This window comes from Chenopodium album, chromosome 22, assembly GCF_948465745.1.
Source record: "Chenopodium album chromosome 22, dcCheAlbu1.1, whole genome shotgun sequence".
Classification (NCBI taxonomy): Eukaryota; Viridiplantae; Streptophyta; class Magnoliopsida; order Caryophyllales; family Amaranthaceae; genus Chenopodium; species Chenopodium album.
In genome coordinates, this window is record NC_137855.1 from 1135495 (window position 1) to 1278374 (window position 142880).

Genomic DNA, 142880 nt, shown 5'->3' on the forward strand with positions numbered 1-142880 from the left:
AAACAAAAACACCATAAGTTGATAACATAAAAACAGCAGTACAACTATCACAAATTGCATGGACATCCTATAGAGCATGGCTGGAGGAGCAAACTATAATGGTCAAAGCCGTGCTTTCATTGTAGAATTATTAGGTTGACCGAGGGATTTTGGACTTGCAAACAAGCGTGTTTTCCCTCCAATGTGTTGTCTTGCGTTTTTTGCTCTGTTACAAACATTGAAATTGAACATTGGTGATGATTTCATTCCAATTATATAGTATAGTGTAAGCAGCCAAATTCAATGATCTAATATAGTATTCGTACCAATTTGTTTGTTCCAAGGTCACATACCGGAACCAGATCATGCAGCAACCTAACCTTTCGAACCTACATGAAATTAGTTTGGCCACAATTTAATACAATGTATATATATACATGTTGATTGAAAAGGTGTTAACGCGTACCTTGGGTGAATCTGGTATTAGCTTTGCCATATTATTCAGGTCTTTCTTCTTATCAGTGTACAAGTTGAGCTGTCCTCCACCCTTTCCTGTATCTACAACTGATTTCATGTTGCTCTTCTTTCTCTTTAAGTTCAGTGCAATGACATTTGCTTTTTTCCTCTCCACATGCCCTGTGTTCTGTCTTGCACTACCTTTTGATTTTTTCCCTTTCCCAACAGTACATTTGATGGCTTTATCCTTGTTTCCCTTCCAAGCAGTGCGTTGGCTTTCTTTGTTCTTAATTCCCTTCCCACCGGTTGTTTTGCCCTTCCCTGCAGGGGTGCTTTTGATTTCTTTCTTCTTACTTCCTTTCCCAGAAGTGCATTTGCTGTCCATGTTCTTATTTATCTTCCCTGCATTCGCTTTTATTCCTTGTTTGTGCTTTCCCTTACAAACAATCCCATCGTCAATCCTCGTAGTACCGCTATTAATCTTCTTTGAGTCTCCTGGTTTCTTAAAACCCATCTCAGCAAGTGTTTTGAGTCGTGATCCCTTGGGCCTACCACGCCGTTTCTTATTCACAACCGGGTCCTTTATGATTACATCGCAAGACGGAGGACATGTGTTTGTATCACCATGGTGGGGTTTGTGGCCTGTTGACATGATAGTCGAACTAGGTGACGCTACAAAACCTGGTTGTGATGATTCCTCAAGAAAGGAAATGGATATACTTTCTTGGTCCATCTTATTCTTGCACTTTTCAACTTCTGAGCGTATATTCCTCAGGGCATTGATTACCAATTCCACCGCATCATCGCTCACCATAACAGCTTCGTCACACACGGCTTCAAAAACCCCCATTAACTTATTATACCTTTGTACAGCGACACTCTTATTTGGGTCGTGGTAGGAAACCCTGACTCGAGTGTGTTTCCTGAGGATATCTTTCCGCCATCTATTCACAATATATATGTCCGGTATTTGGGACACTTGATTCTGGTCAAGTATGCGCATCATGTGCTTGCACATAATGCCGTTTGTCACAAATTTCCGACAGTTGCACGATACATTTTGCGTCTCCCGGTTATAGATCGCAGAATAATACCTACGCCTACCGGTTATGATTTCCTCACTCCTTCCTTCTGGTACAACCCAGACACGGTCTTCTATAACATACTGTACAGTATTCTCATCCAAGTTCTTCTCCTCCGTACAATAGCAATACATCATTCGAGAGCATTCTTTTTGTACCTCCTGAAACTTGGTGTCAGTATACAAACGCTGAAAAAACTTCTCCACCGAGAAACCGGTAACTAGCCGGCGTACATATTTTGCACAGTTTGCATCAGCAGCTGTCTCATCACGCACACGCTTTGCCATCGCCTTAGCATACTTTTGAGGAAACTCAAACAGCTTGGTGTTCCGATTCACAAATCCATCAAAAAAACTATTTATACTCTCGACCCGCTGCGTTGTCTTCATTCCGGCCCAAAAATAATCTCTCATGTATGCTGGGACCCACATATGACGTTCCTTATACAAGCTACTTAACCAGTCGTTGTTTTCCAACTTAAATTCACCAATTAGCTTGTTCCAATCAGTCTCAAACTCTTCCACTGTCAAACTCTCATATACAACAGCCTTAAGCACTCCTTTGAAAGCGCTGTACCTAAAAAAAATTATGGACACCAGTTACAAAAAAGTATCGACTATACATGATTAACATTTTATTTTAAATGACAAACTCACCCTTCACACTTTCCAAGTTTTTCCGGAATCTTCCTCATAATGTGCCAGATGCACCACCTATGTCGCGTGGAAGGCATGACCTTCTCTAACGGCTTTCTCATTGCCGCTGCCTGGTCTGTAAGAATGGCAGCAGGAGCTCTATTATTCATACAAGAAAGCCACTCCTTGAATATCCATGTAAATGTATCACAATCTTCACGAGAAACCAATGCACATCCCAGCAAAATGGACTGCCCATGATGGTTTACGCCGACAAAATTAACAAATGGTAACTCATACTCATTTGTCAAATAGGTAGCATCAAAGCACACAACATCACCAAATTCTTTGTATGCAGCTCGACTACGAGCATCTACCCAAATAACATCTTTCAACCTACCCTCTCCATCTAACCGCTCTGCATGAAAGAAATTTTTGTCACCAGATTTCATTGTCTTAAAATAAGCCATCATAGCTGCAGAGTCCCCGCCAGCCATTTTCAATTTTCTTGCTTTATAGACCTCGTGTTGCAAGTCTTTCACTGTCCAATCCGTGTTGGCTTGTCCTTCAAGTTGAGATGCAAGGCACCCATGAATTTGGTTAACAGGAACACCTTCTTCGAAAAATTGTAACAACTGCTTCCTAGCTTTTGAACTGAATTTCTTCATTCGATATTCTTTAACTAGCTTGGCCTTGCCAGGGGTTGGGTTGTGGTTCGTATGTGTTAACTCCACACTCTTTATCACCCACTCATTTGCACGATTAACACTTGCATATACCTTTGCTTGACATTCGCACTTTTTGGACTTGCGCTTGCGTTGGCTTAATTCATCCGGACACACTATACCGCCAACTACACCTCTGGAACCAGAAACACCCATAGCCTTAGCCCTCTTCTGTGCTTCCCTCCTCACTCTCATGTCTGGTCTACCCCAGCACTCACACCTCCATGTTGTACTAATTCTGTCTCTTACCTCCCCCTTTGAATACACACCTTGTGCACGAGTTACTCCAAAGCCCTGTTGCTCGGCGTATGCTTTGTAATAGACCTCCACATCTTGCCAACTCTTAAAAACCATCCCAACCTTTGGAGGTTCAACAAAACTTTCTACACCAACGTGATTACTATCAACACCACCTGCTGAGTTCCGGATTGTGGGGACTTGGGACATGTAAATCACACTGTTTGTGTCACCAGAGTCCTTGGACTTGGTTGTGCTTTGTCCGTCCACAAGTGTTACTTCCTCATCATCAACACGTACTCCAGAATTATCAGTGTCAATTTCATTTCCATAAACTATTTCAGTCACATCATCTTGGTAAACAAATGCTTCATTTCCATCTGCCATACTTCCAACAATTCTAGCTCTTTACTGGATATATCCGGACCTTAAACCTGCATCGAATATGTCCCGATGCTAGTTATAATTCATGGTTTATTCTTTTGATAAATCAAAATTAATTATTTACATATGTACTCTATTCTACTTATTACATACACTTTTTTTTTTGGGCAATGTAAATGCATCAAACATGATTGTCAATATGCTCGGTACTCCAATCTATCTTATTCCATTACCAATACTATAACACACATGTACATATTACATAACAAACTCAAGCATTACTGTACAACATAATTACTTAACACTAAACCATTTAGTTTGAAATCCTACTAATCTATTATAAGTTACATTTTTTCACCCAATACAAAATTACCAAACAAATCAACACACATTAGTCCGGTATGCACGAACTCATTCCTTCATACAACCTTCGGTCACACTTTCAACGGCGTTATTGTATAATCACCAATTTGTGGATGTTAGACGATTTTAACAGTCGATTTACATTTATTGCATCATGTAACAACTTAAGTCTACATAATCCGTAGACTATTCTTGCATCACTTTTCAAATTTCATTTGATACACACCAATATAACATTTTATTTACGAACATATTAACAATATCTTGACGATAGCAACATAATATCTTCATCAAAATAATTGCTAAGGCTTACGATTGCACTAAACAAGGAAATACTTAAAATAGGTCTACTAATTTTTTTTTATGCAAAAATAGGTCTACTAATTAAACGTGAATATTATCATATCACTTCAAATGTTCATATTACTTGCTTATCATCTATGTAATTACTAGATTAATATAACATCCTATTTTTAAATACGAATACATGTTTTTATACAACAACATATCTCCATATATACAAATTGATGAGGATTAAGATTTGATATGTACTTACCAAGGAATCCTTAACAGTGAGATCGTTTAACTCTGGTACATGGGGATCATATCATTCATCGGTAAGTGATCCACACAAACTCGTAAACCTATTCCTGGAGATCTCTATTTTGTTTTGATGTTTTCCAGATTTTTGTTCGCACTTAACTTGTTATGCAAGAAATAATGCCCGCATTCTTATCTTTCAAGTTTTATACCAACAACCAAACATCCATTGAATTTATGCTATTAAAAGCAGCTTAGCCATGAAGTTATACACAAGCTTCATTAATGCATAACGGGGTCTACTAATCACTTACTTGTAACCGTTCTCGTTAGTTGGCACATGACTCAACGTCCAGGTATTACATTAGCTTAGTTGGCAAAAAGATTGACAAGTTATATCAATCATAAAGATAAACTGGGGCGGGCTGCTTAATTTGGAAGGGGGTAAAAATAAAAATCATTCTCTACTTGAAAGTTGAAACCCTCTCTGTGAGACCTGCTGGAAAGTGATTTTTATCGATAAGTTTTGGTGCTTACTTATTATTGTATGTACTTGTGTTTGTTTTAATTGATTAATGGGTCATTACGATTTGGCGTAAGCCCTTGTGATGATTGAAAAAATGGTCTTGTTATGCGAGCTAAAATTCATTGTTACAATAGTTCAAGTGAAATCTGCATAAATATTTCATCTGCGTCTCTTTGTGTGGCTTTGTCCATTCTAGAAATTGGTCTGTAGATGCTGCTATTATAATAATCAAATTACCGGATAAACACTGTGCTCTTAGACCCCCCACCCCCTGAGTTGGGTCTGTGAAAATGACACGTTGTCTGATTTAGTTATTTGTATTGGCATTGTTCCACTTATACCTACACATTGAACTACAAAAATGTAGAAGTATATACTATGCAATGAGTCTGCCAGCTATGATTTTATATAAGGCATGCAATTCAGGTTATCTACTTAATTCCCTCTGCAGCTGGATTATGAATTTCTGATGCTGGAGATACGGTTTCCAGTTATTCGTGTTTTTAAAATTAATAATATTTGGATTAGTGTTGCCAATTGCCATTGCTATTTTTTTTGTGTCGTCTATGTTTGTTTATCTATAATAATCCTTATGTGTTTATTCTTTACCTTTTACTATCTGGAAGTAATATTGATGCCAGTGTTAATGTTGATTACAATGAAGTAAGATAAATTGATAAATTGACTTATATGGCTTATTTGGTGGGCAGGGTGTTTGCATTGGTTTGAGTGAGGTGATGGGGAGTGCTGGCAAGAGTCGGTTGTTGAGCTTTATGGATTCACTTATCCCTACAATTCGGACTGCACTTTGTGAATTGTGATAGGCTTGTAATTTATACATTGCTGTGGCGATTCACTTGAATTTGGTAAAAGAATTTCATTGTTAGCACTAGATGATTGTAGGCAAAGGGTTGACTAGTTTAGAGCTCCAAATTAGTACTCTTTTATGACTGATTTTTTCCTTGCATCAACAGTGAGCAGGAGGTCCGTGAGTCAGCAGGTATGTCATTTAATACTCCATACAAGGTTTCATTTGCACCTTTTATCGTCCTCCTTTCACTAAGTTAACTAAAACCTACCACGGACATCTTTTACAACATATAATGGTCATATATGGTTTTAAACGTCATTATATGAACCTAAGATGTATCCCTCATGGTCTCAAGACTTTTCGCCACCGGGCCCTGTAACCTCAAAAATTTCTCAAAAAGCGTGGATAATAGCCTTCAATTTTGGAATTTTTGACCTTTTTTCGCTCAGAAATAAAAATTATCGAGATGTTTACCATGGTCCCTAATATCTTCTAAGAGTGCAATTGGGTGGGTGGAACTATCCAATATGCCTTAAAACGGTCAATTTACCCGTTCGAAACTTGCATCCATTTCGTTAACAGAAGCCTACCACGGACATCTTTAACAACATATAATGGTCATATATGGTACCAAACGTCATTATATGACCCTAAAATGTATCCCCTAGGGTCTCAAAACTTTTCGTCGCTGGGCCTCGTAACGTCAAAATTTTTCTTAAAAAGCGTGGATAATAGCCTTCAATTTTGGAATTTTTTGACCTTTTTTCGCCCGGAAATAAAAATTGCCGAGATGTTTACCATGGTCCCTAATACCCTGCGGGAGTCCAATTAGGTGGGTGGAACCATCCATTATGTCTTAAAACGGTCAATTTACCCGTTCGAAACTTGCACCGATTTCGTGAACAGAAGCCTACCACGGGCATCTTTGACAACATATAATGGTCATATATATTTCCATACGCCATCATATGACCCTAAAATGTTTTCCTAAGGGTCTCAAGACTTTTCGCCACCAGACCCTATAACATCAAAAATTCCTCAAAAAGAGTGGATAATAACCTTCAATTTTGGAATTTTTTAACCTTTTTTCGCCCGAAAATAAAAGTTACCGAGATGTTTACCATGGTTCCTAATACCCTCCACTCCTCCAGGAGTCCAATTGGGTGGGTGGAACCATCCAATATGTTTTAAAACGGATAATGGTCATATATGGGTCGAAACTATATTATTAGACCCCGGGATGCACCTTGTAATGTTCCGTGAAATTCTGACACCGGGTCCGACACCTCCTAAATTAAAGTTTTCTAATATTATTTCCAACAACATTAGTTCTAGGTAGACAATATACACTCTACATGCTAGATATTAGACTATTTTTATGTATGTGGTAAAAACAAATACTTATATATCGTTTTTGGAGGTGATAAAATTCAAAATTTTCTAATATCATTTCTAACAACATGGTTTTTACTTTTAACTGCTTATACTTGGAATTGAAGAAATTAATATACAGGGTGCTAAAATTATTAGAAAATGGACATTTATCAAACTTTAAAATGAAGTAAAAGTTGCAAAATGAATATATAAGTGAACCATAATCTCTCATTTAGCTTTCCCATTGAAAATGAACCTATCCATCCGCTTAACATTTAACTTTTGTTTTTCTTTCTTTTTTTTTTTTTTTATAAGGCTTGATTCCAAGTTTAAAACACAAGAAAAATAAAAACAAAGCAACTAAAAATGTAAGTCTAAATCCCTTCATATTTCCCCTCCTCCATGCAAAAACTTGTCAACTAACAATACAAAATTATCTCTGATAATTTGATCATCAGTCATTCCACATTGCAAAGACTCCATTATTCGGTCCTTGAACCGTCTCCGTCGACCACCCTGCATAACTTCCTCCACCACCACCATCAGAAGGCATGTCATAGTCCACCTTCACCAATGCAAGTGGCTCATGAGTATCACCGGGTCCCACAGGGTTGCTCGTCGAGGAGGCAGACCCCATACCATTGATCCCGGCCCCGCCTCCAAGGTAGGCGCCACCACTATAGCTCCCACTTGAACTACCATTGTTGTTAGTATCAATTACACCAGAGTTTGAGCCCATGTTCATAAACCCATGTAGCAAACTAGGGTTAGTTTGGAGATAATTATTGTACATGCTACTAGGGTTTGAGTAACTTGATTGTTGGTACAATTGTAAGAATTGAGCTTCTTGAGAGTAATGTGAAAGGGAAATGTTGTTACTTTCTTGACCATGGTTGTTTTGTAGGGTTAGCAAGGGTTGTGGTTGGGTGTCTTGTTGGTGGTATGGTAGTAAAGGGTAAGCATGAGTGGCTTGTTGGTGGGCCCCGTACCGGCTCGAGGTTGAGCTACTAGCTCCATAAGGATAAGTACTATTGCTTAGAGCAAGCATTTCCTCCCTCTTTCTAGAAGATTCTATGGCTTGAGCTTCCTTAAGGCGCTTGGCAGCCCCTCCTCCTATGGGTAGGGTGTTGCTCTCTAGGATGGCCTTGACATCATACCGGCTCATGTCAAAGTTTGTCACAGCATTGAGACCTCTAAACTTGATGGCCGCGATGTCATAAGCTTCCGCAGCCTCCTCTTCTGTGCCTGAATGAAGATTATCAATTAGCTTAATTGGTAAAGTCTTCTATATTCGTACATGACAATAACATTAACGAATTTACTTACTAAAAGTTCCCAAATAGAGATCTTTGTTCCCCGCTACTCTCCCAATTCTTGCTTGCCATCTCCCATGTTGATGGTGCCTCGTTACACCACGATAAATTGATGCACCTCTAGAGAACCCACTACTCTTCCTATAATACCATTAAGATAATTATATAAATAATCAGATAATTATTAATTGATGTGAAAAAGTTGATTATATTACAACAAATAATCAACACTGTCATACATACTTAACTTGAAATTATAATCTAAATTCACATACCTTCTAATTGCTGCTACGAATTCCTGTCTAGTCATGTGTTTCATGTCTTCTACTTCTTTCTCATAGTTGCTTATCTACAGTCAATCATTGTCGTTGACCAAATCGAAATAATTAAGAAAATGCATAAGATATTGATAGTTTTGTAAGATTGTGAAATAGCCTTATTTAAGAGTCGATCTCATCAAATTTGCTAATTAACGCTAGTTTAATTTGTACTAGTGATACATGGACAAATATATAAGATCGCAAATTATTTACAAGTAATTGTTGAAAGAAACTCAACTGGAAAATTTGTGGTGGTAGACGTTCCCCAATACTTGATTGCAGCTAGATCATAAGACCTTGCGGCCTTCTCTTCCTTATCGTACCCTCCTGTTACATATCACACGTTGTTATACGTTGTTGCACATCCACTATTATTTTTTGCTAAATACGAGTAGTAATTAAAACGACATGAAGAGACGAAAAGATTATTTCTACTCACCAAGATACACTGCAGGAAAGTGTACGTACGTCAAAATTGATACGATCAAATAGAGTCCAACATGCATGGTTATCAACCAGGAAAACAGCAAAAAGTTAGTAAAATCCAATAATTAGTCTATATATAATATATAGTATTAATTTGGGATTAGATCGATCCAATTAAAGGAAGTAAATGGACGTACTACAGAAAATGAATAGAACTTTTAAAGCATAATCCTTAGCATTAGCATATACGATTATAATCTATCTTGATTAAAAGAGAGAAAATTGTAACGATGAAAATAATAATAGGAAAGTTAAAGAAAAATTACCTTGACGACCCTTCCTTGATTGTCCTTCCCTTCTACAACTATTATCCCAAAGATGAGCTTCATATCTTCCCGTCCACCTATGCCTGTGCTACCATTTTTCTAATTAGCTCTACCATAAATAACACGACTACACGAGTGTAACATAAAATGAAACGAGCCCATATTGACAATTAACATTTTATAAGAGCGCGCAATATTTGTCTTCAGTTACTAGACCATCCAATTACTCGATTAACAAGAGGGACAACAATTAACTTTTAGAAAGAAAAATAAAATTATCCTAAAAACCTCTCTTTGATGATTTTATTAGAAAATGGACCGTATATACTTCTACTTAATATTGTTGATGATTAAAGGTACAGAATCACTAATGGTCTATATTAGGCAAAAAGAATAATTACCTAGTAACACCTCTATAAATAGAAGTTCTTTGGCCAAAAGTATCAAGTGTCCTCCTAGGAGTAGCTTCAACCACAGGAGTAATCGCGGTGGTGACAGTGGCAGCAGTCGAGGCAGCTCCAGTGGCGGTGCTAACATTATCACCACTCGTTTCGCAATTATTGGTGCTAGTAGGTTGCTGTTGTTGTTGCTGTTGCTGGCCACTACTTCCCATTGATAACGTTAATGATTGCAAGCAGTTATTCGAGTTATCTTGGTATTGATCATATTCGCTAGTGTTACTAGCTGCTGCCACGGTGTTTTGCACCGCGAGTAACCCGTTGTTGCCGGAGAATAGATAATCTGATTCACTGCCTTGGCCCATGTCACTAAACGCTGAAAGATCCGGCGAATCATGGTGAGACTCAGATTTTCCTACTCCTAGGAAATCTGCTATCTTAGGGACCTCGTTAGCGCCTTGTGAGTTGAGCAAGTTCCATTCTATGAACAAAAAATAGTAAGAGTCATTTAAGTACTAGTCAAGTAAAATGATAAAGAAAATGCAAAAAATGCTATGTTTATTATCCAAATTTATTGTCATTTTGTACAACAAATTATATACTTTTGATAGTACATGAGCTAAATGATGGTATTGGATTATATTTGACTACATGAAGATATAATCATGCTAAGAAAATGCAAAAAATTGATATGCTTATCTAATTTAATTGTCATTTTTAGCATATTGTACAACAATTAATACACTTTTAGTGAAAGTACATACGTGAACTTAATGATGGTATTATTAGATTATATATATATGAACCTTATATTTAGTTATGTTCTATATGAAAATATAAGTAGCTAAGAAAATTATTAAATTTTCGACATTAAAAAAAAAAAAATACTGACAACAATTATTTAGGATCAGAATAAATATACAAAGATGTAGATATAGATATTAAATACGCACTAATTATATACTTCATCGAAAAAAGTTTACCTTGAGCTTGGCCGAAGGGGTTGTCAATGTCGGAGACAAGGCCTAAGGAGAATTGTTGATGAGGTTGTGAATTGGTGGATTGAAGATGTGAAGGATGACTAGGAGAAAGAGGAAAAGATAGCCAATTGTTTGAATTCATTGAGCCCATAAAATAGCAATAATCTTCCACTAGTAATTAAGCTTAATCACTTTATAATTCACCACTTTCTTGATGATAATAACTTGAGCTTAATAAGCATCACCAATTTAAACCTTCCTGCATCACAAATCAACAAATTAAAATATAGAATATAAGATGAAAGTAATGTAATAACACAAAAACTAGCAAATATATAATAGAGCATATGATGAAGTTTAAAATTAATTACCACAAATTCCTTCAAAATTAAAAAAAAAGGTAAAAAAGGATTAGGGTTTACACCCTTTATACTACTACCTCTCTACTTAATTACTCACTTTCTCTCTCTAGATTTAGGGAGCTAATTAGAGAGAGAGAGAGGGAGGAAAGAGAGGAAAAAGAGAAGAAAAGTGAAAGAAATGCATGCTACTAAATATGCTTGAGAAATTAAAGCTAAGTGTTTGATTAATTTCAAGAACAAATTAAAAGGGGATAATTTTTTTGACAATACCAATATATTTGTATCTTGAATTTGTTGTTGAAGTCCTCAAAAAATGAAAAAAATTAAAGGACTTTATTTGGTGGTCTAAGTATTTTTGGATACTCCACATTCCAAAGCTCTGATCTAACTATTAAGAAGAGGGAGAAGGGTTTTGATGATCTTAATATATACTAATGTATTTCTATTTATATATATAATCCAACATTAAAAATAAATTAAACTATTTAAATATGAAGATACATTCGTGTCTTGCTGCTGATAAAAGGGTAGTTCCACCTCAGACTTATTTTGTGTTATGACAAACCTGCAAGTCCAACTGCAAAATTCCAATCCCTTTTATCTAAACTCGAGCATGTCATAAGGGACGAGACCATTTCACACTATCTTATTATTATGAGACGTCAAAGATTATCGTTATAATTATAACAGTCATTCCGATCTCACTATAAATTCTACTTAATTATCTTATTTTTTGAATTGATATTATAATTTATAGATCCACCTAAATCCCTATATTGTTAAATACAAATGTATTTTCCATTCAAAAAAGAAAATAATACAAATGTATTTCTTGTATCACAACGTAAACATATAATTTATTAGGTTATTTTTATTTATATATAGAAAAAGTCACAATAACAAATTATATAGATACAGTTTAATTTCAAGAATTGTTTATTAAACCTGTTATTTGTAACTCAGAGAAAGTCATATAAATACTCGTATATTATTCCATTGCTATAATTTTTTTATATATTATGAGTATATTTTAAGAAGTTATGAGAGACTGAGAGAGTAACTAAAGACAAATATAGAGTTACTATAATAAGAAAAATACAGTAGTAATTAAAGCAAGAGGTGGGAATGAATTAAGAATAATACTAATTGTTCATGATAGTTTAATTTAAATTTCTAACTAAAGCTATAAATTTAGCAAAAAATGTAGAAGCAAGTTGATCAAGTGTTGGAACTCTCGACCTCGTAGAGTGCAATAAATGACACCCCAAACCCCAGCATTCCCCACTCTCAGCAAATCCTCTCACTCTCTCTCTTAATTCTTAGCCCTATCTCAACTATTGTCTACGCAAAGTAACCGACTTTCTCTCCCAAAATATCTCTCTATATTTTTATCCTTTAGCGACTAAGCTTATTCGTCATCACATACTCTTAAACGGTTATTGTATCACAAAAAAGTTTAAAACCGTACAAATATAAATAATTATGGATTTAACCAAAATAAATAATAATGACGGAGAGAGTAATTAGGACTAAATGAAGAGAAACATGATTATATACCTTTCTAGTGTTAAATCAATTATTGAATAATTTAAATTTAGTAGAAGACAAAGGTTTTGTTCATCATTCTATAACACGATTAACCATATTATTTTCAATTATACTCAAAATTAAGTCCAAGTTTTAAAAAAAAATTATTGGTTGTAATGGCATTCAGAATAATTTATTGTTTGTAATAATTATTATGGCAAGATGATCGAACTAGAAAACCTAACAGAATTATTTTGAATTAATGGACAAACGCATGTGTAATGTACAAGCTCGGTAGCATGTTATAATACCATAGCTAGCTACAATACTAAAAATGAGAGTTATATTAAGGGACGAAGGAATTACGTGGTAACTAGTCTAGTTAAGAGTAAATAGGGCATAAGGAGATCTCTTGAATAGGCACCCACACCAAAGGCCAAAATTGTAGATCCCCGAGTGCTTTGCATGGGTTGAAGATGTGTGCGTACGGACGTCAATTATTTTAAAACCATATTAAAAATTAAATAAACTCCGACATATTAAATATTCAAAGAACTGCAAATAAAGGAGTAATTTTTACTCTTATTCAAAACAACACAACCATGAACTGTTCCCTTCTTAGGAAAAAGTAACAAATTAAAATTAAAATTAAAAATTAGTAAGATCTTTATTAAATTAAATTAGATTCAAAAAGAGAGAATTTAAGAAAGTTCAAAGGATTTCATTTTGATTTTCCCAAGTAGGAAATATGTTGACTACCTAATTGAAATCCGCGATCGTCAAAGGTGAAACCCTCATTAGTTTAATCTACTTAATTTATAAGTACATAATTAATTAATTTTTAAGTGAACTATTTATAGTTAATTAATTATTATTATTAATAAGAATCCAATGCATGCATGTCTCCTACAAACTACAAGCTTCTCCATCAAATCCTACCACGCCTAATTAGAGACAATATAACATAACTATTTATCTTATGTCATTGTCTCACTACCCTAATGTAGATACTATTAATTTTATGTTTTGCATGGCTTTCAAATTATGGAATAAATAAGGGATATGATTTTTTTTTTTAATAAATAATAAAAAAAAAAAAAAACTATTTTAAATATAATACCCTATACATCATAAAATTTTCAAAATAGAGCAAATGCAAATTTACATGTACACATAACAATTCAAATTACATATACTTAGGAGGAGTACATTTCGCTATTAACATTATTACCTTATTACCTAGTTACATGATTCAATTTACATAAATCAATTTAATGGTAGACTTGTGTTTTTATAATTATTACGAGTATATATTTTCACAAAGAATGAATATGATGCATATTAGAATGGATTCATATAGATTTGATATACTTAGTACTCCGTATATCATATTAGTCTATATGTCTTTTCTTTCGTCAAATGCTTAACCTAAAATGACACTTGGTAGAACTAATAGAACAAAAGCAAGTCTAAGCTAAGAATTTCATAAATAATTTGGATCAAGTCATATAGATCAATTATTAAGGCATACATATAAAAACGATAAACTTGTTTCCTAATCACGCGGATGTCATTATGTATTGTTATGTCTTCAAAAAGAATACTCGATCTGGCCTAATGTTCATGAAATGTGGGAGTCTATCAAATGTACATATAAAAATTACTTCCAATTCATTATATAATCACGATAAATAGGTATATATATATTTCATCCTTAAAAATTTAATTGCTACACTATACTTTATACTAGCACACTAAGCTAATTAAGAAACCAAACATATACTCCTAAGCATATTAAAACTTTGTAAATTTTTACTATGCAGCTTATTCATTCCCCTGATAAAACTGGTAACATTTCCCCAAGTAGAATCCCTAGCTATTGGCGTGGAAGCTTTATATATACTGAATTACTGACTAGCTAGATTTGTTCATACTTATTCTTAATTAAATCACTCTTTTAATCAGAACATTACATAACATGATATGCATGCAATAATTAAATAATTAATTTTACCTCTAATCTATAAATTACGTATACTTGTATATGAGCATTGTCATTTGTCAATAATTTTATTCAAAAAAAAACTGCCGCAAATTTATAAAAGAACCCATAATTTAAGGGTCAAAATAATAAAATGATTCTAAAAAATACGTGTCAGAATCCTGACATAATTCTAAGAATTGAATGCCTTATTTTACTATTCCATGCCTAATTATATGATTTTGCTGTTATTCTACTCTTGTTTAGTAAAGTTGCATGATTAAATATTTAAATGTGATGCTTGTGCTATAATTAAATTACTCCTTGTCTTATCTTTTACTAAGGGCATTTTATTATTGTATGGAATCGATTGAATATCATCAGTAATTATCCAAAATAAAAACTGAGACATCTATTTATATCATTCATAGTTTGAACAAGTTAAATTACACAAAACGCGCTGTGTATGGTGTAATATAACTATATAAGATAGGGTTTCCATGTAGGTTTCAATTAAGCACAAATATTATAATTTGGTGTTTGAATTGGAGTCAAGGTTATAAGAATTATAACTAGAGAGCGCGATAATCTAATCCATTGACATTCAATCGATAACAATTTGAAAATTTTTTAAACTAAGAAATTATTTCTAATATCTTCCTTTAAAGCAAAAGTATTTATATATAAGACCATCGTATCATCATATTGTATGCATCATCATATTTAAATTATATATAACGAGGTTAGGATCCCCTCTTAACGCATGTGTGATATTATATTTAATTATAAGCAAGAACGAACGCACGTAAATTACAATAAGAAAACAATCACCTGGTGGCAGCTTCTCTGCTCTGAAATGCACAGTAATCACCAAGATCAATCTAGCAAGACGAAATTAAGCAATTCATTATTATTGTATAAGCAACATTTTTTTCTCTTCTTTCTCTCTTTATTTAGCAAAATTTTAAATAAAATCCTCTCATATTTTTAGATTTATTTATATGTTAAAATTCAAAATTAGATACACATAATAGTGATGAAATTCTGATTAAACTTATTCAAATTCTCTTTTATTTCTCACTCTATTTCTCTGGTTTTGGGAAATTGTGTGAAGAGATAAAATTACAGTCTACTTAAATTAAATACACTTTACTTAGTCCTTTGACGATTTATTTCTTTTAATTGGAAACAAAAATAATCAAGGTTATTAATTTTATTTTTACTTATTTTTATTTTTTAAAAAGTTGCAATAGTTGTGAAAATGGGTGACACGTGTCAGTTAATAAGCTGGAAAGAGTTCTGGTGGTCAGCAACAAAATCAAGCCAATAAGGAGGTGTCTGCTTTCATTAATGTCAAAAAAATGCAAGAAACTAAACTTTGACTGCCACTTTAGGAGCCAATTGATGTTGTAAGTTTCATGCAAATCACCTCCAATGGCATCACTACTTTTAGTATGATCAAATCTAGTTAGTTAGTAAAGACAACCATATCTTTTATACTTATGGTAAATTTATACCAAGTTCCCTATCTCTAAGGTAAAGAAATGATTTACATTAGTTTGTCGAGATCATCACATTATTTGTGATTGTAATCAATGAAATGATAGTTACATAATTATAGTTATAGTGTTATGTACATAATGTAGGGTGTCGATCATTTGATAATCATAGGTGATATTGCGAATTTCAAATGTGACGACTGTATTGGTGATCGTTAACACATATTATGGTAATATGGTGGTTTTGAACTAACCAATTTTTATGTAGTATAACATAAAACGAAATAAAGTAAGTTCTAACTACACTTCAAGCCTATAAAACATACATATTAATTATCAACCAAAAGTATCTACTATAACAATTTTAAATTAGTAATGTACAGACTTATACATGCTACGTTCTAGTATCAAATTACAATATCTTAGATATCGATATTATTGCATACATATGTACCTTCTCAGAATCTCATCTTGACAAGTTTTTTATTGAGATATCATTGTTTGACTATTTGAGTTTAGCAAATATGTCTAGCTAGATATGACCATAATATAATCTTATTAACAAGAGGCATCTTAATACTGTATTCATGATTAATGAAAGATTTTTAAGCTGCATCTTAACATGAGGCATCTTATTTTAAGTATCTATATATATATATATATTGTTTCTTTGAAGATTTTGAGATGTCATCATGATTGTTGAAAGATTTAATTCTCGATTCTATAAGCCACTTATAATGAAAAACTACAATATGAATTTCACAAAATGTAATTTGGGGTGCACAAAAACGGAAACAAACTTTTTTTTTTGAAACAAAAACAAACTTAAGTTTGGCACAAACTCTACAAATTTGAAATACTACTCCGTAATTGAGAAAAACATCATACATCAATAATATGAAATAGTATTTCAATAATAATACAAAAAAGACTTAAGAGTACTCTTAAGTCTTTTTTGTATTCTAATGTGAAATAGTATTATGATAATCTAATTATACAGTAATAAACACAATAATGTTTATATTAGCCTAAAAAAATATTGGAACTTGGTGCAATAGATTGGACAAAGTTTGAAAATGTGCTCAACAAATGAGGGAGGGCATCATGGGAATTAAGTTAACAAAAATTAATTGGTGGGAGGAAACGCCGGGGAATTGCTCGTGTCGCCTCGAAATAACATCCACCCATCAAACTAATTATTTTAAAATTAAGAATTTTATTTTTAAAATATTTTTTAAAAAAATAAAAAAGAGGCAAAAAGGTGTGCAAGTTTAAGAAGAAAGTTTGTCTGGTTTAGACTTCAAGAGCTGAACTTTGGTGGATCTTGTAGTTGTACTGTTGTTTAACCCCTCACAACATCAACTGCTGTCATACCTATGCCCCTATTTTTAAGGTTAGAGTTAAGCTAAGCTAACTAGGTTTGTTTCCCCTAAGTTTATCTCAAGATGAAATTTTTTATTGCATATTTGTATGTGAGCTAGTCCAAACACTATAGATGCAGATTGTTTTTGTGTATGTATCAATAATTGGTGGTGTGTATCATACATGTACTTTATGTACCAACATGTATATCGTACGTCTAGATTGTTAGCACTTAACATCAATATGTGCATCGTGTGTCTAGATTGTTAGGGCTTTACGTATGGTACTATGGTATCATCATGTGTATTAGCATGATAGCACACGAGTGTGTCGTATGTCTAAAATGTTAGCCTGAGTGCACCTGCCTCAAATATGTGGTAGAATTTGCAAAGAGCAACTTCACTTAATTGAAAGTGTTCATGTGTTTTTATAATTTGCTAACACTAATTTGTGGTGTATTCACACTTCACAAGTTCACAGTACTTTTATCACTTTCTTAGAAAGAAAACACAAGCAACATAAAAATCAACATGGTACACCTTTAATAAAAGGTAGGAATTGCCATTTTGCAGAGAACCTTGATATTACAAGCAACATAAAAATCAGGGACATGAGATATGCATAATAAGGGCACTCTTTTATCACTCCAAGTATGATAGGTTAACTGAGTAATTAAACTCAGTGCAATTCTGCAACAGTGTATCTAAGAATACGAGGCTCATCCTTTATTCATGCTACAAGGTTCTGATTAAAACTTGATAATTTCGAAATCCTGTAATTATATGTTACAATATTTCCCATACATTTAATCACTATGCAAAAGATACCACATTCTTGGTTCTCCTAAAATCAAACATAACATAACATCTAGTTGTTGCTTAGTTTCAAGAGACATACATGTATAGCACCATGTATGCCTTGTAAGTACTTCGTATACGTTAGCAAGGTTTGTTGGAAGCCACCACCAAACGAACAGTTCAAACACATCAATAAAAAATCAGAGTCAAATGAAATGTCAAATTCAAGCTGGAAAAGTTTGAAACAAAAAGGATTGGAAAAGATAAATGTAACTGCATATGAAAATAAAAACTGAAGATAAGAGGTATAATCATATTTAATACAGTATACAAGATGTAAAGAACTCTCTACAGGCTACGAGAAACAGGAAGGTTAAAAATTCAGTGCACAACTAGAATGAATACATAAGGACAATCAGGAGATTAATTCAACTGGGAGTAAGTGTTGCAATCATTATTTGATCAAACTGGGAGAAATTAAAGCAGTTCTCTATGACTAACCTATAGATTTCTGCAAAATTCCGGGTTAAAAAAGATCTGTATTGAGCAAGAATGGCCATGTGCATGAAGCATATATCAAATACTATTAGCATAAGGTGAAGCAACCATTTTGGCGTCTTGATAACTGGTCAAGAATTGTGGTTCTCTACTTTCAAGCATAATGTCGACTAGCACGTGAGCTGCTCGTGCTTAGTAGAGCAGCCACGTCATTGGTTGAAGTACAGATATCCACAAATTTCAAGACACAGCAACTTAAAGAAAACGATAGGTCATTTAATTAGCACATATACAAGCAAATGACAGCAATGGTGGTAGTTTAGATTTGAATGTGGGCATCAGTCGTAATTACTAATCCACAATCAGGTTAGTGATGCTTAAACAATTGTTTCTCTCATCGACAATCCCATGAAAATGGTAGGAGCTTCTCAATATCGATAGAACATATGGGAAAATGAGACTTAAGTAGTATTTATTACTAAACAAGTGGATATCTGCAGGGCATGTGCATGGCATTGTCTTGTTCCAAGCAATGTACAAAATTATATATCACAGACCACACATTTAATTATAATCTTAATGCGTATAAAATATCATAGATACACCTCGGTCAGGGAGAAAAGAACTTCCTCAAATTTGACTTCATGCATCTGTTGATGCATAGACATTTATGCTTATGTTTACTTGCATTTCAATATTTCCCAACTGAAGGAGTTTTTTTGTTATAGATGTTTTAAAAACAGTTAACTCTCACAATCAATAATTGAGCATATAATTCTAAACATCTCATCAGATTTTTTAACTATACATAGTACATCATAATTGAATGATACCGGATATTCCACGAATACGCATACACAGAGACCAAAGCAAATAAAGAATCAATATCCAATTTAAATTATGATCATTTAGCAATAGTATAAGCCCAAGACTCAGCTCTACCACCTAGGCAAAATCAGCAGAAAGTCTGTACATACGTTAAGTAAATACAGTTTGTGGCAATTCTCAGCAGATAACTTCAACTAGTCTGAAATATGGAATGTTAACTTACTCTTAATAGCATATGCAAGCTTTAGTTAAAATATACTGACAAAAAATTGGTTTATCTGATATCCTGCAAGGCACGGCATCCAACTTTTTAAGTTGATAATTTATTGATTATTTATTTTATTCAGGAACAGAAAGTTCATTATATCATCACTAGTAAACCAAATTATCTGCTTTTTATTACCATTTACCACCAGCACCGCTAAACTTAAAATATCTAACCTATAGATCTGAACCCCATAGCACAATGTCCCAGCAAGATATAGACGAAAAAGTAGGAACACCTCAAGAACCAAGCATGGCAAGCAAGCAAGTAAACAATAGTACAAATAAAAGTATACCAACATCTGACTAATGAATGTTCAGTGCACAAACCAAAAATAGTAGAAATTATTTCTGCTCTAAGATTCTAACAATGCAAACTGCAAAGCACCAAAAGTAACTTTAAAATTTTATTTAGGCACAAGTCAGACAGCTTACCATAACAGTTCAGTAGATTATCAGCTTTATATTCCTTCATGTAAACAGAACTCCCTGACAGTGCGATGCAGTCATCCTGCTACATCCCTGCAGATAAGGGGTGGAAAGCAAAAGGAAAACTTCTAGTGCAGACTATATAAATTAGGCAGTGGTCACTGATTACAGTCAAAAAAATATAAAACTATACTGACAAATATGGGAAGAACAAAAGATTGAAAAAAAAAATAAAGTTGAACGAACCTTATATTAACTTGGCCAGTTTTTTGCATTATTACTACAGTTCAGGTAGGTGAGGTGTTGCACAAAAGTGGAGCAAATAGAACTAAGAATCATCTTATCCAACTCTAAAACTTGTATATATCTTCTCAAGCAAGGAAGCTCCATAACTTTACCTAGGGTGGATTTTTTAAGTGCATCTAATAATGAATCAGTTGATGCTCTTTAAGAGCTACTCAAAACAGATTATTAGTCATCAAGCCAACTGCAATAATGGAGTTAGTAATGCTTTGAACTCCCCTCCACCCTGCAAGCCAAATATCAAATAATAAAATAAAAATAAGAAGAGAAAGACAGATAAGCAAATTCTAAACTTAGGAGATCCAACATTAAGTTCATGATGTTTCTTAATATACAATGCATGAAAAGTAGGGGCTCATTGAAAGCATTGCCCTAAACATTCTACATTGACCACTCAACAAGAAGAAACTTCAGGGAAAGGATTTTACTGTAATTGAATGTCAAGAGTCTCAAGACATGCAACAGCAAACTATCTCTTTCCACTGCAACATGCTTATTGAATCTCTACAACAACAACATCGTGCAAATGAGGAAGGGCTTATTATATTTGATTTGGCCTCTTCAATTTTGTCCACCAGCAACATACAATGATACAATGCAGAAATGGTTTCATGTATTATTGAACTGACTGACAGATTAATATATGTAGCATGTTGTTGCAATAACCATAAATTGACAATAATCAGTTTCACCAAACATGTAGTTGACAGATAAATATATGTAGCATGTTGTCACAACATCCATAAATTTGACAATAATCAGTTTCACCAAACACAGTTAATAAGGTCTCCATGATTGTACTAGCACATCCCCCTAAAAATGCATACATATAGAGCTCAGGGAGACTTTAAACTTCAGAAAGGACTAATTAATTTAGTGATGATACATTTATTATTCTTACAACACGGTTTACTTACAGCTGAAAATAGCTATGTACAATCAGTGAATTAAAATTTAGGTTAACTTGTGAAATAACTGCATAATTATGTGTGGCAATACTAGAATCTATATAGCACAGTATACCACTGATTGTAGCCTGTAGAAACAGCATGAATTTCAGACAACAATTCTAAGACCATAAGTGTGGCTTAAAATTATGAAAGGTAAGTAACAAATGACACCGGAAGCTGAATTCCATAAACTCAAATAAGGGAAAAGATCCGTCAATCATGAGATCAATACGAATCAGAAATCATATAGGGACATACCCTTTTCAAGAATCAAGATGCATCTATTTCTATATTTACTAAATTACAAATCTTGAAAAGCAGCTTGATAGAGTAATATTTCACTTACCCTGACACCAGAATAGACATTATGTGATCAAATGTCTTGCTGTGAAAAATGTTTATAACACTAGAATTCAAATGTCGTAAAACCAGAAATCAATACTCTCATCAGAACCCCAAGGATCCCCAACAAGTCATGATAAATGTAAACTGATTGTACCTTCATGTTTATGAGCCAGCTTGAAGTCATAGTTCATATAACTTAGTAGTTAGTAGTCTTAGTACTGTTAATAATCATGCATCGTCACTATCCAATCCCTTTTTCTGCTCTACTCATTGACTTCAAGACCTATAAGCTTCTAATATCTGGTCTGATTGAGTCCCATCCATAATCTTCAATTTGCGACAATAAGCAAAGGTGCTAAGTGCTCTAGGGCAAAAACAAAGAGACCCAACTTGCTAATTAAAAAGTTGTACTTGGAAGATAGGTTTTATCGAACAATTCCCTAAATTTGATTTACATAAATAAAAGTTGAGGGTCTGAAAGACATAATTCATGGGTTGCCAAAAAATAGAAAGCACAGGCGATTGAAGAACATTAACAAGAATAATTTTCCTAATTCATTGATCACAAAATGAGAAAAAACACGATTTCATTCTGAAAAAGAAAAGAAGGAAAACAAAGTTTACATAAAATGGAGGACTACGAAAATTTTAAGCAACACAAAATCTCCTGCATACTGGAAAATCAAAATGTATTTCATTTTACAAGTTCATCAGCTTAACATCTTTATTAGATTGGAAACTAGTTCAACTTTTCCAACCGGACATCCGAAACAAACTTTTTAATAATCATTACATACATACATACATACATACATACATACATACATACATACATTCAGACCTCCCAAAAACATTCGTCGTTGAGATCAATTCTAAATTGTGGATGCAATTGTGAATTTCTTCCAACCTAAAAAATTAATTACAATCTAACACTTATAAACTTACAATTATTAATATACTTTACCATAGAATCACATTTATCGAGTATAGCCCTAATTATAGCGAATCATCGTTTCAATTCACCAATTTCGATACTAAATTACTTGTCTTAAAACAAAATACTTCTGCTATACATAAATTAAAAGCAAAATTCAATGCACAATCTATTGCAAATCAAAGAGATCAGCAAAATTGATCATCACCAAAAGGAAAACCCTAATTTAAAGTCAATTCGAACTCTAATTTCTAGAATTCAAGATTTGATGCAACCGATTGCATTCAAATTCATTGAATGACGGAAAACCCTAAAAATGGAATTTGGAATCATAATCAAACAAAAGCTTATCAAACATTAAAACACTAAAATCAGTCGAAATCTAGCTTACCTGAGATTGAAGCACGAAGAATTCATCATACGACGAAAGCTCCGTTAATCTGCCATCTTTCTCTCTCTTCAAGTCACCTTGCCAATTGCCATGGCTCCTCTTATCGTTGTTGTTGTTTTTTTTTCTTTTTTTTTTTTTTTTTCCAACGTTTGCGTTTCCCGCCAACATAATTCCGCTTGAAAGAGAATATGTAGTCCCTCTATTTCGTAATAAAATACTCCCTCCGTCCCCTTTTGATAGTCCCTTATGGAAAAAAATCACGAAAATTAAGAAACTTAAATAAAAGTAGTAAAATTATATTGGAAAAATAAATTTACATTGGGTATGTAAAATAATAGAGAGAGAAAGTAATAAAAGTACATTGAAAAACAAAATTTATATTAAAAAAATAAATTTGCACAAATATTGTTGTATTAGAGAGAATTTTGATAAAAAATTGATATTAATGGTACTTGAAAAAAGCAAATGGGACTATCAATTTGGGACTAAAAATAGGCCATAAGCCATAAGGGACTATCATTTGGGGACGGAGGGAGTAATAATTGACCATTCGACTTGGTAAATGTTGTTTACTTCGTAGTAGGTATTGAGATTGAATTTCATGACGAAGCCCGATTGTACCGGGCTTTAAACCCGCGTCTTTTTTTACTGCCTATATTTACACTTTGACGTATGAAGTGTTTCGTGCAGCAAGACGCACATAATACATTCTCGTTATTTATATGTACGGTCTAATTAGTGTTGTAGGGTGTGTTAATTATTATGAACAAATGTGAAAATATAATTTAGGTATGATTTAAAATTTTCACCAAGTAAACTACTCCCTCCATCTCGTTTGCATACAATTGAGATAGAGTCACATTCGACCGGTGTCGGGGTGGATCAAATCGAAAAAATGTTAATACATAATGAAATACACATATTTCAATCGACACAAATAAGTTCACAATTCTATTCACAACATAACATTAACTTAACAACCAACAAAATGTTGGCTTACTTGGTAATGTTCTTACCTCAGATCTCAAAGGTTTGAGATTCAAATCCTACTAGATAAGATGGAGATTTTAATTAAATGAACATTTTAAGAAAAATACAAGTTTGTGTATTTAATCAATTCACCATGTAAGATTTTTTTGCAATAAATTCAAGTTGGTCTTATGATAAGTCTAATTTATATATATTTTTATTCCCTGTCCCACGGTCATATTTGTGCTTATTTGAGCTCTACGGAGCTATTTTTATTACTAATATACGTTTTCTAGTGTTTTTGTAGAGTTGGTTTTATTTTGTAGGAATTTGCAGATTTATGATAATTCCCGAGCTTATGGAGCCACTACAAAGATATTGGAGTCGGATCGTATTTTATGACCGTATATTTTAAGCCCAAGATCGAGTTAATTAAATTTGGTTCGATGATTAAGGGCTCGATATATGAAGAGGTCCAAGATTTTACAAGTTATTATTACGGACCAAACAAGTGAAGAAACTTGGGCTAGTGAATTCTAAAAGACAAAGTCCAAGCATTGAAGCCCATCTCGCAGCTCCAGTTGACCGGGCCCGATCAGGCGAGGCCTGGCCCGGTCAGATGGACATCTTCAGCGTTAAGATTGTTGAGTTGTTGGTTGCTTTTGGGCCTGCAAATTCCGAACTCCAACTTCCCGCAACTTTTATTGTTAGCTTTGTTAGGCTTTGTTTTATTAGTTTGAGTGGGGTTGGAATTCCTTTTTGTTTTTCTTTATATAAATAGGATAGTAGTATTACGTGAGGGAGTTTGTAGTAGTAGTTTTAGTTTAGTTGTGTTTATTATTAGTTTTAGTTTCTTTTAATTTAGTTTTCTTTTCTCTTTCTCTCTCGAACTTTTCTCTCTCCTCTTAATTAAACTCTTAGTATTATTTTCTTTCTTGTTTCTCTCTCTACAACTCTTGGTTTAATTTCGGTTATTTATTTTCTTTCTTCTATCATGTCTTCTTTTATTGCTTTGATTAGTTTAAATTTAATTATGTGTAAGTAGTTCTCTTTCTAGGGTTTATGGGGATCCATAAATAATATGAAGGGGTAATTTATTGTTATTAATTATCAATGCTATATTAATTTCCTATTGATTGATTTAATGCTCTGTGACTAGATTAGGCCTGATCTTTTATGCATGAGTTTGACAATATTGATTCGAGATTCGAGAGATGAGAATTGATGTTTAGGTCTAGTTTCAATAGGCAGGTTAATTTATAAATGGTTAAGTCGAGATTCGAGAGATGAGATTTAATACCGGTAGATTAATTCTGTGATTGTAATACGTAGCGAAAGCCCTTTATAATCTGGTTAATTGATGCATTGATGATTGATTATTATGTTTTACCCTAGAGTACTATTTATTGGTGAACCTATGCCCTAGGTATTTAATTCATTGATTTTTCTCTATCCTTTATTCTCCCTACTTATATTCTTCGTAGTATAGACTTTTATTCACAAAAATATTGGTTACTTTAATAATTTAGATTATAATAATTAATTAGGAGTAGAAAGACTTGTTTCCCTGTGGATTCGACCCTACTTCCCTATCTGCATAAGCTAGTGGACTTAGGTAATTATTTTTGATTAGGTGATACGACTTTAGCCTGTCATCTTAGTTTGTCGATTTAGGGTTGATATCTTTACACTCCATCCATATGACAAACGGTTTAGGGTTCACAACTCCGCAAGAGTGAGATAGATTAAAGTTTTAAAGAGCTAGGAAGAAAGATTGGCATTTATACAATAGAGTTGTCGCTTAAAGTTTAGAGAAATTATAGTTTACTTATAGACTCAATTTTAAAGTTAAACACAGATAGAAAAAATATGATAACCCTATTAAAAAAGTTACAAAATTGAACCAAGGTAATATTACATTTGTGCCCCATTTTTACCTTCTTCCTTTATTCTAATTCTCGCTAATATGTCCTTTAAACTTTTCAAAAATTCAATTCTACTCCATATTAAAGTTTTCAAATAAAATTAGAAAGAAAGAATAAGAGATCCTCATCCTAAAAACGCGCCTAGCGAAGATTGAACCTCAAACTCCCGAGCCCGAGGCTTCCCATCTAGTCTTTCCAAGATATTTACCACCATACAAAAATAAAATAAAAATTTAAAAACAAAAACAAAAAAAAGGTATTACTCCTCAAGAAACAAAAAAAACGGTTTCTTTTAGTTTGGGTTTGCAACGCAGAAAGAATTTCAGCTCTGCAAAAATCCACCCCTAACTCGTATCTACTTTGATCTCTACCTTTCAATCTTCCCAAATCTCACAAGGTAAGTTATTTTTCTATGTTATGCAAATAATTAGTTTTAATTTAATATCTCGTATGTTTCCAATCAATGCCCAGCTTCAATTATTGAATAAATTTGTTAATTTTGACTATTACTTGAATTTATTGATAATTGAATTTCATAATTCGTTGATTTCTTGCTTTTTGGGTTGATTTGGGAGCTGGGTTTGTGAGGAATCGTGGTAAAATTTCGCCATTGTTAGTCATTGATTTGGTGGTTGATGCGGCGGAGCTATCCAAATTAGGGTTTTTCTTAGGATCTTATATAGACAATAGTTAGATTAACTTTAGGAATTTAAATTTAGTTAATTTTCTGTTACTTATGCTTGAATTTTGAAGGAAATCAATATAAAATCGTTTTTTTTTTTTTTTTCCTTTTCATTTTCTGTATTTTGATGATTGTAGTTGTTGGGGTTTTGAGCTAGCTTCCTGCCTTCCTCTGAGAGATTTCAGGAGCTATTTAGACTTAAATTGATAAGAAAGAACAACAAATTAAATGAGCCTTTAGCTGATCTTGAGCTTGTATGTACGAGTTCAAATCGGCCTTGAGCATATGTAATTGTGTATTAGTATTCAAGCCAAGTCGCCTTTGAGCTTATAAATTTAAGATCAACCCGGAAAAAGTTAGGGTTCAAGCCACTTGGTTATTCTTACACCCATAATTGACTAAATGGACAAGGTTGGAGGAGAGATGATGAAAGCATTCCTGAGATTGTTGGTTTACCTCATTGGTTTAAACTTATATGTCAGTTGCGAACAGCGTGTTAGTGTTTTTCAATCCCTTAATCTCATTTAGGTGGAAACTTTATCAATGTTTGGTGCTATGTGTCTTGATCTTATGCTATATCAATCAAAGCCTTATTCCCGTAAGTGGATTTAATGCTATAAATTAGCTTAATTTTTGAGGTAAAACATAAAAATAGAGTATATGTTGTTGAGTGTTTTATCTTATGGATTTTGGAAAATTGGATGTGGATGGGAAGTTGAGTCCATACTCTTAAGATTATTAACATATTGATATATTGTCACTGTGAGTTGTTTAGTTTGATTTGAGAAACCCTGATATTCTTTTTAAGTTTAAGTTCCTCCATTTCCTTTTCTAGCTGTAGGAATTTAGAATCTCTTGTTTTGTTAGTGTGCTGTGTTCCTTCTGGTCTGCATGTGTGAATTTCACCCACAAATTGTGAGAAATTAGGGAATAACAAAGTTTTGCTGCATTATCCATCTGATTGTACTGTGTGCTTCTTTTGAATTATGATGGATAATTTATTTGTTGCAACCACTTGGATTAAGTAATGTGTATAAATGAAAATGTAGAAATTTATGTTTTCAAAAAAAAAGAAAATGTAGAAATTTATGTATCGAATTGTTTCTTATTTAAGTTTAATCTGTCCACAGGGGCGTGATGGTGAAGGCCTACAAACAAGAGCATGTCTACCAGCATCCATGGGAAAGAGTGACATCTGCATCTTGGCGCAAATTTTCTGATCCAGAGAACAAACGCACTCTCTCTCACATCCTTGAAGTTGACACTTTGAATAGGAAGCTAGAACCTGATACTGGGAAGCTTTACACCACTAGGGCAATCACAATCCATGCTCCTGGACCATGGTTTATTCGCAAGATGGTTGGCCAGGATATCTGCCATTGTGTTGAATCTACGGTTGTTGATGCTCAATCACGTTCAATGCAACTTATTACTCGGAATGTTAGTATGCAGAAGTTTGTTGAGGTTGAGGAGAAAATACGGTATGATCCTCACCCTGACAATCCCTCTGCATGGACTCTCTGCAGACAAGAGACTAGCATCAGGATAAAGCCATTATCAGCCCTTGCTTCAATGGCAGAGAAGGTGGAGCAGCGATGTGTTGATAAGTTCTTGCAGAACAGTGTCAAGGGCAGAGAGGTTATGGAGAGAATGTGTAAGTATCTCGAAGCTGAATCTAGTGGAATGTCCATTTGATTCTTCTGTTGATCTCTTTTGATTATATATTGCTAGAACAAGGTTCTGAATTGCAGACCCTTTTAAGAGGAAGTAGAGATAGAATGTTCAAATAATGTATAAGCATGAGCTTAAAAACTTGAGAGCTTAGAAACTAGAAGTCTTGTTGGACTTGCCGCAATTTTGGAACCAATATACTTTCCCAGTTAATCTAACATGATTGTATGAGTCAGCCTTCCTGTTATCTTTTGTTACGAAACTGTTTTACAAGTTAATACCTTTTGAAATATGGATGTTGCAAGACATGCTTTTGTTTTAGTACACAATTATGTGGGGTCTTGTTGATTAATTGTATGGAAGGTTGTCATGTTATACATATGATGTAAGCATATGACTATATGAGCATATGATTGAAACAATGGTACCGTCTGTGTTTATAAATCATACGAGACAATTTTTACTGGTTAATTCCTTTATCTTATATAAGGTGGGCAGTTGGTTAAATTGATCTAGTGAATCAGGAATGGAGAACCTTATTTGTTATCATTTGAGATTTTGGCTAACTTGCATACATTATTTAGAATGCTTTGTGCTTATGCATATTAAATGGTGTTACTGCTTCTTAGTACCATGGACAATTCGTGAACTTTCACAGGATTAGGCCTATCTTACTGAAACCCTTCTTTTATTAGGATTTGTTATTTTCGTAAGTTAGCATATTGTGAAAATTGGTGGTTCTTCCTCATTAGAACAATATAGGGAAAAAAAAAAAATTGGTGAATTTTCCTGACCGATACCAATGAGAATGTTTAAGCTCAACTCGTAGTTGATAAGAGGTGAATAATTTTTGTGATAGATTATAGGAAGAAGTTTGTATTATGCAAATTTTCTGGCAGGCAATTTGTTGAAGCTGTTAGAGCTGAATATATTGGCCGGGAGACTGGTTTCTTCTTTGATGGTCTGCCATGGTGCTCCTGGGACTACTAAGTGACTTTCAGTATGTCCTCTTGTTGCTTTCTAAAGATGCAGAAGACTAAAAACGCAAGTCTTGTGGAAAAGAGTGAGTATAAAATAACCCGAAGGAGAGAGACTGTGAGTATCAGGCATTATCTTCAAACTATCCAGTGGATAATATTAGGTGATGGAGGAAAGAAATTTTAAAGTTGGAAGATTGAGAAAACTATTGAGTTGGAAATGGTGTCACTGAACTCATAGGCTAATCTTATTAGTAGGTTTTGATATATGATGATTAGAGTGTGTTCAATGGAGACTTCTATAGTTCTTTTTAAGACACTTGAAATGACTGTTTATAGACGCGCCTAGCTGAGAATGATGAAGGCAAATAACAAATCGGATGTTATGTTGACCTTAGCCAAATTGTAGTTCAGAGTAGAGTTGGTTTCCTCTGGATTGAGATTAAGGGACTACTGAACAGTTGGTAAGCCACCCTTCACCTAAGTGCTAGGAATGCTTGTTCTTACTGCTTGCGAGTGTGGTGTGGCATCTGGCAAGCAGCGCGATATTTTGTGATTCCAGTTGCATGGTATATTTTGTGCACCCCTTCCAGAGGTTCATCTTTGAAGTAGGAATTTCTCTCCTAGACTCATCGAAGAATTTCTGTTTTCTATTCGAGGCTTGCCTCAATATCCCTTACAACAAGAAAATATATGGTAGTGGATTGGGAGCTTATTAGAGACATAAGAATAATAGCTGTGTAATTTGCTACACATTTCACTTTGAATGTCAAAACAATTAAAGGATTAAATTAGCAAACTGTCTGCAACCATTCTACAGTCTGAAACTACTATAGTGGTCATTTGGTTGCACTTAAGAATTACGAATTACGAATTACTCTGTACACTTAAAATTTTCTGATTCTTGTGGAAGGTGTAGGAAGGTGTTTGGCTGGCTACATAACGCCGAACTTCCTTAGGCCGGTTTCAGTAAGCAACTTCCCTTATTCTCTGTGTTTTGTCAACTTAAACAATTCCAAATTTTATATGTCCTGCTTAATTAAACTGACTATGTATACTTGTATGACTACCCTTACTCGTTTCGCCAGGCAATAAATGGAGTGTACGAGTAGAAACTAGAAAGAACACTTCTTGCCCATGCAACATGGTATGGCCAAAATCATGCCTCCCCATATTCATTCACTTGATGAATTGCACATGGAATGTTGAAGCAGACTGTAATATCAATTGCAGCTGTCAACCTTTTAACAGTAAACTTCTATAGAGATCAAAAATAAAGTTTATATTCCAACTATTAATCCAAAAAAATAAAAAAAATTAGAGGAAAAAAATCCAACAACATCCTGACAATTATGTGAGCAACAACCTGTCTTCCCCATAATCCAGTGGGATGTATGAAGAGGCAACTCCTGATCCTGAAGTCCTGAACACACACAAGCCCACAAGTAGGGTTTGCCTTTCAGTAAACTGGTTGCTTTCAAGTTTGTTATTTCGACGATTTCAGATTGTGCTCAAAACCTTTCAAATCGTACTCTTTATAAGATATCTAGTGTTGAATTTGGTTTCGTTGTACATGTTCGTGTTTGGTTGGCTTAAAAAGATTACACAATACGGAGTATGATAAAAAGTTCAAATTATGTCATCAAATCATACTCTTTACAAGATATTTAGTGTTGAATTTGGTTTCGTTGTACATGTTCGTGTTTGATTGGCTTAAAAAGATTACACAATACGGAGTATGATAAAAAAAATTCAAATTATGTCAGATACGGATCATTCGTGTTTATATTACTCGGTACCTTTTTTTTATCGGTGTTGGACTTAAATCTAGTTGTATCATGTCATAAAAGAGATTAGCCACTCTAAATACAGGCTACAATAGCTTGCCCCAAGTTAATATACAAAAGGCTATACTCTCGGGGAAGACAGCTTACCTGCTGCCTACTTCTTTTTCCAGAGAGCTACATCTTTTTAGGAGACGATTAATTGCATACCAAGTTAATATGATTAGTCCTTTACAATTTTACATGAAAAAGGTCGTCAGTGTTTCAAAATTCAAATTACTCGTCTAAGGGCACAGGCTTGTGAGTAATGATGATAATAGAAATAGAACAACCAACTAGCCACCTTGTGATCTACTCGAGTCATACGAGTAACATTTTCGTCTTTGAGTTGATACATTCGAACTTGTCACGTCTTTGCTATGATCGGAAATATTGAACATGGTTCGACTTTGAGTTAAAATATTCGAACTTGTATCGAACATGGTCTACACAGAAAATCTTACTATCGCTGATCCAATAAAAAAAAATAAAGTAAAGTCTAATAATGTTGCAACGAGAAAACTTTTGATGAACTCATTGTATAATAAGTCTAAAAGCCTACGTAGTATTGGATTATGTTTTGGCTCATCTAGACATCCACCAATCCACCATATTTTTAGTGCATTGTTCTTGTTGCAATAGTCAATACCCACTTTCGTTTAAATTACTTTTAGGTTGCAAAATTGATGATAAAATATTTTACCAATATTAATTGAATTCATTCTTGTTAGACCACTTCTCATAATTTAATAAACAATTATTTCAGTTAACGTGTTAAATTTTCCTTTTGCTCGTTGATCCTAAGTTCCATCCATGTTATTAGATTTATACCATCATTCAAACATCCTAGTATAGTCCCAAATTTTTTGGGTAACTTCTCACAAAACAGGATAGTGTAAATAATATTTGATCCACTTAGGGCACGGGGCGAGGGTATGATTGCCTGTGCTCGGCGTAATGAATAGGTTTAAGTAAGAACAATTGTTAGTTTACAGAATGAAGAAGACATTTTTAAACATCACAAATCATTTTCACATAAACTACTCATAATGCCATTTTTTCAGCCAGAAGGGACACATTACAAAGCTAATTTAAGAGATTGTCCATCAAACCAGCACAGGTAGAAGAGAGATAATCGGAGCCAACAACATTTAAGGCAATCACAAACAGAGAATAACTTGAAGCTGCAAAGCTATCCTAATTCGCCGTTTCTCCAAGCAAACATATCCATTGTAGAGGACACCTTCTTGATAATATGCAGTCAACTCAAAGAGAAGTCTCGTTGGAGAAAAGGATGCATCGTATTTTTGAATGCTTGAACTTCACACCTCCAGCCTTAGATTTTATCGAGTTTTTCAGCCTTAATAACAGGGTTGGCTTTAGCTATGGCATCACGAGCAGCAGTGCGGTAATCAAAGGGGCACTCATGTTTGTCTGAATAGCGATGTGTGGCACAGAAAAGATTACCGCACCGGCAATTGAATCCCGTCAAGCCTACCCTTTTCTTGCAAGTGGTACAACGGCTAGGCCCTTGTTTTGGCTTAGCGTCTCCACTTTCCTCCACCAATTCTGTTGATACACTTGACTCTGGTGCAGGTACGACTTTTAGTTCAATAGGTTTGACTTGCAGATCCACTGTAGTGCCAACAACAACAGGTTCCTTGCCGTTGCCACTTGATGAACCATTCACTATATTTTCAATAGATGATGCGGCAAGTTTAGCTTGCTCCTGCTTGAGAACTGCATCTTTGTAGCACTTGGAGCACATGTTCATCGTTGCCACACTCCCAAAGAATCCACAATTATTAATGCACAAGATTGGTCCTTCTGGAGGAGCTTGGCATCCAGTCTCATCATGATCCATTTCCGAAGTTCTGAAGCAAAACAGACAGGCAAAAAGAAATATAAACCGATTAAGAGTTGCATAACTCTAATAAACAAATTACGAATGCATGCCTTTCATTTTTTGCACAAGAAGCAGCAGATAGCTGCAGACAGATTATAAACCCAACATTTCTAGGAGCCCCAAGATGGTTTACCAGTTGCACAAGCCGACATCTCTGGCATGTATCTACACAAACCAGAAACCAACAAAATGACCATTTATCGCACACTTGCCAAACACTCAATACATGACCACAAAGGTACAAACCATCCAAGGCACAAATGCAGACAAACTAATGTATAAATGTATGTTAGACTTGAGTTAAATGTGCTTTGTCAACCACCATTTCAATTTCAATTTCAATAACAATGATGCCACTGAACAGCATGAGAAGTTGAACTTCCAGCACACTAAAACTGCATGTTTAATGCATAAACAAGCGGAAAAACCCTCATCCATTTGATGTTCTAATGTCACACCAATATGACTTCAACATTAAAACACCGAAACTACATGAGAATACCACAAAGAATTCCCTGCCACCTCCAATTGTCCAGACCGTGAGAGAAAGACAGACCATCGATTACAGAAAATGAACCATTACCATTCAAAATGCTAAAACACAAGCATAAAAAGTAGGAGGTATAAAATTCTTTGCTAAGCTAAACCCTACAAGAGACCTCCCCTAAATTTTTTGCAATTCACCAAAGATACCTGCCATTTCACATGTAATTAACAATCACACACCATTTCACATGTAATTAACTCATACACACAAATTCAAAATGAGATTTCTATCTATATCAAAAAAAATGAAATTAAACAAGAACACGAGATATAACTTCCCAAAAGCAAGAGCAACAACTAGCTAAATTAAACAGAGGACACACCAAATGAAAACGAAACATAACCAACCAACAGGTATCAAATTACAGATGCTTAATCAATCAAACTTTGCACCTAATTATAAAGCAAAAGGAAAAATGTAAAATTGACGCATATCAATATTAATTAAATTCCAATATTCAACGAATAAAGTTTCTATCTTTCACCCAATAAATTCAACAAATCATACAATATTCAAATTTCTAAAGCTAAATCTATCACACCCATCTCAAATTAGTCATGTAAAACCCCTGATTTGGAAGAAATGAATCAACAAAATCATAAATTCAAAACCCTAACCAACAAAATTCAATCAAATTCATTACAAAATACCCTTTAATTCTCCAAAATCCAACACCCAATAAATCATTTAAAAATACCCATCAAACGATCAAACAAACAAACAAACAAAAAGGTAAACATAAATTTAAAAACTCATTTTCAAAAATTTAAAAATTGAAATTAAAATGAGATTTAAAACTAATTAACCCCAAAAGAAGAACAAACCTGGAGAAAGGCGAAGAGATCGCGAAGAAGGGGAAGAGAGAGAAAGAAGAAGAAGAAGAAAATGGAGGAGTTAAAATGGGAATTAAAGAGAGAAGAAACTCCTTCTCTCTCTTTCAATGTTTCTCTCTCTAAAGAGTTTCTCTCTCCTCCCCTCTCTTGTGTCTTCCTAATAAAGAGACGTTCTCTCTCCGCCAACGAACGCCTAATTACTGATTGCTAAAGTATCCTTCTTTTTCTTTCTTTCCCATTTTGCCCTTTCGTTGTCGTGGACTCTTCTCTTAACGCTCCCTTCGGGGAACTGATTTACACGCCTTCCTTTCGTTGTTTTGGCTACAAGTTAACGGATGAGTCTAGGTCACACGTTCAAGCCTCACCATTTACCTTTATACGTTTAGGAATTGAGAATTTCGAGAATTTCTTTACCTTCTTAATCTATTCTTAAGCATTGACCTGTGTAACTGAGTTGGCGGTACTAGTTAGTAAGATCAATCCCCTTACAAAAGTCAAAGGGAATGAGACTTTGACTTTCTAAGGTTATTTTTTGGAAAAATTGACATTTGCTACCGGCGAAAGTATCGTGTGTTACATTTGCTACCTGTTTAATTTTTTTTTTTTTATTTTGCTACCACCCAAAATCAAATAGTTAAAATTTCACTACCACTTAACGGAATCTGTTAAGAATCCGTTAAGTTTATTCCAAAAAAAAAAAAAAAAATAGAAAATTAGCCCAGCCACCCCCTCCCCTCAGCTGCCACCCCTTCCCCCTCCCCCCTGCCGGCGCGAATCCACCCCATGCCCTTTCCCCCACCCTACGCAGCCCCCCTTTCCCTTTCCCCCACCCTATGCAGCCCTAACCCCCACCCCGAACCCAAAACCACCCCCTCTTTCCCCATCCCCCCCCCCCGGAATCCGCCTCCCAGCCCCGATTCCCCCACCGAAATCGACCCCCCTCCCCTTCCCCCTACCCTTGTCAGACTTCCCCAACACTAAACCACCACCCTACGAATTTAGGGTTTCGATTATGGTGGTTTTGGGGTGGTGGTTTAGGGTTAAGGAAGGCCGAAAAGGGTAGGGGGAAGGGGAGGGGGGTCGATTTCGGTGGGGGAACGGGGCTGGGGAGCGGATTCCGGTGGGGGAGGGGTGGTTTTGGTTTGGGGCGGGGATCCGGGCTCTGCGTAGGGGTGGGGGCTGCGTAGGGTGGAAAGGGAGGAGGGGTGGGTTCGTGCCGGCGTCGGCAGGACGGGAGGGGTAGGGGAGGGGGTGGCAGTGAGGGGTGACAGTGAGGTGGAGGGGTGGCTTTAAGGTGGTTGAAACGGTGGCTAAAACCCAACTAACGGAAATAGTAACGGTGTAAGTAGGTGGTAGTGAAATAAATATTTTAGAGTTTTGGGTGGTAGCAAAATAAAAAAAAATATTAAACGGGTAGCAAATGTAACACACGATACTTTCGCCGGTAGCAAATGTCAATTTTCCCTTATTTTTTTGATGAAATGAATGAAAATGGGGAAGTGCGAGACATTGTTTTGGATGTTCAATGAACTAGGTATATTATGTTGTGAAATGGAAGACATAGTAAATCAAAGTTTATTTTTCTTGTTTCGATTTAGATTGAAGTTTATAATAGCATACATACACATAGCTTAAAGTATTTCATACTCAATTTTAAGTGCATTGAAACTATATATAAATATTCTTTAAGCTACTTTAGGTAACCCATTAGAGTACTAATATTCATAATCAAATTTAGATTATGTAGAGATAGTCTTACACTAATTATTTTGATAAAACTTTCCTATAAGCACATTATTATTTGTTGTACAACCTTTATATATCGACCAGCTAGTGAGTTACATTATATACATAGGTCTAATTTACCATTCTTACTTAAGGGCCTGTTCTCATTGACTGAACTCAACTGAATTGAACTAAACTAAACTGAGCTGAGCTGAACTGAATATTTTATAAGAGAAGGACATTAGGAGCTAAGCTGAACTGAACTAAACTGAATAGAATTTCAACGTAAGAGAACATAGCCTAAGTTTTTTTTTTTTTTTTTTTTTTTAGAAATGTAGTAACCCTTTCCCTCGAAAAAAATAAACAAAGCAGTAGTTTTCACAAGCACGATAAGATAGGAATCACAAAGACTAAAAAATAAAAATAAAAAATACTCGTACTAAGTTTATATTCCATGAAGATATTCTCTCGCTTTTTCTTGGGGTGAAAGGTGATGTAATTTGTACCCAAATTTCAGGAATCAACAGTTGATGACTCATTCCAAATTGTATTTAGTTTAACAATATAATAACATTATTATTAGTATTTTTAATCTTATACAAGTATTTCAATGTTCTTGTTGGCTGAACTTTGGCAATTTGGTTGGTAGAGACGTAAAGGCATACTTCTTACATGACTATATACTTCGTATGTTTTTTTTCTTAAAGTTTAAAATATAATGTACGAATACAAGAAATGAGCTTATTAATGGTTATATATATATATTCCTAACAAATATAATTATGTTGGTCAAATATTTATATACTTTCAACGCTAAAGCTAATTAAAAAAAAAAAATGGTAGATTTGGAAGATAAGTATAAAATATAAGCCCCCAACGAAGGCAATATGAGAGTATGTATATAATTTATTTGTCATGCAATAATTGTCATTTGACTTTATTTATTTTCCAGCGCAAAATCATTTTTCTCTTTCTAGGCATGCTACTCCTCTAACCAATTGTATACATTTATACTACGAAGAAATATATGGGGTTCAAAAGTAACATAACAATTTATTCTACTTGGTTTCTCATATTCTTATGAGCTAAGGTTAATTCTAGTTAAATGATTGGGGTACGATTTGATTATACGCGTGTACTCTTATTTTAAAAGTCTTACTCGATATGGTGAAGTGAATGATTGGGGTACAATGTGATTATACACATGTACTCTTATTTTAAAAGTCTTACTCGATATGGTGAAATGGATTATCAACAGTGTGTATTTGTGTTGTATATATAACCGTACATCCGTACAAAACTACAAACTCCTTAAAGGGGAAAAAAGGTCTAATAACCATGGAGTGTATGTTGGCTCAAGGAAATGATTATTTTGTCCATATTCAATGAATCTAAGACCAAGTCAAGGGTAATTAATCAAGCAAGGATAATGAGGTAACTTTGTTTGTTTAATCGCGATTTTACCCTATTTAGGTGACTAGTTGTTCCAAATCAACCAAATATGTAGAACCACTTAATAAAAAAAATAGCACATCAAAGTGTAGGGATTAGTGAATCAATGTGTTGTTTGATGGAATATATGGAGCAGATTGTGTGTGATGGGCTAAAGATTGGTTAATATTTTTCTAGGTATCTTTATTATTGGACCATTTGTGGTGTGTTGTTGCTTTGTTCTAGCATAGTCCAGCAAGAAAAGATAATTATGCCTCTTTTGATGATAAGAATTTTCTCATAAAAGTTGATGTGATACCTAAGTTCTTAATCATTAAAGCTTTCCATAAGATTTCTTTTTTGTTAATTTAAGATTAGGATACGATTTGAGAGACGAGTATATTAAATGTTGTGTATCTTTTTTTTTTTTTAAAATTCCATCCCTTCAAAATTTTCAATATTTTAATTTTAGTGCGGTGTTTATAATTGAGTCGTCCTGTTTGTACACGGGAGCAACAACTTCGATTTATTTCATTTCAGTTCGACAAAAGGAAATTTTATGAACAAATCATATTTCATATACATAGTATATACCTGAAATTCAATGATGCAAATACACAAAACATAGATTCTCATTTGGTTAATTTGCAAAAACAAAAGAAATTAAAATGGAAGAAAACACATATATCAGTCAAGATTGTCAATTATACAAGGAACAAAACAAAATTTCTAGATATAGCTAAGATCCCATTTCTTGTTTTCCAGCATTCATCAAACCTTTGGTGAGCCAAATGGCTGTTTCTCTAGACGAAACCGGTTCTTCACCAAATGGCTTTAGTATGCCTGCAAGTTCATCCAATCTATCCTGCTTTAGTAAACGAGCACATAACTCTAGGAGTGATTCTAGTGCTTCTGCTCTATGCTCGACGTGTGCACATAGCTCAACCTTCCCTTCTTCCTCTGGCAAAGTTGTTAGACCACTACTAGCTCTTGATATCGATTCTTTGTCCTCAGTTTTACCAGGAATTCCCTTGATTTTTTCCAATATCTGAGTTAAATACTCAACAGCAAGTTTTTCAGTCTCATTATGATGATCATATTTATGATATGAGCTTAACATGTTGAAGAAACTTTTTGTTAGTTCAGCATCCTTGAGCTGTTCAATGTAGTTGGAAATGACTTTAAGCCCTTCTTCGGCTTTGGATATTCGTTCTGAACAGCTTGTTGGATCAACCCTTTTAGTCTCAACCTTAGTTTCAAGTGAATCTGAAGAGGATGCTGCCTTGAGTAACGATTTCCTAGGTGTGACTCGAGCAACTCTAGGAAGATCTAATGGTGGTTTTGCCTTTACAACCTTTCTGACATTGGGAGTGTTGGGCTTATTGATGAAGCGAGGTATGTTTGGTTTAGTTTGGTTAGCAGGAACTTCAGATTTCACTGGCAGGTAGATTGGAGATGTTTGGCACTGAGCGAGGTATGGTTGTAAATGAGGATTCCTTAACAACTCTGCAGCCTGTTTATATCAATTGAAATTCTGTTAGTAGCCAAGAAAAATGTACACTAGTTATCAGATAATGTAAGTTTAGTATCACAAGTATGACCATAAGTTATATGCTACTCGGACTCTGGGTACTCATGTAGTCATGTTAGACTCGTGTTTGTGTGCCACGGTCAGAGTGTCAGACTTGGCTGTTTTATGAAAAACTTCCATATTTTCAGTTCAAAATGACATGTATACACATGTCAGGGTGTTGAGGCTCTGACAAGAGCACTTGGGGGTGAATTGAAGAGTCCGAGTAACATAGGTGCCCATAAGGATCCTTACTTACTGTTGGTCTATGTTCCGGGTTCTTCCTCAGCATGGTCTTGATCAAACGTTTCCTGCATAATGGCAATCGATCCAATCTGCAGTGATCAGTAAATATGCTGCAAAATATGCATTGTTTTGCCTCATTTTGATTAAGATCTTACTGAATTTAGCCTTATAGGTCACTTACAGCGTAGGAGAATAGATAGTTGGCAGTGGGGAGATAGTGGACCGGTTAATTTTGTTCACTAGCCCTGCTATATCCTGTTTTTAGTTCAACTGTACTTGGTTAGAGCACATAGTAAGCAGATTTAGATTTAGATTTAGATTTAGATTTAGATTTATAGTAATACATAGTAATACATAGTAAGCAGATTTAGATTTATAGCAAATTACCGGTGCTCGAAATGCAGGTTGATGTGCAGCTATTTCAAACATGCAGCAACCTGCAAAATTTATAACCTTTAACTCATTCATTCACTAATCAGAAACATAGAGGTATCATATATTATACGACGTAATTCCATTATTCCCACCTAAGGACCATATATCAGACTTGTAGCCATAGGGCAATTCAGCAAGAAGTTCAGGACACATGTAGTTTGGACTGCCTACAATCTGCATGTTTTGCAAGTAATCTATCAGTATTATCAGCTAAAATACAATTCCATGTAACCAACATATCTCAAGCAATGCAAGCTGATACCGAAAATGCAAGATCATCTTTGCTAAGCAGTTTTGCAAGGCCAAAGTCACCTGTTATAGTTTTACACCATATTCGGAAAAAGTGTCAGAAACTGAAATAGCTATACAGCAGTAACTTCCACTTTCTTCAGAGTTGTAGCATATCTTACCTAGCCTGATATCTTGATCCTTGGTAAGAAAAATGTTGGAACACTGAAAGCGAAATGTAACAGAAATTAGTTAACTAAAGGGGGTGTTAGGTCCATGCACATATCAGAAAAACACTTTGTCCTCTAATGCAATCAAGAACTTCAAGAGCAAACAAATAACCTTTATATCCCTATGTAACACGCGGTTAGAATGAAGGTAATCCAAGGCTATTAGGAGCTGAGCCAGCCATTTGCAGAGTTTCTGTTCATAAATTTTAGCATAATAAATCTTTGGTTAGGCTGTTGTTTTTTCCTCCCCATCACCTTAGACTTGTTAACTTTTTTTTTTTTTTACCTCCTCAGGAAAATATGTTCCTCTTGACTTCTTAATCGTCTCAGTCCTGAAACATCAGATCAGTCTGAACATCATTTTTCGAGTCCTTAAGTCATAAAAATTGTTGTTCGAACCAAACATTCTATGTTATACTCCGTATGAACATTACATACACAATAATATCCGAAAAATGCAATTTAAACTTACATATCTCCTCCTTCACAGTAGCTTGTCACAATGCACACATAAGACTCCTGTACGCAGATCATATAATTCTTCTTACAATAGCTCATGTTATCGCAATGCTTAAAAATTAATTCACATAAATCATAGAATTTAAGACAAAAATAAGCGAAATTGTTAAAAGCATTATACCTTTTCTACCCATGCATCCTTATATTCCACAACATAAGGGTTGTTCAACTTTGCTATAATACTCATCTACAAAAACATATAAACAGAACATTTCAACCTAAACAACATATATTACAACATCTTTGTAACAAATAACACATGATTTGATCAAAATTCGAACCTCTTGGTGTGCAGTTCGCTTGAATCTCTCAGTCTGCTTGGCTAATTTAATCTTTTTCAACACATATCTACAACAAAAATCCAAGAGAATATAATATAATCATCAAAATTTTGTTTTTTCATATGTAACATAAAAATTCAGACAAACTTATATAAAAATGCAGAGAAATAAAATAAATCTTACTTTTTCTTAGTATCAAATTTATTGAGAACAAGATATGCTGTACCAAAAGCTCCTCTACCAATCTGCTCAATTATTTCATACTGTTCCATCTTTGATACAACTACTCTTTCAACATCATCACTCATATTCTCCATTGTTCAGATCACAACTCTTCAATTTGTCAGAAAAAATAAAAGTAACATCAAATAAATATACCTTATATTATAAGGCTGCTACAACCATAATTATAAATATAAAATTTTTGAATCAAAATAAATATAAAAATTATCACAATGAATATGTGGGTGGAGCAGAGGATTTATTATGAGGTTGGTTCATGAGAGAAACATGAGCAAGTGTATATTACATAAATATTATGAATAAAAAATATTGGATAAAATAGTTGTACATACATAGGAAACAAGAAAAGATATTTAATTTCATAAATTAAGAGCATAAAAGAAGGGAAAATTATACTTACATTACATTAATCATGAGAAGAAATGCATAAAAATGTAAATAATTAGTGATCAATTATTGTAAGAGAAAAGGGAATTAAGAGAGGATTGATTTGAAGCAAAAGCAAAGTAGTAGAAGTGTTTGAGCAAAAAGGAAGTGTATGTATGTGTGGCATATAATGTTAAAGGTGTGTGACAAAAGGTTAAAATAAGGTAAAGAGGAGAAACTTTGCTTGCATACCCAGATACATGGAGGGATAAATCATTATACCCCAAGTGGTTGATGTGTCATCATCCTTCAACAGAACACACCTTGATGTATATTGGACTTTTTGGTAGATATAAATTTCCGGGGTTATCACTAATGATAATACTCGTAATGTCTGGAAAAAGTTGTCACTAACCGGTCTTTTCACATAATAAGTTCGATGATTTAGAAATTTTAATCTATGGGAGTTCATGTCACACCTTAGTATGGCCTGGTACAACTATTAGAGTGAAATAATTATTTCAGTACAAGTCTCAATTATTCTAGATAGTGATTACTTTAATTGATTTATTTTGTTTAGGTGACTAGTGTAGAATTGATGAAACAATCTACTTTAGAAAAAGAAAAGAAAAAAAATCACTATATTATTGGTAGCTAAAGATGAATATTTTACCATGTATCCTTCATTATTCTTAACAAATTTTACCTCTCGAAGGCAATTAGTAAATGACCATATAAATTACGGAGTATATTCGTAGTTGTTTTCTATATACAATCAATTATACTTTGTGCATGATACATCTAAAGTTACTCGGTATTTCTTTCTATTGTTTATCGTGCAATCCTATTTACTACTCTAGTAATTTTTTTAGTGATTTTTTCAAGGAGAAGGGTGAAAATTTAAGAATGAAAGTGAAAATTTATTTTTGAGGGTACAATAATATCATGTAAAAGGGTGTCCTAATATAGAAGTACGGCTTATTTTGTGCATAAGTGTATCACAGTTAGGTAGTGATGGAGCCTGGCTGGTGCATTCATTATCAACATTTGATGCACGAGCATAAGTTTACCAACTTTCTGATTTCTTTTAATTTACAATTCAATTTCTTTTGCCATATATTTGGATGATTTAATTTTAGGATTATTTTTGTTAGCAACTACTTCTACGACCATCCTTAAAGAGTAGAAGTACTAGTAGTACTGTTGTAGTAGTAGTGTATATAAATGGATAACAACTTAATTTTGTCTACATGCAAGTAATTACTTTTTTCTTTTCTTTTAGGCATTTTCACCTTATTTTTTACTACATAATATTTTGAAAAATCTTCCTATAAATAGAAAATTAATAAAGGAAGAAGAGTTTTTTTTTTTTTTTTTTTTTTTTTTTTTTGAAAAAGGAATAAGAGTATATATAGGTAACTCTTTTTAATTATTGGAATCATTGTCTATGCTACTTTCATTTTAATTAATCTGAAAAATTGATCATTGATTTAAGCGAAATTTTCACTTCATTGCCTTAAGGTTTAGTGATACAATGAAATTTCATCCTGTCATTAATCCAAAGTCATCCCCGAGTCTTTACATGATAGACCACCAGGTGTCTAGGGTCCCAAATAACCTTTATGCATCTCCTATCATTACTCAAGTTTTCAACACCAAGTCCTTATAATTTTTAAAAACAGTTCGATTTTGTATATTATAGCTTTCAATTTTGCCTCTCAAAAGTATTTTCAATTCGGACTAAGGATGTGGAGTTGGCTTGATGGTAGCACTCCCATCTCGTAACCTCAAGGTTACGGGATCGATCCTTACCCCCAGCATATGCTGGAATTTCCCCCGCCCCCCGTTGTACCCGCCCTTGTGGCTCATATGAATCAAAAAAACAAAGAATCATTGAAAGTTGAGAGTCTTGGACTGTAGGAACATTAATAAAGTCCATATTGGGCCACATGCCAGATCTCCGGCCCAATATTAGAGTGGGGGTGGGACAACCTTTGCAAACATATGGTTGCTTCAACTGTTTAAAGTAATGTTGAGATGTTAAGTACGATTAAGCACTAAAACACCAGGGTGTCATAGATGATGAAAATACTTCTAACTACTCCAATTAATTGTTTAATTGGATGACATATTGACATGGGACATGACCAATTAACAATTTAACACAAAAGCATGCATGAAGAATGCTCAATTACATGAGAATTTTAGTCAGATGTTATTACTACTACAAGTATTAAACTATTGATACATGGTGATTGGTGAGTATTGTATAACATTGATATTGTATAACACTCAAATTTCTTCAATTATAAATAATTCTCAAATAAATAATTTTGGTTATATTTTGTTCACCTTATTTGCAATTAGGTTTTGATAAGGATTTACAATTGAATAAGTTGTAACTAGGTCTAAGAAGCTGAGAAAATTTCAGATAGATTATAATACGCGTTAGTCAGATAAATTGAACATAACCTAATACGAGTAACAAAAAAATTTACAAAAGTCTCATGTACCATCATCATTTATTCATTTATTTATTTATTTATTTATTTTACTACTATGGCTCCTTATACAAAAACAAAAAATAATTAAAAAAAAAAAAGTCTTACCTTGTTAACAAGAAAATTCTTTTCTCATTTATACAACTTCATTTAAATATGTAGGAGTTGGACCACCTAATCAAACCATCTCTTTCCTTTCTTCCACATAATCTCTCCTGATTCTCCCTCAAAAATTGGGTTGCCTTTTTCTGATTCACTATTTCACCCCTTATATACTTCCCCTTTTCATTTCCCTCTTATTATCGGAAAGGGGTTCTGGGTTTAAGCTGAACTGCTGAACATCCAATTTCTCCTCAAAATTGAAACCCCACTTCTTAATTTCTCTTAAATCTGAGTAATTTTCAAGGGTTTTTGAAATTTATTCAGGAAACCAAGAATTTAGTATCTGGGTGTTTTTGGGTTTTGGATTTTGACCGTTGGATTTAAGGATTGCTGCCATTGTTGTTGCTTCTGATTGAGCTATGGATTCTCAAGTCTTAGTTGCTCTTGCGCTCTCACTTGTTGGGGGGTTGAGCACATCCTTAGGTATGAATTTTCAATTTTGACTCAATTTTTATAATGTTATTATGTCTCCATTTCTTATTAATTGTAACTGCTTATTCTTAAATTCATGCTGTTATAATGTTGATTTGTTACATTCTATGAATAATGTAGTTGATTTTTGGGAATTATAGTGTAATGTTTGAGGAATTTGGTTATTCAAGAACGTGGGTGTTAATAAAATAGAGCTATTCTTGTTCTCCTAATTGTAAGATTGATTTCGGTAAAGAGTAAATGGTTGGTGTAATGGGTTTTGTAAATTGCAGCTTTTTGTTAGTCAAAGGGGGTTTCTTTTTGGGGGCTGAAGGATTGGGGCGGGGCGGGGGAGGAGAAGAAAAGTATATGATTGATTAATGTCTTTAACCATTTCGTTATGGCAATGGTATTGGTGTCACAATAGGGATTCTATATACTGTTAAGGAAGACAATCATATACTAATGTATTAGTCCTAGTGACTTTTGTTACAGAGATAATTTTGACAATGTGATCATAATAGTGTTGCACTTACAATTGGTAAGCTTAACATAAATTACTGCAATGTTAAAATGGTGATGAATTTGAAAAATGTGACTAGTTGGGTTGTGAACTTGTGGAGCTTAAATGAGAGGTGTTTCATCATGAAACATATCTAATCAATGTTTCCCTTTGTATGTTAGACAGTTAGAAAGTTAACTTTCTGCATAATGGTTTCATACTAATTTCGGGTAGATGTTCTGACCCTTAAGATGTATTTACGCCAATCTTTCAGCTGTTTTGGAGTTTGTTGAAATCCATTTTGTTCCAACTTCCAAGTACTTCTAATTTTGTGGTTCCATAGAGCTGCAATGAGTGGTGCAGGGTATTACTCATGTATAGATTACAGCTTTATTTGGTTCTGGTTCTTAAACCTCCTTGACCCCTTTTCATCTACTAAATCTACTTTGTTTACATCACACCTTCGCTTGTTTGAACTGAGGATCGTGATCTTTTATATTTTCTACCTTGTCGTGCAATATCTTAATGATGGATAATGATCCTGATTCTAGAATAGTTTATGAGAGAAAACTTACTTTGCTATATGGGGTGTCAAACAGGTGCACTTTTTGTAGTCCTAAGTGACGCACCAAACTTGAAGATGCTTGGGCTCTTACAGGTGCATAACTTTGTTATCTGTTATGCAACATAGTTTAAAGATCTAGGTTACTGGATTCTGGCTACTTTTAGTCTTTGCAGCTTGTGGCCCTAACTTTTGGGTACAATAGCATGCGAAGAACATGCCTCTTGGACTGTGTGTGTAATGGAATTCTGCATGTCAAGGAAGATATTGTTAGATTTGCTTCACTGCTAAACAGGATAAGAATTCCTAAAGTTTTTGTTAAATCATGTAGGGCTTCGCTGCAGGCCTTATGCTTAGCATATCATTTCTAGATCTGGCTCACAATGCCATAAACTCTATTGGCTTCTTGAAAGGGAATTTATGGGTAAGCTACCTTCATTCATTTCTTTTTGTTGAGAAAGATTGGGGAGATGATTTCCCCGTTCACTGTTTGAGAGTAGTCACTTTGTGCAGTTGTCTGTAGTTCTTTGCAGGTGTCATTTTCTTTGCAATTATTGCCAACTTCATCCCAGAACCAACACTTGCTCCTACTCCAAGTGTTAAAAGCAAAAAGGTTAATTTGGTTTTAAACTGTAACTTATGGCATTTGCTTGATTTTTTCTGTTTTTTGTAATAAGCATTGAGACTTTCAAGCTGGACCAACCTCCTAAAAGTTTGTTGATATTCTTCTGGAGGTTAGCGGGAAAACGGAGAAGAAAAAGGAAAGGACTTAATGAAGAAGCATCGGCGACAAGTCATGTACAGTGGCATAATAACAGCCATAGGTCTGTTCACTTGTAGGCTGTTATCTTTTCTTTCTAGTTCTCATGGAGCATGTCATTACAGCTGTTCTTAGTGATTAGTTGCTAGCTAACTCTAGATTGTTGATTAATAGTATACTCTAAATAGACTTGTTGCATTTCTTTTTTTCATTGTGTTTGTATTTTCAAGAGTAGATGATGAGAAAGGTTAGATATAACTACAGAAGCTTATCATAATGCTAGCTATGATGTTATTTCCTTCTGGTAAGGACCAGGAAGGGTTCCCCTAGCTATGATGCTCACCATTGCATCATTTGTGTATGTAGTTCAATCCAGATTCTAATTGATCGATGGCACCTTGACTTTCCTGTAATATTTGTGGCCTTGGAATATGCCTAAATTTGAACTTATGAGAAGTTAATTCTTCATTTCTCAGGTATCAGCTTGCACAATTTCCCTGAGGGAATGGCAGTTTTTCTTGGATCCATGAAGGTACAATTAGATACATGCATTTATATATATTTGTTTCTTTTTTGAGTTTTTCCAATGCTAGGCCTAACTTTTATGGCTTATAAGCTTTAACTATAAGCGAGCACTTGGTTTCATCATTTTTTGTTTCTCTGTAAAAGGAAATGTAAATTTAAATTTTTCTATGAAAACAATTATAACCAATATTTGCTTAAAAAATTGTCTTTACACAAGGTGGAAATTTTACTAACCAGTGCTATAATTGTCAATAAGAGAAAGTCTACATAACCAGCTAAATCATACAAATATCTATTAATATCTGCCAAATCCTCACCCGAGAAACAAAAACATCTACTTCGTATAATCTTGCCATTGGTGAGACAAGAATCTCAAGAGGGGTGGGGGGGTATCAATTTTCACAGGTGGGGAGACTAATTTTGTTGCAAACATTATTGCCCTTAATATGTACTCATACTATTGAAATTTGAGTCAGTTGAAACACCTAAAATGTACTCATATTATTGGAACCAATCGAGACCCTGGTAAAATGTTGCCATTGATATTAATTTTGGAGAGAAGGGAAAGAAAGGGAAGGTAAAGGGAAAGAAGAGAGGGGAAGTGAAGATCTTGCTTTCATTTCCATCTATGGAAGGATTGTATCATGTATAAGGAAAATGGATTCATCTTATACCCTTCTCTCCCTTTCCCCAGCTTAATATCCAAAATACTGGTCTCCTCTGAGGTAAATATGTAAAGATGGTAGAACAATATCAACTGGGGATCCTGGAAAAACAAGGTTTTGCTTTGCAATTGAGACTTGACCCAGTCTTTTGGCATGGAAATAGATTTTGATCTAATCTCATAATTTTATCTTTGAACTCCATTTTTGTGTTTCTCGGCTTTGTTTTTCCAAGGAGGGGACTGCTAATTGAAGCTTCCCTATTTTTGAGGCTTGTTTGAAATTTCCTTCCACTTTCAATTTTAGACATGTAGTTCAACCTCATTTTGGTTGACAAGATTATGTTGCTTTTCTTTTCCTTCTGTAGAAGACCTGTGAATTATGACCTTCATAACATAACAAACTAACAATTATATTCATCTTATGCTGTATGTAATCTATTTGCGTCTCAGTCTCCAGGATTGAACATGTGACTTTTGTAGTTGATAGGAATGGAAGAATGTCTATTTGCTGTACTCCATATTGCTGCTTGTACCTCTCCTTCCACTTTTATTTGTTTGCTTTTCTCATCTCTTTCTCCCTATCCGTCTTTGTCTTTTAGCGAATTGGTGTGTTGGTAGGCAGGAAAGGTGGAGTGCGTTTTGTCGAATTTGGTTGCTTCTTTTCTTGATGTATTGCTGTGAAACTTGAGATTCAACTTACAGCATGGTCCTCTAAATCATTGCCACTTGCAGAAATTAATTATAATGACCTTTGTTATTCTGTTTTCTGCTTGCTCTTTTTGCTCTATATTTGTGAATGCTGCTGGGCTTTCAGTGTGAAGAGACACCTACCTACATGCTCCAGTTATTACCCTAAATCTTGTCTCTCTCTTTTTTTTTTTCATTTCCAGGGCCTTCGGGTGGGTCTTAATTTAGCTTTGGCTATTGCTCTGCACAACATTCCCGAGGTATAATTGCCCACCCTCTCAAATGATGAGAGTACCTTTCTAATACATATTTTGATTGTGCATATGCAAATGCAAGAGTAAAGGTATCTGATACATGCATAAACTAAATAATTATGTCTTATATTCATTAACAGGGTGTCGCTGTTGCTCTTCCAGTTTACTTTGCAACACAAAGGTAAGAAATTATTAAAATAACTTCCCAGATAGTTGTTTAGGTGATATCGCTGTTGTGAATGTGGCATGTAGAAGTTTTTGTGGCTTTATTAGTGTGCATCACTTTATTGGAAAAAGAGCACATTTTTGTTAAAGATACACCTCCCTTAGCTCTCTTTCTCTCGCTACACACATACAGGCACAAATAAGGTAATCCACATGTATAAAATGCATCTCCCTATAGCCTATAAGTTAAAGGGGTCAAATGACCTGGACTGATTGTTAGGTATTTAGGTGTGCAAGGTAATTTGGTCAATCAAGTGAACCAACTTGCCATCTCACACAATTCAAGAGAGTACCAACTTCAATTTATAACAAGCTCATTCTAAACATCCAAACTTATTAGAGATTTTGAGTTGTTGCTTAGTGGAGATTATGCTGTTCTCAGTGATTGCTTGTTCTTGTGCCACAAACTATATTTCTGCTGTCATAAGATGCTATTTTGTTTTAGAATTACCTCATTTAGTTTGTTAATGCATTGCAGCAAGTGGCAAGCATTTAAGATAGCATCACTCTCTGGTTTGGCGGAGCCCTTGGGTGTTATACTTGTAGGTATGATCATATGGAACAAATTAAACTAAATACTAGGCGTATCCCAATCTGGGTATTACTTTCTGTTGTGTTATTTCATTAATCTTATATGAATAATATAGTTCAGATTTTGTTTGATGCAGCATACCTATTCCCGACCAGTTTAAATCCCGAGATTCTTGATGGCCTTCTGGGATCAGGTACATACTTGCATCAAAGTTCTTAAAAATGGTTGGCCATTTATCTAACATTTCTTTGATGAATATTTGGGTTTTGGCAGTTGGTGGAGTGATGGCTTTCCTCACCTTACATGAGATGTTGCCTCTGGCGTTTGATTATGCTGGCCAGAAACAAGCTGTGAAGGCTGTTTTCTTTGGCATGGCTTTTATGTCAGCAAGGTAAGTAATATCATGTGACTTATGTGAGTGAGTTTATATAAAATATTTCAATTGATGATTAGAAGAAGAAATGGTCTAGGCTTCGTGTCATATATGCTCCTTTTACTTGTGTAATTCCATCTTTCTGTCCCAGAACCAAAAGAGAGGACGACTAGGGGAGGACAGACTGATATGGATTTATTAAGATCTGTGGGTTTAGCTTGATTCCTTCTTCAGAATCTTGCACATAGGAAACCTAAAGTGATAGATTATGGAAATAGAATAACAAACTGCTAATAGAAAATTTCTATTGCTTCATTTTACATGACTAGTGAATGCCCAAGGTAAGAGGTAATACATCTCCCTACCTAGCATGTGTATATAATTTACAAAGTATGTTCATTTCCACTCATTAAAATTGAGAGATTTAGGGTGTGACTGAGTAATATTGGACATCTACATGTGACCTCATATGTGATATGGCACAAACTTCTCTGTAACATTTAGTTAGTTTCATTATGTCGTACAAAACGGATTGTTGGATTCGTAGGTCGAGTTACTGGGTGGGATTTTGAGTGTCTCAAATTCTGAGTTTTCTGGTATTTGAATAGTTAATAGGTTGAGTACTAGATTTTAGATAACCCTGGGGTGCTTCCTCAAGCTTCAACCCCTGGTCAGGTGGTCATACGACCTTTTCTACACCCTCCTGACAATTGAAGATTACTAATACCTGATGTCACTGGCATTATTTATGCGTGTTTTTTTAGGCTTGTGTCCATAGCTTTGCAAATGAATGCTTTGCCTGCTGTTCTTGTTGCACTTCATCCGTGCTATTTCTGAATTTTGTTGGTTTGCTGTTCGCAGTCTGTATTTTCTAGAAATTAGCCTCCCGGCAGAGATGAGTTTATAACTGAAGCATTCGTTTGGTTTGGTGATAACATAGCAATGGATGTATATCACTCTGCATCACTCTCTCTTATCAGTCTGACTTCCATCACCCTGTCTTCGCTAACATAGATAAATTACATGAAGTGAAGCCTGCAACCTTTAGGATGGACTGGAAGTGTATTCAATGTAAACTTGAAAGAAAAAGTGATGTGCATAATTATGTTAGGTTGTAACCATAAATAATTGGATCACTTCTGCATCTTCAAAGTTAAATCCATTTGGTATCTCTGTCTGATTTTTGGTGTTCTGATGCCCGATCATAAACTTTGGCTACACCATATATACAGAAGGATAGCTCTGATACATCCTCATATTCAATTCAATTCAAAAGGTATCACTGCTTTTGACGCTCAAACTACTATTTTTATGTAAAGTCTAAATATTTATGTATGCAAAGTATGCACAAATATTCCGTGCATTAATACAGATACATACTGATAATGGTATTATTAACGATTAAAGTTTGACAATCGAAGATTATTATTAACCCCATAATGAAATGGAAGGAATAGGGTAGGGAAGTTGATGATGATGCATCAAACGCGTATTATAATAATAGTTAATTAGCAAAAGTCTACTTAAAGGTAAGGTATAGATAAATCAAGTTAAAGATGATTCAGTGAAATTTACTCAAGTGAAATGATTTGAGGAAAGCGAATCCTACAAAGAGATTCACAACTAAAGTTGTCTGGCTCTTTATCTTCTAATGTACTATTGTAAAAACTTCGACGAATGATAACTTGGAAATTATGCTAGCCAAAAAGAGGTAGACAAGAAAAGTTTTTCAGCTATTTTACTGAAAGTAGAATGCACAGGAATTTAAAAATGCAAAAAAAGTTTTCCCAAAGGTGAAAATTCATATAATTTTTTATATTTACCTTTAAATTTATTTTATTTACCCTTCCTCTAATTTTTTTAACATAAGTTTACTCGTAATCTTTTATGGTGGACCAACCACGTAATTATAAATAGCAAAAGTATTTTGTTGATTTTACTACATAATTTTATAAAATTTTCATTTTCTAAACGAAAATCGAAAAAATTCAACATTTTCTTTCAATAAAGGAGTTAGGAGTAAAGAAATGTAGGTGTTACCGTGCTAACCTCAAATAATTAAGCTTCAAAAAGAAATTTTTTTTACGGGGTTTAAAGGATATGAACTTGAGACCTATTATATGTGCATAATGCTTCGATTTTTCCTTAGACCATAAACACAAATTTCAAAGGAAATAATTGTACTTTTCTCCAAAACCAAGTTCAAAATTTGTAAACAACTTACCACAATTAGGTTGCATCACTTCTTCATGGATCATATAGTGACCATGTTAGGTGTGCTTGACTATGTCTAACCTGTACTTCATCTTTATTTTGGATATAATAGTACATAACTACATACTAATCGTTCATGCACATCTTCCTATTCCAATAATGTACTTCATATTACTAATCTTTTTGCCCCATTAAACCCTCACATCGATTTGAAATTACACATACCCGTGATTGACACGTCTCTATTTCGTCTTTCTTTGGTTGTCTTCCTATGGGCTAGGCTTGACCATAGAGGCTAGACAAATGATGAGTCGAGAAACCTTCAACTTAATCATTAGATCACTAGTTTCGTAAATTAAACACTATATATATTATCAGTCCACAATACATTTATCATTATTTCTTGTAATTATCATTTTATCTTCGTTAGTAATATTTGTTTTCAATATTGTACACACAAGTACTCAAACAATGTAAAAAGTCAAAATTTTGCGAGTAATCTACTAATTGACTTCACGAGCTCATATCCAAGAGTCAATAACCAACCATTCAAGCTAGTTGCATACATACATCTGAAACAATATGATTAGGGTAAACAGTAAACAGTGTGAAATAAATAAAATTCAGATGAGCTAACAGTGGAAGGGGTACCCCTTGTGATCTGAGTATATTGCTTCAATTCTTTGGATATGACATTTCAAAGCGGATAATCCAAAGTTAAGTCACAATTCACAACTACTTTCACAAAAGCTGCCACCAAAATCTTTTCCATCTCTTCTTGCCTTATTAAATCATCAAGTTTTATTTTTATTTTTTTTAATTATCACCCCTAAAAGAAACAAACAATTATAAATAAATTGAACAAAATAAAAGTTTTCTCTTTTTTCTCTCTCTAATCATTTGATTGGAGCCTAAACATAGTATAACATTTACATCCAATCAGTCAAATATATTTATCAACTAATTTAACCATAGGTAAATTTGGCAGTTACATATATACTCTCTAAACATATTCAACCTTGATGTTCGTCTCAATTTCTTTTACTACGTATACGAAATAGTTAATCTATCCGTTATATATAGTTTATTTGGTAGTACAAGTACTACTTTTACAGTTTACTACCTCTATTACATATCATGTGTAACTTAAAATTTTTAATTCTCACAAAAAACAATCAAAAGTTACATAACAGAGATAGTACGTATGTAGTTGTAGACTTGTAGACGACTATGATTTGACTGTCACATACATCTGCTCTATTTATCCCCGCTACTTTTCTTTCTTGTCGATTACTTTTTTTTTTTTTTTTTTCTTTTTTGAAACAGTCAATTACTACTTATGTTAATACAGTAAATAAAATAGAACTAAGGGAGCCTTTTTTTTTTTTTTTTTTTTTGAATTAAGGGAGTTTTTAATTTTACCCTTGAAAAGAAAAGAAACACTAAATGGTAAAAGAAAATATTAATGATGACATTATTTTTTGTGCTGAGTTGAAAAGGCCTTTCATTCTGAATTTTTTATATTTATGTACAACAGCCTGCAGTAAAATTTAGTGAAAAATAAAGTTTATACTTGTACAAGTAGTATTCGTGATCTACATATAATGTTATTGACTTTTTTGTTAGAACTGCTACTGGAGTAGTGTAGTGGAGTGGAGTGTACTATTTTATGAGTTATCACAATCCAATGCCACTGAATTTTTATTACTATTTCAGCTGTAAATACTTCATCTGTTTGCAGTATTATTCATGATTATACCTAATTTATAGCTGCTGTCAATTTTATTTAGCTTTTTATATTTTGAAAAATTAAGGTTTGAAAAAATAATGTATTGAATTGATGTGTTTTTTTTGTCCTTAATGATCATAATCATAATTGTTTGTGGAATATTGAATGAGGCTTTTTTATTTGATCTAATTATCTTCTTTGCTCTTAATTTTTTTTACTTAATTTTATCCGTAATAATAAGACATACTTCGTATAAACTATGGAGGTCTTTGCCAGTAGTGCCATCCTCCCCGCAAGACAAAATAAGTTGATTTTTATTTTGCTAGTTAATACAGATTATGTAAAATCTTTTCAAAAATTTGGTATAAGAAACTCGTGATTAATCAAATTCGATCAGAAAATTCAAGTAAATTTAATCGCCGGTGCTAATCAAGACATGGATCGGATATAACCTAGGGAGAAAAAAGACGGATGAAGTGTATATGGACAGCTTGTGCAACTTTGCAAAGGACTAACCAATGAGGCAAATTTTCGTCTGCTAGTTGATCAGAATTTTTCATGGGCACCCATAGTTACTATCAAAGGTCCAAAATCGTACTTAGACAATATGGAAGTTAGAGGTCATTTATTATTATGACTCAAAATCTGTAAACATTTACCATGAGCTATCATTTATGCTTTCTTTCAAGCACTTCCATTTTGGACAACCCTCTTTATTTATTTGTACCTCATATATATCATCATGCATTCATTTAACCTAGCTTGTGTATAGGCGGATTTTGTGACATTGGTACATAGTCTACATACGCCATAGATACATGGTGAAAAAAGGTTATGCATATATGGAACTTTTTTTGAATCAGCATGACGTGGCACCACGTTTCATTGATGACCTAGCTAAAACAAAGAAGTAACAATAATTACGGAGTAAATGAATCAAATTAAATCAAGTCGATCTTTATTAAAGTTAAATTGAGTCTACTCTTCTAAGTTTTTATCAGTTATTAGAGACTTTGAATTATATTAGTATTTAACTTTCCTCGTGAGTGGACGGTTTTTTTTCCTTAAAGTTTTTAAGCATAACATTTGCTACAACTTGAGTTTGTCTAGTCTAATCTGTATTATCAATCAAATGAAAGTTATAAAAACACAATCAAACTTATAATTGACCATATCATAGGGAGATTATTGGGACCCATTTACCCATCTTAACATGCTTAAATCTGAATCTTAACTTTAATCACATTGCACAAATGATGGCTTTGAAACATAATTACAGTTTTGTGAATAATTCTAGTTCATAAAATTACCTTGACCCCAATCCCCGCTCAAAAAAAGACTTGATAATTAAAAGAAACAATAATAACATGAACATTTATTTATTTTTTCAAATAAAGCAGAAATCTTTTTGATTACTACTCAGTATATTATTTTAAGGAGACTAAACGAGGATATATAATTGATTTATAACATGTATAAATACTTTAATTTCAAAGTCAAATTTTTTATTTTTTATTTTTTTTTTTTTTTTTTTTTTTTTTTTTTTGAAGCATCAAATATGTTATGAATACAGCACTTGAGACAGATAAAAAAAAAATGGCTGGAATAATAATTGATATTTATAAGAAATTTTTTATCTAAATCCTCATTATCCTTCCACCCAAGATCCTAACATGTTAATATACTACAACAATGTACATTCATCCATGAAATATTTTGTACATGCATGTCATGTAACTCTTCTATTATTGAAAAAATTCTACTTTTTATAAATACAAAAACTTACAAATAAAATAGACTTAGAAAAAAATTAATAATAGACATGCAAAACACTTAAAATCTGGGAAATAAATATAATCAAAAGTAACAAACAAAAGTTCTTCCTCTTGGAATTATGACTTTGATTTGCTTTTGAACTCTTGATGAGTTTGTTTACATAGCTGGAAAAAAAAAAGAGCTGAGAAATAAAAACTAACTTAAGCTAAAAAATTAAACCTAATTAACCAAAAAGAGAGGAAAATTAAACGTAAACCTTACATACACAAATTAAACCTTAAAAGAAACCTAATTTAACAACAACTACATTCCTCTTCTGCCTAGCGAGCTAGCTACATACGTACCATCATCGATCAAGCATGTACATACATTCTTATTGATTCGACTCGTTATCCTGTTCGATCTCAGAAGCCGGTTCATCCTCTTCTTCAAAGCAATCAATCCCATACGCGGCATGTCCATGTCCAAAGGACTTAATATGATCCTTAAGAGATCTTTTGTGCTTAAAATCCGAACCACAAGTACAATACCATAACTTACCACAATTTTTCTCATGAGTCCTCCAATCTCCTCTTACAGCAAATGGTTTACCACATTTCCTACATGCAAAAGGCTTTATTCCATGTTTTCTCTTGTAATGTGTTTGGAGGGTTCGAAAATCCTTCAAGGGTTTCGCCCTTGGATGATCGATGTTGTTTCGACAACCCGGTGCACAACAATAACATGGTAGCCTTAGCATGGCTGTTGGTTGTGTTCCTCTTAAGGATTCTGGTCCTTTCCTGTATTGTGATCCATGCCCCCACATATGCATCTATATTACATAAATCATCACTTATTAGGTCACATTGTTTAATTTTCCATATTGTTGTAGTAATATAAGCAACAATAATGCATAATCATAATACTAATGTACAATAAATAAGATCAATGTATCACATAATAATGCATACTCATAAATCATCACTTAGGTCACATAAATATTACTGCGTGTACATGCGTTAACTTTCAAGACTGTGACTTTACCAATTAAACTAGCTGAAGTCGGCCAACAAATAAAACTTTGTTATATCTGAACAGTTGATGTTTTATCGTGTATATGTATTGTATACTATACAAAAATAGTACTAGTAGTAGAGTAGGAGTAACATAGCTAGTAGTCCTATAATAGAGCCAATGGAAGATGATGACTTTTGGAAAACAAAGCTTGAAGATCGATGATAAGATTGTGGGTCAACAAGTCAATACTTTTCTTTTATTTTTTTCTAAATATTTTGGTGGTTTTTACTTTATAGGGAGCCGCTTTTATTAAATAGCTCCAAAATAAGAGGACTTCTCTGAAAATTTTTCATACATTGCATTAAATGCAGTGTATATGTTTTCATTCTCCAAGAAGCTTATTTAGGTACCTGGTTACATAACAGGAATTAATTGAAGCTTAAAAATGTTCCTATATTGTAAAACATAGTACTTCAAAGCTCGTGTATGTATGTCTTAGACCATGCATAATTATCGAGATAAGCTAACCTAAGCTAGATTAATACAGATATGTTCCTAAACGATAGGCCACATTTAATATGGTTGTTTTTTTACAAGTAATTGATTGTTTGTGAATATGATCTTCACATCGATCACCATACCAATGTATCATTACATGTAATATGGGGTAAAATATTGAAGTGTTTATCTTACTGAAATTAGAAAGTGACATACCGAGTATCATTTTGAGATGGTCTAATTAAAAGTATTGTCGATTATTTATGAATGGAGAGAGAGTTTAATTTCTTGTTGTATGAAAATACGGTGAATAAAAGAAGAAAGTACAAGGAATAATTGTTGAGAAAAAAAACACTCCTAGCTAGCTAGTACTATTGCCCAATTGAAGAAGGGAGAAGTACTAGAATATAGTTAACGATCATAATTAATTCTGTTACCCTAATTATTAATGGACCATCCTATATGGGTTAATAAATAACAATGTATGTTGTTTTAATTTCTTTAAAATCATGTCAAGGGACCACAATTAATTGTTTGTTTCTTACATAATGTCTAACAATTGTACTTTCACAAGTTGAATGCATTGTTCTTAATACAAGCTATAGCTATATACTGTATAATTCATTAAGAATTGAAATTGTTACCCAATTCTTGTAAAATCAATACATATAATTGATATACCGTACATATTATGGAGTAATCTATAATTCTATATACCTCACCCTAATTTGTACAATTTTAAGGATTTTTATAGAAAAATCTACTACTTCGGTTTAGAGGTGAAAAATGATGATAAAGTCTCTAGTTACTACGACTCTACGAGTAGTATATTTTTTCACTGTCCTACAAGACAAAAAGTACTTAAAAGGAGATTACTAAAGTAAAACCACTAAACGAATAACGTTTTAGAACCAACATACAAAGTGTAATTTTGTCATTAATTTCAACTTTATGTTACCTGTAATTCATGAAATGTGATGACGACTCTTACATAACATATAATCATAATTCGAGAGAATGTATAAGATAATTAAATCGGAAAAATGCTATTTGGCAAATAATTAAGCAAAAAAAAAAAAGGTTTTGTGTTTTTTAGTTGCACACAAATCTATGACTATGAGACTCAACACAAACTTTAAGGATTCATCAGAAGAAAATTAAAGAAATTTAATTTTGTTTATTGAAAGTGCATATTGCCCACCTTGTGTCGTTCAATCAACATAAAAAGAGAGTAAAATATTAAATTAAAAGTTAAAACTATTATTTTTAAAAAAAAAATTAAAAAAAAAGAAGTACAAATGTTGGTCTGAGTTGGACCAAGGTCTCTCTCTACTGAAGCTACAGTAACAGTTAGATCAATTGTTTACTAATCCCAATAAATTAATCTTACAGTTTTTAAAAGAAAAAAAAAAGGGAAATGGCAATAAATTAAAAAACTTGAAACTTGAAAATTCACAATTTCAAAGAACAAGAAAAACCCTAATTGAAGGCTAATATTAGTACAAGTCAAAATGCAATTGAAAGTTCATATAAACTAGAAGGATTATTATTTAATTTAAAGAGAAATCAAATATAATTTAAATTAATTTTTAATTAAATTTATGAAAAGTGAGTTTGAAATCAAGGTACACAAAAAAGGAAGAAGAATAGTAGAGCACCAAAACATGAAAAGAGCAAACCAAAAGACCAAGTAGGGTATGAAATGGAATTCATTTTTTCCACTCTCTTTTCCTTTTTACCCAAGAAATTAAAATGAATTACTAACCCAAATATAACAACTACCTCAACCATAAAATCACCACCAACCCAGGTGTCGGAACACCAGAACACCGACACCTGGGTTAATAGAAAGTTCAGATGTACACAACCTTATCCTTATCAAACAAAATCATAAACACGGAGATACATAGAGATCGAGGTTACCTGCATGTTGTTGTAACGATTGAAGGTTCGGAAGCAAAGAGGGCAAGAAAACTGAGTAGGACCAATCAAAATCTGAGCAGGAGTTGGGATCCAATACTGCCCTTTGTTAACTGTTCCAATTGAGTTGCAATAACCACCAATTAATGATGAATTACTATTATTATTTTCACTACTACTAATATTAATATTATCATTATTAATATTAATATAGTTTGATGCAACTGTAACTTCTTCTGATCTACAACTCTCTTCATTATTCATCATCATCATCATCATCATCCTACTATTCTTGTTGTTGTGATGATCTGAAGTCGTAGAACACGAGGATATCGAGGTCGTGGTCGTGGCCGTGGCAGCCGTGGTGGCGGATATTAGATTAGATGCTTGACAACTTGGTAGCCCTAAGTGAAGGGCTACCGTAACATCGTCGTCGTCGTTGTCGTTGTCGTTGTCGTCGTTGCCGTAGTCGAATTTATGATCAACATCCATAGGAGCACTAGTAGAGGAAAACTCCTCTAAATAATGATCATGTTTATTAATACTACTATTATTATTAACATCTTCATAATTGTTATTAATATTAATATTAATATTATCATCATATTCATTGAGATTAATATTATGATGATGATTGTTTTTGACTGGGCTTGAACTTAGGAGAGGAAGGGCTTCTCTAAGAGGAGGAGAAGGGGGTGATTTTGTGTAAATTTGAGGGTTATTATTATTATTATTATTAGAGAAGAAGAAATTAAAATCATAGGGATTATTATTATTATTATTGTTAATGATATTGTTGTTATGATTAGGGAAGAAGTGATTAATATTGGGGTAATAGTGATGATTAAAGTAAGGATTATGTGACATGATGAAAGGAATTAATAATAGAAAGAAAGATTAAGGGTATGATTATATATAGATGTTATTATTGTATGTAGTAGTAGTATAATCTAGAGGAGGAAGAGAGAGAAAATGGAAAGTTAGAGAGAGAAAGTAGAAGAAGAAAAAAAAAGGGAAGGTTATTTAGAAAAGGTTAGGAAAAAAGTAGAAGGAAGAAGGGAGCATAATCACCAAAATATATGAAAGAGAGAGAAGAAGAAGATGATGATGGAGAAGGTAGGTTAAATAAAAATGTGTGGGACTCAAACTATATATACATACAATATGTATATATATAAAGAACAAAAGAGGTGGAAATTAAAGCTATTCTTGTTGAGTAAAAAAGGAGAGACAAGATATCACTTGTGACTAGTGACTAAATTATTTTGCTATAAATTTTGTGCTAAAATATTGGGTGAATTATTACTGTCTCCGTCCCTTCAGTATCAAAATAAGTGTTTTTTTTAAAAATTATTTCGTATTAATAAATACAAATTATAAAAAATTAATATTTGAAAATTATACATCAAGGTGATTCTAATAAACATCCATATTAATTTGTTTAATCCATGTAAAATATGTACCAACATTGATATAAAAGTAGTATATGTGAATAATGTAAAAGTCAAAATAGAACACTTTATTTAATTGAAACGGATCAAAGGAAGTTTAAAAGTTTTTCTAGTTTCAATAGTGATTGTCTTGTAAAATACGTCAAAAACTAGAAAAAAAAAAAGTTTAGATTCAAAGGGCATGTTATTTTTCGTGACTATAAGATGGAGAGGTTGTGTTAATTTTAAAATTGTTTTTTTTAATGGATATTTAAGTACATGAGATTAATAATAACAGAAGAAGTTAAGCAAATAAGGCCAATAAAGACAAGTTCAGAAAAATATGGTTGAAGGTTGTCTCCCTTTAATCTTCACCCATTTCCCACAAGCTTAATGTTCACAATCATACAAACATGTTATTATAAGACAAAAATATGGGAAAAGTTTACTATGGATACACGAGTGACAACCTTTTGTTTGTTTGGGGAGAAATGTAAATAAAATTACACTTTAGTGTAAAAATAAATAAATAAAATAAATATTAAAAAAAAAAGGTTATGTTGATATTAATTACTACTCCTATCGGTTTAGATTTTAAATTTAACTATTCATGCCTCCTGATTTTTGTATTAGTGTATTACTTATATAGTTATATATTAATTATTTAATTGGTCAAAGAGAATAGCTAACCTTTAATTTACATAGACATTATATATGGCGTAATTCAATAATATAATATGGAGTTCTCCATAATTAAGAGTACATTGAGTAAATTTTTCATTATTTATAAGTGTAAATCAGGCTACACTCGCGTAGTGATAAGCCAAACTTACGTATTCTTACAAATAATATGGGTGAGAAAATCGTATAGTGGAAAGAATCGAATCTGCAATTGATTATTAAGACGGTGCGACACAAAGGCATGTAAAGTCTTATCATTATTTTTGAAAATATTACCACCCTAAAACTTCTCTATTAAGCATTTTACAATAAAGTTAATAATGATTACTTTCACATTTCAATTCAATTTATATCTTAAACAATTAGTGAATGACAATCAATTCAAGCTGATACGGGGCATATCTTCATCATCATACATTTTAAAATTACATAATAAATAAATTTGATTTTTGTTGTTTTAAGAGAGGATGGTCAATGACATTAAAAATGTATTTTATGCTTCTATTCACCTGATTTTTATTAATTTAAATCTACTATAACATTAAAATAAATTTAACTACGTTACTCTTAATAGAATTTAGAGAAAAACCTAAAATGAGAGCAGCCATTATTAATTAATATACCAAGGAATATAAACTTTAATTTTTTATATACTCCAATTAGTTTTGTTCATACCAAATGAAGAGAGAGTAAGTAAAATAAAAGAAAATAATAAAAAATATTTAAAAAAAGGTAAAAATATCCTAGGGGAAACAAAGTAGGGTGCAAAAAATGCAATGTTGCCCAGCAATTGCTTTGGTGGGTGAGTCACTGGTCGGGTGGGCTCACAGTTTGTGAACAAGATTAACCAATTTTTAGAGAGAGAAAATTAACTAATTAAACTTTCACTCAATTTCTTTCTTTTGTTTTGTTTTTATTTTTAATAAATAAAGAACAATTTAGATATTGTGTTAATTTTGTGAGTTTGTTTGTGGGTCCTTAAATTACAAACAAAATAGTCTCTCTGTTACATTCACATCAAGTCACTGTTCACACTTCTATAAATAAACCGGTGACAGATCTTACCTCTTTTATTATCAATAACCACTGGATGATCATCACAGACAAAATAGATACTGCTAGTGAAGTGAAAAGCCTTTAACTTTTTATGATACTCCATCCGATTTTAATTAATTGCAACACTTTTACGTTTGTTAATGTATTCATATAAATCACATACATTAAAACCGATCAAGTAAATTTCATCGACATTTTATATTTGGCCAGTCACACAGTCTATATCGACATGTCACCACAAACAATATTATATGATCCTAATATGTATTCCCATCTTATTTGAGAAATTTTTGATGTTACAGAATCTGGTGGCGAAAAATCTTGAGACTCTATACATTTTAGGGTCATATAATGACGTTTGGAACCATATATGATCATTATATGTTGTCAAAGATGTCCGTGGTAGGCTTCAGTTCACGAAATCGATACAAGTTTCGAACGGATTAATTGACCAATTTAAGGCATATTGGATGGTCCACCCACCCAATTGGACTCCCGAAGGATATTAGGGATCATGGTAAACATCTCGGCAATTTTTATTTCCGAGCGAAAAAAGTCAAAAAATTCCAAAATTGAAGGCCATTATCCACGCTTTTTGAGGAAATTTTTTATGTTACGGAGCCTAGTGGCGAAAAGTCTTGAGACCCTAGGGGATACATCTTAGGGTCATATAATGACGTTTAGAACCATATATGACTATTATATGTTGTCAAAGATGACCGTGGTAGCTAGGCTTCTGTTCACGAAATTGGTGCAAGTTTTGAACGGGTAAATTGACCGTTTTAAGACATATTAGATGGTTCCACTTACCCAATTGGACCCCCGAAGGATATTAAGGACCATGGTAAACATTTCGGCAATTTTTATTTCCGGGCGAAAAAAGGTCAAAAATTCTAAAATTGAAGGCTATTATCCACACTTTTTGAGGAATTTTCGATATTACGGGGTCTGGTGGCAAAAAGTATTGAGACCCTAGGGGATACATCTTATGGTCATAAAATAACTTTTGGAGCCATGTGTGACCATTATATGTTGTCAAAGATGTCCGTGGTAGGCTTCAGTTCACAAAATCGGTGCAAGTTTCGAATGGGTAAATTGACCGTTTTAAGGCATATTGGATAGTTTCACCCACCCAATTGGACTCCCGGAGGATATTAGGGACCATGTTAAACATCTCGACAATTTTTATTTCCGGGCGAAAAAAAGGTCAAAAATTCCGAAATTGAAGGCTATTATCCACGCTTTTTGAGGAAATTTTGATGTTACGGGGTCTGGTGGCGAAAAGTCTTGAGACCCTAGGGGGTACATCTTAGGGTCATATAATGACGTTTGGAAACATATATGACCATTATATGTAGTCAAAGATATCCGTGGCAGGTTTCAGTTCACGAAATCAGTGCAAGTTTTGAACGGGTAAATTGACCATTTTAACGCATATTGGATGGTTCCACCCACCCAATTGGACTCCCACAGGGCATTAGGGACCATGGTAAACATCTCGGCAATTTTTATATCCGGGCGAAAAAAGTTTACTCAATTAAATGATCAAATTGGGTTACTTTTTAGAAATTAATTATTGTTAATAGTATATGATGAATTAAGGCTTTTATGGAAAAAAAAATAAGATTTATCATTATAAATAAATGAGATTAGACCTACCAATGAATAAAAATTAAACATAACTCTTATAATACTACATAAATAAATGTAAATATATCATGGTATGTAGTCACACACAAAACTAATAATTGAACCGTCTAGTTACAACTACAAGAGAGGATCCGACACCAAAATAGATACATGAATGGCATGGTACGGAATACATAACATAACATACCTTGTAATATCAATCAACAGTTATATTATAAGTAACTTTTATCATTATTATTACTGCAACCATTTTGTTCTGACAATTTGGTTATAATTACATTTAAGGTTGATGCGTCAAATTTGATTGACAAGGTTTTTCATCAATTTTCTTGACGTGTTACAATAATTCAGCTGCTTATTATTATTGTTGTTTCTTCTTTAACATAAGGTCTTATAAAAGGTTGGAATTTGATAGGTTAATAGTTATGTCCAACTAAATTTGTGCTTATTCTTTTCAATGCCAACGAAAATTGAACCAAACTCTATTTATAATATAGTTTCAGATAACATCATCCTGGAGGAACAATAAGAGTTAGGGGAGAATTCTTCTAATTATACTACAGAAGAAAAAGAATATTATTGGCCCATATATCACATGTCAAAATGGATCAAAATATGTTTTTAGGACCCACTTACTATTTTATTTTATTTTATTTTATGCTATTACTCGTAATTTATGTTTACTACGGGACACATTTTTTTCTAATCATTATTTTCGGATCAACTTGTAAGATATGTTGAGTGATTTTACTATAAATAATAATAAATAATAAAAATAATATACAGAGTACGTCCTTTGTTAATTTAAGATTAACTTTAAAAGTGGTTGGTTACACGCGGTTATTATCATAGAAGTCAGTTACAAGACAAACTTGCAAGTTCAGCTAATATTATGCATCACCTTAATTCAAATCATATAACCTATGTTACATGACTAGCAACTGATTTGGGGTGGAGGAAAATAAAAAAAACTAAAATGGTAAGTTGTTCTATTTTGATCTCTTGACTGTGAGATTTTGACCTTGTACATCACTTTCAGCATTGTACTAGTGTAGAAAATATAAGGGGGAAAAAGGGAGAATTGAGAAGGACAAAGAGATAGAGTGGATAGCTAGAAAAGTGATGAAGGGTACAAGTCACACAGCTGTTTTGGTTATTACTTATCAGGAGTAGTTACATGATGTTCAGAATGAGAAAATCACAATACAACGGAGGCGAAACCAAACTTGATTGTTAATAAGGGGATAAACTAATAGAAAACCCACTAATTCTACCATTAACCATGCATAATACGAAATAATATGCTTGTAACATACATCTGATTTATTACCCTACTTTATGATTCTTTATTTTAGTGTTTATTTGCTCTTAGCCTCTTACTCTCTCTATAAAGTACCTCCCTAGCTAGATCCTTCTCTATCTATCTCTATAGACATACAAGGATAAAGAGTAGGGTATGGAAAAAATAATTATTGGTGTTAATTATTGAATGGTGAAATCCCTTATAATAAGTCTGTCTTTACATACATTATTATAACTGTAACTTTTACGCCTCGTATGTGATAATTGATGTTAAAAACACTTGATCGAATACAAAATTATTATTCATGTGTCCCCAATATAATTATCGATTTGCATCATATATAAAATGCCTCAAGTATATATTGTCTCTATACTTATGTATGTACATAAATCCCACATACAACATCTAGTTGATCTCCAAGTAAGTTAACCTAATATTTTCATTACTACGTATATTTTCTTTTTTCTAAAACACAACGTTTTCAATTATCATTGGTACCCTATTAATAATTTCAAAGTTATTAATATAAAGTGGGACCCATAAGACCCTGCTAATGGACCCACTTGAAGGTAGCTAGGCTTTATGTGAATGTGAATGTGAATGTGATGGGTCTATGACAAGAGAGAGAATAAGATAACTTAGCTTATGTAGGGGCATGGAGACAATATGGATGATTGACATTCCTTATGCATTTAGAGCCAGAGGAACAATTGTATTTTGTACCACCTGCCAATTACATTTGTAGCAACAACAACATCATTTATTGAACTCCCTTTGTTCTCTTTCAATTTTTTGTTGTCCTACTGTAACTCATAAACTATCCTCATCTATTTCATTTACTTATTGTTGTCGTAGTCGTTTGCTTGCATTTCATATTTCCTCCGTCTTTTAAAGTTCGTTATATATGAACCTAATTCATAAGTTAGTATAAATGTGCACATGATTGAGATAAAGGAAAGATAGTGATCGATCAAATAATTAAGTAGAAAATTTCTACCTAAAAAGTACGTTATGGGACAAATCTTAAAGGTTGGCTTCTCTGACTGAAAAGACATATTGGAAATACTCCCGCTGTTTTAAAATAATTACCATTATTTTTTATCATTCTATTGTTCGCATATTAACTTAAATGTGTCAATTATTTTAAGATAAAAGATAATTTTAAGGGACAAAAAAGTATTCGATGATTTTGTTTATCTTTAGACTCTTTCACGAAAATCCCCTCTTTCTATGTCTATTTATTCATTATGTTGGTCACTCTTATGCATGTGTATAGTTTAGTAGTCCCACATGTATTATCATGCATCCACTAGCTTAGCTACCAGCAACTTAAGCAATATATATGTGGTCATACACAACAAATGATTACTTATTCCAGAATTTTTGGGCCATGTCTTACTTAAATTCTATGGACTTTTTTATATTTTAGATTTAGAATTCTTTTTTATTATTTGTAACATTGTATATATGTATTTATACCAGCTAAGCTAGTATTTTGTATAAAATGTATTATAATACATTGATCATTACAAGACTCATTATTATAAAGCCCTAAGCTAGCATATTACTCGATCTAGTTTTAATACTGACGAAATTACTATAAATAGATAAAAGAAAAAATCATGACATACATATCATAGATTTTAGTATGAAGCTACATCATAGCAACATGCACGTCATAAAAACCTAGTTTTATGAAATGAAACACATGCATGTAATCATGATGTATAAAATAGAGAGTAAAAATTAGGTTGGAAAGCGAGGAAGAAATAAAAGAAGCAATGTGCTGTGTGCATAATTTGGTTTACATTGTATAACGATTTACTTGTAATAATAATCATAGTTTCTTCGTCTCTAGGTGTTGTTTCTAATAAAATTTTGATTTGTGATACTCAGATTAATATAGGAACAATATTTAAACACGACGTATAAGAATTAATTCGATATTTGTATGATGATCAATCTAACAATATTTGTGAAGGCATGTATGGTTGAAGACTGCATCTAGGCGCATAGGGTCTATGTATTTGGCATGCACATAAGAGGGCAATATGGGATTTGGTGGTACATTTTCTTTCTTGTTTCGGTACAGTGGTATATTTTTGTGTACAACTATACATGTATAATGTACCATTAAATGATTAAAGTATAAGTTGTTTGAATAGTAATTTTTATGTACTACTCCGTATTATGCATGCAGTGGTACTTTTTGCTATCATATTTTTCACCATCAACTTTCCATTATTTACAAAAATGTCATTTTTACATCCTAAATATACAGGACCTATACGCCAATACTTCTTCGTGGTTAAACACTAAAGATGGAGAGAAAATAAGTGGGACTATATGAACAGGAGTAAAATAATAATATCCCACGTTTCTAGGGAAGTTAAGGAGTGAGTGTACGTGCCAAAAGGCAAAGTCAAATGGAAAGGCTTTTCATGTCCCCTTTCTTGTCCCATCACACATTTCCTCATTAAACCCAACATTTTCATTTCTTAAGTCAATGCTTAACATTTGCTAAACCGGCCAATGAGAAACAAACAAACCCTAAATATTTTTATTTAATTTAACAATACTAGTATTAGACAAAGAACAAAAGAGGGTTGGTAGTAACTAGTCTTGTTTTGGGATCCAAAAACGTTCATACATAAGCCAAGCTATATATCAAATTAAATATTACTCGTACCTTGATTAATTAGTTTTTGAGTGATAGATATCCTAATCAAATTCTATTGACTAACTTTATTAGTTTTGCTTTTAAATGATTTTTAGTTGTTTATTAATTCATGTAAATTTGTATTTGCTTCTAGCGATAGTAACCAAATTGAAACAAACGGATGCAAGTAACAATGAGTTTGGAGTTTGGACCAAGTTTCAAGTCAAACTTTTGGGGTCGAATTATAGCCCAAGAGCTTTCCAAAATAAGCCGAGGAGATATAAGCTGGATATGTCATGTATGGACTAGCATTTTATTAGGCTTTAAAGCTACACTAAACTTACAAATCCGTTAATAAATACTTCGTATGTACATGGAACAATACAATGAATAACATTGTTGATTTTACAAAATGCAAAAATGTTTGAACACAAAAAAACATTGTAAAATGGAGTTACCTTCGAGAAAGAAAAGCAAAAAAGGAGGTTGCCTTTGGGGGCAAGCTTTTGGGGAAGAAAACCCTGCTTGTTTTGGATAAGACATAGTAAGTTTTTTAATAACCAAAGAAAATAGAGAGCAGCCAAAGTAGAGGTGAAGAAATGTAACAGTTAAAAAAAATATAATTAAATAATAGAAATTTAAAATAAAAAAATTACGTAGAAAATAATTTTTGGGGATTTGCAAATTCCCAAATCAAATTAAAGTGGGCATTTTCAATAAACAGAAAAAAAGGAGAGGCGGGGGACATTAAATACCTCTATATTTGCAGGGTGGTCTAACCAATATAATTAGACACATAGAATCATGCTAACACACACTATATATTGTTTCATTTTGTTTATTATACTTTGTTTGATCACCCTGCTAAGAAATTCCTGTCCTTATTTGAGACAAACACTCCTTGAGGGTTTCGAGCTGAGTACGTACTTCTCTAACTCGTTATTAAGAAACACGTCTACTTTCTCCATTCACATATGATATCACTAGTTTAAGGACATATTTTGATTGACTGAATTGAGCTAAACTGAACTGAGCTTATTGAAGCTGAACTGAACTTAACTAAATATTTTACTATGAGAGAAGGAAATTAATGTAAGAACTGAACTGAACTTATTGCAACTGAACTGAACTGAACTTATTGGAGCTATATTGAACTGAACTGAAAATAAAGAGAATAGGCCCTAACTGTATATTTGTTAACACATTGCTTTGACCGTTAATATCTTATGTTGTCTATACATTATCACAAACTTTTAAATAAATCGGATGTACAATAAATATTGTACATCCGTTATAAAGTTACCCCTAAAATAAGCAAAAGTTACCCTAATATGGATAAATGTTACCCTTACATAAATAAATGTTACAAAGTATTTATACTTTATTGATAAAAGTTACCCAAAAAATTGTAAAAGTGACCCTAAATTTGATAAAAAGTGATCCCCGATGTACAGTAAATTACTGTACACCGGATGTATACAAAAGTTATTCTATTTATATGGAATAAAATCATTTATAATTTACAAGAAGTAATAGTTGTACAATAATAAGATTCTATATTAATGAAATTAGCGTGTAATTATCATTTTAAAAACCACTCGGGCTAATTGATAATCTGACAATCATATTATATGGCAAACTTAGTTAACAAAACGATTTGACAATGAAAAAAATTGATGGAAAATGGGATTATGTTTAGTTCCCATTGTACAAAGAAGTTGTATTATCTCTGCGAAATGAAGGCCGCCAGATTAGACCAAAGTGATCCGATCTTGTGCTGATTTAATTGGGTAATCCAATGACAAAATCTTGCATGTGTGCTGCCTCACAATTTTCAAGGCAACACGAGTGTACATTTCTTTAAGCTTTGCCTGTCCTATGTCCTTATTCATGTCTCATTTTCTTGTTTATTATCAAATCTTGATTTGCATGTCGACCACTAATTTTGTTTAGGGCTATACTAATTTTTAACTAATATTCAAATAGACGACACAATGAGATGACATGGATTTGACTCGGAGTTAGTTATTTAAGAGAAATATGAACTTGACTCAAAGGTGTTCCGATCCAAAAAATCTTAACTCTATTAAGAGTTATTAAGAGAAACTTGAGGTCGGTACAATGTAAAGACGTGTCAACTAAAACTCGATCGCCTGAATCGATCAGTTTGTTGTATATGCTCAGTTATCCTACTATGATAAATATTAGCATGCAACATGAATTTATCAGAAGTCAAAAAATGAACACATACTGTTTTATCATAGATTCATAGATAAGTGATGTTATTTGACTCTTGCAACTTACGTTCGGTTCCATCATTGGCCTCACAAGCTTGAGAAAAATATGCGCCCTCGTCTCTGAAAAATTTTAGTTTAACGGTGGTTATCCTACAAAAAAGTCTAAACAAGATTTATCGAAAAGAAGAAAGTACCTAAACAATCAGTCAAAATCATCTCATTACTCAAAAGTTAAGAGTGAGCAGTGAAAAAAAAAAAAAAAAGTACTGCAAATTGATTATAGACATTCACTATAGTTCAATGTTATATGAAGTCCTATAATGTGTGTAAAATTGGCAAACGTTGCCCATCTGTGTTATACTAAACGACCGCCTTTACAAAGACTGAACATGGTTTTAGATATGGGATACATACATTATGAGCTACTTCCACGAGGCGAAATAAACAAGACTATTCGCCTAGTAGGTTAAAAAATCAGTCATTACCCAACACCAGGAATTGAATTAGAGATGCATCATTGCTCACGTAGGGACTTCGGCTCCCTCTCACCAAAAAAAAAGGGCAAAAAAAAGGTTATTCTAATACTGAATGCACATAAATTCCACAAAGCGTAATTAAAAAAGATAAAAATTATGTAAGATTAAACAAGAAAAAAAATGAAGACAGACAATATACAATTGAAGCAGGAAGAAACAGTTACAGGGATGTGCTCATGTGTAAACCCTATCACAAGTAAGCTGAATCAACAACAATTGTGAACCTCTCTAACAGTGAATTTTAAAAAATGTGGGGGAACCTAATTTATATTTCAGGGACAAAAACTTTGATTAGGAACATGATGACCTACGATCCTACTAAAGATCTCATAGAAGAGTTGCTAGTTACGATGTCCAACGCCGAAATGAAACCTCCCAGTTTTCTTGTCATTGAAGGCGTATTCAAGCCGTAGAGGACCTAAAGGAGACTCCACGCGAATACCAGCTCCATACCCATATCCACTCCCGGGTTTACCTCTTGCACCAGCAGGATCACCTTCAAATACAACAGATGTATATATTACATATATTACTATTAACATCACAAATTTGGTTTAATCCACCAAATCTAGATCTATTTGGACAAAAAAAAACAATAAACCAAGCCTTCTAATGAGCAACTCATCTCGTTGATAAAAAGCTCATAAGGATAAAAAAAAATGCACATACCAGGAACAGATGAGCCTGATCCAAGGTCAGTTCCATAATCAGCAAAAAGGGCGCCATCTACTGGACCAAACTGAAATAGAAAAATATTACGTTCAAGGGATAAGTCAATGGTATTAATGAGATTTTGTTGACCATCAACATCACTAAAACAAGCAAAGAACCTTTTTAAAGCCCTAAAAAAAGGCAAGATAATCTACACTGCATTTCCAAGATACAGAAGGATTAAATTAAAAGCATAAACGTCACATACACTTTCTGGTTGCATCCTCTCTTAGAAGCTCTTACACTTCTAGTGAGTTGAACTAATGCAAAATGTAAAAGCAACTGCATGACGTCAACCACTAAGCAAACAGTGGACTTTGGCTAGTTTGCTAAGATGCTGGGAATCTGGGATGTTAATAACCAAATTTCAAAGCTTCCATTGTACCACATTTGTCCATTCTAGATGCCTAGTTATGCTAAGGCTTTAACTAACAAAATTAAAGAAGGTGTAAGTAGTGATGCTTGCTAGGTCATACGTACATAATATTAGACATTCCTAAGTCACCTAATCACCTTCCCAACTTCCCACATAAAAGAAAGTGGTGTCAAAGTCTTCATTTCCAAAAACTAGGCATACTTGAATAACAAGATGATTAAGAGATGCAGAAATTGAAGCAGATCACTTCCATAAGGATTTCAGACTCTAAGTCTACATATACAGAGACAACAAGTTGTAGAAAAAACATGCAATCAGCTGAGCACTTGACGTACCAGAGGGAAGGAAATTTCACCGCAGCCAACCACATAGGAACGGCCTGAGCCAACAGCACCCTCTTCATATCCTCTCACACTGTTTGTGCCACCAATGGCAAATGCTTCATGAGGAGAGAATTTACCCAGCACATTACCACCAGACAAACTGAAAAACCAAAGGAACAATTGATTTAGTGTCAAAAAGTACAAAAATTAAAAAGAAGAAATGAAGATTTTACCAATCATTTACACACAAGCAACCAAAAACCAAGGAGCATATCAAACCTTAAAAGAAGATTGGCTGGCCCAACCTCTGCCCCTGTCCTGGCACGGGCATTTACTCTATTAAAACTCAACCACTCTGGCAAGATAGGAAGACCTTGTTCCATGCTGAAGACCAACTGCATACAGGTACAATATGAGCAAAAGAAGGAATAACGAACAAATTATGTGTTTCTAAATTAACTGATAACTAACCATTGAGGATCCTAAATCACCAGTGTAGGCACACTCGCATTTGGCAAGCAACATATTATCATGCGTATTCCCACTGAACACAGCATAAAAGCACATCAAATACAGTTCAAAAGTTTATACAAGAATTACATACAGCAAAAAAGTGGCAAGACTTTTAATTTCAACAATGGCCTATACCTTGCAGTAAGAGGGCTGCTGTAATAATCTTTTATAACAGGATCCCCCTTGTCATCATGAGCACCAGCTCGCTGCAATAGCACAAATGGGAAATAATACAAAAATTAATAAGTAACATGAGTTCACCTGGATAACTATCAGACAATGATATGCCCAAAGTTTCCATACATACCACCAGAAAAAGCTATGTGTTCCGGTAATAGATAAATGAAGCATGAAACCAGCTATTGATACCTGAAACGTAAGTCCAGCTGTTCCACTCCACTTTGGTCTTAGAGGACGACTGAATTCCATGCCAGCTGTTACACGGCCAATGGTTATGTTATTATTGTCGGGCTGGTTACCATGGACCAAAGTACCGGGAGTTCTTGAATTCTGGATGACCAATTAAGACAAGTGACAGGACCAAATTAAAAACACAAAAAAAAGCAATATCCTTTTCATCGTAGAAGATAGATAAGCAAGATTGTAGCTTATCACCTGAATCATAATTGACTGTTGCGTACGCTTATCATCACCTTCAATCCATGGGACTGTGTAATTTATCCGAAATATAGAGTCGATTTGCCCCCTCTCGAGGGAGACATTGACTTTTTGATTTTTACCAAAAAGATTTCTATGAGAATATGCAAAGCTGCAAACAAAGTTAAGATAAAAAAGAATTCTTGTAAAAAATTATAAGATCACAAAGAACTCAAGCAGATAAAGTTTCATCAAAAAGTACTACTCAGAGAAAACAGGCTTCTATACAAGAACAGCATAAGCACTCCAAACATTTGAAACAAGACATAAATAAAAGATTCACCTAATTCTCCATATAATGCTCCCAGGAGCTCTCTACTTGATTTTCTCATACATACACAAGATGACAAAAAAAAAAAAGAAAAAAAAATTCCACATGCATAAATAGAGTGAAACGCAACAAAAGCCAATGTGCCCAGAAGATAGCTGCAGGTTATGTAAACTTGTAAAGATTTCGAGCCAGTATCTACCATGTACCGGCCTTAGAAAGATATGAAATTTAATACAGGACATTTGGTATTTGCATGTTGTTGTTCCAACCTTCAAATACCGTTTTGCCAATTTAACACTGATTTGCCACTAACCCTATCACCACCAAAAATCCTTCATTCACATAAGTTGTACATTCAACCATTAAACATAAATCATTGACCAATCTAATACCAACAATTGAAATACTAGATGCCCAATTTAAACAGGAAAATGAAATAGCTAAAGCTCTTATAAAGTTATAAGAGAACAGCACATAATAGTTTTAGCTCGTGTGACATAATATATAAGATTGTGCACAATTGGAATGGCCATGAACCTGCCAACAGCATGAAAAATAAAAGATTGGTAAAGAAGAATTATAGCTTCTTCAGATAATAAGAATAAGACAACTCACAATTACCAAGGAAATCATACATGATTTAAATTCATAGATATGCAAATCAGTTTGTAAAAAACTTTAAAAGGTGTAATTTTCTAAAGGGTATCCATCACTATGGCATGTAAGTCATGAATGATGAGGATTTTTAATTTACGTAGTGAACTCCAAAGCAACAGAATAGTACCTTCCAATCAAACCAGACAATGGGCCACTGGTTATCCTGCAAATTATATAACCATAATGAATCAGAAAAAAAATATACATAGCCAAGACCCTTCATTTTGAAGACTATATAGATCATTATCACAGTTTCATGTCTTACCCACTCGAAATTCCACCACCAGCTGAGAAACCTCCACTCACACGCTCAACCACATTCATTACCAAATCAACCTTACCAGTGTCTGGAGTTTAGAAAGCAAAAGTTAGACATTATAATAGTGAAAAATTGGAAATAAGACAGATGCCAAATTCAAAGAGATTCCATCAACATTATTCATATTTTTTCCAACATGACTATCACCATAGTCTCTAAAGAGTAATGAAGTGGCACCAACAGCAAGACTTAAATAAGAGATAACTGAAGCCAAACAATTTGGTTCGTAGGCAGAATATATATTAAATAGCCGAGCTATTGGGTAACAAGGAAATTCAATTCAAAGCCTAGGTTCAAGCAGAAGAGGAATTCCTCTCCACCAACCCATCCGACACATTGAAGCCAGGGATCAATTGACCAATCAACAAAAATTCAGGCCTAACGCCACAAATAAGCAGGAGAGGATTGCACAATATAATAATCTCAACGGTTGCACATTCAAGCATCATCTTGGAGAGCTAAATCAACATGTCTTTAACCAAAATCAAACTGCAATTTAAGCAGCTTGAATTTGCCATGCAGCCATGCCAACTACAAATTTAGCAACAGAACCCCATTCATTGTAAATTCATCAGTGAACCAGTGGTCAGCACTCAGCAGAAGACGAAAAAAAGATAATTTTTCTAAAACATTAGCAAAAAGAAGCTTGCAAGCTAATACTCATTGACCAGAGGGGAGGAGAGAAGTTTAACCAAGATAAGGTCCAACCTTACGATCAAAAGCTTAACATGGCATCAATTGAACTTGAAATCAATTGAAGACAAAATTGCTATTTATAGTTACCTCCGGCGGGCTGGGGAAAAATGCTAACATCTTCCATAATTCCCATAGTTAGAACTGTCTCAACATCCCTTTTTCCTTGATTTAAACTGTAAACCTGCAAAAGAAGCAGGGGGAATACATAATAAAATATCAGACTACAAAGTTTAAAAGTTGATATAATTTCTCATTACCATGATCATACACAAGGAAATTTCAAGCTGGAGAATAAAAAAATGAAAATAAAAAACACAGTGGCAAATTAATCAATCATAGAAACCCTACAAATTTCATTAAAACAATTCTGCTTGAAAGTTGAAATTGATTTTCCAAAGGTGACGGAACACTCTATATCTAGAAAATTATCTATGCAATAATTTTACCTGCCCTTTTTTAGTTGTAAGCTGGCGGAGTATTGTTTCAGGCTTTGTCTTCCCCACAGTTGGCTCACGGCTGAAAGAAAACAATTTAATTTACACAATTAGTTATGAACCCATTATATCAGACTATTATTATCACTATCAGTGGAACATAATCAGTCACCATCTACTAAAATTTGTAGCATAACATACCTTCAACATGAAACATTATGTGAAACTATTTAATAAGGTTGACAGAACATAGACAACATTCTTTGTTGTTTGCCCATATCTTTTTCTTAATATTGCCTTTATAAAGAAGCAAATATGATAAATTTATAACTTACGTCTTTCGATCAAGAAAACGGATTGAGACATCATTGACCTCAGCTTCAGCAATTTGTAGCCTTAGTATACCCCCTGAAAGAATCTCAACACCTGAAACCTGTAAGAATAGAATAATGAATCTTCTGCTCCAACTTATTACAGCTTTGGCCTTGGGGATAAGGTAACAAAAGAGAATAATTTCATAACCTTAAAATGAATAAAAAGAAACAAATACTAACCATGCCAAAAAGGCCACGCTCCATATACCATCCATTAATGGATTCAATCACTTCATCCAAATGCCTGATATTGACCACTTTTCCTGCACAGCTTGATGACAAAATTTAATTTAATGGAGGATAGATTTTAAGTAGCTCACAAACTGTAGCAACAGAAAGACAAAAAAAAACCTACCATATCCATCACGAAATTTATCCTCTACAAATTTGGACGGAAGAACATTAGCTCCTTCGCACACCAATCCTCGAAACTCCTGGTTTGGTTCTACCTTGTGCGACAAAAGAGAAAGCAAATCAAACAAACTAGCTAACTCAAAAAAAGAAGAATATCTAGATTCAGGGCAGAATTATTCACCAAGATAATAACAGCATGATCATATAATATACCTATGAAACATAAAGTAGAGGTCCAAGGTATGGGACATGCCACGAGGATATATGACCGTGGCAGAGAAAACCAAATAAGCTCCTGGACAAAAAATGATATTGATGCAAATATGCAATCCCTCTACCCTTTAGTCCTTTACCTTGTAGCAATAGATAGATGAAACTTCAAACCCCCTAACCTCTCCCTCTGTTATAATTTCAGAGTCCCCTTTTACTCGCTTTGAAACAAAGAGAAGATAATGCCAAAGCAGCACCTACATCTCAACAATTTGCCTTTCTCATTTCAGTCTGTCTTATTTAAAGCTGGCAATCCAAAATAAAACTCGCTAGCGCCATTTCAAGGGACTCGCTTGCAATTAAAATTCTTAAAACAGTGATACACATCATGTTTATTAGAGGCTCATTCTCTTTCAGATGACTAGCAACATAATGCATTCCTATAACACAGCCTACATTGTAACTTCATCTTATCTCAATTACAAAGCTCATATAAGAAACAGCATTCAATCAAATTAATATGCATTGGAAACAGACTATATCAAAATTCAATAAACTCAAAATTATATACCTGAAAGACCAATCTGATACCATCCCGAGTATCTACAGCAACAGGCATACATGAAGAAAAATAGCCACTATCAATAATCCGATGAACATCCTCCTGAACCTCTCTAACCGTCAATGCCGAATTCGCCCGGCACGCTTTCAACGCCGTTAACGCCTCCGATTCCAAGTCCTTCATCTCCAATTCTTCACCATCTTTGTTCCTCACTAACACCTCACTAATCAGCACTCTCTCCTCATCCTCCCTCCGAGTCCGACTCACCGGCGCCTTTGTCTGAGCCACCTCAATCGCACCACCACCACCAGTAGCACCGGGTTGTGGCTGAGTCGACTCGTTCAGTGCCAATGTCGAAGAGCACAGCAATGGTGATGGGAAAGAACGCAATTTGATGGGGTTTTTGTGAAATTTGAGGGAATCTATGAACTGGGTTATTGAGAATTTGGCTTGTGAGAGGGTGGAAGTTAGGGATTGAGAACAAAATGGGAGGTGAGAGATGGGATTTTGAGGTGTAGAAAGAGGGATTTTAATGGCGGATGATTTGAATTCAATATCGCCATTGTTAAGCATAGTTGGAGAAATGGGAGTGGAATTTAGGCTAACTAGGGTAAAATTAAAATTGGGTTGATTTGAAAATTGGGGTTTGTTTGTTATCTGATCATTGAATTAGGGTTTTGGGAAGAAAAGGTTTTTGAGTGAAAGGCAGACGTTACATTCAAGCAGACGATGTCAAACGCTTAAATAAGTCGGTCTGATAACATTAATTTCGGACTTCCAATTATTTGCATGTTGGGCATGTTAGGTCATGGCTCGGGTCGTAAGTTTTTCAATTCGTGTTGTAATTTGACTTTTGCAATGTTTGTATGCGAATTTTGACCTATTTTCTTAAGACCAGTTCTATACTTTCTCAATCCATTACTCTGATGTATGTTAAAGAGTTAAGGCCTGTTCACATTTACTTAATTTCAATTTAGTTCAATTCTAATGAATTCAGTTCAGTTCAATTCAGTTCAACTCCAATCAGTTCAGTTCCTAATTTCTCTACCTCATAAAATATCCAATTCAGTTTAGTTCAGTTTAGTTCAGTTTTGCTTCAATCAGTTCAGTTTAGTTCAGTAAATGTGAACATGCCCTTAATATCTCTTAGTAAGTCTAAGTAAAGATAATAATAGTTTGATATTTATAAAGACGAATCAAACACAAGTTTTGTTTTTTAGGTTAAGGGGGCGCTTGGAATGAGGGTAGCAAATTAAGGGGGTAATAAAAGTCAAACTAGGTAGTTTATAGTTGATTAGAGGTATTATTGTAGGGAGACAAAGTATTTATGAATGAATTAAGGTTGTAGTGACATAAGGAAAAGAGAGAGGTGTGGAGGAATCATTACCCTCAAAATGAGAGTAATAGGCTACCCACCCTCCCCCTAGTGTAACCTATTACCCCCAAAATAAGGGTAATAGTTCCCTTTCTTTACCTATCACCACACATCACTATACAAATCTTCTTACAATCACATCATCATTAGCACCTCCTCTCCTATGTTTACTTTAATTTTGCTTGGTTTGACTTTTATTACCCCTTAATTTATTACTCCCAATCCAAGCACCCCCTAAGTGGAAAAATTAGATTAATAATCCTCCATAGAGGAGATTAAGTTTGATATGGGTAACTAATCAAGGTTTAAAGTGCCGAACAAGGATTCATTTGCTATGTCTTTCTTTTTATATACTCCGTATTTAGATTTGAAAGAAAATAAATAAATAAATAAATAAACAGGATATTCTATAAAAGTTATGAATAGTGTTCAAATTATTAACACAAAGAACATTTAGGGTTAGAGGAATTTTTTTTTAAAAAAACACACATGTCATAAGTGGAAGTATGTTTGAACTATCAATTTTTCATAAAGTAGATTAATGCTACATGATCATGTTTTTTTTTTTTCCATTTAAATTGAACCACAATAGCATTATAAATTACAAATGACGGAGGGGCGTTTATGTGTCACATAAATCTGCACCACATTGCGCCACATCATCTTTTACCTATCATTATGCCATGTCACGTAACTAGCATTGCAACATTTATTCCATATTATTAATAAGAAAAAAAAAACATCCCTCAAGGTTTGAACATTGTATCTCATGGTTACAAGATCACACACCTTACCATCTTAGCCACAACCAATTTATGCTCTTTATATACACATAGATAAATATATGTATAAGTAAGCACAGAAAAAAATAAATATGTAGCTAGCCTGGAAAAACTAAATAAAGAGGAATAGCCTCAACAATTCCTAAACAATGGAAATATAATATCTTCAACAATGGAATTTTGGGTAACATTTTGTTTGAAATTAGTAACCCGGTGCAACGCACGGGGTACACACTAGTGTGTTGGTAAAAATGATGTATTTCAAAAAACTACTATGTACAAAAGTTGTAGAGAGTAATATGTTTTGTATTGGTAATAATTTGCATGAAGTACTCCATATAAGTTTTGTAAATGAAATGATTTTAAACAAAGTAAAATGAACTGAGCTCAATCAAATAGAGTTGACTAAAGTAGTAAGCAACTTGATGTCGTTTAAGGAAAATTTCGAGTTCAAGCCTTACCGTGTGCAAAACTCTTGTTAGAAAACTTACCGAGCATAAGTCAGGTGTGTGACCCGATTAACTGAGCCCGAGTATTAATAACCATTACGGAGTATGAGGAACGGTATATCCGTATACTAGTATTTTGCCCGAGCAAACGCTCGGATATTCAAAAGAATTTTTATTTTTATATAAATTATACGTAGTATCTATTTATATTATCAAATTTATATAGATTAAATACATTAATGTAAAGAGCTAATCTCTAATTTTAGTTTGAATGACATGTTGTGAATTTAAAATTGAGAGAAAATCCTTTTTTTAAGTAAAAAGCAAACAATACATAGATTAAAGGGAACATATAATGCAATTTCATAGATTAACGATTAAATTTATTTATTTATTTATCTAAGTTGTTATTGTTGTTCTATTTTTTAGGTTGTTTATTAGGTTGTATATTCTTTTTTTATTTATTTATTAGCTATCTTATTTGCTAAAAAAAAAAAAAAAAAAGATTTTTGGCGGGAAAATTTTTAATGTGAGTGTGACACGTGTAATTTGGGGATAATGCTGGTGATTACTTTAGTAAATAGTATTGATTGATTGATTGATTGATTGATGATTCATTGATTGATGTTGGGGGCAGCTAATGGAATTTCACCTAAAAAGTCTTGGTGGGAAAGAAACGACCAAAACACAAAAATACAAAAATAAATACAAATCAAATTCGAAACATTTTTTAAAAAGTAGGTCCCCGCTGATTCCCTTGTTGCGAAAGCGGTAACTTTGCCAAATTTCTCATTCCAATTTCTTCGCCGAATTTCGGAACCCTAATTTTGGATTTCAGAACGTTAATATTGTATAATTCAGTTGACAATTTGAGGTAAGGTGATTTCCAGTAATATATTCTCAATCAATTTCGTTTCATTTTTGTAAATGTTTGATATTATTGTGATTTTTCTGGAAATCGTATAATTTTCCAAATTTGCGGATTTCAAAGTCGTGGTTTGTATTTAGTTCGGCAATTTTATTGAAAGATGTTTGCGCGTTGAATTTGAGGTTTTGTGAATTGGTTAGGTTTATGGTATGCAGTTTGAGGTTTGAGTTTTGATTGTGAAGCTCTGATTTTGCAGTTTTTGAAGTAATTAGGGTTTTGAGTGATAAGTTAGGTGCATTGTTTTGAATTTTGTATATGTATTTACGCATTGATCATCAATTACAACGATAATTTGATTAATTTATTTGCTTTACCAAGGAATTTATGCATTTTATTTTAATCAATATCCCTATTTTTTGTATGCATAGTGATTATTGACTTGGTTATCTTTTAATAAGGTATAAAATAATAATCATAAAAAAAAAAGAGTTTTGGAATAGAATTAGTAGCTTAATTTAAAACATTTATAAATCATTTAAAATGTTGACTTGATCAATTGTAATGGCATCTGTGATTTGGGTTCAGGAAGAAAACTAATCTAATCAACTTATACCTGATTCTTAACAGGGTTGAGAACTGAAATCTTGCTGCAACCAAAATGGAAGCCAATGGAAAGTTTGATCTAAATGTTCCTTTATTGGAACCTCAGGACAGTGTGACAGTTAACATCTCTCCACCAAGTCCATGTGGCGACGAGAAGATTAAAATGGTGAAATTCACGATAAAGGGTATTGAGTGTGCATCATGCTCGAACTCAGTAGAATCTGTGTTAGGGAAACTCAATGGAATTAAGAGTGTTGTTGTATCACCAATGGATGGACAAGCAGTTGTCAAATACATGCCGGAAATTGTTGATGTTAGTAGCAAATTCTAACTTGTGTCATGTGATTTTACGGTTCTTACCTTTTCAGTTGAATTGTTGCTTGAGCTACATCCATTATTTCTTCTTGTCATTTCTCTGCTGTTCTCTTTTGAAGGGAATGAACCCATAGGGATCAGGATCCTGCATTCCTGCCCCCTTTTCAACTTCAGACGATAAATGTTGCTGATCATTTCATATGTGGATCCTATATAACAAAAATGAAGGTGCTAAATCTGAAAATTGGATTCATTCATGCTTTAGGTGTGAATATACATGTCAGCCTATTACAAATTTCTAGCTGATATTTAGGAATTTTGATATGTCTTGCTCATTACATAATCTCTAATTTTGTCATGTTATTTGCTTTTTATATATTTTTGTTGTTGTTAGTGTCACCATCATTCATGTGCAGAGTTAAGATTGATTTTATTTATTTTTTTTCTGTTTTTTGTAGTCAAAAAGAATAAAAGAAACCGTAGAAAATGCAGGATTTCTAGTTGAGGGGTATCCTGATCAAGAAATAGAAGTATGTCGACTGAAAATAAAAGGAATGGCATGCACTAGCTGCTCAGAAGCTGTTGAACGCGCCCTCTCAGATGCTGATGGGGTGAAAAAGGCTGTGGTAGGCCTTGCTCTTGAGGAAGCCAAGGTTCACTTTGACCCAAATGTCACAAACCTTAACCAAATCATAAAAGCGGTAGAAGATGCTGGTTTTGAAGCTGATCTTATTAACCCTGGTAATGATGTGAACAAAGTGCACCTAAAGCTTGATGGAGTTCATACCCTTGAAGACGCCAACTCTATTAGAACTGCTCTTGAGCTAGCTGTTGGTGTCAATCATGTTGACATGGATATGGAAGAAAGAAGGATCACTGTAAGCTATGATCCTGATGTAACTGGTCCTAGATCTCTGATAAAATTGATTAGAGAGGCTTCTACTAGCATAAATTCTTATGATGCAAGCTTGTATGTCCCTCCAAGACAGAGAGATTTGGATCATAGGAATGAGATTCATAAGTACAGAAACCAGTTCTTATGGAGTTGCCTTTTTTCTGTCCCAGTTCTTGTTTTCTCCATGGTACTCCCTATGCTTCCACCTTATGGGGACTGGTTAAACTACAGGATTCACAACTTGCTTACTATTGGAATGTTGCTGAGATGTATCCTTTGCGCACCAGTGCAGTTTATCATTGGTCGGAGGTACTAAAAAAATTAAGAGATTATGCTACTTACGATGTCTTTTTACTCTGGTTTATGTATCATGTTTGATGATGTTTTCTTGCAAACACTCTTTCTCAGGTTTTACATTGGGGCATATCATGCATTAAGGCGAAAATCTGCTAATATGGATGTTCTGGTGGCAGTGGGAACCAATGCTGCTTACATCTACTCTCTCTACATATTGATTAAATCCTTCACTTCCCATGACTTTGAAGGGCAAGATTTTTTTGAGACAAGTGCTATGTTAATATCTTTTATTCTTTTGGGCAAATATTTGGAGATTGTGGCGAAGGGGAAGACTTCAGATGCTTTAGCAAAGTTGTCAGAGCTTGCTCCTGATACAGCGTGCTTGGTGACAATGGATGGCAGTGGAAATATCATATCGGAAACAGAAATAAGCACTCAACTCATACAGAGAAATGACTTGTTTAAGATTGTTCCTGGAGCAAAGGTTCCTGTTGATGGGATTGTTATTGATGGTCAAAGTTATGTAAATGAAAGTATGATTACAGGAGAAGCAAAGCCAGTTACCAAAAGGCCTGGTGATAAGGTATAATTGAGTATTGTAGATTGGTTTGTGTTTGTGCCTTTGTGTCTGGGAACAACATAATGATGGACACACCTGCTTGATGTTGTAAACAGGTCATTGGTGGGACTTCAAATGAGAATGGATGCATCATAGTAAAGGCTACACATGTTGGATCAGAGACTGCCCTTTCTCAGATTGTTCAACTTGTGGAGGCTGCTCAGTTGGCCAGAGCCCCTGTTCAGAAGTTGGCTGACCAAATTTCAAGGTTTTTTGTACCAACTGTAAGTTCATTGTTTCCATATCGATCTGTAATTATGTTTTGCATTTGAATCTTAAAGTTCTTGAGGAAAATATGCGGGCTCATCTGATCAGGATGTTAAACTTGAAGTCATAAACTAAATCTCATAAGTATCTGGTGTCATCTGATCCTTTGTTAGGTGGGTATATCTGGGGATGACTGTACATTATGTTACACTTGCTATATACTATTCAGACTTTGAATTTCAATTTATTTGTTTATTTTATTTTATTGTTTTCTTATTTATTTTGCATATCAAGTAGTTATGGTTATCTTTTCTTGATTCAAAGTGATAATGTTGACCTTTACTTTTGATCAAATATAGGTAGTTGCTGCAGCATTTATTACATGGCTTGCATGGTTTGTCACTGGAGTAGCTGGTCTTTATCCAAAACATTGGATCCCAAAAGCCATGGACAAATTTGAACTTGCTCTGCAGTTTGGAATATCTGTTGTTGTGGTTGCTTGTCCATGTGCTCTAGGACTAGCGACTCCTACTGCAGTCATGGTTGCTACCGGGAAGGGTGCTTCACTGGGTGTGCTCATCAAGGGGGGAACAGCACTACAGAAGGCACACAAGGTATGCTTGGCTCTCATTGGCTTGATTTGTTCAGGTGACCTGAGATAAATGTGGTAGGAGGCCTAGATATTCATACTGTGGAATTGTGGATCATGACTCTTCCATTTTCTTATACTTCGTATATCATTTTATTTAGTTACATATTAGTTATGTCTTTACAAATGTTCTTTTCTTGTCTGTTGGAGCAATTAAGGCTTCCTTGTGGCTGCTGTGCAGAAATTATTCAAAAAGTTTTGGTATAGAAGATGCCTAACTTTGATTTATTTTCCACGTATTATTAATTGCGTTAAGATGATACAATCAATTCATATTATTGACAATTATGCAACTGAAACTACTCCCTCTGTTTTTAAGTACTTGCTCCATTTCTCCATGGGCGAAATTTTACAAGAAATTGAAGAAAGTAATAATATATGGAGGTAGTGGGGTTGGTTGAAGGTAAATTGGAAGAGAGAGAATCTAAAAGTAATAAAATATAATTATATTGGGTCCCACTAGTTGAGAGAAATGAATTAAATATTGTAAAAGCTTTCCAAATAAGGAAATGGGGCAAGTATTTAGAAAAGGAGGGAGTATAACATTTCTTTTTTTTTTTTTTTTTTTTTTTTTTTTTTTTTTTTTAAATTAAAAAAACTGAAACTATAACATGAAAATGTGAAGTTATATACTTTGAGAAATTAGATAAATACCAAATGTCCTACTGTTATCACCCCTTCCTCAAACTGCCCTCTTAAATATGTGCCTCCCTTCAATTGTGCCAATTTATTTACTTTGTATGGTTTTGAATTGCAAGCCGAGCTACCCAAATGAGGAGCTGAAGTTTGGATTGTTTGTTTTATCTTTTTGGGTGGCAATAAGAAAATATAGACCACCTCATGGATATTTACCCTATTTGGCCTATTTTAAAGGGAAAATAGATCTCACACTCACAGCGGCATATTTTTCAGCATTCATGTACCTCTTTGAGGGATTATGCTTATTTTGATGCAGGATCTTGATGCTCTGTGCTGTTGCTTCTGGTTTGATATTTTACTGTAGGTTAAAGCTGTGGTCTTTGACAAGACAGGAACGTTGACGGTAGGAAAGCCAGTTGTTGTCAGTACTGTTCTCTTTTCTGGGATTACAATGAAGGAATTATGCGATATGGCAATTGCCATAGAGGTATGTGCATTTATTTGGTTTGTTTGGCTCATGCATCATGCATTATGCATGATATTTCGGAAAGTGAACATGATCTTTCATTTTTAACGGCTCATTTATTTAGTGTAATGTTTTAGTTGCCAGTGATTTAGTACCTTTTGGATTTGAGAATTGGCCATCGTTATGATGGAACTTAAATTACTCTGCTGCTCAGCTGCTCTTTCCTCCAACATATTTGCAGGCTAACAGCGAGCATCCCCTAGCTAAAGCTGTGGCTGAACACGCTAAGGTTCAGCGTAAGAAACATGAATCATTGGCTGACCATGTTGAAGATGTAAAGGATTTTGAGGTGCATCCTGGAGCTGGAGTTGGTGGAAAGGTTGGCGAGAAGACAGTTTTGGTAGGAAACAAGAGGCTCCTGCAGGTACATAATGTTCCAATCAACCATGAAGTCGAGGAGTATATCTTAGGATCAGAAAAATTGGCTCAAACTTGCGTGTTAGTTTCCATTGATGGCAAGGTTGCAGGGGCTTTTGCTGTGACTGATCCAGTGAAGCCGGAGGCAGGTCACGTCATTAGATATCTCCAGTCTATGGGCATCACAAGCATCATGGTAACTGGTGATAACTGGGGTACTGCAACAGCAATAGGAAGAGAAGTTGGTATTAATCAAGTTATTGCTGAAACAGATCCAATTGGAAAAGCTGGGAAGATAAAAGAAATTCAGGTTGGATTACTGATAATAATATGCATGGGAATTTTTTTTTTCCTTTCGTTTCTCTTGCTGCCTTGGTGGTACATTTATATATGTCTGTGTGGCACTTTAAATTTTTATTTCTATAATAATAGGGATTGGATGAAAGCAGGACCCTAGGTATAATATCATTACAAGCCAACATATGGAGATCAGAACCTGATTTTTGTGGGGGACTGTTTATTTGTGTGTGTGTGTCTCTGACTCTCTGTGCATGAATGTAATTTTATCAGATATGCCTTGCTGTGGACTGTATCTCGCTTCTTACTTAACCATGTGAAAAAAGTGAATCATGGAAGTAACACCCGCTCCCCCCTCCCCCCCCCTCCTAATGCTATGTGGAAGTAGCTGATTACATTTATATGCTATTTCTGACCATCCAGATGAAAGGTCTGACGGTGGCAATGGTGGGAGATGGCATTAATGACTCCCCTGCCCTAGTTGCAGCTGATGTTGGAATGGCAATAGGCGCTGGCACTAATGTTGCTATTGAGGCAGCTGATATAGTTCTCATTAAGAGCAACCTAGAAGATGTTGTGACAGCCATTGACCTTTCTCGGAAGACAATGTCCAAGATTCGGCTTAATTACGTTTGGGCCCTTGGCTATAATGTCCTAGCCATGCCCATTGCTGCAGGAATTTTGTTCCCATTTACTGGTATTCGGCTTCCTCCTTGGGTTGCTGGGGCTTGCATGGCTGCTTCATCCCTTAGTGTGGTCTGTTCTTCTCTGCTGTTGCAGTCTTACAAGAAGCCTTTGAATGTTGAAAGAATTTGATGGCTGAAGCTTTATCTTCAATATTTTGGCATAACTGTAGAGATTCTTATTGCAGAAGTGTAAAGTAGGTTCAACCAATGACTATTATTTATAACTGTTCTAACTGATTTCTATAATCTCAGATGCTTTACCTGATATCCTTCCCACTAAGGCATCATTTTATACATAGACATCAATGTATTCAGCAGATATATATCAACCATAGAGATTAACGAATCTGTTTGTAAACCCTTTCTTTCACCACTTACATTGCAGCAGTAAACAACCCCAGTTTCTTGGTTTTGAGTTCGATTTGACGCTCACATGGATTGGGTTTGAGACATGAACACCTCTGCTACTTATCTTTTAACTAAAGCACAGGACAGAGGCACCTGCCACCGGCGTCATCATTGGTAGAAAGATGCTAGGTCCATATTCTTGTTTGTACTGATTTTTGCAAACCAATGTACTAAATAAGCAGACTGTGTTATGTATGTGGACTTATTTGATATCCTTATAGTATAAAGACATCAATGATCCAAATAAGTTAATGGGATATTTCTTGATTATGATAACTTTATTTAAAAGTTGCCATTTGCCATTGTCAGTGAGAACAATCAAGTTATTTTGACATCACATTCGCAGGGATTCCGCAAAATATTCAACTCTAGTAACATTACCAAAGAAATCAAACTCTAGTAGAACAGTACTAATGGACGAACAACAACCTTTAAATTGGTATGAACATTGCTAATGTATGGGTTAGGTCATCTTAAAGATTATACTTGCGAAGAACAATATTCAACTCTAGTAGATATGAACATGCGGCCTTAAATCAAAGAAACTTAAGTTTTAATCAGTATCCTTTATCTATTCGTTACCTATTTAAAATAAAATAAAAGATTGTGTATCAACGAGGTTTTGGTGATGTACTGATATTATTCCCTAATCGATACACAACCTCGTCGAGACACATCTTATTTTATTTATTTATTTATTTATTTTCCATTAAACCAAGATTTCCTCGATAGGGAATACGAGTAATTTGTAACGATGAACCATATCATTTTTTTTTTTTTTTTGACGGGATGAGCCATATCATTTCCAAAACGTTTTAAAGATACTCTGGTCAGTCCAAAGGAACCTATCATCGGTGGGTTACCCCCATTTCCTGCCCCGTATTCAGGTGCTTTGAGTCCTAATATTGTGGAACATCCCTTCTTTATTTTTGATCGATTTCTCTCTCCTCTACTCCTGAAAATCAGGAAGCTTCTACTGTGAGATTATTAAGGTAATTTATACCCTAATTATATTTCCTAAAAGAAGATCAAATTGTGCTCTCAAACTTTGATAATCTTGTTCTGCACTGGTTTAAAGTTTCCATCTTGGATATAGATTCTGTTGATTGCTTATAACTTTGATTGACTTCAATTTTCAAATCCCAGAAAATTTTGTACTTTGTTTGTGCTATATTGTTCCTTAATCTTTAAGTTTGTAAACCCTAGGCTGAAATACTGTGTAATCAAGCTGTTATTTTTAGTGGGTTTCTACTAGCTAGTACGGAGTAGCAACTAAATTCATAGGTTGTTGTATGTTTTTTCTGGGGTTGTTCTAGTCTTCGATCTTTGCTGAGTGTTGAAAGTAGGGTTTAAAATTAGGGAGGAATGGAATTTGTACTGTTTAGCTGAGGCTTGTATGATTGAGGGAGATTAGTTCTGTAGTTGTGTTGTTGAAGATTAAGCTTTAGGGGTTCATATATTGATGGATAGACCGCGGTTAGGAAGTGGGTTTTTATCCGGAATGGGATCGAACGGTCGATTATTGGATATGGAAATGCCGGGGGATGAGCTCCAACAAGGTCAGATGGGTCATCCATTAATGACCCATCAACCTCTTGAGTTACATCCCATGAATATGATGAGTGGCATTGAGAATGAGCAGCCACTAGGGTTTGTAGAGGCGAAAGGGTTGTCGTTGAAGGGAATGTCAATGGATTTTGGTAAGGGGAAGGGGATATCTCTTGGGCGTTCGCTTAGTAATAATACTTCTAGTGAAGATGAGGAACCGAGTTATACTGGTGATGGGAATGGTGAGAACTGTAATGTGGGAAAGGATAAAAAGGAATCTCCTTGGCAACGAATGAAGTGGACCGATAACATTGTTAGGCTTCTAATAGCAGTTGTTGCTTCTGTTGGGGATGAGGGCATGTTTGATGCTAAGGATGGGTTGAAGAGGAAATCTGGAATGTTGCAAAAGAAGGGGAAGTGGAAGATGGTCTCAAAAATTATGATTAGTAATGGTTGTTGTGTTTCTCCTCAACAATGTGAGGATAAGTTCAATGACTTGAATAAAAGATACAAGAAGTTGAATGATATTCTTGGTAGGGGAACTAGTTGCCAAGTGGTGGAAAATCCGTCTCTAATGGATGCCATGCCGCACTTGACAGAAAAGGCGAAGGATGAGGTCAAAAAGATATTGAGTTCGAAACATCTGTTTTATAGGGAAATGTGTGCTTTTCATAATGGTCAGAGGATACCTGGCTGTCATGATATTGATTTACAAGCTCATATAATGCCTCAGGTTACCCATCCAAATGAAAACAATGTTTCTGAGGTGCATGAAGCCGATGAAAATTATGATTCAGACAGTGATGAGTCGTATGAAGATGATGAAAAGAATGTTGATGTCAAATCTGGAAGGATGGAAGGATATTATGCTAGAAGCAACATGAATGGAGGGAGCTCTAATTTCTCATTGTTGCCTGGCAGGCGCGACTGTAATAGAGTGGAATTGGAGTCAATGTTTCAAGATGTGGCCAAATCTCCTGCAGAACAAAGATCATTGATTCAGCAACGAACGTGGCAACTTGAGGTGGAAAAGGTCAAGTTGGAGGCTGAGGCACTTGATCTTGAGAAACAGCGGCTTAAATGGCTGAGATTTCGAAGCAAGAAAGACAGAGAGCTCGAGAGATTGAAATTGGAGAATGAAAGGGCGAAACTAGAGACCGATAGGATGGTGTTGTTGCTTAAGCAGAAGGAAATGATGTTAGGTATGCCAAAGTCAGAAATGTCATTGGAGCCCATGTCCCTTAGCATTGATAGATTTCAAGGAAGAGATAATATCAAAGCAGATAGACATATGTAGCTGCTAAAGGAATTAGGTCAGCTTTCTTACTGACATATTGTTTATATGCCACTTGACTTTATACAAGCATAGCTTGATCTGAGGTGGATAATTTGTGTGTAATGCTGTTGAATTTCAATATTCCTGAAATTTTACGTTTTGTTTTCCAGCCGCAAAAAAGTGGAGGAACTTCCCTATTGCATCTCTGTATCTTGTTTTTTTGCTGAAATTAATATACTCTCTGTAGAAATTAGATTGTCATTTACTCTCCTCAGGATGTTACTTGACAAATTATGAAAGATCTTGACTTTTCTGCCTTTTCCAAGTAATGCTATTACTTATGAGCAATGAATCTTTGATCTCCAAAACAAACTAATTGAAGCAAAGATTACGTGTATGATTTAGCTGAGTCTGCTAATCTGATATTTTGTTGCTGAATTTGGTTAATGATTTGATTACTTGCCACTTAAGCTAAATCTTCTATCTCAGAAATTAAACATCTAAAATGCAAGCAATTAGTCATCTGGTTATATTTAAACAGACTAACTGTCCGAGCTCAGAATTTGAGTTGGTTCCTCTGCTTCCTGTTCACTTCAAATTTCATCTAATTTTGCTTCATCTTTCTTGTACACTTGGCAATGCCTAATTTATTGCTTGTTTCTTCACTTGGAAGTTGTTGGTGCATGTAAGTATGAGTGTGCATCATCAAGCATATTTTTCCAAAGAAAGTTGTTCACTACTGCATGAGTCGTTTTTTGTTTAATTTCTCTTTAAAAGAAGATACACACACTCATAAAACTATAAGAGGGATTGTGTATTAATGGTCTGGTGGTACTGGTACACATTGAGGATTTGTACAGAAATCTTAAAACGTGCATATATTAATCTTCTTATGTTAAAGGTGAAATAATTTCTGTTGATTTCATGACATAAGTAATAATGATTTGATTGCACAAAATAATTTTAAGCACGTTGATGATGTGATACCGCATTGCTTGGTTTCTCATCTTCTTGTCTCTTCATTGAGTATATATGGTTAATGAACCATTTTATGGTCTCGTTCTGTTTTCAGTGCATATCATCTTTGTCTTAATTGGTAAGGGCAGCTTGCATTCTTTACATCTGATTTCCCACACCCGGAAACACATAGGCAGAAAAATTTATAAATGTCATCCTTAATTTTGCAACTCAACTGTGTGAGTCCTTTATTTGGTCTGCTTTTAAAATCTTATTTTGGTCTTCATATGCATTTTAAAATAATTTAGGTCTATTTCATTTTCTGCGAGTCCTTCTGATTGCCGACATTTAGGGAATAGACTATTACTTGTTCTTTGCTGCTATAATTTGGTTTGGGAGTTTGGGTGACAAGCTGCTGATGTATATGCTTTTGCAAAGCTGACTCATTACTGCCCCCGTTATATACCATATTGCTTAAGGTGGCATTGAGGTCAGACACCACAAATGTAAAGCAAAAGGGCATTTGTTTGACTCCTTCATTGTTGCTACTATTTCTCAGCATATTCGCTTGGAATTCTGGCTTTCTATTAACATGCAGGGCTTACATTGTAAAAAGTTGTTCTAGTCATGGAGGCTGATTCAGCAAAATGCAAATCTTTGCTTTGGTTGATGACGACTCTTAAAAATCAGCGGTCTGCAGGTTGATTGTGTTGCCCTATCAACCTGAAAAGTCAAACAGGTAAACAGGTTGGTCTGACCGTTTGGGCTCTTGTAAGTTCTGGTTTGAATCAAGCATTATTCTGGTTTTCTAGCAGTCTTTTTTGGCATATTTCTGGTTGTTGCAACGAGAAACTGTTGTTGAAAAGCTACATAAACTTGGGTTTGGTTTGTGTCTAGTCAACTTTTGTGAAACATACTTAACCTATACTTCGTAATTTCAATAGTTGAATCGACATTGTGGTTATAACTTATAAGAGTATATCACTATATAGTATATTGTCATTGTTGTAAAGCTTTTCTTTGCGGAATTTCACTGAATACCCGAATTTGATTTTTTTTTTCCCTTGCTTTGAATAAATCATGATGAAATTATTGTTGCTAAATTTGTACGGAGTATATTTAAGTTTAAAAATAGTTACCGAGTAGTATTGATAAAATAAATTTGTGGTCAAAAGTTTTATTTAAAATTGTAGCTAAAAGGAAGCTTCTCTTGTCAAGAAACAAATCTGAAGAAAATTATTTGCCGTAACTTTATTGAAGAGCTAAGAAATTATAAACGTGCAGAAAAGTTTGAGCTGTCTTTAGATGAAATCAATAATGAAATTCTAGAAACTCAAACAAGTGAAAGTAGCCAAAATGCTGGACCTCAATTATGCATTGATGAAAATTCAGTCTTTGGCAATGTGAACTTATTTTTGGGTTTATAGAGTGTGAAATAACGATCCTCAACGCGATGGACCTACTGTTAAAACTAGTCGTATTTTGAGATTGCTTAACATGCATGTTCTATTGTACACAATACACTATAGTGCTCGATCTACTCGACAATTTTATATGACTCGCGCATATCCAAAGATGCAATGTAGGGTATGTAGCGAGTAAATAAATACTTCTAAATAGACGGTGCATCATAATGTGTCTTGCTTTGAATCTCGTAGATCTTAATAAAACTAATAAAGAAAGTCCAAGATGATGGATGAAATAATATTAATAATTCCTATGCCATGGGTTGCGTTGGATGGAATAATAAGAAGATGATGATAGCGTAGGTATGATGAAAATTGGAAAGATGAATGAGAAGAAGCACAATGCACATGTTGCATTATGCTGGGCAACTTGGCATGCTTGGCCCATGCACATGTCACATTATTCGGAATATTCTACCTCTTGCTGTTCATAAACTTTTTTTAAAAATTGTTTAAGATGAATTGTCTTAAAAAAAAATATTGAATTACTATTATATTATTACTGTGACTGAACTGAACTAAGCTGACTGAACTGAATTTCAATGTAAGAGAAACAGACCCTTAGTATTGAGCAAAGATTAGTTGTAAATGTAATGGCGAATAATATGAGTGTTTGGCAAAAGTAGCGGTTAAAATACTAAAGTACATACATATTGTTTAAAATGTAATCAATGGTAAACAACACCTTGATACTTTTAAAACGCTAGAGTATTATTTTTGAACGCTTACTGCTATTCGAACAACTACTTTATCAAACACTCTATTTTTTTTAACCTGTCTATTTCAAACACTACCATCAAACAAGATCTAAGCAAATTTGCTTGAAAATAGGTAGGAAAAATTACTAAAGCAAGTTATAAGATTAATGGTTGAGAACAATTGAAACCCGTAATTAACTAATTAAGTTATGAATGGGCCCAACCCGTAAAAATCAAGCACAGTAGTATCTGATTCTCAAATTTGGTAGGTCAATTTTGAATTTCCTTTTATTATTTTAATATAATTTGAATTTTCAGTAATTGAAAACCACTTGCCTTTTCCTTACAATTTAGGGCCCAAACAAAAGCCATTCTTTCCTGTAAATTGGCCGCCGCTCATTTTCCACCAACCAAACAACCCTCTTCTTAAAGGTCGTCAACTCTCCACCAATTTAACAATTTTTAATTCATCCGTTTTTTTTATTTGCATCACTTTTTAAAATAAACGTCTTAAATGCATCAATTCTTTTTCAGTTAAAAAAACTCTTTCTATCTCTTTTTTACTACGAGTCTACTTTTATCCAATCTCCAAAAATTATCTACAAATTCACAATAAACAAAGTAATGCAACTAAAAAAACGGAGAAAATAAAACATTTCTTCCATTAAAAAATACTTCCTCCATTTTTACCACCAATAAAAAGAAAGGAATAAGTTGTTACGCACTTACGCTTATAATTCGTTTACCTAGTCTGATCAAATTCTCAAAAAGCGTGATTAAAGGTGTATTGCAACTATTAAAAAACAAAGAAAGTATTACCAAAAAAAAAACATCAACATCACATTAAGACATTAATCATAATATTACCACATAAATCAACGTACTAATCACATTGGACTAATTCTCATTCCCACATTCCAGGCCAAATCCACCGTTGATCTTTAATCCAACGGCTTAAAAGCTAGGACACACAATTAGGTTTGATAGGACCCACTACACCGTAACATTTCCCGGGGCCCCCCAATTATAAATATCTTGAGTAGCAGCAACCCTTGCTTTCTCTCTCTTACCTTGCTCTCAAACCCTCGTCCATCAGCCAGCCGCTTGCAGGTTTCTCTCTCCTCTTTCTCTCTCTAAAATCATCTGATTTTACATTTGATGAATGATTTTTGTTTGATTCAACGATAGTTTGATTCTCATTTTGCATTTTTGTTTTTCAATTTCTGTGTAAGATTTCATTTTCATGTTCATTTCATTTTCATTTTAGTGTTCATTTTGATGTGGTTTTGTGATGTTTTCGATCTGTTTGTGAATTTCTGTGTCAAATTATGGATCTGCATTTTTGCATAATTTTTATTGTTAGATCTGTAGATCTGGTTTGTTTTGTGTTGATTATAATGTTGTGTTTGTGGATCTATTCAATTTTGTTGATTTTTCTGAGTTTTGAATGGATCGTAAAATTGTAGCGTTTGAATCGTAGATCTGATTCATTTTAGAAATTTATTGGTTTTAGTGTTTGAATCTGGTTGAACAAGTCAAGTTCTTTGTGATTTGCACGTTAGCATTATTAGTTTATGTTATGATTTTAGGTCTGTTTGTTGTCTGTTGATTAGATTTAAGAAATAAATTAGTGTATTGATTTGAATTAGTCTTTCTTGGTTGATGTCCAATTTGCTAGGAATTCCTTGGTTTAGTTGGTTGCGTTAGTAATATGAACGTGCACATGTTTAATTATTGTAATTATGTGATACGTAACTTAGATTTAACTAGGGCTTGATTTTGGTATCAAATGAGGAGACAAGCGTTTTGTCAATGTTGATGTCGTTTGTTTCGAGTTCCCAGAAATTGGGAGATGAATGAAGAGTTGCTTGATTCCAGGATTACGATATTTTTTTCGTTTAATTATGTCATTTTATTGTCCCATGATTTAAGTGATGCCTTTTGTGCTTCTGGATTCTTCTTGCACAGTGTAGGAAACAATGAAACATCTGCTTACTATTCTATGTCTGAAACATGTTTTTTCAATCGCGATTGTTAGCTTTTGTTTGAGCAAATCTGAGCATTGCTAAGACTTGAATTGTGTTCCAGTCATTTTAAGCTGTTAAGATCCAGTCAGTTATTGGTTAGTTCTTGTACATGATCTCGTTAAGATCCAGTTTATTGGTCTTGGTTCGCTGTGTAAATATTAATGGTATTTTCATTCTAGCTTTGTTGATGAATTTTGCTTTGGATGTGATGTGCTAATAATTCTGCTTGTTTTTATTGTACTGTATACTGTGCTAAATTGTTGTTCAATGTTCTTTAGGATATAAATCAGACGTAATGGCTGAGATGAACAAACAACCCTCAGTTATGCAGAAGGCTGCTGCTGGGCAACTCAGTGGTCTATCACAGATCAGCCAGCCTCGTTTTGGAGGGTCCCAAAACTCTGCCTTGGTCCAAAGGCGTTTTGCCTACGGAAACTACTCTAATGCTGCCTTCCAGTACCCAGCAACCCAGGATTTATCTTTTGTTTCCAACATGGCTTCACCTGTAGTTGCATACGCCCCTGCTGAGAAAGGACCTGCTGCTTTCGCTATTGATTTTCTCATGGGAGGAGTTTCAGCTGCTGTCTCAAAGACAGCTGCTGCCCCCATTGAGCGTGTTAAGCTGTTGATCCAGAACCAAGATGAGATGCTTAAATCTGGTCGTCTTGCTGAACCCTACAAGGGTATTGGTGACTGTTTCACCAGGACAATGAAGGATGAGGGTATGATTTCCTTGTGGAGAGGAAACACTGCCAATGTCATCCGTTATTTCCCTACTCAGGTGCTTATAAGTTAATCCTTTGTTGTCTTTGCTAATTTGTTGATTTTGTTTCTTTTGTTTTATTAGTGAACTTAACAATGTTTTATCATTCTTGCCAGGCCTTGAACTTTGCCTTCAAGGATTACTTCAAGAGAATGTTCAACTTCAAGAAGGACAAGGATGGTTACTGGAAGTGGTTTGCCGGTAACTTGGCATCTGGTGGTGCTGCTGGTGCCTCTTCATTGTTCTTTGTGTACTCTTTGGATTATGCCCGTACCCGTCTTGCCAACGACTCAAAGGCTGCCAAGAAGGGAGGAGCAGACAGGCAATTCAACGGTCTTGTTGATGTTTACCGTAAGACATGGGCATCAGATGGTCTTGCTGGTCTATACCGTGGATTCAACATCTCATGTGTTGGTATCATTGTCTACCGTGGTTTGTACTTTGGTTTGTATGATTCAGTGAAGCCCGTTCTTTTGACCGGAAAGTTGCAGGTTAGCCACAGATCTATATCAGTTCTTATGCAATGTTTTGCTTATTGGACCCTGGATTTTGTGCTTTTAATTTTCAATTGATATTTGGTGGAATAATTCTATTGTCTTGTTTGTTTTTAGCCCTTTGTGTTTCCATTTCTTTCAATTTAGAGCATGCTTGTTTTGGGTGATTCATTAAGATGGTTAATAGGAGAGCAAATATTAAAATGTTGATAGTGGAGATTATTTGTTTCTATAGCAATGGTGTGGTTGAATGGGGATGCCACCAGTCTTTCTTACACCAGCACTAATTCATCCCCTTCATCCTCCCACATTTACTTTATTTCTTATTACCCTTTAAATACACAATCCAATCCATGCATGTTGTTCGTTATTTGGGACAATGGACCTAATATTTTTTTCTCCTTACCCCATTGTTAGTTAATGTTCTTCAAAGAAAACTACTAATTATGGTTTGTTGTTTAGTTGTTGGTTGACTGGTTCTACTTTCTAATTGTTTTTGGAACATACATAAGTTATTGTTAAATCTTTTTATCTAATATTTCTTTATAAAATTAAGGTAATAATGTTGTAAAATTTTGATGAATGCAGGATAGTTTCTTTGCTAGTTTTGCTCTTGGGTGGGTCATTACCAACGGAGCTGGTCTTGCTTCATACCCAATTGATACCGTCCGAAGAAGAATGATGATGACCTCCGGTGAGGCTGTCAAGTACAAGGGCTCATTCGACTGCTTCAAGCAGATTGTCAAGAATGAGGGTCCCAAGTCCCTATTCAAGGGTGCTGGTGCCAACATCCTTCGTGCTGTTGCTGGTGCTGGTGTGTTGGCTGGTTACGACAAGCTCCAGGTCCTCGTCTTCGGAAAGAAGTACGGTTCCGGTGGTGCTTAAGTTATAGATGCCCTACAACCTTGGCGGAAGATGGTGATGAAAATTTTTTTGGGGGGATGGAACAGTCTGGAATCTATGGTGGGAAGCTTTCATATACTTAAAAGTTTGATTGAAATAATAATGTAGGGTTTTTAAGACTTTTAGAGGGACTAACCCCACAGTTTTCCCTGAGAATTCTTGCTCGGATTAAAGATTTGTTCTTCGGAGCACCATGGTTGCAATTTGGTGCTCCTTAGAGTTCTTTAAATTAGTTACATGAGATCAATTTTTGTTATATCAGAATTCAGTACTATTGTTGCCTTCCAGTGAATGGAAATGAAAGGGCACATTATTTTTGTTAATTGTGTGGTTTTATTCATTATGCAGTGTTTTACTGTTTTTGGTTCACTTATTACATGCAGTATTCTGAGTTTTTGTGCTTCAGCTGCTATAGCAAGTTTTATACAAGGTGGCTGCCTTCATTGTCTCTAGGTGACTGAATTGCTCTGTTTTGCCGGCGATTTTTAAAAGTTTATTGAGCACATTACACATTTAGCACTTCATATTGCCAGAATTTTGGTTCATTCATACACTAAATTTAACACTTTGTTTTGTTCAGCACATTTATATTAGTTGCTGCTGTGAAATAGTTAAGAATAAAATTACTTAAATTAACACTTTGTATTATCTATCCCTGATCAGATAAATGACAATCTATATGTATAAATATGTGGCTTAGGATTGATTTTCTTTCAAATGTGGTATGACTGGTATCAAACTATCAATAGTGCGGAATAATATATGAATAATTACGTTATGTAAATGTATGAGATAGGAGGTTAGATTGGCTGACTAGCTCTCTAACTCCAGACGTGAGGGCAAATGTCAAATTTCATGGAGCTCGTTATAGGACGGATATTTCTAAAAATTCCTTCCTAGTAGTCTTTTGAGTTTACGTACTTATAGTTGCTATATTTTTCAATAGACTTCGTATCATTTTAACTTTGATCATAATCTATTTTTAATACTCTTATTTATAATGTTAGGTCAACTCGATACGTATTTTCAAAACCAAATTGCACTCCGCATAATTTATTTGAGTACATTATTACATACACTCCATAATTTCGTAAAATTCAAAGTCACAGATTGAAATCCGTATGCGTATCGGCTCCCTATAGTATAGTACATTCATTGCCAAAGCTGGGTTGACCTGTGCGGGGTTCTGGCCTAATAGACCCTTTCAGGTTACAACCAAAAAAAAAATAAAATATCTCTGGCGTACTTCAGTAGATAGTTAAGGTCTTTCATCAATTCCCGCCTTTCAGACCTTCAAACCACCAAAATTGTGGCACCAAAAATTCATCCTCCCCTCAAAAAAAACCCAAATTTCAGATGATCAGCCACATAATATTGAACTCGAGATTTCTCTCTCATCTTCCAAATTCTCTCTCTTTGATCTTCCCTTCGTTTCTCCACACTCGTTCTCTCCCACCTTACAAACCAAAACCAAGCAATTGGAACACCAATCATTCTTTTGTAAAATCAAACCCAATTCTCAATCTCCTCGAAAAATGCAATTCGATGGCGCAATTGTTTCAGATTCAAGCTCATATGATCATTTCTGGGCTCATCATAGATGGGCTTGCTTCAAGTCGATTGATTGCATTTTGTGCAATTTCTGAAGCTGGTGATCTTGATTATTGTGAGAAAATTTTGAAATTTGTTGATAACCCTAAAGTTTTTTCTTGGAATATTGCAATTAAGGGTTATTCAGAGAGTTTAATTCCAATTAAAGCTGTTGAATTGTATAAAGAAATGTTGAACAATTGTGGGTGTCGTCCTGATAATTATACTTATCCTTTGATATTTAAGGTTTGTGCTCGTTTGTCATTAAATTATACTGGTTATGGTATTTTTGGGCATGTTTTGAAACTTGGTTTAGCTTCAGATGTGTTTGTACATAATGGAATTATTCATATGCTGGTGTCCTGTGGTCGTTTGAATGATGCACGCCATGTGTTTGATGAAAGTTGTGTGAGAGATTTGGTTACATGGAATTCTTTGATCAATGGGTATGTACATTGTGGGCAGGCTTGCAAAGCGTTGAAGCTGTATGAGGAGATGAGGGTGGAGGGAGTAAGGCCGGATGAGGTGACAATGATTGGGATGGTTTCATCATGTGCACAACTCGAGGATTTGAGTCGAGGGTTGGAGTTTCATCGTCTTATTGGTGAATGTGGGCTGACTTTTACTGTTCCACTTTGTAATGCGTTGATGGATATGTATGTTAAATGTGGGGATCTTAAGGCGGCACAGGATATATTTGATAATTTGAGGAAGAAAACCATGGTCTCGTGGACCACGATGGTTGTGGGATATGCTAAATTTGGATTGCTAGATGAGGCGAGGGAGCTGTTTGACAAGATGCCTGAGAAAGATGTGGTGCCGTGGAATGCCATGATTGGAGCATATGTTCAAGCTAAGCTTAGTAAGGAGGCATTGGTTCTATTTCATGAAATGCAGGGTGCAAATGTTACGCCTGATGAGATCACTATGGTTAACTGCTTATCTGCTTGTGCACAACTAGGAGCACTTGATGTTGGTATATGGATTCACTGGTACATCAACAAGAAGAAGCTTTCTTTGAATGTTTCATTGGGAACAGCTCTTGTTGATATGTATGCCAAATGTGGTAACGTTGGAAAGGCGCTTGAAGTTTTCCATGAGATGGCTTCGAAGAATTCATTAACTTATACTGCTATCATTGGAGGCCTAGCCCTTCATGGGAATGCAAATGATGCTTTATCATACTTTTCTAAAATGGTTGATGTTGGATTGGTGCCAGACGAGATCACATTCCTTGGAGTCTTAGCTGCTTGTTGTCATGGGGGATTGGTTGACAAGGGCCGTCAGTACTTTGCTGAAATGACCTCCAAATATAATCTTACTCCAAACCTTAAACACTACTCTTCCATGGTGGACCTACTTGGTAGGGCAGGAAAATTAGAAGACGCAGAAGCACTTATAAAGAGTATGCCTATGGAGGCAGATGCCGTTGTATGGGGTGCTTTGTTTTTTGCTTGTCGTATGCATGGGAATGTGATAATGGGTGAAAAAGCTGCATTGAAACTGCTTGAGTTGGAACCTGGTGATGGTGGAATATATGTTTTGCTGGCAAATATGTATGGGGATGCAGAAATGTGGGACAAAGCTAGAAAAGTAAGGAAAATGATGAAGGCTAGAGGAGTTGACAAGACTCCTGGTTGTAGCTCAATTGAGATCAATGGAGTAGTCCATGAATTCACTATAAGAGACAAGACACACCCTCAATCCAAAGAAATATTTGATTGCCTGGTTCAACTAACCAAACAACTTGAGTTAGTTGAAACTGCTTCGAGTATCAGCACCTCATGGACTGCGTTATTTGTGTAGAATTACGCTAGTCAGAATATTAGGAGGTTGTGAAAAAAGTTCCTTTTTTCTCTTATATTCTCCAAACTTACATGTTGTGTCTAATATGCAAAATCTGTTGTGCTTACTAAGAAATAAAATGGTTGGGCCATCCCTCCAATTATTCATTTATCTCCTTGACTGCAGTTGCTTGAAGGACTGTGAACCTGAAAGATTTGAAGGAGAATAGTTGGAGACATTCCACTGAACAGAGAGGTAGTGTGCCTGATAATACATACAAGTAGTAATGACAATGATTTTGTTGCAGGAAAGCTACAGAGCCTTCCTTTAAATTGAAGGAAAAATAGTAAACTATTGTCTGCCTTATCCCCTTGTACTTAATTTTAATTACTCCCTATGAATGCAGGGTTTCTGGATTTTAAGAACATCAGTTTGTGAATGACTAATAAAAAAGATCTCCATTTTGCTAAACGCTTCGCCATCTATATGCAATTTGTTCCATGTTTCTGCAAAGTGAGCTTTATACTATGTTTGGCTACCATATGCAGCAAACTAGTGACTTCTATTGTTGATGTCAAAGGTCAGATTGTCTTGTCCTATTCAACTCATGGCCTTTTTTCTGCGGTCCCAGGAACATTCAAATGAAGGTCCTCAGTGCTTTCTAGTCAGGATGGATTCATGGAATGTATGCAATTTAATGCCCGAGGATTAGTCAATTGTAGGAATTTGGGAGCAAGTATTATAGAAGTAAAGTCATGGAATATGGTGAAAGAGATTGCAGTCTGATCTCATCAGGCGATTCTTGAGGACATAGTTTTGCAGCTGACTAAATTGGTGTAGTAATGCAGCAAATTTACAGGTAAATAAATTACTTCTAAACATGTACATGTTTGGTACTTAAAAACTTCTATTTTTTTTACTGCTTTAAAAATATGTGATCTTGAATACTGCTTGTTGATCCATGTGTTTTTCTGACTACGTATGCAGTGGATGTTCTGACAATGGGTTACAACTTCTAGACAAAGATTGATTTTCCTTATCTGCTAGTTCAGGTGAATGTCTTTATATAAAGCAGCTTCAAGTTTTATTTTTGCTGGTATTTTCTTGCTCTCCAGTTTTTTTTCTTAAAACAAATTCAAGTACAAGCCAACTAAAGCTGTCTTCAGTTCATCATGCATCTTTTTGTTACATGATCTAATACATGGGAAACTGGTAACTTTTAGCCTATCCGCCCCGCTTCCCTCCTTGTGATTGATGCTTCAATTTCATCCCATTGTAGCCATAAGGGAATCTGATTCTCAATTTTTACTACTTTATTACTTTCTCTTTGTTGCTCATTTTCATTGTTTTATGCTATGTTTAATAATCAGATTTGAGTCCTTAGTAGTTAGTATGTGCATGAAACTATGATAAGATCAATTTGTTACATTTTAAAATTATATGCTATCTATTACTTTTACTTAGAAATCTTTACCCTTGATCTTCCTTAAATAGAGAAATGCCCTTTCTTTAGTTAAATGTTGCCTTATCTGTTCATCTTTGTTATTTTTACCCGCGTGTGTGACCTGTGTGTTTGTATGTATGGGTGTGGGTGTGGGAAGAGGTTGAATGCATATAAATAAAGCACACATACATGGTGAATTACTGAAACAATCACCAAGACACCAACAGTAGCAGCCAAAATTGATAATCTAATGAACTCATGATAAAATAATTCAGGGATTTGTCTGTTTATTGTAGTCTAAAACCAAAGGTCATGTAGCTTGAGATTATTATTACTCTATACTAGTTTTCTTAACTCACTATTAGATATGACAAAACAAGCTCGATTATGATGTACTATTTAAACATTAATAGATAGATATCACTTGCAATGAGATGAAACCAAACTGAATGACTCATCACCCGAATATGATTTGAAAACCCGTTTTTCACCTCTAGGACGACGAGTGCATGACATGTGACTTCAATTGAAGCATGCATGTACCCACATATGATTGAACTTAGAAGGAACAGCTTGTAGCATCAGGCACCCTTAGAGTGCCTTTTTTACCTTGGAAACCTTAATAATAATAGGCTAAAAAAGCTAAAGGAAGAAGAATAAAAAATGGTTTGTCCTTACTTGCACGCTAGGTTATGGTTCATTCCAAGCTAAATCATGTGGTTTTAGCTTATGACTCTTCCAACCCCACATGTTTTAGAACCTTTCCACATTAGTTAGTTTAACAAGTACTTTGCATGATTCTCTTTGGGGGCCCATAGCTAGGTCATCCTTTAATACATTACAACTGTCTGGCCCATTATTACCATTTCAGGTTTCCTCTTTTTCACACTATTTATGGCCCACTATCATCTTTGTCTCCAATGGATTAGGTTACTTTTTTATTTTAATAAAAATAAAAATATTTGTTAAGGTTATAATTGTGCTATTTAGAGTCTAGCTAGCTTCTTAAATGAGCAAAGGATGTTGACCTTATTTGAAGTTTGAGTCTTGACATAAAATTTTAATCCTATAATCAATACTTGTATTCTTGATCATTTATGTTTTGTTTTTCATTATTTTATGCGTGTGCATAATATTAAATAGAGTATATGAAAACATGTCATTTTATATTTTTATTTGTTTAATCTTCTTTAATAAAAATGTACTATTGTACTGTGTAATATGTTCAGTATAGAGAGCATTATTCATTTTTTTTTTTTTGGATAGGAATATACAAAAAAGTTAGGATATTTTTCCCTCAAAACTAAACTCTACTCCGTGCCATAGAAATCATGATTGGCGTATCCTAATTCCTAAATAACCTATACAATAAAGAGAAAAAAACATACATATTTATTAATTTGCCAATTCAATAAATCATTGTCCATACCTTCATTATTACCGCATGGAAAGACAAATGAATATGGGTAGAAAGCATGCAAAAACCAATGTGACTAATTTGGTATGATTTTGTTACACCTTGAATTTATGTTTGCCGAATTTTTCCTCTTTTTGGAGGATTAAATCATAGTACTTCAATTATATGAGATGTCTTTCATGATTGATCTTGCTCAACTCAGCTATTGGTTGGAAGAAATCAAAGTTGTTCTTCAATTATTAGTATTTGCCACTGTATTACTAGCCAAAAACCTCAATTAATTATAAATAATTTAGGGGATATGATTTTTTGTTGTGTACGAGTACAAATAATTAAGACAGTAATTAAAGGGAAAAGTAGTAGTATCAATCATCGTATAAAATTACAATATTCTGATTCCTTTTCACTTTAATTGATGTCTTAATTGTGGGTTAATTGTGTAAGTTTCTATGGCCAAAGTCCAAAGTAGCTCAACTGCTATTAGTGCCCAAATGAAGAAATTGCTCGGGCAACTTCAGAAAGAGAAAGCAACTAACCAACAAGTACGAACATACCTTACAACTCGTTTGGTAGGTGTTAATAAAATACAATAACGCTAATGAATTTAAACGAGAGTTTTATGAAAAGTTTGATTGTAAATATCCATGGGGATAACACTCCATTCTTATATGAAGTATGTGTTTATTTTCATGTGTGTGATTAGATGGTAATAAAAATATAAACGAGGATGGATAGACATTGCCATAAACATTGACATGCGACTTTTCCATAAAACTACTTACAAAGTTTATTATCATCTACCAAACATATTCCAACATGGATTTTGCATATATATTCTAATGGTGGACGTTGTTATCCAAACCAGAAGTTCTGACTTCCCACATGATGAACATGAAAACAGCTAACCAAACAAAGTACTACTAACTACTCTTTAGTCTTTACTACCACTAGTACTTCAAACCTTTTTGGTTTTGTTAAATTGTACGTTTGGCGGGAATTTATTACCTTTCTAACGTCAACCGACACCAACTATTTATAATTCAGAGAAGGGAAAAAAAAAAGTTGGAAGGTGTTTGGGGGTTGAATTTCAGGTAGATTTGGTGATCATATAGTATATGAACGTGACTTCTTTCTATATGTATGTTCATCTTCTTAAAACTAGATCCGAGGGTTACCGATGAACATCATTACATCCAACGGTCTTTAAGGTGTTTCTCGTGGAACCCATGATCAATTTAGTTGGCCCACCCCTTTTTTTAGTTAATAAAATATTCCACCAATTGAATACTTATTGTATAGATCAGTAAACATGGTTTAATCATTATCCATGACTTACTTAGCTTAAGATATTAGTAATACTTGGTATTTGGGCTAATGAATAGTGATATTCTCATTTTATACATGTTTTAATCGCAATTGCATAGATTCACTAAACAACATTATCACAATACTATTTTTTCAACAGAATTACTAAAATTTACCACCAAGTCTTCATAGGATTCCTTATTTTGTTATGCTTTTATTAGATACTTGTTGTATATGATAATATGACATACATATGCAACAAATAATTATTGCTCAAAAAACCCATAATTCTCATATAAGTAACCCACTCTCAACAAATATCGATCAGAGATAGATTTATCATTGCTCGGTCACGTAGTCGGACACCCGGTAAGGCATACATACACAACATCACTTTCACTATAAGCAAGCCATAAAAAATGTAAAGTGAACAACAGATGGAGAACATAGCGTGGGGTATAATATTAATTTAGTTGGAAATAAAGCAGAGTAACGGACTTTGGCGTGTGTTTCTGAATTTTATCTGATTCTCTTCAATTCTCTTCTCTCTCAATCACAATATTTACTCATTTTCTTAAATTCTTTCTCTTTCTCTCTCTTCTTTCTCTCTCCTCTTTTTGATGCGTGAACTTCAGAGCATCTACATTTCTCAAGAAACTCAGATTAAATAACAACTATTTCTTTCACGAGTATTCTAAGTTTACAACAACTTAAAGAAACTTATCAATGTTGGTTCTTTTTCTTTTTTGATTCTTACTTATTTAATGTTGATTGATTGGATTCTTCTTGTTACTTCTTTATTTGATCCATTTTTCGTCCTTTTCGATTTGATTGATTGATTGATCACGCCATTTTCGATTTTCATGTACTCCATTTTTTATTTTCACTATCATACATAATTTTTTATTATTTTGTCATGGAATTGGTTGAACAAGAAACCAAAATGTTAATCTCAAATTATACAATGCAGGTGATTTTGAATGGTGGGTGATATGCATTGTTGAGCAATCTGCTAATCACGGAATAGATCTAAGCTCGTAAATTTGTCGAAATAACTTGATCATTTATAAATACAGGTGAATTTTATTCTTAATTTTCACATATTCAAAAGTTTTTTTTTTAAAAATAAATTTTTATACAATGTCTCAGTTTTTTTGTGTTCTTTAGCTTATATATTTTGTTTGGGTGTGATTTGCATAATAGGATTTGTTGAAATGAGTTGGAATCAACATATGGAGTCACATTATGTTGGGAGCAATGCTCCTTACAATAGTGCTGGAAGTTTCATGGATTTTTTCGCCGGTCTTACATATGATCATGTCAATTATATCTTTTCTGGTACACAAATCCAGGTGCAAATACTAAAACTTTGTTTCTGTGTATTACTTTTATCTAAATTTGGTGAATTTGCGGTATAAATGTTTGTTGGGTTGCTTGAAATGATGCATTAGCTCATTGGGTTGGGTTTCTGAGTGGTTGCAGGATACTGCATTTTCACCGGTCAGTGCTGGTTATTATAAATTCGGGTATTCAGATCCTGGGGCGTCTCAGTATTATAATAACACTCCGTCGTTTGAGGTTTTTGATCACATAGTGGATTGTACTGATGAATACACCCGAAGACCTGCTGAGTTCCCTTCTCGCGAGCAGACTGCTGCTGCAAATCATCAGTCACAAAGAATGCCAAACATGAATGTAAATTCAAGCAGTCGAGATTGTAAGTTTTGAAATTCTTTCTGGTGGAATAGTATCTGATATATGTAGGTCTGTATCAAGATTTCTATGCATTGGAAAATATGTGGTTGCTGTCCTGTTGACTGGTGTTCATGATATAGTTTCCTGATTTATTTCAAGTTGGAAAGTGGTGTTATGGAAGTTGGTTGTAATTTGAGGCAATGATGCCACATTGTCGCTCCACTTCTTGAAAACAGGCTAATATCAAATGATGTAGCTTGGATTTTCTGACTACATATTGTCTCGGACAAGATGCATTTCATTTTCAAAACAGGGGCTTTACTATTGAAGGATCTTCGTCAATTAGCGCATAACTTTGATTGTTATTATGCATGTGTTTTAACAGTATGCGTCTTCGTATGCCACATATTCTGAGCAGATTGTTGAGAAAGTATTGTTATCATATGAAAGTTTTTTAGCAATCATTGAATTATACGGAATAATACTTATGTAGATTGTGTGCTTTACTGTATTGATCTTAAACATATACTGTATGATTTTGTCTGTTCACTAGGCTGCATTCTTGTAGGATCCTAATTTCTGTGTCTTGTTTATGTGGAAAATTAGTAAAGCTTTATCTATCAATTTATATCAGTCTAAGAAATAAACACTATGAAATTTTGTGGTTTTGTTTATTATGGCCTAATGTCGCATATGTTATTGGATATTTGGGGTAGCTTTTATTCCAGGATTTGTCAAGCTTTTGTTCTCTCAAGTTTTATGGTTGCTTAAAGCATTATGTTGACTCATTACTCTTGAACTTTCAGGTCCTAGGGGTCATCACAATTCTCAAGATTACCAGGTAATATTTGCTGTTCATTTATTGACCCTTATTTGCATAAATTATGTAATAGACTAATAAGTCACTTAGTCAGTATCTCGTTCTGGTTCTGTATGAGGTACCTGTGACTTCATGAGTTCATGGTTAAGGTTGATACATGATGTCAAACTAACTTAGTTTCTGCGATTTATTTAAGTTTTGGTAAAGATATTCAGACATTCAACACATCACAAAATTCACAATTTACTAGTATAAAGCTTCTCACTATGAGTATTTAACATAGGAAACTCTGCTCCCCTTTCTTAAAGTCTGTCATTCTACTTTGAGATGTTGGCACAATTTCTTTTCGAGCTCCTGCTTTGAAAACCATAAGCTAATATATCTGCATCTAATTGATATTGCCTCGTGAAATTATGAAGTCGATGCACAATGTCATTTAATGTATTTGTATGCAGGCTGTTTGGCAAGACCATATAGATCCAGACAGCATGACTTATGAGGTTTGGCATCTCTCTCTTCTTTTAGGCCCCCCACCCGGCCACCCCCCCCCCCCCCCCTTTTTTTTTTGTGTGTGTTTCTTTGTACATTTCGTGCATACTTTCTTGTGTCCTTGTTGATGTGAATGATAAGTAAACTGAGTCAAGTTTTTTGATTTTACTGGTATGATATACAGATTAGACAATTGTAGATTAGTTCCTGTTCTTAATTTAAAGACCTTTATAGCTATATATGAACAAATATACGTCTTTGTCATGAAATGTGGAAGTGTTAAGCTTGTGTAAATGAGTATTTGAAACCTTTTATGGAAGAACCTTAAATTTTCAAGTATTTGAACCCCAGGTTTCTGGATTTAAATGAGTGAAATATGGAAGTGGAATTTGAAAGAGAACATTCATCAAACCAAGTCCATGACTCTGTAACAGTTGCACCATTTTTTAATTTTTTTTTTTTTTTTTTTTTTTAATTTTTTTTTTACCTTCATAGGACTACAACAGTACAACTGGATTGGGGTTATTGCATGATTTATGAATGGATTTTATAAATCTTGTACTATGAACTTTAGATGGCTAGATTACTTCTTTTCAGAAGGTTAACATTGGCTATAATAGAATGGTAGTCAGAACTTATGGTAATTTTAACTATTCTTTATTTTCTGGATGGTGTCCCTCATCCCCTTCTTTCATCAAAATTCTGATGAATATGTCTCTCTTCTTTTAATTATGCAGGAATTACTTGAGTTGGGCGAAGCAGTTGGAACTCATAGTCGAGGTCTTTCCCAAGAACAGATTTCCCTGCTCCCAATCTCAAAGTTCAAATGCTGTTTCTTAAGAAAAAGGTGTCGATCAGAAAGGTAATGATGTAGTTTATGTACATCAGCTGCACTTTTTATTTATTTATAAGCGCAAATATGCTACGTATTAAATTAAATGATGATCTGCTGTGATCGTCTCCCTTTTACCTCTCTTGTAAAGAAAAATTTAAGGGCATCTTGTCAGAATAATATTCAGCATATTCTATGCACTATTAATCTTTATCCAGTATAGTCTGCAATTCCTTCATTTGCAATGGTGGTTTAGCAGGGGAAATGTAGATATGCCCATATAAAAACTTTAGCTTTATAAAAGCTAAAATGAAGAAAAAGTATGAACAGAAACATTGACTGAGTTCCAGTTGCAACAAGTGATTTAAGCTCACAGAACTCTTCTTGTTGAAATGGTTGTTGGAGTTCTGGCAAGCGGGCAACTGACAGAACATTCCCTGCTTCACTCTTCTAGATAAACATGCCCAATATTTATGAAGTTACTAATGTGCAACCTCCTGTGAACTTGCTAATATCACAAAATTTGACTCAATGCTAGTTTATTGATTTCATGAATTGTCTTCTGTAATATGCTACAGTATATGTATTGAGCTTTGACTACAATTTTCTCTGTTTCATGAATGCCAATGTGGTTCAGAACATAATCTGCTCTGATGGTTCAGAACATAATCTGCTCTGATTTGTTTCTGGTTTTTCTTTTATTTAAGTGTCATTCTTTAACTTATGTGCTATTATTGCTCATCAGTTGCTAATTTAACAGCTTATGTGTTTCTGTTTGAAGCAGATGTGTAATTTGTCAGATGGAATACAAACGTAGAGATCGTCTAATAACTCTTCCCTGCAAACACAAGTATCATGTGGGCTGTGGAACCAAATGGCTAAGCATCAATAAGGTATAACAGCATCATCACTTCATAATTTGACGACATATATATGATCCCTACTTACTGCTGCCAATCTTGTCCTTTTTCAGGCTTGCCCGATCTGTTACACAGAAGTGTTCATTGGTGCAGCCAAAAAGTTAAAGTAGCTGCTGGGGTTTAGCATAAAAGAAGAGAATGTTCATTCGTTATTCTTTTTCGACTTGGTGGTTATTTCTCTCTTATAGATCCTTCTTTCATTCCTCACTTTCCTTTAGTAGGTTTGTCAGTTGTTAGTTCATGCTAGTGAACTTACATTAGAGCTATAGACTTTGGATCCATAGGCATATGGGTTTCCAAAATGACCGAGGTTTGTCTTTGTGGGCGCTTTATGATTTCCATTAAAGCTGTAGTAGAATACTTGTACAGGTTTTTTTCATGGCACATTGGTACTCATGAGTTCCTCAATAGAAAATCAGAAAACTTGAAATTAAGCCACAGATCAGCTAGATTGTGTGAAATCATACACCTGTTCAGCTTTTTACATGTATTAATTAATTTTTAACTTATGCGAAGTATAATTTTATTATTGTGGTACATGCATATGGGCCTTAAGTAGACTCCCATTGACCATCATCCTGTCTTAGGCCCTAAGTCCACCTAGGTGGAAGATTCACTTCCATATTTAACAAATTTTAATGATTTAATAAATAAATTGGGCAATGAGGACCTTCGTTGAGACTCATAGGGCCCTGAGTCCATGTAAATTTTTGTAAGCCATTAGATATATGTTACAGTAATTACTGCAGTTGGACTATTGGTCCTAGATAGAGGTTTAAAAACCACATTCAACCCAACCCGATTCGAAACTGGTACGATAAATATTCGATTCAAATTTCGACTTGAGTGGACACGATAATTTAACGTGACTCAAGTTTTAAAATAGTCTTGTCCTCACCGAACCCGATCTGAACATTTGAATTGACTCTTATAGTCCTAAATTCGTCAGTGGCTTATGTGCCTTTAAATTTAAATGGTTAATATGTATTGAAAGGCAGATGAAAAAATTAGAGGGAAACTTCTTTATAGGTGATGATTACTTGATGAGTACTACGGAGTATTGCGTAACTATTCAATTCCTAACTGCAAGACCCATCAATCTTTCTCTTCTCAGATGTGATTTCTCTGTTTTATTTTTACTGTCTCCGATGTATAAAAGGGTGTTTCAGGTTGATTTTTTTCACCGAGTAATTTGCATTTCGTCTTAGTATTCTGTGGAAATGTGTAGTATACTAAAATTGCACCATTGTTGTATCCAGAATAATTATCTGCTGAAATTCAGGGACAAAGCTAGCTTGTTTCACCTTTCTTGAGTTCATGCCCTTGTAAACCTTGTTTAATTCAACAATCTTATTCTATCGTTTTTTAATACTTAAACTTTTATCATGCACATATTAAAATTAATTAAATCACCTACAATTATGTGATGATTAAATCAATTAAGCCACTAAGGGGTAGTGGTAGCTGGTAAGCATAATTGGTAAAGTAGCAATGTAACATGATTAAAGGTAGCGGTCTTTGTTTAAGGTTCTTTAAAAGCACTTAGGTTGACTACAGGTCAACGCAATAGGCTAATAATAAGTCATGTGGAAGATACAATATACTACGGGAGAAATATCAATTTATGACTTAGATTGTTGGCTAATGAATGTCGTCAAGAAGTTGTTGGCTTACTTTGAGGTTGTTGTTTCTTACTATGTGTATCGAGAAACTAATCGTGTAACAGATTATGTTGCAGCTATAGGCCATCAAATTACAAGCTATGTAATCATTGACCCTAATATAGATGCTAAGTTTTCTTCTTTTATTTCTTAAGATAAGTTAGTATACAGTCTTAACTTTCTTAAGAGAAGACTTACCTAACTTTTGTATTTTTTCTTTAAAAAAAATTAAAAAATTAAAGGTTAACTTTATAAGTTGCTTTTGTCATAAATTGTTACTTAAAAATTTTTAATTTGCTAATCTACTGGGCCATTTGCCACCTACTATGTATAGTATTTTTTTTCGCTTTTGAGACTTGAACATGCATATTCTTTCTAAATCAACTCCATTATTTCTAATTTCACACTTTATTCAATCTACTACTCCGTATATGTATATAAAGTGTGTGTATTTCCTTAATTTTTTTTAGTTGAGACTTTTTGACTTACAACATTATTTTCAAATTTTACTTTGATCTCTTTTGTGCTATATGATTATATGTATCAATGTATGATAAAATGTTGTCATGCAATTTCTCGTAAGAATCATTCAATGTATATATTGATATATTCATAATGTCATATAATTATTACTTATTGATAATTAGAAATATTAATAAGAAGCGTATTTCGGTGAGTTTACCCGGAAAGTATTCAATTTGTTGTTCACTTCTTCATTGTCTCATCATGCCAAGCCATTCTAGGCAGTTTTGCAGTAGTACAATATAATTGTAGTCAGTCAATATATATATTAATATACTTTTATGTTTTGGTAGTCCTTTAGTTCTTACTCTATAGTTTATAACTAGTCTTTTAGTGTGTCCGTGCTCACAAATTTCATTCGAAATCAGCAAAGAGTAGCCCATAGCCTCTTGCAACAATGCAAGATGATTCAACCAGAACTAGCTCCTCATCAGAGATTCAACCAGCAGCCACAAGTCCTAATCATTCCTTGATGGTGGGACATCAACCATAGGCTACAATATCATTACAATTTTAACTCATTTAATTGTGGTGTGGCTACAAGATTTTGCATGTTCATGTAGTTTTTAATCCAGGCACTGATACAAAATCACTACGCTATACAACAATTGAGAAATCGATCTATGCATAGGAAGTACCTGGTGTATAGTGCTGGTGGTATGAAGCACAGCTTCAACTTTATGTTGAATTCAATGCTGCTGCTTCTTACGTGGGTTTGTATTTTGGCTCCCACCTAAATGGGACACACCAAGCCAAGAAAGTTTTAGAAATCGGAACCTGGAGTTGTGTTAGAAAGTTTTAGAAATCATTTGATTTAATTCTCAACTTTGATGCAGAGAATACTTCAGAGGAAGGCAAAGCTTTGGAAAACAATCAACTTGGGAATTCAAGCTAAATAAATCTTCACAATCCAGAGCAGTTGCAAACCTGAATTAGAATAACATGTAATAATGTTACATGTTGTTGTCTTGTTGAGTGTTATATTGTTGTTGAGTGTTGTATTGTTGTTGAATGTTAAGCCAGTTTTAAAATTTATAGTTATTAAGAGTCGTAAGACATATGTAGATGTTAAATCGTTTTGATCCAAATCGGGTTCTAAACACTATTTGTTGAAGAATGCATAGTTTCTCAGGGAGAGTAACTTGTATTTTCTCGTTTTCTTGAGTATAAATGTTCTCGTCAACCTATATGGCTATATGTAATCATCAAATGGGTGTTTGGTTCTGAGCTTATTGGAGAGTTGTTTGACTATTTCAAAAAGTTTTTTTTTGGAGTTTTTAATTAAGAGCTTTATACAAAAGTTTATTTTAGGTGTTTGGTTATGAGCTTTTAGTTTTTTGGTTTTCATTAAACTCTAAAATAGCTTAAAACAAAGTAGCTATTTGCCAAACACATTTGCACAAAACAACCAATTAAAACCATCTATTCAAAATAGCTAATGCAGATGAGTAAACAATTAATAGCTAGTCACAGCAGCTGCTACGGCAGCTAATAACTAAAAGCTAGTTGTCAAACAAGACCAAAATCTTCTAGGAACTAAAAACGGGGCAATTGAAGCTAAGGCGGATGATTTATCAATTATGGAGCCCAAAATAAAAAACATTCGAAACATAGATTAAACTGCGTTTCAAAGACAAAAATGACATACTCCTATACAACACAGGAACATGTTTAAGCAACTAAGGGCTTGTTCTCATTGACTGAACTGAACTGAACTGAACTGAACTCAGCTGAACTGAACTGAACTGAACTGAAATGAATATTTTATGAGAGAAGGAAATTAGGAGCTGAACTGAATTGAGCTAAATTGAACTGAACTGAACTGAACTGAACCGAATTTCAACGTAAGAGAACAGACCCTAACTCGACTATTTCTGAATTTTTTATTTTTTATATTTTTTTTATTATGATTTTAAGCTTAAAAATAAAGTGTCTACTGTCCAGTGAGTCAGTGACATTTCCTCTTATTTTACATTCTCTCGTTGCTGGGCGTTGTTCTTCCCAAAATGAACACAAAAATCAATTGGAATTCTTCACCAAACTTCAATTTTGTTGCTCAAATCTTCAATTGGCAGGTAAATGTAATTATTCCCTCACTTTTACTCAAGTTTTCTGGTTCATGATTGTTCTTGTTAATTTAGGGTTTGTAATTGCAATTTTATTTCACCAATTATTCACTAATTATGGCTACAATTGTTCATTTAGCATAGAATTAGCTCTAATTTTAAAGAATTAGAAGTATCATTTAATTGTTGCTCATTTAGAATCGTTAATCTTGCTCTGATTTTGAAGAATCTGGGTATTTTGCTTTGCTGTTGCTGAGTAGCATAATTAGTCAACTATATATTAAATATTATCACAAACTGTGAATATATAAAATATTATCACTAATTTAGTAGTAATGTAGCACATTAAATCAATTGCTATTCTAGTCTTAATTTAAGGGTAATTACTGTATAAAAGCACTTACTTAATCCTATATGTTTGAGCTAAACGCGGTTGGTCAATCACAATGTCATGTGCAATTAACCCAATTAGCCAATAATGCAATCTAGTCGTACCTCGCGCCTTCCATAGTTATCACTCTTAGGGGGCGCTTGGATTGAGAGTATTAAATTAAGGGGTAATAAAAGTCAAACCAAGCAAAATTAAAGTAAACATAGGATAGGATGAGCTAGTGATGATGTGATTGTAAGAAGATTTATATAGTGTTGGTATGGTGATAGGTGAAGAAAGGGAACTATTACCCTTATTTTGGGGGTAATAGGTTACACTAGGGGGAGGGTGGGTAACCTATTACCCTCATTTTGAGGGTAATGATTCTTCCACCTCTCTCTTTTCCTTATGTCACTATAACCTTAATTCATTCATAAACACCTTGTCTCCTTACAATAATACCTCTATCAACTATAATCTATCTAGTTTGACTTTTATTACCCCCTTAATTTATTACCCCCATTCCAAGCGCCCCCTTATTAGTTACCCCGTAGTAATTAAAGTTTATGAAACTAAATAATTTGTAGTTTGATGTTAAAGTTTAGTTAAAAAGTTATAGTGTTACAAACTTCATCCTCTTTCAAATCATCTTTCTTCTCAAATCTCAATCGCTCATTTTAACCATTTTTTTCCTTCCGCCGTATTAGTCTTGGACCCTGTTTGACAATTAGATGTTGCCCCTTAACGGAGTTAGGGTCTATTTATAAGAGTTAGGGTCTATGTATGATAGGTCATAGGTTCAAATTTCCTCACCCTTGTGGCTTATTCGTTCAAATATATATACCAATTTAGGGTCTATGTATGATATCATAGAAATATTCATTTCACCACCTTATATCCTCCTTCCTGAAAAGCTTATATAACCAACTTTGTCAAAATTAATCTTTATTTGGTCTCCAAACTCTATTTCAATCCAATTAGCACTCCTACTAGAGGTTAGAGTTCGTTTTTTTACTCCAAAACTCTCCCAACCAAAACACCCCTTTAATCATGCATAGTCATTTTAATTACTTTAGAATAATTAACTCAAATTTTACCAATTTTATCCACTTCAAGTTATTTGTGAGCTTACAAACACTATATTTCCTTACTACTCGTATAGTCGTGTTAGATCTAGATAAATTGAGACTTATTGGTAGCTATTTATGGAAACATACACTATTGTCTTATTCTCATGCCCAATTCTATGCAATGTAATTATTGCACTTGTTTAATATAACCTAAGTAATTCATGCCATTTATGCTTGGGCATAATTAAGAGGGTCTTTGCAATAGTCATGTGCAATTTCAGTAATTTATGGTAGCTTCGCAGTACAGAGTACTATTTTAGTTAAGTCAAAATCTGACAGTATTCTTTTGGTATTCCTTATCTTCTTACTCTTTTTAGTCTTTAGTTGTGTCCTCCAATCCCAAATCTCATTCCATATCAGTTAATTCTGATATGATGAGTAGCCTACATCATCTTGCAACAATGCAAGATGATTCAGCTAACTTTCCCGCTTCCAATACTAATTCCCCTGAGATTCAACCCGTTGTGACAAACCCAATTTCAAATCCAGATTTTAGTTATAAAGTTCCAGATGATGTTTTAGCTCTTGTACCATCGCCGTCTCTTATTGATAGGATAACAAGAGTGATGAGCCGATTGCAAGCTTATGTCCCACTACGACGTTTGCTCATTTCGGTCTTCGTTGGGAGCATAGGTATTGCATCAATAATACCATTGCTAATGATGTCTTTTCTGGTAATACGATTACTTCAATTCATTAGGCATGGTCATGACTATTACAAGGTCACTAAACTTAAATATCTCGTCCGTTTTTTGATGTACGGTCTTTTGATGGGGTTGGCTTTCTATTTTGGATTTGGGTTCGTTATAGCTGAACTTCATAACTCCAAACATGCTGTTATTTTAGGGCACACCAAAGTAAGAAGTTCGTTTTTTTTTTGTATTTTAGGCATTCTTTTCTTAAACGTGTTTATTTCAGGCTTTATCATTCTAGTTATTCCTCCATTTCCATTAAATCATATAGAAAGTGGCATTAATGTTCGAGAAGGAATACTAGAGATAATTGATTGTATCATTCTATGGTGGATGGGGAAGTATGTGGTCATGAAATATTTTCCTACCTTGAAGAACCATGAATCCCTCGGATTGCACACGTGGAAATGGATTGAGGTATCAATCCTTATTCTCGTAGGCTACAATATCATTACAATTTCTACTCATACAATCATGCTGTGGATGCAAGATTTTGTTCGTGAAAATCTTGATCCAGGTACTGATATAAAATCACTACGCTATAAAATAGTAGAGAAATCTATGCATAGGGCGTACCTGGTGTATATTGCTGTTGGAATGAAACACAGCATCAACTTTATATTGAATTCAATGCTGCTTCTACTTACGTGGGCGATGTATTTTGGTTCCCACCAAAATGGAACACATCAGGCCATGAAAGTTTTGTCAATTGGAACCTGGACTTGTGTTAGTGTTTTGATTTGCTCTGTTATATGGTTGATCAAATCTTGTGTGTTATTGTCATGGGAGGCTGTTGCAGTCTATAAAAGATTAGATTCTAGAATCTTAGAAGGGGGGAAGCAGCTCTACTTTCTTGGCATCATTGGTCGACAAAGCTATGATTTCTTTGACCTTCTGTACAGCGAAAAAGTAATGAGAATAAACGCAGAGAGTCTATTACAGCCCAATTATGGAAAAATCGAAGAGAATAATCCGAAATCACCTCTCATTTCATTTGTAAATGGCATACTTAATTGGGATCTCAATTCAAATTTTTATGAGTGTTACCAGAGTACCTTCTACAGTAAAGCTGTAGCGGAGATATTCTCGAATGTGGATTTGCTTAATAATATAATGAGAGTCTGTGACCGTAGAAAAAGTGTGGGGGATGAAGTGGATGAGTGGGAAAAACCAGGAATGAATGGACTGCATGACAAGGATGAGGATGTTAAGCGCGGAGATAAAGCAGCAGCATACGTTTATGTGAAGAAATTGTCAAAAGAAGTGAAGAAAACAGCAAAAGCTGACTTGTTAACGCAGGATGACCGCACTCCCACCTTACATGGTGTACAACTAGTGGCTCAATACCTTTTGACTGCTAAAAACGCTCTATCTAACGATAATTATACTTCAGATATCCTCCTTGATCTGCAGAAAAGAAGCCAAGATGGGTAAGATACTCCTTGATTTCCTTTAGTTGCTGCAAATATGATATTATTTATACATCTCAGATTTCCTGTAAGATATTGGAGCTTAATTATTCAGCATCTTTCTTTCTTTCTATGGTTGATTTGCAGGATTATCAAAAAAGACATCATGAAGCAAATTATTGAAGGTAATACCCAGCAATCATCTAGAGCCCTTGAAAATGAAAGTGTGAAGGATGAGTTTGACTATTTTAAAGATCAATTACATGTTGACACAAATGAATTATCTGAAGAAATATCGCTTTATATAATAAAAGCATGGATGGTATTGATCACTCATCTCTGTTTTTCTTTTTTAAACTATTTTTCTTATAACAACTTAATTATTATTACTAATGAACACTTTGGATTCTATACTGAGCAGGACAGGGCATGTGCCAATTGTTTGGTTCTTGCAAATACATTGAGCAGTGCGAAAGAGGTTGTTGATGGTTTGGATAAAATTATCAGCTTTGTTCTAATTGTTGCAACTTTTATAATGTGGCTGCTTCTCACTGGGCTGGCCACCACGAAAATACTACTCGTCATAGCATCACCGCTTTTGGCTGCAACATTTATATTTGGAGAATCTTGCAAGACCTTATTTCATGGCATCATATACATTTTTGTGGTGCATCCTTTTGATGTTGGCGATTTGTGCATCATTGACCAAAAAATGGTTAGTTAACACTTTTGTACCAACACTTTCCTTTACTCTTTTGTACTAACACTTTTCTCGGATCAATTAGCAAGTATGATTATGATCTTGATTTTAATTATGATATCATCACCTACATATTAGCTATGCATATCATACTTTTGTAACCAATTCGTAGCTCATATTAGCCTTCAATGCATGCCATGGGATTGTAATTGCTATAAATACTTAGCTTGTTCATAATATCAATGCAATTAAGCTTTTCCAAACTCTATTATGATCTTTAAACTCTATTATTGTAATAGATGGAGGTTAGAACTATTGGCTTTTGGAAAGCAACTTTTACAATAGTCGGTACACAAGAAGAAGTAATGTTTACAAATTCACAGTTATCCAACAAAGATATTGTCAACCACAGGTCAAATTTCGATTGGAACGACTGTATAGAGCTTGATACAACTTCTCTAAATAAGCAAAAAATCACAAAATTGAAACAAAGAATTGAAGAGTAAGCTTTTATATTATTTTCCGATGTGTTTGTGTTTTATCATCTTGAGTTTGTAATATGCAATATAATGAAATTTATTCATCTTTGTTTGATCAGGCACCTTGAAGATGATACAAAGAAGAAATTCACAGCAGGTTATAATTTTATCGCAGTGTTGACAACTGAAGATAAAATCAAGCTAGCCATTAACTTTAGACACAATGTGGATAGTAAAAACAGCATATACTCAGAGTGTCTGAAGACAAAACAGGAGTTACGATCCGAGTTGATTCTTCATATACATTACCTTCTGGAGCAAATAAAAAATGAAAAACCAGAAACTTCAGGTCTGTATTCATTTATTAATAAAGTATTATAGTAAAATTTAGTCATTAATTGAAGAGGATTTGGAATTGATCATTTGATTTAGTTGTCAATTGTGTTGCAGAGAATTCTACAGAGCAAGCTCAGGAAAACAAGGAACTTGGAAATTCAAGCTGAAATCATCCCAGTCCAGAGCAGATACAAACCTGCAATTAAAATATGTAAAATGTAAGTGATGAAATACAGAGTATGGAGTACTTCAGTATCAATTGGGATCGGAAAATTACTTTTACAAATTTTAAATTTCACCATTGATTTATTATTTATTTATTCTCTTTTTATTTTATTTTTTTAAAAGGCTGTGATAAGTTTTAGGTGACAAGTACTTGAGAAAAATTAATCAGTTAATGTTTGTTTAATTATTTACAAAATTTTCAACCTTCTGAATCTTCAAAGCTGATCGCGATCTTAGAAAGTTATAACATTTTTTTTTTTTTTTTGACACTAAGTTATAACATTTTAGAGGATTGGTATTTTAACGTCATTATCATGAAAGAGAAAAGGTTAAAAATTAAACCTGCCATAAGTAATGGTGTTATGCTAAAAATTAATCGATTATTGACTAAGATAATTAGTTAATACTTAGTTGATGATTTTTCCTTTTGCTGTATTTTAGCTTTGTAAGCAATGGGCGCGAACTAAAGTTTTTAAATACAGTACTAAAATCTAGTTATTTTTTTATTACTATTTTCCCATTCAAAAATCAATACATTTTACATATTAAAATATTACTCCGTAAATGGTAAAAACTCAAATGGTAAAAACTTCTAGATTTGTTACATTTTAAGCTACATACGTATTTTAAATGGTAAAATCTTTTAGATAGATGACTAAGAACTCACTTACATATATAAGTGTATAATGGTTTATTTACATGTTACATGCATGCAAAAGGAATTACAGTAATAATTATCAATGTCTATATTCAAACGCTTTCTATCCATAATAATTACGAGTGTACTATATCTAGTTGTCTACTATCTAGCTAGTTTAGTCTAGTGAAAACAATGCATTTTGACTAAAAAGATGGAATTGTAAAATTTGCAGCTGTTTAATAGATGGTGACGATTTTGGAAAATATAAATAAATAATTAATCTTATCTCCTTCTGCTGGAAGTTGGAACGTAACATCAAACGTCAATATATATACAACCTCCGTTAAATGTTATGTGCAACTTTGAAATATTTTATATCTCACAAATAATACCCTAAAGTTGCACATAACATTGAACGGAGGTAGTATTTGAAGATGATCACTTGCATGCAGTAATAATACGTATATAATATGGCTTTTTCATAAGATTGGGGAGTTTTTTTTTTTACCTTATATTATTGTTCACAAGTTAGGTATGTCTTCCCTGCGTAAAAGGGTTACGTACTTACGTTAAGGGGTTTTTTAGGACTCGGGGAGCTAAAAGCGTGCACTACGTGCCGTGGTTGAACTTGGACTAGGGGTTTTACGGTGCTCTTTTAGTCTTTTACCGTAACTTAGGTTTTTACAGATCTTGTATTTTATCTTATTTAGACCGTCGTGAAGACTCAAAATGTCACCATTGATACACTCATTTGGAAATTAAAATTTATCATGTTTAATGGAATTTATGGAGAATCTTATCTAGATATTCGCCTCATAGATATACAATGTATTATTATTACAAAATTATTTAATTAACTTTGACTATTGTTATCAATGAAGAAATATTTGCTATGTGTGGATTCTAAGAGGCGCACAAGGTTAATTGAGACCGAAAAATCGAATCTAAGAAAAATGCATGTATACAAACTAAATCTAAAGAAAATAAGAAACAAGTGGATTAGTTTATTCATCAATCTCATCGTGATTTATGTATGAAATGATAAATGTACAGTACAAAAATTGAATTAGTAATTAAGCTTCACCCATTACCCAAATTAAACCCATGTATGTTAATTATCTTCCCAGCTGCAGTTTTATTTATATCAATACCACAAGGCAGAAACTTCAAAATCTAGCTATCACAAATTCTCCATTTCATAATCTTTTTCGCATTCAAAATTCATGTAGTCAAATTGCTATACTTCAAATAGTAATTAGTAATTTAGATACGGAGTATAAGAAAAAGAAAAAAAAATTTATCTTAATTGTTGGAATATCAAAATTTGTACTCGGTAGAATGTAATTGATAATATTAATGATCAAAATAGAGTGAAAGTGTACTATATATGTTGTTTTTTTTTTTTTTTTTTTTTTTTGTTTTTTTATTTGACAGAATACTATATATGTATTTAACAACAATTATTTTATCCAAAAATATAATAAAATCTATAAACAGATTATTATACTTGTATCTTATTATGATATTACACAAAGACTAAATGTTGCACTGTGAATTTCTTTATTAAATTTGGCAATTTTGCATGGACAGCCTAGCTATTGGATTTTGACTTTCATGGCAAGAATGATCCCAAAATAACAATCATCTTAATGTGCTTAATGCTAATTTTAGAACGTGGTTGTTTGTTGCATGTGATTGATTAGTAATTATTGCCAATTAAAACGTTAGCATTAGAAGTACAAAAGAAATATGAAAAATAGCATTGCTAGGTTTTTTTTTTTTTTTTTTTTTTTTTTTTTTCTAAATAAATGACCTTGACAAGAGAGTCGGTGCTCGTATATATAAAGAATATGTATAAGTATAATTTACAATAATGCCCTTGATCCTCTTTAGTACTTTTTTTTTTCCCTTTTGAAAATGAGTATCATAGTTAAGTCTTATTCAATCGTAGTGCTATATGGTTCAAATGTCTACATTGATAAGGTGAAAACCACATGTTACATTGAGAAAGTAGGATATTTGAAGAATTGAAGCACAAGATTATTAGAGGTAGGGTTTTTTATTTGTCATGTTATAGTATCACTACTTACATTACCATTTTATAATGTATTATGGAGTACGATATATTGTATATTAATACGCGCAGAATATACTGAAAAAAAATGCTACTCTACTTGTAGTAACAAGAACCCAAAGACATTGGCAAGTCAAGGTCCAATTTCATGGAAGATTAGGAATCTTTAAATGGATTATTTATTTAAAAAAGGTAATAAAAAATGGGTATTTTTTTTTCTTAATTAAAATATATAGACTTAATGAAGTGGGACACATCATGTTTTTTTAAAGAAAATCTATCACAGATTGTATTCAATACCTGAACAATTAAGATCATTGCTTATTTTAGTTTGTGCATAGTAAATTTTCCAATCCATTTAATATAGTGAAGTATGTCAATTTTTTTACTCTGATGATAGATAATATTGGTGGGATAATATATACGAACACTTTGTACAATTATCATGTAGAAAGTAAAATAATGATACATCATATAATAACTACGTACTCGTATTTATGATATGAGATAAACTCAAAGAGATAATGTAAAACAAAAAAAGGGATAATTTTAAATGAAATAGGATTTGTTTTAGGTATTGAGACAAGCATCAAAGGCCACCTTACCTACTCCCAAGTCCTAACTTGACATATTGATTAGCCAACTCTAGGGCCCAGCCACGGCTGCAAACATTGAACCAACCAATCAAATTAGTGTTTGACAATTCTAAAGTTAGAAATATTAATTGAATTATTTATGCTCTTCTTCCAGGCTGTTTTCTACGTAGCATGCATTATTGTGAGCTACTAAGCAAGCCTAATATTCTTGTACTATATATATTTGCCACTTATACCTTGATATGCTAAGCAACTCATTCCCAAAACACAATCACCAAAACATGGGAAACCAAAGAATGCCAAGGCATTGGCCTTGGCTTGGATACACCTTGTTGTTATGCATGCTATCTACTAGTGTTCAAGCGAACATGGAACCCTACATGTATGTTTCCCCTCCGCCGCCTCACCACGGCCATCAAGGTCACTTATACAAACACCATGGACACGTTAAGTCCCCTCCCCCGCAATCTCCTTACTATTATAAATCTCCTCCTCCACCCGCACACTTATCCCCTCCTTACATTTACAAATCCCCACCACCACCCGTACATTCACCAACTCCTCCATACATCTATAAGTCACCACCCCCACCCGCACATTCACCACCTCCTCCATACATCTATAAATCACCACCCCCACCCGTATATTCGCCGCCTCCTCCATACATCTACAAATCCCCACCCCCACCCGTGCATTCACCTCCTCCTCCATATATTTACAAATCACCATCACCACCCGTACATTCACCTCCTCCTCCATACATTTACAAATCACCACCACCACCCGTACATTCACCACCTCCTCCTTACATCTATAAATCACCACCCCCACCCGCACATTCACCACCTCCTCCATACATCTACAAATCACCACCCCCACCCGTATATTCGCCACCTCCTCCATACATCTACAAATCACCACCACCACCCGCACATTCACCACCTCCTCCATACATCTATAAATCACCACCCCCACCCGTATATTCACCACCTCCTCCATACGTCTACAAATCCCCACCACCACCTGTACATTCACCTCCTCCTCCATACATCTACAAATCACCACCCCCACCCGTACTTTCACCTCCTCCTCCATACATTTACAAATCACCACCACCACCCGTACATTCACCTCCTCCTCCTTACATTTACAAATCACCACCACCACCCGTACATTCACCACCTCCTCCTTACATCTATAAATCACCACCCCCACCGGTACATTCACCACCTCCTCCTTATATCTATAAATCACCACCACCACCCGTACATTCACCACCTCCTCCATACATCTATAAATCACCACCCCCTCCATCTCCCTCTCCTCCTCCTCCATATGTTTACAAATCTCCGCCTCCTCCAACGAAGTCACCTCCACCTCCGTACCACTATACATCTCCCCCTCCTCCAAAGAAGTCCCATTCACCACCTCCATACGTTTACAAGTCCCCTCCACCACCAGTGCATTCGCCACCTCCTCCATACGTTTACGTGTCACCACCTCCACCAGTGCACAAACCACCGAGTCCATACTATTACACATCTCCGCCACCTCCATACTACTAGCTAGTTACATGCTATCAAAAAAGTGCATGTTCAAGAAGTGTACGTATGTAGTATAAATCAGATGACGTAATATCGTATTGAATGAAGCTAGCTGCCACAAGAACAAGTGTTTGATTCGATATATATATCTTAGGGACAGTTATCATTATTTGTTAGAGATTAAGTGAATGTTTTTAGTTCATAATGTATAAGGGCTTTTAATTTAATTCAGTATTAATATATTGTATGTGAGATTATGTGACGTGTATAAGTTATTGTCATATCGAAATGTGTACGATATTATCATCTATAGCAAAATATTGGTTTCGCAATCTTGAGTTGATTCATCACACCCATCACTTGAGTTAATTATATTAATGCACCCTCTACCATCACTTGATCTAAGTTTTGCCAATTGGTTTCAGAATGTTGAAATATAATGATCCGATTTTGTGTATTTTCGCTTTCAAATTTAACCTTCATTATTTATGTCTTGACCCTCACTATGAAATCTTATGACGTCTTGTCACTTATTTGAACTTATTTATGTCCCTTGACTCTTAGCTAGAGGTGTCAAAACCTGACTCGACTGACCTGATTCAAAATTAACCTGAAAAATATCTGATTAAGATTTCGAGTTGTTGTATGAGCACAATAATTTAAAAATGACGAGTTTGAAATTAGATCTGACTCCCCGACCCGGCCCAAACACCTGAATTGACACCTCTCACGGCACTCAGTCTCTTACTATTAAATCTTAAGTAGTTATCCTCTACCATTTCAGAACTGATTGCTGCATGTCTTAAGACTAGGAGAAAGTAGGAACTATTGGGTCGATAGAGTGAGGACACAAACCACTAATTCAATATTGATAAGAGATAGTCAAATAAAACTTAGTCAATAGAAATATTTGTCCTTATTATTTTAATTTTATGTGAATTTTCTATATCATCAAATTTGCTCTTTAGTCATTGTTAGTATGTACTTTAATTCCACTATATATGGTGCATCATGAGGACAATAACGTATTGCTCAATAATGGGCGTGCCTTTTTCTATAAATTCATGTGCTAAATAGCAAAACTCCATCTTAGAGCAACTTGTATGTAAGACAATTTTATTTTAATTTCTATGAATTATTTGGCTTAAAGCTTCCTATCTTTTAGAATTTAATTATTTTATCATTTCAATTATTTTTGGCATATGTTACTTTAGATATGAATCTAACGAAATAAATCGTTAATATCTAATTAATATACGAGTTTTGTGGCTTGTCATACATCATTGCATAAGCCATCATATAACAAACCCTGCACTAACAAAGAAATTTAGTATAGTAATTAAATGTCGTGACAATCAATGATCCATGATATATATAATTAAAAGCTTAGGGTCCGTTTGGCATCGCTGTAGTTTTCTGTTTTTTGGTTTTTTGTTTTTTAAAAGTGTATTACATATGTTACATAATGGATCAAAAAATATTTAGACTTATTAAAATCATGATAATTTTGAAAACTGACAACAAAAAAGTGAAAACACATTTTTCTTGTTTCCTGTTTTTGGTTTTTAGTTTTCAAAAAAACAGGAAACTAAAAACCAAAAATGATGCCAAACAAGCCCTTAGTTAGCAATTATTGGGAAGGTTGAGATCATCATAAACAAATTACCGCACGTATTACATGGACAAGCGATCCTGCTTCCTAGGGCAGTGTCAAAATTCTGCTGTATTATTTACCAAGATCTCTTCTCAGTAATTCAACAAGAAATCTAATCGAACAGATGCAAACAACTGAAACAAGGTCTCAACACTTTTCGCCACGGGACCCCAAAACAAGGTCTCAACACTTTTCGCCACCGGGCCCGAAAACCTCAAAATTTCCTAAAAAACGTGGATTATAGCCTTCAACTTTGTAATATTTTGACATTTTTTCGACCGCAAATAAAAATTGCCGAGATGTTAACCATGGTCCCTAGTACCCTCCAGGAGTCCAATTGGGTCGGTGGAACCACCTAAAATGCCCTTAAACGACCATTTTACCAGTTCACAATTTAAAGTGATTTCGTTAACTCAAGCCTACAACGGACGTTTATGACAACCAATAATAATCATATATGGTTTCAAACGACATTATATGACCCTGAGATGTATCCCTTAAGGTCTCAAGGCTTTTCCCCATCGGGTCCTGAAACCTCAAAATTTACACAAAAAGCGTGGATTATACCCTTCAATTTTGTAATTTTGTGACCTTTTTTCGACCGAAAATTAAAATTGCCGAGATGTTAACCATGGTCCCTAATACCCTTCAGGAGTCCAATTAGGTCGGTGAAACCACCCAATGTGCCCTTAAATGGTCATTTTACCCGTTCACAACTTGCCTTGATTTCGTAAATTCAAGCCTATAACGGACGTTTATGACAACATATAATGTTCATATATTGTTTCAAATGGCATTATATGACCCGGGATGTATCCCTTAGGTTCTCAAAGCTTTTCACCACAGGGCCTTGAAACCTCTAAATTTACACAAAAATCGTGGATTATAGCCTTCAATTTTGTAAATTTTTGACCTTTTTTCTACCGGAAAAAAAAAATTGCCAAGATGTTAACCATAGTCCCTGATACCCGCTAGGAGTCCAATTGGGTCGGTGGAACGACCCAATATGCCCTTAAACGGTCATTTTACCCATTCACAACTTGTAGTAATTTCGTAAACTTAAGCCTCCAACGAACGTTTATGACAACATATAATGATCATATATGGTTTCAAATGGCATTATATGACCCCGTGATGTATCTCTTCGGGTCTCAAGGCATTTCGCCATCGGGCCATGAAACCTCAAAATGTACACAAAAACATGGATTATAGCCTTTAATTTTGTAATTTTTTGACTTTTTTTCGACGGGAAATAAGAATTTCCGAGATGTTAACTATGGTCCCTAATACCCTATAAGAGTCCAATTGGGTCGGTGGAACCACCCAATATGCCCTTAAACGATCATTTTACCCGTTCAAAACTTACATTAATTACGTAAATTCAAGCCTACAACGGACGTTTATGACAACAGATAATGATCATATATCGTTTCAAACGGCATTAAATAACCCTGAGATGTATCCCTTAATTTCTCAACGCTTTTCGCCATCGGGCCCTGAAACTTCAAAATTTACATAAAAAGCGTGGATTATAGCCTTCAATTTTGTAATTTTTTGACCTTTTTTTGACCGAAAATAAAAATTGCCAAGATGTTAACCATAGTCCCTAATACCCTCCAGGAGTACAATTGGGTCAGTAGAACCACCCAACATGCCCTTAAACAATCATTTTACCCGTTCATAACTTCCAGTGATTTCGTAAACTCAAGCCTATAATGGACGTTTATGACAACATATAATGATCATATATGGTTTCAAAAGTCATTATATGACCCCGAGATGTATCTCTTAAGGTGTTAAGGCTATTCGCCACAAGGTCCTGAAACCTCAAAATTTACACAAAAAGCGTGGATTATAGCCTTCAATTTTGTAATTATTTGACCTACTTTCGACCGGAAATTATAATTGCCGAGATGTTAACCATAGTTCATAATATCCTCCGCGAGTCCAATTGGGTTAGTGTAATCACCCAATATGCCCTTAAACAGTTATTTTACCCGTTCACAACTTGCATTGATTTCATAAAGTATAGCCAATAACCAACGTTCATGACAACATATAATGATCATATATGGTTTCAAACGACATTATATGACCTCGAGATGTATCCCTTAAGGTCTCAACGCTTTTCGCTACTGGGCCCTAAAACCTCAAAATTTACATAAAAAGCGTGAATTATAGCCTTTAATTTTGTAATTTTTTGACATTTTTATGCCAAGAAATAAAAATTGACGATATGTTTACCATGGCCCCTTATACCCTCCGGGAGTCTAATTGGGTGGGTGGAACCACCTAATATGCATTTAAATGGTCACTTTACCCGTTCACAACTTGTAGTAATTTCGTAATCTCAAGCCTACAATAATGGATGTTTATGACAACATATATACAATGATCATATATACAACTCCTAGATGTATCCTTTAGGGTCTCAAGACTTTTCGCCATCGGTCCCTGAAACCTCAAAATTTACACAAAAAGCGTGGATTATATACTTTAATTTTGTAATTTTTTGACCTTTTTTCGACTGAAAATAAAAATTGCCGAGACGTTAACCATGGTCCCTAATACTGTCCAGGAGTCCATTTTACCCGTTCACAACTTGAAGTGATTTTGTAAATTCAAGCCTACAACAGACGTCCGTGACAACATATAACGATCTTATATGGTTTCAAAAGTCATTATATGACCCTGAGATGTATCCCTTTGGGTCTCAAGACTTTTTGCCACGGGGCCCTGAAACATCTAAAGTTACACAAAAAACGTGGATTACAGCTTTCAATTTTTTAAATTTTTTTATCTTTTTTCGACCGGAAATAAAAATTACCGAGTTGTTAACCATAATTCATAATACCCTTCAGAAGCCCAATTGGGTTGGTGGAACCGCCCAATATGCCCTTAAACGGTCATTTTACCCTTTCAAAATTTGCATTGATTTCGTAAATTAAGGCTACAACCGACATTATGACAACATATAATAATCAAATATGGTTTCAAACGACATTATATGACCTCGAGGTGTAACCCTTAAGGTCTTAAGGCTTTTCGCCACCAGGCCCTGAAACCTCAAAATTTACAAAAAAAAAAAGCGTGGATTATAGCTTTCAATTTTGTAATTTTTTGACCATTTTTTGACTGGAAATAAAATTTCCGAGATGTTAACCATAGTCTCTAAAATCCTCCAGGATTCCAATTGGGTTGGTGGAACCACCCTATATGCCCTTAAACGGTCATTTTACCCGTTCAGTACTTGAAGTGATTTCATAAACTCAAGCATACAACGGACGTTTATGACAACATATAATAATCAAATATGGTTTTAAACGACATTATATGACCCCGAGGTGTAACCTTTAGGGTCTTAAGGCTTTTCGCCACCGGGCCCTGAAACCTCAAAATTTACAAAAAAAAAAAGCGTGGATTATAACATTCAATTTTGTAATATTTTTTACCTTTTTTTGAATGGAAATAAAAATTTTCGTGACGTTAATCATGGTCCCTAGTACCGTCCAGGAGTCCATTTGGGTCGGTGGCACCACCCAAAATGTCCTTAAACGGTGATTTTACCCGTTCACAACTTATAATGATTTCGTAAACTCAAGCCTACAACAAACGTTTATGACAACATATAATGATCATATATGGTTTCAAACGGCATTATATGACCCTGAGATTTATCCCTTAGGGTCTCAAGGCTTTTTGCCACAGGGTCCTTAAATGTCAAAATTTACACAAAAAGCGTGGATTATAACCTTGAATTTTTTTAATTTTTTTGACCTTTTTCTCGACCGGAAACAAAAATTGCCGAGATGTTAAAAATGGTCCCTTTTACCCACCAGGAGTTCAATTGGGTCGTTGGAACCACCCAATATGCCCTTAAACGGTCATTTTACCCGTTCGCAACTTGTAGTGATTTCGTAAAGTCAAGCCTACAATGGACGTTTATGACAACATATAATGATCATATACAGTTTCAAATAGCATTATATGACCATGACATTTATCCCTTAGGGTCTCAAGGCTTTCCGCCACCGGGCCCTGAAACCTCAAAATTTACACAAAAATCGTGGATTATAGCCTTCAATTTTGTAATTTTTATTGACCTTTTTTCGACCGGAAATAAAAATTGTCGAAATTTTAATCATGGTCCCTTATACCCTCTAGAAGTCAAATTGGGTCGTTGGAACTACCCAATATGCCTTTTACGGTCATTTTACCTGTTCACATACAACTTGCTTTGATTTCGTAAACTCAAGCCTACAACGGACGTTTATGACAACATATAATGATCATATATGGTTTCAAATGGCATTATACGACCCCGATATGTATCCTTTAGTATCTCAAGGTTTTTCGCCACCAGGCCCTGAAACCTCATAATTTACACAAAAGGTGTGGATTATAACATTTAATTTTGTAACTTTTTGACCTTTTTTCGACCGGAAATAAATATTGCCGAGATGTTAACCATGGTCCCTAATACCCTACAGGAGTCCAATTGGATCGGTGGAACCACTCAAAATGTCCTTGAACCGTCATTTTACCCGTTTACATCTTGTAATGATTTCGTGAACTCAAGCCTACAACGGATGTTTATGACAACGTATAATTATCATATATGGTTTCAAACGGCATTATATGACCCCGAGATTTATCCCTTAGGGTCTTAAAGCTTTTTTCGCCACCAGGCTCTGAAACCTCAAAATTTACACAAAAAGCCTTCAATTTTGTTATTTTGTGACCTTTTTTCGACCGGAAATAAAAATTGCCGAAATGTTAACCATGGTCCATAATACCTTCCAGGAGTCCAATTAGGTCGGTGGAACCACCCAATATGCCCTTAAAGGGTCATTTTACCCGTTCACATTTTGAAGTGATTTCGTAATCTCAAGCCTACAACAGACGTTTAAGACAACATATAATGATCATGTATGTTTTCAAACGACATTATATGACCCCAAGATGTGTCTCTTAGGGTCTCAAGGCTTTTCGCCACCGGGCCCTGAAACCTCAAAATTTACACAAAAAGCGTAGATTATAACCTTCAATTTTTTTAATTTTTTTTGACCTTTTTTCGATCGGAAATAAAAATTGTCGAGATGTTTACCATAGTCCCTAATACCCTTCGGGAGTCTAGTTGGGTCGGTGGAACCACCCAATATGCCCTTAAATTATCATTTTAGCCATTCACAACTTGCATTGATTTCGTAAACTCAAGCCTACAACGGACGTTTAATTTATGACAACATATAATGATCATATTTGCTTTCAAACGACATTATATGAACCGAGATGTATCCTTTAGGGTGTCAAGGCTTTTGCCACCGAGCCCTGAAACCTCAAAATTTACACAAAAAGCGTGCATTATAGCCTTCAATTTTGTAATATTTTTTTACCTTTTTTCGACCGGAAATAAAATTTGCCTATACATTTATCATGGCCCCTTATACTCTCCGGGAGTCCGATTGGGTTGGTGGAACCATTCAATATGCCTTTAAATGGTCATTTTACCCGTTCACAACTTGTAGTAATTTCGTAAACTCAAGCCTATATATAACGGACGTTTATGACAACATATATTTATCATATATGGTTTCAAACAGCATTATATTACCCCGAGATGTATCTCTTAGGGTCTCAAGGCTTTTCACTACCAGGCCTTGAAACCTCAAAATTTACACAAAAAAACGATAGCCTTCAATTTTGTTATTTTTGATCTTTTTTCAACCGGAAATAAAAATTGCAGATGTGTTTACCATGGCCCCAAATACCTTCCAGGAGTCCAATTGGGTCGAAGGAACCACCTAATATGCCTTTAAATTGTCATTTTACCCGTTCACAACTTGTAGTGATTTCGTAAAATCAAGCCTACAAAGAACGTTTATGACAACATATAATGATCATATACAGTTTCAAATGGAATTATATTATCCCGAGATGTATCCCTTAGGGTTTCTAGGCTTTTTTCCACCGGGCCTTTAAACTTCAAAATTTACACAAAAAGCGTGGATTATTGCCTTTAATATTGTAATTTTTTGACCTTTTTCCGCCCAAATATAAAAATTGCCTATATGTTTACCATGGCCCCTAATAATCTCTGGCAGTGTGATTGGGTTGGTGGACCATCCAATATGCCCTTTAACGGTCATTTTACCCATTCACAACCTATAGTGATTTTGTAAATTCAAGTCTACCACAAACATTTATGACACCATATAATGATATTATATGGTTTCAAATGACATTTTTGACCCCGAGATGTATCCCTTAGGGTTTCAAGGCTTTTCGCCACCGGGCCCTGAAACCTCAAAATTTCATCAAAAAGAGTGGATTATAGCCTTCAATTTTGTAACTTTTTGACCTTTTTTCGCCCGAAAAATAAAAATCGCCGAGATGTTTACCATGGTCCCTAATACCATCCGAGAGTCCAATAGGGTCGGTGGAACCATTCATTATGCCCTTAAACGGTCATTTTACCCATTCACAACTTGTAGTGATTTCGTAAATTCAAGCCTACCAGGGACGTTTATGACAACATGTAATGATCATATATGTTTTTAAACGGCATTATATGACACGTAGATATATCCCCTAGGGTCTCAACATGTTTCGCCACTTGGCCTCAAAACCTCAAAATTTCCTCAAAAAACGTAAATTAGCCTTTAATTTTGTAATTTTTTGACCTTTTTTGCCAGGTAATTAAAATTGTCAAGATGTTTACCATGGTCCCTAAAACCCTCTGGGAGTCCAATTGGATCGGTAGAACCATCCAATATGTACTGAAACGATCATTTTACCCATTCGCAACTTGAACCGATTACATAAACTCTAGCCTACCATGGACGTTTATGACAATATATAATGATTATTTATGGTTTCAAACGGCATAATATGACCTCGAAAATGTATCCTTAAGGGTCTCAAGGTTTTTCTCCACCGGGCCACTAAACCTCAAAATTTCCTTAAAAAGCGTGGATTATAGCCTTCGATTTTGTAATTTTCTGCCTTTTTTTCGCCCGAAAAAAAAAATTGCCTAAATGTTTACCATGGTCCCTAATGCCCTCTGGGTGTCCGATTAGGTCGGTGGAACCATCTAATATGCCCTTAAACGGTCATTTTACCTGTTCACAACTTGCAGTGATTTTGTAAACTCAAGCCTACCACGTACGTTTATGACAACATATAATGATCATATATGGTTTCAAACGACATTATATGACCCTGAGATATATCCCCTAGGGTCTCTACATTTTTTTCCACCGGGCCCTGAAACCTCAAAATTTCCTCTAAAAGTGTGGATAATAGCTTGAGCAGTCAAAAACTGACCCGATACGAGAACCTGACTTTAACCAACAATGATATGAATCCAGCTTGTTCTTCGAACAATGTGGTGAAACTAGTTACCTGTAACCTAGCCTAAAATCTTAACCAAAAACCGATTTGATCCAATACTTGATGACCTGAACCTGAACCTGCACCTGACCTGATAGTTACTGTCAAACGATTAAATTCGACCCGAAAACAATCCGAACCCAAACTAGTACCCGACCCAATTAAAACATGAACCCGAGTCATGGAAGGTTTAATAAATTTTTTTATACCTTTTATTCAGCTTATATACTGGAATAATTCTGTAAACCCTCGATCCGATTTAATAAAATCTTTTGTTTTGCATATATAACTTTTGTTCTTTATTGCTCGTATATCGGTTTAATAAAATCTTTATGATGCTTAATCAAATTATGGATGGCGTAATTATATAGTTCAACTTGGCCACATCGATATTTATTATAATTAAACTTGAACCAGAACCCAACTCAACACTAACCCGAACCCGAATGTACCATCTTGTTAACCCATCCAAACCCGACTCAACACAACCCGAACCTGAAATTAAATCCGATTTGATTTTAACCCGAATTGAAACCGACCTATATCCGAAAAGGTGACGGACTTGTTATAACTTGAACTGAAATTGACCCGACCTGAACCTGATCTGAAGCTAAATTGATCAGACATAACCTGATCCTGATTTAACCCGAAACCTAATTTGACCCGACCTAAATCCGACTTGAATACCCGAATTAACAGCTCTAATTTTAATATTGAATACATCTTTTCCCACTTAATTTCAGTGATAGAGAATATCCATAGAATATTCTCATCTTAGGTTTAGGATATATTTTGTATAAGATTATCTTTGATATCTGTACATATCTTATAGTTACCTAATATGATTAGGTTTCTCATTGTAACCCTATAAATATTGATCAATGGAAATCACTCTAATTGAGGAGTTTATATTATCTGACATGGTATCACAGCTTAGGTGAGATCTTGGGATCATATATAAAAATTCTCACCCTGCCGGTGGGTTGCAAAATAAAACCCACCGGCGGGATATACACAAACTTTTTATGCTTCCGCAAACACACACATATAGATTTTTTTTTTTTCCTTTTCTCAAAGTTTTTTTTTAGAATCTTTATGTAACCTTGCGCCTCCCACCGATAGTAGCAACCGCGAAAGCCGCCTCCATCATTGGTGGCAATCGCATACACTACCGCCTTCCACTACTGGCAGTAACCAAATCTGCCAACCTTCTCCATGTGCCGCACTCTATTTCCACCTCCTCATGACCAACAATGATTCTTACATTGTTCCATTGGTTTTTCTACACATAATCACATAGATTTTGTTTTGGTGGTCGTATATCAGATTAAGGTCAACTACTTTTGCACATCTCTTTTGCTATCAAGTTGGCTCCTCTTATTGTTGCAGCACTTGGAATCTTTGTGGAGTATTGTTTCTTGCTACCTGGGTTTCTCTTTTGAGATAAATTTCAAGCGGTGAAATTTAATCTTTTCTTGCGCTATTTTATTTGTTTTTATTCAACTGTGATTTCACGTAGTAGTGTAGTGTCTTCTTCCCGATGATGGTTTGATCCCTTAGCTTCTTCTTCTCTGGATCTGCAACTTAGCCCAAGTCTGTGTGCGGCTCTTCTCCTTCTCCTCTGGCCAAGCAGTGCTTATCTCTACTCTATGTAGGTCGTGGCTGTTGCTTCTCATCGTCATCACATGCACATGTCTACTACTTCTCTTTTGATCATGGGTTACCATACTATCCTTACCGCTCGATGCGTGATTCAGATCCAGTCTGAGCATCCGATTTTCTCCCGCTCTGACTGCGGGGGTGTGATAGAGAATATCCATAGAATATTCTCATCTTAGGTTTAGGATATATTTTGTATAAGATTATCTTTGATATCTGTACATATCTTATAGTTACCTAATATGATTAGGTTTCTCATTGTAACCCTATAAATATTGATCAATGGAAATCACTCTAATTAAGGAGTTTATATTATCTAACATTCAGTTTTAACTCCAGTCATTTGTTCACTTGTAGATAAGTCTTAACATATAGGTTGAGCTAAGGAATAATCAATTTAAGACTTTATTGAACTAACTAGTAATCTGTAACTTTATGTCCAAGTTTCTTAGGCATGATTAATTGATTATGAAAAGTCACTTCATATGTCAAATAATTGAGCTTTCTGTCATGCACTGCAGTGCCTAAGTACGTACAACTAACCTTTAATTCGAGAATACGTGTAATTCTAGGCATTGCATGATCGATGTTGGATTGTGGAAGGTCAAGGTCTATTCACTTACCTAATATAATGTCATTCTTCGTATCGTCCAAAATTAAATGTCATATTGATACGATATTATGGGTAGTTTAATTTGATGTTTTGCTACTACTTAATGTAACAAATATTTTTGGATCAATAAAGTGTATGTTGTAAAGGATAATTCTATGGTTGTCGTTTGAAAAATGACAACTATAATTTTTAAAAATGAATGGCACGGTTAAGATTAATGAATTTTGAATTATATTTAAATGTTAATACTAATTTTAAAAAAATTTATGTTATATTCTGATAAAATTTTTATATTTTTTTTCTGATTTTTTATTTTATTAATTGGTGATTAAAACTAAAATTTTAAATTAAATTGAAAAAATAGAATAATTAAATTTTAAAAGTCAAAATATAACAATGCAACTATGCAAGTTTGAGCACAAAGCTTTATCAAAGAACTATATGCATGCATGATAATTTGGGGGAAAAAAAAAATTCAATTATCATAATAACTTTCAGTCAAAGCCAAACGTGACCGAACTATGTTTCTATGAATTATTATTTGTAGGTATACTTGTCTGGCAAATTTAATTATATTCTTCAATTCAAAAATTCCAATAGATGGTTCCTACAGGCGCCTGTATGGTGCAACGTACAGTCGTTTGGTAGGAAAGAACATGATATATATATATATATATATATATATATATATATATATATATATATATATATATATATATATATATATATATATATAAGTAATGAACATATAGCTATAGTGAAAAGAACATACTGTTATATACCTAAAATGAAAATAACATACTATCAATATGTAATGAACATATAGCTAGAGTAAAAAGAACATTTTTGCCCAAAACAAAAAAAAAAAAAATGAAAACAACATAAGTTTATGTTATTTATCGTCAGTATAATGTACTTTTATTTACGACATAGTGTTCATTGCTTATTGTGAAATGTATAATGAATTTTGTCTTCAAATTATGGTGGTTATATATAAATAATGTTTATTACATAATATTATCATGTTTTGTTTTTTTATTAATATTACATATGTTCTTTAGATATGAAAAAATATAAAAAAATTAGATGTTCGTTAGAAAACAATTATGTCCTTTACAAAATAACTACATATTCTTTACAAAATAATTATATGTTCTTTTTGCATTTTTTGGCTGTACCAAGCAAGGTACAGCTGCCTGCACCTTAAAATTCGGTGTTAAGTTATAATGATAACTTATTAATATATATGTGTGGTTACACCGATATATTTAATCAATAGTAGTGAAGTGCAAATTTGCTTTGACGTTTGTGAATTCTAATTTGTTGGGTGACTAGGAATCCACTACATACTTATATAGAAGTACATACTACATCGATTATGCCATTCACACCTTCATTCTTGAAAGTTCGGCTCAATTACTAGTATTATACTTTTATATATGTGTATAATTTATTATCATCAATTTGTCGGTTTATAAGTAAATGTATGCTTTTTTATTTAGATCATGCAAATAATGCAATGTTCTATCAATCTTATTTCCATCAATTTAAGAAATAATGAGTTTAGATAGGTTGATATAAGGATTAATAATACGTTTGAATGGAATAGGTTCTTTAAAAACAAAATACTACGACAAAGTATTAGAAAATCAATTTAGTAATGACTAATGAGTAATACTCCCTCCGTCCCTAAATTACATTCCTCTTTCTAGCATTAATTCCTCACATAATTGAGAGAAAGAGGAATGTAATTTAGGGACGGAGGGAGTACTAGTACAGTTGTATATACAAAAAAACATTCTAATAAAAATGTCAGAAGTGGGGTTCGAACCCACGCCCTCGTAAGAGGACCAGAACTTGAGTCTGGCGCCTTAGACCACTCGGCCATCCTGACTTAATAATGTTATTATCATTAATTTAATCAGGCATTTACAACAATCATTAAACATAAACATGTGAAATTCTGTTAGTTAGAGATATAATTAGCAAAATGTACAAATAAAATACTACCTCCGTTAATTTTTATGTGCAAATTTGGGGTAATATGTTTGAGATATAAAATATTCCAAAGTTGCACATAAAAATTAATGAAGATAATAGGTACTTCGTATATAAAATATAATATGAGTTTTAAAATATTTTAGGTATTATTTTATGGACTTAGTACAACCCTGAACTTATGGTCCAGTGGTCCACCATGTCTTTAATGGGCTTGCTGCACATTTGATCCAACATTCCAACTTCATGTTTATGAACCGCGGTTATGATTGTAAGCCCAAATACATGGCTTACAGACCGTAGTTGGTTTCTAGCAAAACACTACAATCCCTATTATAACAAAATTAATGATCATCTTAATCAATCTTATTTATATACTTCGTATTTAGTAATTTAATCGTTTATCTTGATCGAAGGATACTTATTCTAATTAAGACTACTCTTCCATTTTCTATCTATGATAGCCTAGACAAAGTTAATGCTATTTGTGGTGTATCTCTTTAGTTCTTGATCGATTGATAAATATATTATTACTGTACTATTACCATGTAACTTGTAAACTTTGTACACCTTTTTTTTTCTTTTCATGATGAAGACATTTGATAACTAGTAGCACTAGATCATCAATCCAGAAATGTAATATAAATACATACACAAACTCGATTAATTTCATTATTTCTTATAAAACAAGTACAAGGTACAACAATTGAGCACAATTATTACATATAATCTTAACATCCAAGCATCAGTAAATAAGTAAACAAATCGAGGAACTTAACAACACGACTTATATTTTCGTAACTTATAAAGATAGTATAAAATTCACGGTATGTATGTACTTGTAGGAGTACATACGAAGCTAAGGTGAGTATGTAGCTTCAATTCGCGATCATTATAGTAGGGCAATTTTAATTAGTAAGGAGGAGACTTGTAGTCGTAGGATGGAGGCTTGTACGAAGGGTACTTGTAGGAGTGCTTGGGTGAGTGGTGATAATAGTGTGGTTCAGGAGACTTATAATAGGACGGAGAATAGTAATATGGAGGAGACTTGTAGGGTTCGTAGGACTTGTAAGGTTTAGGAGACTTGTAGGAGTACGAAGGGGACTTATAGGGTTCATGGGACTTGTAAGGTTCAGGAGACTTGTAGGAGTACGAAGGGGACTTATAGGGTTCGTGGGACTTGTAAGGTTCAGGAGACTTGTAGGAGTACGAAGGGGACTTATAGGGTTCGTGGGACTTGTAAGGTTCAGGAGACTTGTAGGAGTACGAAGGGGACTTGTACGACTTGTAGGGTGGTGATTCATAATAGTATGGTTTAGGGGACTTGTAATAATCGTAGTGTGGTGGAGCCTTGTACTCGTATGGAGGGGATTTGGAGTACGAGGGCGAATAGTATGGAGATCGATCTTTGTAGTAGTCGTATGAGCCTGCAGCTACATTAGTGAGCAATGGAAGTAGTGTAAAGGCGCAGGCAAAAATAATAAGCCCGGAAGTAGCCATTGTACGTGTTGTGTGCAGGCTAGCTATTTGTGAATGTTGCTTCAAACTTGAAAGATATATGCCTCATTTTTATAGCTAACATATCATATCATTTGGTGAAGGGTTTGTAACATTTGTTGGATTTTCGTTGAAGATTTCAACCTTCAAAAACATAAATTATATCATAGCTGATCACACACACCCCCTTAATTCAAATTTAGGATTGGTTTGTTAAGTCATCTTTTATTTATTTGTCCATTCACGTTACATACGAAAACATATCTAAAGAAGATGACATATGAATTACTTAAATTATTGTCTATATTTACCTTATCTTTGCTCTTTTACCATGTCAAAACTCAAAAGTTAGAACTACGTACATAAACTAATCAGACAAAGTACAACATTTAGAATCGGTCCACGTAAATGTACATATGATCATGACCTTAAAACATGATTTTATTTTATTTTATATTATTTTTTTATCAAAGAGAAATGGTCTGTTATTAGACCCTTAGGGAAATCGTACCTTAGTTCATTACAAATACATATTGTTTGACTTTAAACCAATTATGAAATCAGTAGATTTAGCTTATTATGTACTCGTATATATGTATGTAAAGGTGATTTCTTTTTTGTGTATGTTTTAATTTTTGAAAATTGGGTTGATTAGCTTGAAGTTTGTTATTTGAGCAAATTAAAAGTGATCCATAAAATCAACATGCTATCTTACATAGAATTGGTCAATTGTAGATAGATGACATCATGAACTCCTAAAAATCGAATTCAAGTTAGAAGATTTTGGAGTTGTTAAAATTGGATCACCATTATTTCTTTTTCTTTTTGAAATTATGTGATTAGTTTTATGTTTGACCGTTGATATTATGAATCTAACTAAAGCAACTTGAACTTTTACAATAATTCATGATTTTTAACATTTTAATTCAGCTCTAGCATTTTTTTAGCTGAATTCATATTTGAGCATCAAAGAGAAAACAGAGAAATTTCATAGTAATAATGCAATATGCAATAAGCATGCAACAGCAGCATATATACAACGTAAACAATAGGAGTTGTATATCGAGTTGATGCAAGTATATATGCAACATTAACGAAATCTGCTTGGTTATTAAGTATTTAAGTGGACCTATATATGTTACTCAAACTTAGGTACTCGATCTTATTCAAGTACGTGTCTGCACACTCAGCTAATTTGTGAAAGAGTCTAACAAAGTTATAGGGAATCGAGTTTGAACCTCAGATGAATGCGTCTTTCTTTATTATTACCATTACCACCATATATATAGTAGCATAAGAAGAATGACAGAGACGTGGCTCACAAAACAAAGAGGAAGAAGACATTTAAGAGAGAAACAGGATGTAGAGTGACGTAAGATTCAATAATAAATATGCAGTAATTTTCACTATCATATAGTAGAGCTACACAATAAACATAAATTCCGAAATCATAATTTACAATCCTAAAACAATATAATTCTCCAATTTCAAAAGAAAACAATCCTATTTAATTTATTATAGAATCACCACATCAATACCTTCTCGAATTCGCTTTGCAAGTACTTCTATTTGTTTTCTCCAAAGGTTGATATTTTCAGTCATAATAATATTTGCATAGTCCAAATGTATGTGTGTATTTCCATCCATTTGGGAATGATGAATATTAAAAATTAACTTGTTAAGGTTGGAAGCATGCTCGGCCAGACAAAGTGCTAGATTCACTTCTGATTCAGTTCCTGAAAAACGAGCAAACTCTACAACAGCAAGGTGCTTATGGGCACGTATTCTTTCAATTTGAACATCACTTTGTACAAACTTCGCTGCCCACTTCCCAAATGTTCTTGATAGTCCACGAGTGGGAAAAAGCTACAAACCAATATCAAATGGTAGATAGACCAACCATCATTAAATGACATCTTAAGCATTTATTAAATTTGTAAGGTTAAAACAAAAATTTTACCTTCAACTTTAAGGTGTGCAACACAGGACAGACTTTAATGAAAGGGATCAAAGCAAGAAGGTTGTCTTTTCCGTCGTCTGACAGCGTAGCATATATCTCCAATTGATTAACGTTAGGAAACCTCGAAAACTTAGTTGGAAGAAATTTTTGCTGCATACAACGTTGGAACAACCCAAATACAATTGAATGTTAAAAATAAGAGACATTAATACTATATTGTGTACAAATAATTGATTTCGACACATAATAATGAAAATAGTTAAGCATTTTACAACAACCTTTAAAGACCAGGAAAGAGAGAGTTGCTCAAGTTGATTAGAAAAAATTTCAAAGATATTCAATTTGCGATTGTGATACCAATATCCACCCTCAAATGTCACACTTACAAGTGATGGAACACTAGTATATTGTATATTTGTTTTAACACCCCTGAATTTAAACCAAGTAAGATTTGGAGCTGAAATCTGAATTGTTTCAATGTTGTCGCAGTCATATAACTCTAAGTGCTTCAGCTTAGAGGAGGAAACAACAACTTGTGTTTTACGTACCGATCCACACAAGTAAAATTTACAATTCTTGACGGTTAGACGATCAAGATTGAGACAATTTGACAAAACATATTCAACCACATCTCCCTCGACTATCAATGTTTCCAAGTGAATAGTTTTCAGGGTAGTAATTCGATTGTTGGAGAGAAAATCCTGTCGAAGTATGTAACCATTCGTCTCCATACAGAGGCCAATACAAGTTGAGAAGTTCAACTCCAAGTTGCGTACATTTTTGCTTAAGGCCATAGCTATCCAATTATCAATATCAGCAGTATGTGATTCATAAAGAGGAAAATGAATTCTGAATGTGCTCAAATACGAGGCACGATTCTCATTCACAACTTGATTAACCCATTTAATAAGATATCTATCATAAGTACCTAGATCAGTCCAACCCCAGTGTGGGTCGATCAAGTAAAAATCGGGGTGTTCGAAATCAAGATGAGCTAAGTAAGTCCAAACATATCTCCACCTTTTGGAAACAAGACTAGTTGTCCCTGCTGATTTCATGTCCACAAAAGATAACAAGTGCAACAATAGATCATTAGGCAAATCACTAATTCTATCCACATTGTTATTATTATTTTTGGTTTTGCTTCTCCTTCTCTTTGGAATAAGGTTGAAGATGTCTTTTGAGCTAATAATAGTCTTATTATCATAGTCCTTCAAATTCCTCGAAGCAGAATTTAAGGCTCTGTTAATGATCGAATCCATAGTCGAATAGACGAATACAACTGCCTCCTTAATGAATAACATAAAATCTAGTTAGTACTAGAGCCGGAATTATAGATTATTGTTTGATACTTAATCGTTTAACCAGTAATATACATTAAACTAGTTTGTATGCTTCTACACAAGTAAAATTCACACAATTCTCACAAGTAAACTAGATAGCATTAGTAGTCAAGGGAGATTTTAATGGTTTGAATGAATAACATAAAAACTAGTTAGTACTAGAGGGCGTATTAATTAGGTATAAATATTGCATACAGAGATTGATAATCATAAACAATTTTTATTTAATATCAGAATGTATATAGTATTAGTAAATTAGTATATAGTTCAATAGTCTAAGATCCCTAAATTAACGAACCAGAGGTTTTTTTTTTTTTTTTTTTTTTTTGAGGGAACGAACCAGAGGATTTGATTAAATTAAAGAAAGATTTAATTAAATTAAAGGTAGTGTGAAAGTAAACCCTAGATTATACATATTCCAATGATTAAAAAAAAAAAAAAAAAAAAACAATGCATACCTCAATGTAGCGTGAAAAAATCGATCTGAAATTGCTAGGCAAGGCAAGAGCTTGAAGGCTATATATTCTTATTGAGCATCCAAAATATTAACTTAGAAAATAACATTGCTCGTATCTTTCTGTTTGTTTGAAGGAAATAATATTATATAAGGAAACAATCCTAGTTTAATTTTATATGCCGATAAAATATACACAAATAATAATCTACT

The 142880-nt window shown here is 34.0% G+C and overlaps 16 protein-coding genes, 1 non-coding gene and 1 pseudogene across 23 annotated transcripts in view; 9 read left to right on the forward strand and 9 right to left on the reverse strand.

Annotated features, from left to right (window-relative positions):
• The window catches only part of LOC145606182 (protein FAR1-RELATED SEQUENCE 6-like), a 5128-nt gene extending 1627 nt beyond the window's left edge, over positions 1–3501 (reverse strand). Inside the window, exons 1-2 of the mRNA XM_081662230.1 lie at positions 2174–3501; positions 446–2093 (exon numbers count right to left, since the gene is read on the reverse strand). Of these exons, the coding sequence (XP_081518356.1) occupies positions 446–2093; positions 2174–3501 (2976 nt within the window). The remainder of the gene's footprint in view (positions 1–445; positions 2094–2173) is intronic.
• Positions 3502–7566: 4065 nt separating this feature from the next.
• LOC145606183 (AP2-like ethylene-responsive transcription factor PLT2) lies at positions 7567–11130 on the reverse strand. The gene is made up of 8 exons (XM_081662231.1): positions 10879–11130; positions 9899–10376; positions 9498–9580; positions 9185–9193; positions 8984–9072; positions 8701–8774; positions 8439–8566; positions 7567–8357 (listed from the first exon to the last, which is right to left on the reverse strand). Exons 1-8 carry the CDS (start codon positions 11024–11026, stop codon positions 7567–7569), a joined length of 1800 nt encoding a protein of 599 aa, XP_081518357.1. The 5' UTR covers positions 11027–11130.
• Positions 11131–26496: 15366 nt separating this feature from the next.
• LOC145605414 (uncharacterized) lies at positions 26497–29063 on the forward strand. Its single transcript, XM_081661458.1, has 2 exons — positions 26497–26636; positions 28052–29063. The coding sequence occupies exon 2, from the start codon at positions 28059–28061 to the stop codon at positions 28614–28616; it is 558 nt and encodes a 185-aa protein (XP_081517584.1). The 5' UTR covers positions 26497–26636; positions 28052–28058; the 3' UTR covers positions 28617–29063.
• Positions 29064–32400: 3337 nt separating this feature from the next.
• LOC145604817 (zinc finger A20 and AN1 domain-containing stress-associated protein 8-like) lies at positions 32401–34853 on the reverse strand. The gene is made up of 2 exons (XM_081660785.1): positions 34670–34853; positions 32401–33266 (listed from the first exon to the last, which is right to left on the reverse strand). The coding sequence occupies exon 2, from the start codon at positions 33254–33256 to the stop codon at positions 32729–32731; it is 528 nt and encodes a 175-aa protein (XP_081516911.1). The 5' UTR covers positions 33257–33266; positions 34670–34853; the 3' UTR covers positions 32401–32728.
• Positions 34854–38394: 3541 nt separating this feature from the next.
• Positions 38395–42145, reverse strand: LOC145604890 (serine/threonine-protein kinase Nek6-like). The gene is made up of 14 exons (XM_081660875.1): positions 41987–42145; positions 41527–41676; positions 41344–41410; positions 41184–41249; positions 41016–41062; positions 40830–40875; positions 40656–40736; positions 40496–40538; positions 40348–40397; positions 40178–40259; positions 40038–40087; positions 39832–39905; positions 39664–39715; positions 38395–39347 (listed from the first exon to the last, which is right to left on the reverse strand). The coding sequence occupies exons 2-14, from the start codon at positions 41658–41660 to the stop codon at positions 38574–38576; spliced, it is 1566 nt and encodes a 521-aa protein (XP_081517001.1). The 5' UTR covers positions 41661–41676; positions 41987–42145; the 3' UTR covers positions 38395–38573.
• A 2522-nt stretch (positions 42146–44667) lies between these two features.
• LOC145605036 (zinc transporter ZTP29) lies at positions 44668–51279 on the forward strand. The gene is made up of 12 exons (XM_081661046.1): positions 44668–45038; positions 46128–46186; positions 46422–46514; positions 46614–46703; positions 46830–46914; positions 47327–47382; positions 48930–48986; positions 49121–49161; positions 49684–49751; positions 49874–49930; positions 50011–50128; positions 50972–51279. The coding sequence occupies exons 1-12, from the start codon at positions 44975–44977 to the stop codon at positions 51015–51017; spliced, it is 834 nt and encodes a 277-aa protein (XP_081517172.1). The 5' UTR covers positions 44668–44974; the 3' UTR covers positions 51018–51279.
• A 4489-nt stretch (positions 51280–55768) lies between these two features.
• Positions 55769–60152, reverse strand: LOC145605826 (zinc finger protein WIP4-like). Its single transcript, XM_081661890.1, has 2 exons — positions 59247–60152; positions 55769–56640 (listed from the first exon to the last, which is right to left on the reverse strand). The coding sequence occupies exons 1-2, from the start codon at positions 60108–60110 to the stop codon at positions 56203–56205; spliced, it is 1302 nt and encodes a 433-aa protein (XP_081518016.1). The 5' UTR covers positions 60111–60152; the 3' UTR covers positions 55769–56202.
• A 10435-nt stretch (positions 60153–70587) lies between these two features.
• On the reverse strand, positions 70588–77955 carry LOC145603723 (outer envelope protein 80, chloroplastic-like). Its single transcript, XM_081659693.1, has 16 exons — positions 77262–77955; positions 76482–76575; positions 76307–76389; positions 76088–76185; positions 75765–75834; positions 75406–75499; positions 74569–74650; positions 74431–74466; positions 73334–73487; positions 73088–73228; positions 72854–72924; positions 72677–72749; positions 72485–72600; positions 72218–72365; positions 71465–71534; positions 70588–71291 (listed from the first exon to the last, which is right to left on the reverse strand). Exons 1-16 carry the CDS (start codon positions 77823–77825, stop codon positions 71137–71139), a joined length of 2049 nt encoding a protein of 682 aa, XP_081515819.1. The 5' UTR covers positions 77826–77955; the 3' UTR covers positions 70588–71136.
• A 2622-nt stretch (positions 77956–80577) lies between these two features.
• Positions 80578–87418, forward strand: LOC145603722 (copper-transporting ATPase HMA4-like). Of its 2 annotated transcripts, none has more exons than XM_081659691.1 (9): positions 80578–80732; positions 81354–81642; positions 82103–82848; positions 82948–83419; positions 83512–83679; positions 84022–84276; positions 85315–85437; positions 85658–86143; positions 86554–87418. In XM_081659691.1, the coding sequence occupies exons 2-9, from the start codon at positions 81385–81387 to the stop codon at positions 86944–86946; spliced, it is 2901 nt and encodes a 966-aa protein (XP_081515817.1). In that variant the 5' UTR covers positions 80578–80732; positions 81354–81384; the 3' UTR covers positions 86947–87418. The 2 variants fall into 2 exon arrangements, with proteins under 2 accessions (XP_081515817.1, XP_081515818.1); XM_081659692.1 differs by lacking the exon at positions 80578–80732 and adding an exon at positions 81764–81872 and having other exon boundaries at positions 81513–81642.
• Positions 87419–88030: 612 nt separating this feature from the next.
• LOC145605636 (uncharacterized) lies at positions 88031–90250 on the forward strand. The gene has a single exon (XM_081661709.1). It carries the CDS (start codon positions 88687–88689, stop codon positions 90067–90069), a length of 1383 nt encoding a protein of 460 aa, XP_081517835.1. The 5' UTR covers positions 88031–88686; the 3' UTR covers positions 90070–90250.
• A 3897-nt stretch (positions 90251–94147) lies between these two features.
• On the forward strand, positions 94148–97679 carry LOC145605970 (ADP/ATP translocase 1, mitochondrial-like). The gene is made up of 4 exons (XM_081662041.1): positions 94148–94279; positions 95475–95977; positions 96076–96450; positions 97042–97679. Exons 2-4 carry the CDS (start codon positions 95492–95494, stop codon positions 97336–97338), a joined length of 1158 nt encoding a protein of 385 aa, XP_081518167.1. The 5' UTR covers positions 94148–94279; positions 95475–95491; the 3' UTR covers positions 97339–97679.
• A 966-nt stretch (positions 97680–98645) lies between these two features.
• Positions 98646–100771, forward strand: LOC145606044 (pentatricopeptide repeat-containing protein At2g22410, mitochondrial pseudogene; annotated as a pseudogene).
• A 994-nt stretch (positions 100772–101765) lies between these two features.
• Positions 101766–110113, forward strand: LOC145605632 (E3 ubiquitin-protein ligase BIG BROTHER-like). Of its 3 annotated transcripts, none has more exons than XM_081661705.1 (9): positions 101766–101783; positions 105868–105973; positions 106101–106249; positions 106380–106614; positions 107399–107433; positions 107868–107912; positions 108639–108763; positions 109518–109626; positions 109707–110113. In XM_081661705.1, exons 3-9 carry the CDS (start codon positions 106112–106114, stop codon positions 109761–109763), a joined length of 744 nt encoding a protein of 247 aa, XP_081517831.1. In that variant the 5' UTR covers positions 101766–101783; positions 105868–105973; positions 106101–106111; the 3' UTR covers positions 109764–110113. The 3 variants fall into 3 exon arrangements, with proteins under 3 accessions (XP_081517831.1, XP_081517829.1, XP_081517830.1); XM_081661703.1 differs by lacking the exon at positions 101766–101783 and adding an exon at positions 105440–105625; XM_081661704.1 differs by lacking the exon at positions 101766–101783 and adding an exon at positions 105638–105762.
• Positions 110114–113612: 3499 nt separating this feature from the next.
• LOC145605373 (mechanosensitive ion channel protein 9-like) lies at positions 113613–119332 on the forward strand. 4 transcript variants are annotated; one of them, XM_081661418.1, is made up of 7 exons: positions 113613–113911; positions 116894–117524; positions 117651–117825; positions 117925–118218; positions 118503–118705; positions 118802–119031; positions 119133–119332. In XM_081661418.1, the coding sequence occupies exons 1-7, from the start codon at positions 113743–113745 to the stop codon at positions 119183–119185; spliced, it is 1755 nt and encodes a 584-aa protein (XP_081517544.1). In that variant the 5' UTR covers positions 113613–113742; the 3' UTR covers positions 119186–119332. The 4 variants fall into 4 exon arrangements, 3 of the variants coding, with proteins under 3 accessions (XP_081517544.1, XP_081517541.1, XP_081517542.1); XM_081661415.1 differs by lacking the exon at positions 113613–113911 and having other exon boundaries at positions 113928–117524; XR_014105064.1 differs by lacking the exons at positions 113613–113911; positions 119133–119332 and having other exon boundaries at positions 113928–117524; positions 118616–118705; positions 118802–118939.
• A 3419-nt stretch (positions 119333–122751) lies between these two features.
• On the forward strand, positions 122752–124429 carry LOC145606083 (uncharacterized). The gene has a single exon (XM_081662143.1). It carries the CDS (start codon positions 122796–122798, stop codon positions 124116–124118), a length of 1323 nt encoding a protein of 440 aa, XP_081518269.1. The 5' UTR covers positions 122752–122795; the 3' UTR covers positions 124119–124429.
• Positions 124430–137225: 12796 nt separating this feature from the next.
• On the reverse strand, positions 137226–137309 carry TRNAL-CAA (transfer RNA leucine (anticodon CAA)). Its single transcript has one exon. It is a non-coding gene; the product is annotated as a tRNA-Leu (tRNA).
• A 1016-nt stretch (positions 137310–138325) lies between these two features.
• LOC145606184 (uncharacterized) lies at positions 138326–138913 on the reverse strand. Its single transcript, XM_081662233.1, has one exon. The coding sequence runs from the start codon at positions 138911–138913 to the stop codon at positions 138326–138328; it is 588 nt and encodes a 195-aa protein (XP_081518359.1).
• A 1512-nt stretch (positions 138914–140425) lies between these two features.
• Positions 140426–142132, reverse strand: LOC145606185 (putative F-box/LRR-repeat protein At5g02930). Its single transcript, XM_081662234.1, has 3 exons — positions 141257–142132; positions 140871–141020; positions 140426–140776 (listed from the first exon to the last, which is right to left on the reverse strand). Exons 1-3 carry the CDS (start codon positions 142130–142132, stop codon positions 140426–140428), a joined length of 1377 nt encoding a protein of 458 aa, XP_081518360.1.
• Between the last annotated feature and the right edge of the window lie 748 nt (positions 142133–142880).

What these genes read in the sequence shown, in the direction of transcription:
- LOC145606183 (XM_081662231.1), bottom strand. Translation starts at nt 11,026, where the DNA reads ATGGGCTCAATGAATTCAAACAATTGGCTATCTTTTCCTCTTTCTCCT. An exon ending in CCCCTTCGGCCAAGCTCAAG is followed by an intron (nt 10,377 to 10,878) that starts GTAAACTTTTTT and finishes TTTTGTTCATAG; the next exon opens with AATGGAACTTGCTCAACTCA. An exon ending in TCTCTATTTGGGAACTTTTA is followed by an intron (nt 8,358 to 8,438) that starts GTAAGTAAATTC and finishes ATCTTCATTCAG; the next exon opens with GCACAGAAGAGGAGGCTGCG.
- LOC145605414 (XM_081661458.1), top strand. Translation starts at nt 28,059, where the DNA reads ATGGTGAAGGCCTACAAACAAGAGCATGTCTACCAGCATCCATGGGAA.
- LOC145604817 (XM_081660785.1), bottom strand. Translation starts at nt 33,256, where the DNA reads ATGGATCATGATGAGACTGGATGCCAAGCTCCTCCAGAAGGACCAATC.
- LOC145604890 (XM_081660875.1), bottom strand. Translation starts at nt 41,660, where the DNA reads ATGGAGAATATGAGTGATGATGTTGAAAGAGTAGTTGTATCAAAGATG. An exon ending in AAGATGATCTTGCATTTTCG is followed by an intron (nt 40,260 to 40,347) that starts GTATCAGCTTGC and finishes CAAAACATGCAG; the next exon opens with ATTGTAGGCAGTCCAAACTA. An exon ending in ACCCGGAACATAGACCAACA is followed by an intron (nt 39,348 to 39,663) that starts GTAAGTAAGGAT and finishes TGATATAAACAG; the next exon opens with GCTGCAGAGTTGTTAAGGAA.
- LOC145605036 (XM_081661046.1), top strand. Translation starts at nt 44,975, where the DNA reads ATGGATTCTCAAGTCTTAGTTGCTCTTGCGCTCTCACTTGTTGGGGGG. An exon ending in TCTTGAAAGGGAATTTATGG is followed by an intron (nt 46,515 to 46,613) that starts GTAAGCTACCTT and finishes AGTTGTCTGTAG; the next exon opens with TTCTTTGCAGGTGTCATTTT. An exon ending in TGGCATAATAACAGCCATAG is followed by an intron (nt 46,915 to 47,326) that starts GTCTGTTCACTT and finishes TTCATTTCTCAG; the next exon opens with GTATCAGCTTGCACAATTTC.
- LOC145605826 (XM_081661890.1), bottom strand. Translation starts at nt 60,110, where the DNA reads ATGTCACATAATCCTTACTTTAATCATCACTATTACCCCAATATTAAT. An exon ending in ATCGTTACAACAACATGCAG is followed by an intron (nt 56,641 to 59,246) that starts GTAACCTCGATC and finishes TATGTAATATAG; the next exon opens with ATGCATATGTGGGGGCATGG.
- LOC145603723 (XM_081659693.1), bottom strand. Translation starts at nt 77,825, where the DNA reads ATGCTTAACAATGGCGATATTGAATTCAAATCATCCGCCATTAAAATC. An exon ending in CGTTTTCTTGATCGAAAGAC is followed by an intron (nt 75,835 to 76,087) that starts GTAAGTTATAAA and finishes GTTTTCTTTCAG; the next exon opens with CCGTGAGCCAACTGTGGGGA. An exon ending in GTGATTTAGGATCCTCAATG is followed by an intron (nt 72,601 to 72,676) that starts GTTAGTTATCAG and finishes ACCTGTATGCAG; the next exon opens with TTGGTCTTCAGCATGGAACA.
- LOC145603722 (XM_081659691.1), top strand. Translation starts at nt 81,385, where the DNA reads ATGGAAGCCAATGGAAAGTTTGATCTAAATGTTCCTTTATTGGAACCT. An exon ending in CCAAAAGGCCTGGTGATAAG is followed by an intron (nt 83,420 to 83,511) that starts GTATAATTGAGT and finishes TGTTGTAAACAG; the next exon opens with GTCATTGGTGGGACTTCAAA. An exon ending in CACTACAGAAGGCACACAAG is followed by an intron (nt 84,277 to 85,314) that starts GTATGCTTGGCT and finishes ATTTTACTGTAG; the next exon opens with GTTAAAGCTGTGGTCTTTGA.
- LOC145605636 (XM_081661709.1), top strand. Translation starts at nt 88,687, where the DNA reads ATGGATAGACCGCGGTTAGGAAGTGGGTTTTTATCCGGAATGGGATCG.
- LOC145605970 (XM_081662041.1), top strand. Translation starts at nt 95,492, where the DNA reads ATGGCTGAGATGAACAAACAACCCTCAGTTATGCAGAAGGCTGCTGCT. An exon ending in TCCGTTATTTCCCTACTCAG is followed by an intron (nt 95,978 to 96,075) that starts GTGCTTATAAGT and finishes CATTCTTGCCAG; the next exon opens with GCCTTGAACTTTGCCTTCAA. An exon ending in TTTTGACCGGAAAGTTGCAG is followed by an intron (nt 96,451 to 97,041) that starts GTTAGCCACAGA and finishes TGATGAATGCAG; the next exon opens with GATAGTTTCTTTGCTAGTTT.
- LOC145605632 (XM_081661705.1), top strand. Translation starts at nt 106,112, where the DNA reads ATGAGTTGGAATCAACATATGGAGTCACATTATGTTGGGAGCAATGCT. An exon ending in TTTCTGGTACACAAATCCAG is followed by an intron (nt 106,250 to 106,379) that starts GTGCAAATACTA and finishes GAGTGGTTGCAG; the next exon opens with GATACTGCATTTTCACCGGT. An exon ending in CAGACAGCATGACTTATGAG is followed by an intron (nt 107,913 to 108,638) that starts GTTTGGCATCTC and finishes TTAATTATGCAG; the next exon opens with GAATTACTTGAGTTGGGCGA.
- LOC145605373 (XM_081661415.1), top strand. Translation starts at nt 115,774, where the DNA reads ATGATGAGTAGCCTACATCATCTTGCAACAATGCAAGATGATTCAGCT. An exon ending in ATATAATAAAAGCATGGATG is followed by an intron (nt 117,826 to 117,924) that starts GTATTGATCACT and finishes TATACTGAGCAG; the next exon opens with GACAGGGCATGTGCCAATTG. An exon ending in TTGAAACAAAGAATTGAAGA is followed by an intron (nt 118,706 to 118,801) that starts GTAAGCTTTTAT and finishes TTGTTTGATCAG; the next exon opens with GCACCTTGAAGATGATACAA.
- LOC145606083 (XM_081662143.1), top strand. Translation starts at nt 122,796, where the DNA reads ATGCTAAGCAACTCATTCCCAAAACACAATCACCAAAACATGGGAAAC.
- LOC145606184 (XM_081662233.1), bottom strand. Translation starts at nt 138,913, where the DNA reads ATGGCTACTTCCGGGCTTATTATTTTTGCCTGCGCCTTTACACTACTT.
- LOC145606185 (XM_081662234.1), bottom strand. Translation starts at nt 142,132, where the DNA reads ATGGATTCGATCATTAACAGAGCCTTAAATTCTGCTTCGAGGAATTTG. An exon ending in ATACTAGTGTTCCATCACTT is followed by an intron (nt 141,021 to 141,256) that starts GTAAGTGTGACA and finishes CGTTGTATGCAG; the next exon opens with CAAAAATTTCTTCCAACTAA. An exon ending in TGCACACCTTAAAGTTGAAG is followed by an intron (nt 140,777 to 140,870) that starts GTAAAATTTTTG and finishes ATTGGTTTGTAG; the next exon opens with CTTTTTCCCACTCGTGGACT.